The sequence below is a fragment of the Carcharodon carcharias genome, chromosome 26, assembly GCF_017639515.1.
Source record: "Carcharodon carcharias isolate sCarCar2 chromosome 26, sCarCar2.pri, whole genome shotgun sequence".
NCBI classification, from domain to species: domain Eukaryota; kingdom Metazoa; phylum Chordata; class Chondrichthyes; order Lamniformes; family Lamnidae; genus Carcharodon; species Carcharodon carcharias.
Window position 1 is genome coordinate 41,680,861 of NC_054492.1, and position 144,179 is coordinate 41,825,039.

A 144,179-nucleotide genomic window follows, 5' to 3' on the forward strand; every position below is an offset into this window, starting at 1 on the left:
GTGTCTTCCCACCTCCACTGTTATTTTACCTTAGGTGAGGGGTACTGTACTCAGCCTCACATTAACCCCGTACGTGCCAACCCTTATGCTATATAGAATCATACGGCACAGAAAGAGGCCATTAGCCCATTGTGTCTATGCCGGCTGAAAAATGAGCCATTGCAGGTTACAGCACTTCAGGTGCACACCCAGACACCTTTTAAATGAGTCGAGAGTTTCTGCCTCTATTACCCTTTCAGGCAACGAGTTCCAGACACCCTCAACCTCTGGGTGAAAAAGTTTTCCTCATCTCCCCTCTAATCTTTCTACCAATCACTTTAAATCCATGTCCCCTCATCACTGACCTCTCTGCTAAAGTAAATAGGCCCTTCCCATCCACTCTATCCAGGCCCCTCACAATTTTGTCCATCGCAATCAATCCTACCCTCAGCCTCCTCTGTTCCAGCCTATCTGATCTTTCCTCATAGCTGCAATTTTCCAGTCCTGGCAACATCCTTGTAAATCTCTTCCATACCCTCCCTAATGCAATTAGAGGTACAGTTTTACCTAGGCCAAGTGAGGCCCTTAAGTGGCCAATTAATGTGTTTACCAGCGGCATATGGGTATCTCGCCACATGGAGAGGCCACCCAATAAAACCTGATGGCCTCCTTGCAGGGTTGTTTGGGTGGGTGTGTCCCTGCTGCTCACGCACCCTGTGGCCATGGAAGACCCCCCGCAGTGGTAAGTGCCACCCCCAGGAAGACCCTACCACCCTCCCACCACCACCCCTCTCACAATTGCCCCCTCTACCCTTGCCAGGGCCTGACAGCTCTGGTCAGGCCGATCCCTGGCTCCACTTGTTCCAGGCCTCCTCCATTGTGGCTGGTCTGGGGCCTGCTGCAGTCCCAACAGTGGCCTCTGGGTGATGCTGCTGGGACTGGAGACTGGTCCTCTGGTATGCAACTGAGGGGCTGGAAGCAACTGAAAGCGATTAACTGCCTGAGGACTGTAAAATCAAGTCATGGCTTCCAGAGTTGGCAGAGGTGGGATTGCCTCCAACTTTCCAGTCAGTAGGTGGGGTCACTGCCATCTCATAAAATCCCAGCCCATCTTTAAATTTGACCTGAAGTGCACAACACAATGATGTAAACTGCACCATCAACATGTCATTTGTAAATGATGCCATCCCAAACTGACCTTCTCCCTTTTCAAATATAAAATGTCTTCCAAATAAAGAGAATATACCTTTATGATCATTTGTGATGATTTTGCTATTCCCACTTACACCTTCTTTTGTTTCTTGTCCGATTCTGAGGAATGGTCATCGAGCTGAAACATTAACTCTCTTTTCTCCCTCCACCGATGCTGCCAGACCTGCTGTGTACTTCCGGCAGTTTGTTTGTTTTTTTAATTTCTGATTTCCAGCAGTGCTTTCCTTTTGGTTTCATCATTTTCTTCTTGCTCCATGACTTTGCTACTCAAAGGTGTTGGACTATGGAAGAGGAAGAAGAAAATCTGGAATCAGAACAAAAGCAGGATGCATTCAATACCTCCCACCAATGTGAATAAGAAAAGTGATATTGTGATAACATCAACACCTCCAAGTTTCCCTCCAAATCACACACTATTTTGACTTGCACAAATCTCACCCCATCCTTCATCATTGCAATTCTCTATCTAACTTTATCATGGATGCACAATCACCATAAAGGCACAATGGTTGAAGGGTCTTTTTTTTATTCCTTCAGAGGATCTGGGTACCACTGGCAAGGCCAGCATTTGTTGCCCATCCCTAACTGCCAGTTAAGAGTCAACCACATTGCTGTGGGTCAGGAGTTACAGGTAGGCCAGACCAGGTAAGGATGGCAGATTTCCTTCCCCAAAGAACATTAGTGAACCAGATGAGTTTTTAGAACAATTGATGACCACCATGGTCACCGTTATTGAGAGTAGCTATTCCATGTTTATTGATTGAATTTAAATTTCACCAGCTGCTGTGGGGGGCATATTGAACCTATGTCTCCTAAGCATTAACCAGGGCCTCTGGATTACTAGCCCAGTGATATTGCCATTATACCACTTTGTCCCCTGACTAGCTTCTCAAGATAGCTAAGCATCCTTATAGGTGTCACCTACATTACCTAAACACATATTAAAACACAGTGACTTTCCCTAAAAACAACAATGCACCGAATTAAACTAGTGTGGCAGATGCTTGTCTAAGGCACTTTTAACTGATCTTGAACTACCCCATTAAGCAATCTGTCCACATAAATTTTCTTCAGTTACTTTCTGCAATGCTGCCAGATGGGCTGCATGTGACTGTTAACTGTAGCCTTATCTTTTCTTCTTCCAACTGAAATCTTGCCTCAAGCTTCTCTCAATCCAATCATGTTGAAGCTGTACATGACAATCTCCTGCAGATTGAGACACAAGATCTCCCTAGCAACAGTCTGAGCATTCATGAGACGTAGCACCTGTGCCACTGGAAGACGCAACCTCAGGTGCCTAGAGTTGCCATGCACTGCACGGTAAATTGTAGTGTGGGCAGCTAATCATTCACAACTGTGCAAATGCACCTAGTGGATTCTTCCATCCTCTGAGGCAGGCTTTACGGAGTATTTCATACAAATGTGAGTGACTCCAATGCTTTATCCTGCTTGGACAGTAATCCTCTTTTACCCCAGCAGGTCACAATCCCTAGGCTCTTGCAACTGAGCTTTGATCTCATCATCTGTCACCACCATTTGCTGCTCCTCACCCATGCGTTGTGACTCACCTGGTGCGAGCTCCTCAAGCTGACTGCATACATCCTCCAGGGTGTGTGTGTGTGACCATGCCAAGGTAGGTGTGAATGACGAAGGATGCTTTGAGGCTCTGGCTTGCTCAGGACCACAAGCTTTGCTGGCATTCTCATCTTCCATGTGTATAAGTCATGAAGCAGGATGTAGGGCAAAATGCAGCCTCTAAGAAATATCTTCAAACAGTGCTCTCATTGCATGTGATATTATCGCGGTTGGGTTTACACTTGTGTGTCCCTGGCTGAATAGAGAAACATAGAGAGACAAGGTACATTGAGGAGAGGACAACATTACCTTAGAGCTTGTGGGGCAGATCTCTGCCTTCACTTTCCTTCCTCCCTCAATGCCCTCACACTCTCTCACCAAAACCTCATTTCTGTGTTGACTTAGAACTGATACACTTGGTCGATTCAAGCTAGCTTGAAAGACAGGTTGTTTGAGAAATTTTAAACTACACAGAAAGTGCATGAATCAGAAAACCTTTTTCACAGTGTGAAAAAAATGGTCGAAAAATGTTGAACAGTGTAAGACCCCATTTTTACCTCTAATTTACACAATGGAAAGCAACTGTAAAACCATCACATCACCAGGTTTAACTGTAGAAAATAACAGCACAATGATCTTTTGTCAAATATTAATGCATTCGAGTTCAAAGAGAAAATTGAGGATGGTTCCGGAAAACATTACTAATGCAAAACAAATCAGAATTATTTTGATGATACAAGTTATTTCCAGAAATTATTTTTGATCTTACCCATTATTACTCTCACTGAATAGTGTTATTATTTGTTACAGGTTAGGAGTTACATCAACATTCACTGAATGGTTCACAGTGAGAGGTGTGAAGCAAGGATGTGATTCATTTCCTTCTCATCCTGTCTAAATTAATTCATCTACAGATTACCCTTGACAACAACCATCTTGTGTTTATGCTGGCATGGCATTGCAAATTCTCATCATCTGGCATGGAAGCAGTGCCACTTACATCCCACTATATGCATAGAAAATAATGAGGGGAGCACAGCGTTATAGAATCAGATTTGGTTCTGTCATTGCTCCACATTGCACTGTGATATATATCAAAACAGCAGAGACAAGGCATTATTTTTTTCAAAGCACAGAGGGTTTCTCGGATACCATCACAGAAATGTTTCCACAAAGCCCAAAAGTGTCAGCTTTACTCCTACCATGCTGTACAGAAAGGAGCTTGGTTGGAGTGGTGATCATTACTCAAACTGCTGCTTTTAAACCCACTGCTCTGCTAATTGAAGGAAGAGCAGACTGTTGCCCAGCATTCCAAATGAGGGGGTAGGGGGGGTGGTCAGGAAGCTTTCACTTTGCAAATTATAACGTTAATGTTAGATAATGCACCAGTTAGAGAAAGAATAAAGGGCAAAACACACTGAAGAAAGAAGTGAGCATTTGAAATCATGTCTATAACGTTATTGGAAATTGTTTTAAAATAGAGTTTAGTGGTGCCTGTGTCTATGTGTGTCTTAATTGGATTATTGCCAGCTGGTCTAGAGGCTTTGATGAAGAGAAGTAGGTTTGAAATGTTAATTAGGTAAATATAAGGAAGTTACAAAGTGAAGCATAAAGGGGGCAATTCACATTTTTAAATAAACCATTCAAAAGAATGGGTGAAATTTTACAACTAAGCAGGTAAAGCTCAGAAACAATTTATTTGATTACTTTTCCCAAGGATCACTAATAAAGTGGGTATTATGAAAGGTCTCTGTGTTTCATTATGAAAGGTCTTATTATTAGAAGAGGTAAAGTTCAAAAGACATAATGACACAATGAAAATTTGCATTCAAAGAGGAAAATATGTATAAAGGAAGAGAAGGCCATTGGTAAAAAGGAGAGGGATTCTAAGATCTAAAGCCTCCAGCCTGTAAGCCTCAAGCCGCTGTCTGCAGGATACAGAGCTGAAAGAAACTTATTCTGAATGCGACTGTACAGAATGCTTTGTCAGGGGTCTGTTTAAATCTGTGTTTTATTGTTGCCTTAATGGAGATGTAACTGAAAGTCAAATTAATTAGGGGATTTTTAGAAGTTATTATAGTAGTAATATGTTGTCATATGTATGTGCTTACAGTCTTTCAATTGATAAATGTTTAATTTAGTTTTATAAAAACCTCTTGAGACTCGGTGGTCTTATTATAACTAATTCAAAGCCTGCATCTCGAAACATACAAATTGCAAAAACTGCTTAGGACAGTTGTTTCAAGTTTCTCTCTGGGATTTGAACAACTCAATCTTTACCATTGGCTGTGTCATAATACTGATCTGGAATATTGTATTCTTTGCTTATGCTATGGTTTCCTTCACCTCAGGGAAACCAAGGCAAATTAGGTGATTGTTTGCCAAATGCATCCTGTGTATTTCCAGAATGTTCTTTTTTTAATTTCAGATTTCTAACATTAGCGATTTTTTTCTTCTTCTTACAATGCTGAAAATGTTAGTCAGGGCGCTAAAGCTGCTTGAGGGAGTATAAAAATAATACAGATTCCAAAAACAGTTTATCACAGGGGTAAATACTTCATAATAACAGGACTGAAATATGAACCGAGTTCATTACTGAGTGTGGGAGGGCTGGATGCAATTGGTTTAAGTTATTTACATATGTGGAATCACGTGGTACACTGTACCAACCTATAAGTTACACTTAAGCCAGCCCTTATAATTCACCAACAGACTAGGGTCAATATGATTCAAGTATCTTTTTAAAACAGGCACACCACTGTGATGTTGCTTATGGTGACGATACAGTGGTACAGGATACAATGGAGCTACAGCATCAGCTAGTGGCCCCTGTGAGCAATTACAGCACTATTAGGGATTGTTTACATTGGGACTTCCGACTGGAATGGATTAATGAACATTCTTAATGTTAAATATTGACATGTAAGGTATAACCAAACTTTGTGACAATAGGAAAATTAAGGTTATGGACAGAAAATGTAAACAGATGTTCAACAGACAGGATTTTGCAGTCAGCGGTGAATGACTGGTGTACACCATTCACCTAAATGACAGTTCTGAAGAAGAGTCATATTGGGCTCGAAGCAATAACTCTATTTCTCTCTCCACAGATGCTGCCAGACTTGCTGAGTATTTTTAGCCCTAACTTTCTGCTATGTTCATTGTGAAACTAGTGGGCAAGTACCCCTAGTTGTTCACATTGTTGCAGTTATTTCAATGCCAAGTCTATTGGTGAGGAATGTAACACTGGAGGAACAGGATATCTCTGACACCAGCATCCGGAATTGTGCATTTAACTGTGTAACCCACTGTGCATGTGTGGGTGCCATAGATTTCTGACTGGTTTATCCAGTTACATTAGTGAGCACTCACCATTATTCTTATCGCAAAATCCAACCAGTTATAATTAAGATCAGCAGGAATTTGTCTTGTAAGATCAGTATATTGTACTATATTATATAATCTTGATCAGTTTTGACCATGTTAATGCACATCTATGTGTATAACAAACCTTCCCTGCATCATTATGAGCGAATCATTTTAATTGAGCATATTACCATGGATGCGACAATGGGATGAAGGAAATGATTGCTTTCTTACAATTGGCACAGGTCAATAGTCCCTGTGCATGGATAGATGCCAGTGGGATATAACAGCAACAAGTTGCATTTATATAACACTTTTAATATATTAAAAAGCCCAAATGTGTTTCACAGGAGCATTAGCAAACAAAATTGGTCATCGAGCCATGCAAGGTGGAACTAGAACAGATGATGCAAAGCCTAGTTAAAGAAGTATTCTATATGGAGTGTCTTAAAGCGGGAGAGGGAGGATGTGAGATGGAGAGGAATATAAAGGCAATTCCAGAACTTTGTCCTAGTCAGATGAAGCCACGGCCACCAAGGGTGAAGTGATTAAAATCAGAGATGCGTGACAGGCTAGAACTGGAAGAGCGCAGAGGTCTCACAGGGTTTTCGGCCTGGGTGAGCGTATAGAGATAGGAAGGGGCAAGACCATGGAGGGATTTTAAAGCAAAGGTTTGAATTTAAGGTTGAAGCAGGACCAGACCAAGAGCCACTGCAAACCACTAAGCACAAGATGATTTCTGAATGAGATGGTGCAAATTAGTATACGGGCAGCAGAATTTTGGATGAGCTCAGATTTATGCACAAAAACAGAATTACCTGGAAAAACTCAGCAGGTCTGGCAGCATCGGCGGAGAAGAAAAGAGTTGACGTTTCGAGCCCTCGTACTGACTCCATCAGTCTCTCTGAGGCCGAACCAGACTGTTTGCAACCTTGGTGTCTTATTCCATCACAAACACTGCCTATTTCCATCTCTGTAACATTGCCCAATTCCACACTTGCCTCATCTCATCATTTGCCGAAACCCTCATCCATGCCATTGTTACCTCCAGCCTTGACTATTGCAGTGCTCTCCTGGACGGTCTACATAAATCTGATAAAAACAAAAAAACTGCGGATGCTGGAAATCCAAAACAAAAACAGAATTACCTGGAAAAACTCAGCAGGTCTGGCAGCATCGGCGGAGAAGAAAAGAGTTGACGTTTCGAGTCCTTGTTTTTGTTTTGGATTTCCAGCATCCGCAGTTTTTTTGTTTTTATCAGATTTATGTAGACCGTCCAGGAGAGCACTGCAATAGTCAAGGCTGGAGGTAACAATGGCATGGATGAGGGTTTCGGCAAATGATGAGATGAGGCAAGTGTGGAATTGGGCAATGTTACAGAGATGGAAATAGGCAGTGTTTGTGATGGAATAAGACACCAAGGTTGCAAACAATCTGGTTCGGCCTCAGAAAGACTGATGGAGTCAGTGACTAGGGAATGCAGTTTCTGGTGAGGACCACAGACAATGGTTTTAGTCTTCCCAATATTTAGTTGGTGGAAATTAATGCTCATCCAGTACTGGAAGTTGGAGAAGTACTGTGACAAATCAAATACATTGGAGGGGTCGAGAGGGGCAGTGATGAGGTAAAGCTGGGTGTTGTCAGCAAACATATAGAACCTGATCTGTTTTTAAATGATGTCACTGAAGGATTGCATGTAGATGATAAATAGGAAGGAGTCAAGAATAGAGTCTTGGGGAACTCTAGAGAAAATAATGTGGGAGCAGGAAGAGAAGACATTGCAGGTGATAGTCTAGCTATGCCTCAATACTATGAATGGAACCAGGTGAGGGCAGTCCGACCCTGTTGAACAATGAAGACCAGGCGCTGGGGGAGGATGATGCCACCAACCATGTCAGAGGCTGCAGACTGATCGAGAAGGATGAGGAGGGATAGTTTCCCATGGTCACCATCACATAGAATGTTGTGACTTTGATAAAGGGTGTTTTGGTGTTGTGGCAGGGCAGGAGTAAAAACCAGACTGGATGAATTGAAACACAGAATTATGGAAAAGATTGCACAGATTTGGAAAGCAACAACACATTCATTGGCTTTGGAAAGGTAAGGGAGGTTGGAGATGAGGCTGACAGCTTGCAAAGGCAGGGTGATCAAGAATTAATGTTTTCAGGAGATGGGTGATGACAGAAGATTTAAAGTACCTGAGGAGAGGAATATGTTAACAATATGAGCTAACATAGCAGGCAAGAAGGAAAGTTAGTTGGTCAAAAATTTGATGTAAGTAGAGTCGAGGGAGCAGAAGGTGGGACTCATTGACAAGTTGAGAGAATGCAGGATAGGAGATGGGAGAGAAACCAGATTAAGATGAGAGCTCGGGGTTAGGTGGGGAGGACTTGAGGGGAAGTTTGGTTGAGTGGACAAGAGGAAAGGGAGAGTAACAGCAGAGGCAACTGAAAGGATGATTCAAAACTTTGAGACAAAGAAGTCTATATGTTCCTTAAATATTGATGGAGATGAGGTTGGAGGAGGTAGGAGGGACAGATTTAGGAAAGTGGTTTGTAGTAGAAAAGAGCAGCTATCGGTTATTTTAATATTCCAGGATGATCCTGGAATAGCTAATGGTTTGGGCAGAGGAGAGTAGGATCCAATAGTTCTTTCTGGTGGTCCAGCCAGGTCAACCAATGAATAGCTAAACTAGTTGTCCAAGTCCCTTGAAGTTAAGAAAGTGGAGAGAAGGCCTGTACTAAGGGAATGGCCAGGGTGAGACAGAATGATGGTTTTGGAGGACAAGAGCATCTGAGGTGTGGTTGAGCAGATCAATAGCTGCCCAGGATAAAGGAGTAGATCCATTGATATCCAGTATAGGAAAGTGCCACGTATTACTAAACATTCTAGAAAATATTGCCTTTTCACCCAAATATATGGACAACTAACTAAATGATGGTTTCTACAGCACCTTTGAAATAAAATCGAGCAACTGACATAGGGCAAAAGATGACACTGCAAATGTAGTTGAGGAAATTATTTTGTCTTCTACTTTAAAAAAGATAAACAGCCACTTCTGCCATAAGTTAATTACTAACTTACAACCCAAGATAATTATAAATGAATAGGAAGATAGCAAGATGTGCTTATGCAAATATCTGTTACATCACAGGCTAGTCTGCACACCAGGAGTTCGTATCAGGAGGTGACTCATTAGTGAATAGAGAATGCAGCTCCCTTAATAATGCAGCCTGAAATGCAATAACTGACTGCAGCAGACATCAAAGAGGCACAGAATAGTTTAAACAGCTTGAATACCACTGAGGACTGTGAACACAGGACGTTATTCATGCAACTTGCAGACTTTACAAACCAATATCAGCAAATCTATTAAAGAAATATAAAGTGATTCAAGCTGGTGCTGGTGGGAGGGAGTGGTGTTCACAATGACAACATATTTCATAGTCAGTAGAATGCTAATGTTCAGAGAACATACCGAATGAGGTTGTTTGCAAGGATTATTACTTGCATGTAGTAAGGCGCTTTTCAGACTTTTTAGTTTGTTATGATATGATTGTTTATTGCAGTTGGTAGAGTTTATTAAATTATAAAGAAAATATCCTTGGATCCAGTGAATTGATCCACCAGTTCTATGAACCATGATTTCCTGTATTTTAGCTTCAATCTCCACATTATAGACTTCGATGCCACCAACATCTGACATCACATCCGTCAATATAGCTATACCTCTTTGCACTTTGTGACTTGTTCAGTGCAGCTCATTTCAAATGACTTTATTTCAGTTTCTTGTCTTCCTCCCGCTGCTACATTCAGGTATTGCATCTCTGATTTTGAGGAGATCTCAACCGATTTGCGTTGACATAGAAGAATCATACAGCACAGAAGAAGACCATTTGCCCCATTGAGTCTGTGCCAGCTCTTTATAAAAGCTTTTCAGTTATTCTTACTTTTTCTCCATAAACCTGAAAATTATTTTCAAGTACATATATAAACACAAGTCTCTTTTGAAAGTTACCATTTCATCTGCTTCCACCATCTTTTCAACATTTGTTGCATTAAAATATTTCTTCCCATTCCACCACAGCCTTGGATTTATTTTTTGCCAATTATCTTAAATCTGTGTCTTTTGCTTACCAAGGACATTTAGATGTTATATACTAAAATGTAAGAAATATAGTTACATAGAATAGAGATCATAGAAATTTTGGGGAACCAGACAATGCTATGATTTAGACACTGGCCTTTAACTTCTTGGACCTAAGTTGAAATCCAGCCAAGGTTGATGATATGATAATCTATCTATAGAGCTGTTATATGAGATGAGCTTGGGCAATCTCAGTACTGTTTATAGTGGGTAGGGGCTATCAACTCAAAACTCCAATTCAACAGTAAGAGACAAAATCAATCAGATAGACCTGCTGTTGTCAGAAATGGAAGAAATGAATTGCTGGTAAGCCAGAGGATTGGGAAAGTTTAAAAAAAAACAACAAAAGATGACCAAAAAAAAGAGGGAGAAAATAAATTTTGAGGGTAAACTAGCAAGTAATATAAAAACAGATAGTAAAAGTTTCTTTAAATATATATAAAAAAGAGAGGCCAAAGTGAACATAGGCCTCTTAGAGAATGAGGCTGGGAAGATAATAATGGGGAACCAGAAAATGGCAGAGGAGTTGAATAAGTACTTTGCTTCAGTCTTCACAGTAGAAGATACTAATAGCATTCCAAAAATACTAAATAATCAAGGAGCAAAAAGGGGTGGGGGGGGGAGGTGTGGATGGAGGGAATAAATACAATAACTACTGCTAGAGAAAAAGTACTAGGGAAACTAGTGGGGCTAAAGGCCTGGACCTGATGAGTTGCATCTTGGGATATTAAAGGAAGTAGCTCCAGAGATAATGGATGCACTGGTAGTAATCTTCCAAGAATCCTTAGATTCTGGAAAAGTCCCAGAGGACTGGAGAAAGGCCAATGCAACGCCCTTATTCAAAAAGTGAGGGAGACAAAAAACAGTAGCTATAGGCCAGTTAGCTTAATATCTGTCATTGGGAAAATGTTGGAGTCTATTATAAAGGATGTAATAGCAGAGCATTTAGAAATATATAATCTAATCAAGCAGAGTCAGCATGACTTCATGAAGGGGAAATCATGCCTAACAAATTTATTAGAATTCCTTGAGGAGGCAACAAGCGGGGTAGATAAAGGGGAACCAGTAGATGTAATAACATTCTTTGGATGATTGAGATGGCTCCCACACAGATCTATCTAGTTTAAAATACTCCTCCTCGATTGGGTACCATGCCTTAAAAGGGCATTGGCAACCATGGACTTCCACTGGATCGGTCCATGATTATGCTTAGCAAACTACTGCATTGCCTTCTGCAGTGTGGCTGACTAGATCCTGTCAGATGGTCCCCCGAGCAGACTTTCAAAGTCATTTGGCAGAATGCCTCATCGCTACAACTTTCCAACAAGCACCAAGATGTAGCCTGGCTGGTGGTGAGAAAGGCCCTCCCCGTCAGATCCTCCCAACACACCAAGAGCATCACCCTCTCAGCACACTGCCCTCGAGGTGGCTGTGGTGGGGAAGAGACCATTGTTCACCTCCTTGTGGATTGTGCTTTTGCAAAGAAGGCCTGGAGAGAGATGTAGTGGTTTCTGTCAAGGTTCATCCCGAGCAGTTCTGTGACACAGGACTCTGTGCTCTACAGGCTATTCCCAGGGACACACACCGAGACAAACATCAACTACAGCTAGAGGATCATCAACTCGATGAAAGACACTCTTTGGTCTGCCTGAAACTTGCTGATCTTCCAGTGCAAAGAGTTGTCCCCAGCCCAGTGTTGCAGACTGGCACATTCCAAGATCCAGAACTACATGTTGAGGGATACACTAACGCTTGGGGCAGTCACCGCAAAAGGTCTAAGACCTTTCTGCCATAGTGCACCGAGGGGCTGGGAATTGTATAGACACCTTGGGCTGTATGACTCACAAGGAATGTATGCAGTGGATACTAAATGTATCATAATTGTATTGAAACACCTCAGAGTGCAACATGATCTCTGTCGATAACTTGAATACCATTGCGCTGTCTGACGGTCTGTAATGACCATATTGAAATGTATGCAATGTTCATTAATTGCATTGAAGCACCCCATGATCTATGTGGAAATTTTGAATATGATTGCAGTTTTTGTGATGGCCGTTTGGAAATGTTTTGTCATGTTCTTTCAGGTATTTTATGAATAAAGTATATTTTTGCAAAAAAAAACCCAGGAAATCTCCCACTCTTACTGCCAGCCATCAGGCCTACAGGGAGGATTTACAGGCTAATAGTCAACCTGTTTGGCCACATTATGAACACATCTTCCTTGGACATCAAGTCCTGAACTGGTGCTTGAAACCAAAGCTTCTGTCTCAGAGGTAGGAACACTACCGCTGCACCACAAAACTTTAAAATACCCCAGAGCCCATTACAACCATAAAATTACTTTATGTGGGTCAATATCCAAGGATAAATATGCAAGGTAATGTCAGCAATGTGCCTATATTACATATTTAATACAGATGACTATCCATAAATATCAACTATATGACCTTGAATAACATCAACTGTGTGGCTCTGGGAATGAGGAATTAACTCATACACTGTGATACATAAAAGTCAAATTTTGAAAACCAGTACATTGTGTGCTCTTGAAGATCTGAACTAATATAATTATCTAGCAGAAATAAATCTGGTAATTATCAATGATTGACCTTAAATTATTACATGTAAGTAACTAATGGGCAGCTTCTGAGTTGAATGAGCAAACAGGAATTAGTTTACAATTTACAAGCTCACCTACAATTTAGCTTTGTATAGTGTCCCTGGCTGGCAAAAGGACAAGCACATTGCAGGGTGCAGAGGAAGAAAAACAATTTGGAGGGGGAGAAAAGGGAAACCCACCACTGGATAGGAGAAGCACTTTGAGAAGGTATTAAAAAGTAGGGAGCAAGTCAGCAAAATGGAGGGATTTAGTAAGGAAAATTGCAGAGAACACGAGTATAGTGGCTGAAAGGGCAATATTGGGGTGAAGAAGGAAACAAGGGATAATCCAAAGGATCAGTAGGTATATATGGAGGAGATTGCAGAGGTACAGACTTAAAGGGAATTGAGAACAAGGACAAGAATCTTGGGGGTCAGTTCTCTGGGGCACATAGAGCCACTGGTGCTTGGAAAGGACAGGATGATGGGAAAGGTGGGGAGAGGGGGTTTGATTTGGCGAGAATGGGGGTGACAAATGCTGTAAATTGTAATTTGTTATATAATCTCTCAACATTTGAACCTCTGAAGCACCTGCAACGAATCGTTAGGGTGCAGAAGGAGGCCATTTGCCCCATCGTATGTGCACCAGCTCCCGGAATGAATGACTCACCTAATTCCATTCTCCCCAAAACCCTGCCCATTCTCTCCTTTCAAATAAAAACTTAAGAAATAGGAAGGCCATTCAGCCCCTCAAGCCTGCCCCGCCATTCAATAAGATCATGGCTGATCTGCCCTGGGCCTCAACTCCTTTCATGCCAGTTTGTCATAGCCCTCAACTCTCCGATAGTTCAAAATTCTATCTACCTTCCCTTTAAATACTTTCAGTGACCTAGCCTCTGCAACTCTCTGTGGTAGAGAATTCCAAACATTCACTACCCTCTGAGAGAAGAAATCCCTTCGCATCTCATTTATAAGAACAGTCTAATATTGACTGTGTAGATTGTGTTACCCATCAGCGTTATAGCAGGAAACATTTTATCAAAGAAATGATTAAACTTAAATTGTGCCAGGTGAACAAGAAGCTTTCTGTACAACACTTCGTGGATAACAGGGATGTGAGTTATGGGTGGGGCCAGGCGAATGTCTAATTAGGGTTGTCCTGTCAGTGAAGAAACAGTGGTTGTTGCTGACCGAGATTTACAGTGAGAGATACCATCTACAGGTCACTCATTGGGGATTGTCTCCCCGGTGCCTAGTATCAGGAGCAGCGTGATCACCACATTGTAGCCAAGAGGAGGGCGCAAGCTTAAGATGCACCCTTCCTGCGCGATGTGTGCGCCTCATCAGAGCGGGTAAACGCGGCGTAATTGACACGAAACTGGATTTCCATCTCTCTCTCTCTCACACACACACACACACACACACATTAAAAGAGAGTTAGTGTGTGCAATCCGTGCTGCCTGGCGTGAGACTGAAATGTCCTGACCGCTGAATGTATGCGGAACCGAGAGAGGGAGAGACCCGGCTGTTTTCTGGTTGTAAGCGTTGGAATGAGAGAGCAGTGGCGGAGAGACGCGGACTAACATGACAAAAGGACAGATCGAAGAATGTAACCTGGTAGGTTTGATCTCACTGGTTTAATCCTTCTTATCGAACTGTGTCACAACATAATAAACCAGTCGGACTCATTCAGTTAACCGACCATGGCAAACTGGAATAGTTCAAACCCCTCCTCTCAAAGCTAAAAATATTAGGAAGCGTCAAGTGTTTAAAATTCAACGGATTTTCTAAAATAACCGCCCCCCAATTCCCTGAGTTGGAAGTTTGGGATTCCAAGCCGACCTGGAAGCTCCTGATTTTGTATTGTCCATGCAGTTGCTCTCTCAGCTGAACTCTTGCACCCTCCCACCCACCCACCCCTGCAGGTAATACAGGACTTCAACATTCAGGTGGCTCTCTTCAGGGAATTGGTCATCTCCATCGGGAATGGCTCCTGTGACTCTCCGGCCGTCCGCAAGGAGATCAAAGCTGTCAGGTCCACCTGCAAAAATCTCGCCAAAAAATCCGACCAGGTCTGTTCGCCTCTATACAGGTAAGCGGAGCGCCAGCCCATCGACCAGTCTCATCCCCAAGACCTCTAGCCGTCAGGGCGGTGTTATCAGTTGCATCCTGAATTGGGGCAATTTATAGGAAATTGCACACCTGCTTCGTTGGCCGGATTTGGTCGTTCTGGGTGTGCAAGATCCAAGATAACACGCTTGAAGTGACCGGCTCATCGAATCAGTGTTTGGCGCATAAATCTGGTGCTCTTAAGAAGGTCATTTGGATTCTGAGTCAGGAAAACGGGCAGTCGAGCTGGCGAACACAGTCTTCCATCATTCTGGGTTCGGACCAAGAGTCAAATTGGACTCGAAATTCGGTTCCTCTCCCCAAAGATGCTGCCTGGCCTGCTGAATTTTTCCAGCACTTTCTGGTTTTATTTCAGATAACCAGCATCCGCAGTATTTTGCTTTCATTTTAGGTTCAGATGGGTCACTGGGTCCTTGTTGTCTGGAGATTCCACCCCCCGCCCCCGTGTGAAAAGTTTTTGTTTTTGTGACATTGGTTATCCAGTTGAAACGGCCAGTCTGACTCTAGACTTCCAGACTCAAGCCTTCATTTGCAAGTGAGGTGCATCAATGTCCTTTAAAGCCTTTTTTTCCCAGCCAAGGCAATGGTCTACACCACATACACCAGACCGAAATCGTCCCTATGCTTAGTAATGTGCTGTCACATACAGGGATCTTAGTGTAGATTATATTAACTGGGTGAGCTGGAGGTGATTTTGACTATTTTGAATGCAGAAATATCTTGATTGCTGTGTAATTTGTCTAAATGTAAGTCGCCATTGATCTGTGTGGTATTAGTGATTTTAGCAATAATTCTTCAATAATAATTGTTAACCTGAATTGCCTGACAGCCTCCAGTTGTTATTATATTACTGTGTTGTTGGGTTGGAGTAGTGTCAATGATTTCTGAAAACTGCTAGTCATAAACACTTTAACATTTATTCTAATGTATTCACAGATTATGGAGAACACTCTTACAAGCTTCTGACCATGCTTGCTTTTCTTCTACTTTCATTTTAGACTGTCCCAGAGTCTCATATCACACGTATGTATGTCGCTCCCTTCTATAACATCACAGAGTATTACAGTTAACCCTTTATAGGACTTAGTCTAACAAACTCCATTATACTACATCTCCCCTACCCGGGCCAAGTCTATGTTCAGATTTCAACGCTCTCTGATGTTCCTAGGAACCCAATGCTTCAGTTTCCTAATCATCTGAATATTTCAATGTTTTGAAGTCTCATAGGGAATGTAGCCTCTTTGTGCTCTCTTACCTAAATGTCATTTCTTTCTCTCTCCATGTTCTCTTCTCGTTCTCTCTTCCCTCTCCTGCCTCCAGTTTTTGTTTTGAGATTCTCACCTTCTCTTACGCTGAAAAGCATTGTGGTGTGTTTACCAGTCTAATGTATCTCATTCTTCTCTCGTTTGTAGGGAATAAGGCATTCTCATTCTACTGTTGCTCCTCTGGATGCTGTTGAACAGAATTTGAACTGGTAGATGGCTTGGGAACAACTGCCTCAGTGTCTTCTTTCATTTAAGACGATTGCAACCTCTCTGGTCTCTTTTTTCCACTCTGTTGCTCAATTGCAATCAAAGTTTCTCTGTTTCTCCTCCCTGTTCCATCTGCGCAATTTAAGATCTTGGTTGCGGCGATTTCTCCATTATATCTCCAAACCTTGAATGACCTCTGATTGAACCTGTTATCTCTGTTGAAGATCTGATAACATTCTTGCTCTGTGACAACTACCATAGTGTTTCATCTGTTTACTTTGGTGGGTTTCCTCTTTTTCTCAATCTCTCTCAAAGTCTGTGTTTTTGACCTGTGGCTTCAATATGTGTGGCAGGGTAGGAATCTGTCTGTAACCTTCTTCCCGTGACTAACTCACATGGACCAATCCATTCTGCAAGGGTGAGGATCTGTACCTCAAGAGCACTAGATGAAAATCCTCATTCTTTTTCAGTAATGCCTTTACAATTCTGACACCTCTCTTAGCTTTTCCATTAGCCTGAGGAAACCTCAGTGAACTTGACATCAAAATAATTCTGTAAACTCTTGAAACTCTATGTTCATAAATTTGGACTGTTATCTGATATCACAATATCAGGAATCCCATGGATTGCAAAACTTTCTTTCAAGGGCATTAACACTGCTTCTAATGTGTGCTCATGTAACTGTTCCACTTCAATTCATCTCCAGTGGTAATCTACTACTATTATGAACATTTTCCCTTCATGCTCATATATGTCCATTCCTATGTGTTTCCATGGCCTTGTACGAAAAGTTGATGGCATTAGTGATCCTTTTGATTCCCATGTGATTTGTATATGTGACACATCTGGATATCATTTCTTGTGACTTCAAAAGACCTGGCCACCAAACCGAATACCGTGTTTTGGCTCTGCACTTGATAATAACTAAATGCTCTTGATGTATGGGTTATAAGATTTCAAGCTTCGATGCTCTTTGGATTACTATTCTATCATCATATACCAGTAAATCACCGATCACTGTCAGATGTGCTCTCTGCTCGAAATATGGTCTCAAGAAAGGACTATGTGGTATGCATGTTGGCCATTCTCATCTGCTTACATTACTGGTCTGATTTTTGAGCCTGTTTGATTTCACTGAATCTTTGTGTTATTGCCAGTAATGTATGGACTATCATTTTAGCAAACTTGTTGGCTTCTTCCAGAAATTCAATATCATGTTGCTCTGGATTCTGTTTCATTGCGTGATAATGCATCTGCCTTGAACATATGAGTATCAAACCTCATCAGTCTTAATTTAAACCTTTGAACTCTTGATGGCATTCCTGCAAGCTCTTTTGAATTCAGTAATGTCCCTATCGTAATGTGAAGTCCTAAGATGTAATCATCAAATTTCTCGTGCCCACGTGACTGCTAATGATTACTGCATATCTCTTCTCTGTGTTTAATAAAGACCATGATGGCTAATAGACCGCACTTTCCATCTCTTTGTACCTGAAAAAAATACTGCATCCTATCCTGTAGAGGATGCGTCCACTGCTATTATTGCAGGTAATTCTGGATTGTAATGTGTTCTCTGATGACATCAACCTCTCCATAATTTTTTGAATTGTTTCTGATATGCTTCTTCCCAACACCATTCATTGTCTTGGTGTAACAACTGGCATGCTGGTTTGTTGAGATCTGCTAAGTTTTTTTTTAGAAATTTTGCCATTTGATTCATAATTCCCATAAAGCATTATAACTCTGTAATGTTCCTTGAAGCTGAAAATTCTTTTTTGACTCTGGTCTTTAGTGGATCAACCTTTATTCCTGCAGCACTCACTATGTGACCAAGAAATCTAATTGATGTCTGTGAAAACTTGCTGTTGGGTATCAAACCTGCCTCCTTTAGCCTTCCCAGTGCTGCTCTCACTCCCATGTCATGCTCAGCTTGAGTGGACCCATGTATCTACACATTATCCATGTGGCAAACAACTCCATGTAAGCCCTCTAAAAGATTAGTTCTTTGAAAGACCTCTGGTGCTGATGTTATTCCAAAGGATAGCCTGTTAAAACTGAATCTTTCAAATGGTGTTGTGAAAGTTGTGAGAAGCTTGGACTCCTCTTGTAGTGGTATTTGCCAGAATCCGTTATTAGTGTCTAATTCAGAGCAGTGAGCTCTTCCCTAATTTTGCTAAACTCTCATTTACTGATACCATTGGATGGACCTTTCTTTTCAGTTTTATTGAGTTGTGTAAGACGAACACATTCTTTGGAACCATATGGCTTCGGAGTCAGTACCATCCCTGAGCATCAACACATTGGTTTCTTTTCCTTGTCTTACTATTGAGTTGATCTCTTTCTTTACTTTTGGAAGTAAAAGGTGTGGAACCTTCCTTGGTGTATTGGTTTTGCTTCTGGTTTTAATGTTATACAATATGCTGTTTTTAGCTCTCCCAGCCCTGTAGACAACTTTGGGAATTCTGCTCTGAAGTCTGCTGATCAATCTTCACCATTCTTTATTTCTTCTACTCTGTGGATTAGATTCAATTCCATACATGCCTTTCTAATTTAAGTGAACAACTCTGATCCTGAGTTACCTATAGTACTTCAGTAATTACTTTCTCTCTCTGCTTTAAAGTAGCTGTTAATCCTCCCAGAGCCTTCAGCTCTGTTCCGCCTGGTCCATGTAGCTTTTTGTAGGATGGATGAACAGCTCTCTTGTTTAACCATGGTTCAGTCTGAAAGAACTGAAACTGCAGTTTGAGTATCCAATTTAAAGTATGTCCTGTGACCTCCTACCAGGATCTCTGCACAACAATTGTTTAATCTTTAATCTCCCCTAAGAAGGGTATCCCAATGCCCTGTGAATCTCCAACTTCATAGAATCTGTTTCTTTTTAAAATTTTTTCATTCTGAGTATTCTGCCCATTTTGCTACTGTGACATACTACCTGAAAATGCCTCATCTTTTTGCAGCAATAGCATTGTGTGTCTTTGGTGGGACATTTCCAACACCTGTACCTTTCTTCCCCGCACCAGCATTAGCTAGTCCGGCTACTGCCATTAATTGCTTTACATGCCGCACGTCTCTCGTTCTCTCCATTTTCTCTTTTTTACGTCTGACAGATTCAACTGTATCTGGTAGTTTGGGACTTGGGCTGTGTGTCTCTCTCTCTCTCCTCTGACTACCGATTGGTTTTGCCTCCTGATCTCTGCTTGCCTACCTAATTGAACCGCCTTTGCGTTAAGTCTTCCCAGGACTGCAAATTATCTGATAATGCATCATCAGCTATTCTGTCGTGAATTAGCTCCTCTTTCAGGTTACTTTACTCAGTCTTCTGCCAATTGGTACAAACCATTAATAAATGTATTCTTGCTGTCTCTCTGCTTTGAACTGAATCACACGGACCTGTTCTTGCTGAGATTGAAATATGTTTCCAATGCATCAGCGACTTCGGCACATGTGGCTTTACCCTCATTGATCCCCATGGTAACAAAAAGGCTCCACACAGCTGCCCATTGCATACAAAAGTGTACTGACCTGCTCATAGTCTGGCTTCACCATGAGATCTGATGCAGTGTGAAAAGGAGCAAATCTCTTGTACCACCTTGGCCACACTGCAGCCGATTTAGGCCCACAACTTTCTCAAAGCTCTCTGGTAGAGGTAGAGATGTTCCTAGCACCATCCTTTTACCGCTTGCCACCACATATCATTGCGTTGCTGGGTTGGAGTAGTTTCAATGATTTCTGAAGACTGCTAGCTATAAACACTTTAACATTTATTAACAAATTTACAGATTATGGAGAACACTATTACAAACTTCTAATCATGCTTGCTTTTCTTCTACTTTGACTTTAGACTCTCCAGTCACATGAGTGTATGTGATTCCCTTCCATGACATCATACACTATTACAGTTAACCCTTTGTGGGACTTGGTGTAACATACTCCATTATGCTACAAATACAGATAGCATTCTTCAGTACACGTCACTATGAATAAATATCCAAATACCATTCTGTACAGATGTACTTCCATTCTAATGTTCTACCAAGGTCTTGGAGTATAGACAATTTTTTTGTAATCAGTTGGGCAACAATAGTCTCTCCTAAAGAGGTTAGAAAAATGTGACTGGTATGTACTTTTGGTAAATGTAAGCAATGAACTTGTTTTGGAATAATGCCTAACACGTCCTCAGGATATCACAAAGTGCCTCACAGACAATGAAATAATCTTCAAGTGTAGCACTGAATTATTTGTCAATGTCCCACAAACAGCAAATGAGATGAATGACGAGATGGTGTATATTGTTGGCATTGGGTAATTGAAATGTAGAAACAGCCTAGATTCTTGGTTATTGACATAGAGTTGAATTCATTTGAGGTGAATGTCTAGACTTCAACAAAGAAGTTTAAGATGATTAATTTAGGTATAATTCCTGACAGCAGCTCAATAAAATGCTGGAAAGAAAAATCGAGGAGCAGCAGAATCAATAGGACAAACCTGAACAGTAAAAAAAAACCTTGATTCCAGCAGCGTAATGGTTGAGTTATACAGTCACCATTCACTTGCCAGCATGGTGAAATCCAGCCAGCACAAGACCACGCATTGGAACAGAATCACTTTACCACTGGATTCTCTGCTATATCACCTGGCCCATGACATGCTTAACCAAATTTAAACCAGTGTAAGTACTCTGCTTAATAGCTACACAAACCAAAATACTGTGGATGCTGGAAATCTGAAATAAAAACAGAAGAATGTTGGAAACACTCAGCAAGTCAGACACAGAATTTAGGTTTCAGGTTGATGGTCCTTCAAACTGAAGATAGGCCATCGGTCTGAAATGCTAATTCTGCATTTCTCCCTCTCTCCACAGATGCTGCCAGATCATCTAGATAATGGTTAGTTTGCACTTCTTAAGAAAGAAACAATTGCTAAAGTATTTACTATCCTGCTAGTGACTTCTCTGCAGTTATGGCAGGCAAATCATTGTCCCCTTTACTGGAACAGTGCTAATCGCTATACACTTGCTGAAAGCTCCATCTGTAAATGTTGAGTTATCCTGTAATGTTATAGTCACTCAGTGCTACCATCAAGATCTGAAACTGGCAGGTTTCTTTTCTCCACCCTACGCATATGTTAGGGGACCAGTTAGCTTAGATGGCTAGTGTATGGTTCAGAATAACGCCAGCAGTGTGGGTTCGATTCCCATTCTGGCTGAGGTAGACTCAGGACCTATTTCCTTGCCCTGTCTGAGAGTGGAAGGAAATGGCAAAAACTGCCATGGAAAATGGCTCAGGATGAAATATCAGCAGACAATGAGCCAAAGACCTGCCTTTGGGCAGAGCACGCATATCAGACATCAATGTGTTGCTTCGCAAACTTATTCTAAAGGGAGCAGTACTTTATGTGGGAGAGTGGGCAGAAGAAGAAGATGGCTGGTGTTTTCATTAGTAATAATTCCCCTGTTCTAGTTTTGGTTAAAAATCCAAATATCCTTTCTCTACTTCCAGGTCCTGTTTGCCATTGCGCCTAAATGCATAAACATAAAGACGGTGATGGGTCTTTCTTTGGACTATGAGTAATTTATTCCCCTTCTTTTCTGATCTAAACCTTTGAATTATCCCTGACATCTCTTGCCATTGTCTACTTCTATTTAGCTTTAACCATCTCTGTGCAGACGCATTCTGTCCTGCGCTTAAAAAAACTCATGCTTTCTTGAGCACTGTTAGTGGAAACACTGTTGTCAACATGCTGTTAATTCTGAAGTAAGATCTTCAGAAAATAAAGTAAAAAAGGAGTTGAAATAGTTGTTAAATTAGCATGAATAATTCTAAATTTGGAAATTATGCTTTTAAAAATTAGGACAACTTATTTCAATAAAATAAAATAGAAATAAATGTTTTTAGCATATAAAATCTAATACAAATATAACTAATATTATGTAACACTATTTTGATACAAATTATGACTTAAAATAAATTTAATTTTGATTCATAGACAGATACTAGAACATAAAGTAGACTTAGTTTTTGCTGGGAAGATGTGTCACATCTTCAAAAACTGGGAATTGCATTTACTGTACAATGGCAGTTAGTTAGCTGGTTAGATTTACATACAAACATACGATTTAGGAGCAGGAGTAGGCCACTCAGCCCCTCAAACCTGCTCCGCCATTCAATAAGATCATGGCTGATCTGAATGTAACCTCAACCCCACATTCCTGTCTACCCCCAATAACCTTTTGCCCCCTCGCCAATCAAGAATCTGTCTAGCATCCACTGTATTTTGCTTTTATATAAGAATCTATCTAGCTTTGCCTTAAAAATATTCAAAGACGCTGCTTCCACTGCCATTTGAGGAAGGTTGTTCCAAAGACCCACTACCCTTTGACAGAAAAAAATTTCTCCTCATCTCTGTCTTAAATGAGTGGTCCCTTATTTTTAAACAGTGACTCCTAATTATAGATTTTCCCATAAGAATAAACATTCTCTCCACATCCACCCTGTCAAGACCCCTCAGGATCTTAAAGGTTTTAACCAAGTTGCCTCTTACTCTTCTAAATTCCAGTGGATACAAGCCTAACCTGTCCAAACTTTCTTCATAAAACAACCCACCTATTCCCAGTATTAATATAGTAAACCTTCTCTGAACTGATTCTAATGCATTTACATCTTTACTGAATAGCCAATTCTATTGAAAGAAGATGTGCAATGACAAAGGGACATTATAAACAAAGAACTGTTGTAAGGATGTGCTGGGGTGTTAACTTGTTAATTAGATAACATGTCAGAATATGAAAGGTAGGAAATAAGGCAAAGGAAGAAATGTCACTGAGACCTGATGGTAAGTTATTGTCCCAAAGGCCTAACAATGAAAACAAGCAAGCCCAACAATATTAAAATGGCATTTTCCAAATAAACTTTAAAGTAGTTTGAAAAGTGATTAAGCTTTCTAAACAAGACCCGAAATATTTCCTTTTAAAATATGGCATATACATCAAATACATATTTATAGCTCACATGAAAGAATGGCTCTGAGCACTTGCAAGTATAATTCGCTGCATATAAGTGCCAGGCAATGACCACCTCCAACAAGAGAGAATCTAACCATTTCCCTTTGGCATTCAACGGCATTACCATCACTGAATTCCCCACTATCAACATCCTGCGGGTTACCATTGACCAGAAACTGAACTGGACCAGCCACATAAACACTGTGGCTACAAGGGCCTGTCAGAGTCTGGGAATCCTGTGGCGAGTAACTCACCTCCTGTCTCCCCAAAGCCTATTTACCATCTACAAGGCACAAGTCAGGAGTGTGATGGATGAGTGCAGCTCCAACAACACTCAAGAGGCTCAGCACCATCTAGGACAAAGCAGCCCGCTTTGATTGGCATCCCATCCACCACCTTAAACATTCACTCCCTCCACCATTGACACAGTGGCAACAGTATGTACCATCTACAAGATACTCTGCAGTAATTCACCAAGACTCCTTCGATAGCATCTTCCAAACCCATGGCCTCTATCACCTAGAAAGACAAGGGCAGCATATGTATGGGAACAACACTATCCTGATTTGGAACTATAATCACCGTTCCTTCACTGTCGCTGGGTCAAAATCTTGGAACTCCCTAACAGCACTGTGGGTGTACCTACACTACATGGACTGCAGTGGTTCAAGAAGTGGCTCACCACCACCTTCTTGAGGACAATTAGGGATGGGCAATAAGTGCTGGTCTAGCCAGTGATGCCCGCATCCCATGAATGAATAAATAAAAAAAACCTTTGCAAGGTGGAGAAATGGATACTGAGCAGCAGCTAATGGAATAGATGGTGGAATCCAGGGGTCAATGAGATAGATATTGTGGAGCAGGTCAATTCTACAAAAAGTACATTTTTTAAACTAGTGCACTTACGGGTCAAAGCCCATATTAGTTTTTACACTGTCAATGTCTTTTTTTATAATTGCAAGATATGACCTTCCTCATAATCTTGGACTAATTTCGTTCAGGAATCAAGGAAATCATTGCTGAGGACCTAATTTGTTACTGCTGTGTCTCAATTTTATATTTCAACAACGTATGAACAATTGATTCCAGTGAGTCCCAAACCTAGAAGTGGCTTAGGCCTCCTGATCATGACATTGGACAAGTGCCACAGACTCCAGAGCTCCCTTTTCATTCATTTTGGGTCCACATGATAATCTCCCACCCCCCTAACATTTTGTGTCTTCGATCAAAAGGAAACCATTGCTGCCTGCGCTAATAGTGACTGGATTTTCAAATCCCGTACGTCTAGAAAATTAAATCTCTGCATTTCTGCTTTAACAATTATCAGTAAAATATTTATATACAATACATATTGTTTGAAACACATTTCAGGGGAAAAGCGCATGACAAGACCATATGAAGAATGCATTTTTGATTTAACTGTTGCTGATTTTTTTGTGCTGAAATTTCTATAGTCTCGAAGATGAAAATTTGCAGCCTGGTATCTGCAGACTTCATTTGCTGTTTTATGGGTGTCTGGAGATGTTTATAACTGAAATGCTTAAATCAGCATACTTGATGGAATCTTTTCAACTTCGAAAAACAGGTATTTTTGAATTTACTGACATTCTTACAAATAGAAAATTGATTAGATTTCAAACTAATTGTGAAGAACTGAATATGTAAAGAAAAGTATCTAACTGCTGTTTGGAAACAGAATTTTATATGCTAGATAAACATTATCATCTTAGCAAAGGTATACCACTGGCTATATCATTGCACCTTGGGAATAAGGAGATTACCTGCGTTTATTCTGTTGTTCATATCGGTATGGAGGCTAAAGGCCTCACAACACAGCTTACCTTTAAAAGTGTGCAGAAAACAAAATTAAAAATAAATAAAATAAAACAAAACAAAGCTTTGGATTCTCTCTATTAAACGTTTCTGCAGTGGAACCCTCCACAGGTCCAAGGAAGGGATTCGTTTCAACAGGGATTGGATTTAATCAGATTGCAGCAGACTTGATAAAGCATCAGTGCAGATTCTGCAATTAGATGTTGCTATTTCAGTTTGTAAAGTGTACACAGCACAGTGTAAAGAATAAAGCATCTTCACAAGGTGCTGGACATCTGGTAGCAGAAAGGGTCATTGTACCAACACTATTCACATAAACCATTCTGATTTGATTTAACAAGTTTTTACAACATGGGAAGGAATTTCATTTTAAATAACTATCAATTGAAATAGTGAACCAAAGTATTATTTGATCTTAGAAATATAATTATAACTATGATCCTTTGACAGTACAGTAAATTTAAATAATTTTACACCTAGAACTTTGTAACCTTGCATGAAATTTGGTTCATGAGTTGATATTTATTTTGGGTGCACGAAGGACATAACAAGAAACAGAAAGGTGCACGTTGGGTGTGGGCAGGGTGATCACTATAAAGATGTTGAATGAATCTGACCATGGTATTTGGTGGGAGCAAAAATCAACTGAGAGAAGTTCTTCTAAGATGCAAGTGAATGAGCCAGAGATTTTTCAATTGACTCCAATAATATTGTTTCATTGTGATGTGAACAATCATTGACAAGTCTACATGCAATGGCCAATTCTATAAATGACATGGTATTGGAAAATACTCCAGTGGCAAGGAAAATACAGTATAAAGATATTTATCATACCAACTTTTTTTATACAGAATTGTGAGGTGCAGCTGTCCTATTTCTGGCATAACTCTTGTCTGTTACGGTTCCAACCTTACAGATGACTGTCAATGCAGCTACACCTCGCCGATGTTCCATAGGCTGAGTTTTGATATGTGATTGCAAGGCCATCTCTGTAAAATCCATGGTCCACATGGCTTTGGATTATGTCATGTCCAAATGAAGAAGACAGGTTTCCTTTGTATCATGCTAAATTTAATATTCATGACTGAATGGATATAAATTTTCTAGAGCACAATGTTGGCAAAATTGGCAAGTTGTATAGAACCCATTCTTCTACTAATTTTCAAAATGTTTTCACTATTTGTTAGTTTTGGTATTATTCAGACATGATTCCAAAGCCAAGGAACCGAATCTCTGTGACTGGAGAGACTCAAGTGTACATATTGGAGAATAGTTCACAACAAAGCATCTTTCCTAACTTTATCATGCTCTTATTAACTATTGAGGGTAGAATGTCATTTGTCCCTTCACTCTCCAGTTTTTGTTCATACTTACTGACAATCACAGTTTACCTTAAGATGGTGAATTAATCATTGGCGAAGAGGAGGAATAAAATGAGGCTAATCACTTGACCCTGATGGCCTCTTACATAAATGTACATTCAGGATCTTATCACAACCCTTATGATTGACTACGTGTGGTGAACACAATCTGTTCACATAGGGAGCTATGCTTCCCTCTCTAACCACTTCTTCAATTATTTGTACAGCATCTTTCCTTCAGATGGTGTAAGCTAATTCCAATAAATAGCTGTTTAGTTGGGGTGTTGCACTTTAAAGCATTGAAAGAGATTTTCTCAGCATCAACTTAAATATTTTTCCCCTAACTCCTACCTGGAATGAAAGTTCCAGGTCATAACATTATACTTAAGTACTTCTAGGATTAGTTATGCCATACAGCCAAGCCTTTGCTATAATATTCCTTTCCAGATGCCAAACATGGGCTGCTTCAATGCAGAAAAATTAGTGTACATAGTTGCCATTTCGTGTTTTTTTTTAATTCAAAATTAGGTAAATTTATTGTAAGAATTGGACGTTTATAGAATGCAGGAATCTTTCTTAGTTCAAGATTGTAGACCAAAGTTCTGAAACTACTGCACTTGTGCATTCTTCATGAACATCTTTAAATGGAATAAACCCTCAGTCCTAAAAGGAAAACCATTCACTCAACCCACATAAAGGTTCCCTAAAGTTCACATTCTTCAGAAATGCTGTGGTAAAACAGAGATGGAATCCAAGGCAGTTAAAGGCAAATTATTTGGTTACCTGAACTTTTTAAACATTTAAGAAAACAATATAAATTAAACTCCTAAGTTTAAAAAAAAAAGTGAGACTAAATTAAAACAAGATTAAATCAACTAATTTTGTTAAAACATTGTCAAGTTTGAAGAAATGGTAATTATTTTGCTGGGTTTGTTTTAGAGACCCAGAAATGACCTATTTGAACAAGTTTAAACCCCCACTCCTGTTCTAATTGATAATCTGAAACTGTAATTTTAAATTTAAATAGTAGACTTTAGGAAGTACTGAAAATGATCATGTTTTTCCCTCATGTGGTGAACTCTTTTTACTTCCACATTAGTTTAAATGAGCTGGACCGCCTGGTGTTACTGGAGGGAAGCAGATGCTTGCTTGGAATTTTTTCCCAATACAAGGGAAGGTTGACTATTCTCTCCTTTCCCCTCAAAAAGAAAATAAATTGGCTACTCAATTTTTTTTTTTAAAAACAAGAACAGATTTACAAGTGAACACTTTCGAAATCCATCGTATAAAAACATGCCACTCCACCTGAAAATAATATGGCTATCTGGTCGCTAAAACTAGCTTGCTACTTTTGAGAAACTATTATATAGAACATTTCCTAAAGACCATTATATTCCAGGATATTAACTTAAATTCGAACTGATCCTGACTAGGTTTACAGAAATGAAACAATACCTTCAAAACGTATTGTACACAGGTCCAAAAATTATTTCAAACCCTATTATCATAAATAACAATTCAAAAGGAAATGTGAGAATCAATGAAAAGTAATGCCGCCCTCCAAATGATGAGCAAATATCGGATGTAGATTCAGAACCACTTTAGAGCTTGTCAAATTGGAAAACTCAACTTGTGGCATTTTCTTTTCCACCTTCCGATTTTGCGAAAGACATTTGGAGGTGACACTGTACAGCAGTTGTTGAATGTCAACAAGTAGTCACTAGTTTGCTGATGAGTAGGTCTTTATGTGAGCTCCTGGAGGTAATTGGGAGATCTAGTTAGTGATAAATGTTTAGTGGGTATTGTCTCCAGGTGGAGATTGAATCACCTGGTTGAGACCAGTACTGGTCATCAAAGGAGAGTGAACAAAGGGCACCATTGTTTAGCTTCTTTGTTCCTGGATTTGTTCCTGGAAGGTATTTGAAAGATAGTACAATACTAATAGTCAGTTCAGGGTGTTATTTGGCAAGAGGCCAGGCATGATATCATGTGCCAAGCTGCAGAGTTTTTTTGTGGTATTGGGAACTTAATGAGAGAAATCCATCTACAAAATGGGCTGGAGCAGAAAAGTAATATACGAGTGAGGCACTTTAGTAAAAAGAGGCTTGCAAGGGTGAAAGCACTGCAACTTTTTTTCTAATGCTGTTATTAGAAATAGCCTTGTCTTACTTTAAAGTTCAGCCTTTTGAGTATGTTCCAACCTTTTTTTGGGGAAAAATATACGTTATTCATAAAATATCTGAAAGAACATTACAAAACATTTCAAAATGACCATCACAAAAAATGCAATCATATTCAAGTTTTCCACATATACCATGAGGTGCTTCAATACAATCAATGAACATTACAGACATTTCAACATGGTCATTACAAACAGTCAGACAGTGCAATGGTATTTAAGTTATCTACATATATCATGTTGCACTCTGAGTGCTTCAATACAACTGTGATACATGTAATATTCAGTGCATACATTCAATGTAAGTAATGCAATGTAATGCAGCCTGAGGGGTCAATACAATTCCCAGCCCCTCAGTGCACTATGGCTGAAAGGTCTTAGACAGTGACCTTTCCCCATTGGGCCTTTGTGGCGACTGCCCCAAGCTTTAGTGCATCCCTCAGCATGTAGTCCTGGATCTTGGAATGTGCCAGTCTGCAACACTTGGTCAGGGACAACTCCTTGCTCTGGAAGACTAACAAGTTTCGGGCAGACCAAAGAGTGTTTTTCACCAAGTTGATGATCCTCCAGCTGCAGTTGATGTTTGTCTCGGTGTGTATCTCTGGGAACAGCCCATAGAGCAGAGTCCTATGTCACAGAACTGCTCGACAAAAACCACTGCATCTCTCTCCAGACCTTCTTTGCAAAGGCACAATCCACAAGGAGGTGAACAATGGTCTCGTCCCAACCACAGCCACCTCGAGGGCAATGTGCAGAGTGGTTGAGGCTCCTGGCGTGTTGGAAGGATCTGATGGGGAGGGCCTTTCTCAGCACAAGCCAAGCTATGTCTTGGTGCTTCATGGAAAGTTCTGGCGATGAGGCATTCTGCCAAATGACTTTGACAGTCTGCTCGGGGATCCATCCCACAGGATCCACCCTCTCCTTTTCCCGCAGGGCCTCTAGGATGATACTTGCCAACCACTGCCTGATGGACTTGTGGTCAAGGCTGTTTCTCTGTATAAATTTTTCCACGAGGGACAGGTGGTCCGGCACGGTCCAACTACTTGGAGCATTCCACGGCAGCATGGCCAGACCCATCCTGCGCAACACCGTGGACAGGTAGAACCTCAGCACGTGGTGACACTTGGTGTTTGCATACTGAGGGTCTACGCAGCTTGATGTGAACACATCTCATCCTGCTCCACAGAGCGGACTCTGGACCAGAAGATGATCTTGGAGGCCTCTGAGGCAAAGAGCGAGGCTTGCTGTCTCTTCACCTCTTGACATCGAACCCCATCAATTGCAGCTGGAGCAGGTTCTACATGTTTTTCTGGAGTGGAGACATTTCTGTTCCTTTCTAGCTTTCTGGACACCTTTGAGGATGAAAAGCCTCTTGATGTTCTCCTTGATCGCTTCCCACCTGTGTGTCAGGTACTCGACGAGATGTTTCACAGTTCTCCAACCTTTGTAATCCCTCAAGTTCCTCAATGTTCTCTGGGTTCAGCAGTTGCACATTCAGCTTCCATGCCCCCCTGCCCACCCTCTGGTCTTCCATGCTCCAATCATTTGAATACCTGTTTCAATTTCATTTCTTTACACGAGTAGGGAAGAGCGCCTAAATGACCCAGATATGCAAATGAAGACCACTTTTGGGAAATGGGGGCTTCCAGCTCCAGCTTTAAACTTCACAGATTGGGAGAACTGGGAAAGAGATGAAATAGAAACAGGAAATGCCGGAACAACTCAGCAGGTCAGGCAGTATCTTACGGAGAGAAAGAGAGTTAACGTTTGGGGTCCTGATGACCCTTCATCAGAACTCATTTCTTTTATTTCAGATTTCCAGCATTTTGCTTTTTCATTACTGGAAAAGGCTGTTCTGACTGGTAGCTTTAGACCAATGAGGGAGCAAGTTTTTTTTTGCACCATTCAGGCATCATGGCCAAGAATTGAAGCCTGGGAACTTTAAAGAGCTGCAGTTAGAGTTGAAGCTCCCAAGGGTTTTTGGTGTTTTGTGTGCCTTGGAGGTTTTGTACATGAGGACTTGTATTTTTTTCATGTTGTAGGGAGTTTAGATTTTTTTTGGTGCATGGGGCTATTTGAATTTTCTGTATATGGAGAAGTCTGATTCTGATGTAATCATATGGGGCCTATTCACATGTGACATACGTGTCAAATGTCAAGTTGCAAAAAAAAAAAACGGTCATCCTTACCATGCATCACTGATCCACAGCAATACCTAGCATTTAACACAAGTGTGTATATTGGGTAAAATTCTGCAGTCGGCAACATTGGTTCAAATTAATAAATGAACAGCATCCAACTGTGCACGATTTATTATTTGTCAGTCAGTCATTGAGAAGCTGACAATAATAGTGGACACGTTGACATGGAGAGAGAGAAAAGAGCAAAAATGCAAGTGTGCAGCAAACAGCTCACAGGAAGGTAACAGCCCACATTTAGATATAGCCATTGAATGACATTTATCAGAATGAAATGGGAAGGTAAGATTTATGTTTTGTAACCGAGAAGTCAAAACGGAATGCGGTGAGGGGTAATCCTTAGAAACAGACAGCTGGAGGAGCTTCAGGTTATATTTAGAACAAAAAGATGCCTGTGTGTTGAAAGAAGAATTATAGAGTTTTGGTTTCAAAGTCATGTTTTGTAATTACCACTGTTTGGAGCAGCTGTTAGTTCCTACTGTGTCCTGAAATACTGAACCACGACAGAGTGGAAGGAATACAGAAGAACATGTGAAAATGGACAGGAATGAAAGTAGGCTGGCTGTTCTGGGAAAGGAGAAAACACCTGGAATAAGATATTGGGATAAATAGAAAACCCAGGCTGGAATGTTGAGGTTGGCAGACGGGTGCGGTCAACAGGCCCAGGAGAGGCTGGGAAACGGCCCACCACCAGTGATTGGTTCCCCCCCCCACCCCCCACCCCAGCGCGATTTCACGCTGGCGGGCCCAGTGTGAAACACGGCTCCTCACTGGTCAGGAAAGGGCGGCCGGGGTGGGGAGGGAGTGGGGGGGGCGGGGGGGTGGGGGGGGGGCTGTAGGCCGCCAAGTCCAATGGTACCCGGCGGCTGGTTTAGAAACAGCCCAGGCGGCCCCTGTAAGGCTGTCACATCTTCAACGTTTAAATAATGGAGTCGAGTGCGGCTGGACACGGCGGGCTGGGGGGGGCGGAGGTACAGGTCGGGTGGGCATTCGCCCCCTCCCCCCCTCCCCCCCTCTCTCTCTCTCCCCCTCCCCTCTTTTCAGATGAGTCGCAGTCCTCCTGGAGGCAGTGGCTGCCAGGAGGGACACCACCACCTTCTCAAGGGCAACTAGGGATGGGCAATAAATGCTGGCCCAGCCAGCGACGCCCACATCCCCTGAATGAATGATTTAAAAAAAACAAATCAATGCTCCTCTGTTCTTTCAGGAGAAGACAAGCCATAACCAATTGGAGAGGTCACGGACAGGTGGAGGCCCCACCCAAACTGCTGCTGCTCACCAGGTTCGAGCAGGATGCCCTTGAGCTGGGGAGCTGCACCTGCAAGCGGGTGTGGAGTGGTGGGGGGTGCAAGATGAAGGTAAGAGCGCAGTGCACAGAGGAGGGAGTTTCAGATTGTGCAACCATTCTAGTGCAGCCTCTTCATTGATGGGTAGCCCGAACCTGGAGTCCCCATTGATCATTGAAAGACAAGGGCACCGTGATGCAGATCTCTGTTGCCTCACCAGGGTGCCTGGCATGCACAGTGACAGAGTGATGACTTTAACTAATGACATGTCCTTGTTCTCCCCTAGATTCGCCAGCACGTACTCGCTCTCTGGCACCCGAAGGGCCACCCCTGTTGCCAGAGGACCACCTGGCTTCATTTACACCTGTGCCACCCCCGCTGTATGAACCAGGCACAAGCACAGATACCAGCACCTCGGTGGGCATTAGATCAGTGGCTAGAATGTTGGTGCACATTGGTGAGAGCACTTCACACTTGCTTGAGGTACAGGCGGAGGCAGAGATTGCCCAGGGCGTCGGCAGTTGAAGGCAGATGATGGGCCTCTGGAGTCACCCATTAGGCGGCAGATACTGGATGTCCAGCAAGAGGTGCTGGAGCATCCGGAGGACATCCACGAGGATCTGCGTGCCGTGGTCTCTGTTGTGGAGGAGACCATGCGGAGCACGAGCACTGCGTTGACACTCATAGCCAAGCACACTGCCTCCTCCATTGATTGAGTGGTAACTCTCATGGAGAGGCAGCTCCAGGTATGGAATGAGGGTTTCCTGGGGCTGTGCCTGGACCTGCAAGGCCTCACACAGGCAATGACCTTATGTGGTCAGTGTCCATGTGGGGGATGGATGAGGCACCCAGTATCCCAGCCTGTCTGTCAGTGGTGAGCAGGGAAATCCAGAGCAACCTCACATTGAGGCACAAGCTGCTTGTTGTCTCTGCGGGCTCCTCTCAGGGCGCTCTGGATGACGGCAGCAGCTCCTCCAAAACTCCGTCAGTGACTGTGGCATCTGATGAGGCTGCGATGACTGGGGAGATGCAGCTGTGGCTCTGGCCATTCCCTCCCAGGCGGGGCCAGCACAGGCTCCACTAACTAGAGGACGACTGCTAAGGCTGTCAAGGCCAGTCAGCAGGCTGTCTCCAATGCCGGTGCCAATGAGAGGGAGGAGGGCAGGGCACCAAGAGCACAAGAAGGACAGTTCATGAGTGATTTTCTGTTCATTTATGTTTGGTTTATGTGTCTGCCGGTGTGGATATCAACACCAGTAATGGTAATGCCATTATGCTTTCAATTTGACGATAACATTAAATTTGCTTTGGTTCTGATGGCCTGAGTGTGCTTCACCTTTTTTCTTTCTGGTGCAGGGTACGCCAGTGTGTAATGCTGGATGTGAGTGGCTGGATACTTTATTGCAAAGGCATTGAGCGGGCTTTGGGTGCAAATGAAAGAGTCATTTCAGACTCCGAGATGGAAGCGGATCTTTCGTAGCCTAGTTGAAGGAGCGTTGGATCAAGGCATCCTTGGTCTACCTGCTTCCCTAGAGGTTACCGAGGTCTGCCTGCACACCCTCAGCATTCCCTTCACGGTGTTCCTCTTCCTACTCATCACTGGGTTCATCATCTGTGGCCTGTGTATGTCAAGATCCTCTTCCTCCAGTGGGTACATCCTTGCCAGTGCCAGATTGTGGAGAGCACAGCATAAACCACTTTCAGTGACACCCACTTTGGGGGATACTGTAGCATACCCCCAGAATGGTCTAGGCATCAGGAGTGCATCTTAAGAAGGCCTATGGTCCTCTCTACCACTCCCCTTGTGGAGGCATGACTCCTATTATATGCTGCTCTGACTCTCTTCTTAGGTGGTGGAGAGGTGTGATGAGCCATCTCTTCAATGGATAGAACTTATCACCCAGCAGCCATCCATCCAGCCGGGCTGGAGCACTGAAGAGCCTCAGCACCTGGGACTGTCTTAGGATATAAGCACCATGGGAACAGCCAGGGTACCTTGCACAGACTTGCAGAATCTGCATCCTGTGGTCACACTATCTGCACAATCATGGACCTTCATCAACAGGAAGGGATTCCACTCCTCGGCTGACCCGCTGGTGCCTTGATGGCCACATGTGTGCAGTCAATTGCACCCTGGATGCAGGGGAACCCAGCAATCGCTGTAAATCCTCTGGATCACTCAGCCTGGCTGACCTCGTCTGTATGGTAAAGAGCAAAGATCAGGACCCGCTTGAACAGAGCTTCAGTCACCAGCTTGATACAATTGTAGACAGCTGATTGGGAGACTTTCCACAGATCCCCCCCTGACCCCTGGAGGTTTAGAGGTTGAGGGCCACTGCGGGCATGGGGTGTCCACCCACAGTCAGAGTTGATTTCAGTCGAATCATCTGACAGATGGAGGTCACGGTCTCCCTTGAGAGGCAGAGCCCCTGTTGGCATTGCACTTCAGACAGAGTTAGCTGCATCGCCGCCTGTAAACCCTGGCAAAGGATAGTAGCACCTTCGGCAGCCCCTTCCACCTTGGATTTCCTCTGGCCCTGCGCCCCTTGTGCCTGCATCTGTCATCCCAGAGGTCCCTCCGCTGGAGGCTGCATTGAGACACCTGGCCTCCTCTCCCTTCTGCTCCTCTCTTCCTCCTCCTCAGTGAAGGTGCCACCAGCAGAGACCACAATCCCCATTACCAGGGTGAGGGAAGGCTGTCTGGTACCTGGAAGGGTCCACACGGCCTAAATCCCCCAGGGGCCTTGGAGATACTGATAAATCCTGAAATGAAGCCTGAAAATGCTAAGAATAAAGCCCCGAACAGAGATGAAGCTGCCATATACCAATAAGCAACCAGCAGCAAATTATCTACCAAACTTCTCACGACTCACACTGGCAATGCTGCTGACTTTTTTTATCCCGCCTGTGGATGAGGTTTTTGAAAATGTCGGCTGGCCTCCTGCCCGTTTTGCCCGTGTGACGAGCGTGAAATCGCACAGGCAACGAAAGATCAGTTTCATTTGTCTTTTTAATGGCCTTAACTGGCCTCTTAATTATAGCGGGTGCAGTTCCAGCACCTGCCGAGTGAAATACCATGCAAGTACGCTCACCTGATGTCATCGCGCGCTACTCTATGCTCGAGCACGTCAGGCATGAGCCTGCATGCCAAGCAAAAAATTATCCCCCAAGTGTGGGAGAGGCATGAGTAAAAGAACACCTTAAATGGGACAGAAGTATTCGGAGGTTGTGATCACTAGTGTACGCACCAGTTTTAAGCTAATTTCACTTGAAATCCATGGTGCATGTACAAATATAGTTAACTGAAAAATGAATAGACCTTATGAATATGACCAAGTACTTGTTAAATCATAAAGGTTGCAAGCAAAGTCAGAAGTTGCAGGGTGAGCTCAATGACATACTGATAAGAGGGGGATCATTATCCCTTAAAAAATTACACTTTCACCATTGGCAAAATCATCTTCATCTTGGATTGGAAAAGGTGGAATGATGCAACAGTTCTGATGATGATAGAGCACCGAGCACAGCTTCAGACAAATGAGTGTATGTGCATGCACAGACATATGTTTAATGGAGAAAGCCAAAATGAATGAATGAATAAAGAAGTTAGTTTGAAATGGTTTAAACAAAAACGTCTCAAATATTTTCATAAACAACAATACAAAATGCCACTACTTGATTTTTTTTGAAGCCTGTAATTTTTTTTTAAAAAGTATTCTTCCTTTTCAGAACAAATCATTTGTCCTGCTTCTGGAATTCTCTGTGAAAGAGAAGAGGAACATTCACAGGCCCCATTTCTGGAAGATGTCACCTGCTCATCGTCTTCACAAGAGTTGGACATGTTGGCATGTCACTTAGATACAGCGCTGGAAATTGAATCCACAGAAAGGTAAGCTCTTTGGACTTTACATTTTGCCATGATGTTACAATATTTCATACATCTAGTAATATTAATTATTTTTCATACAAGTGCAGATAAGGACAGTTAAATAAAACGCAACCTTAACCCTACCAAACAGGAGACCTTATCAAACAGAATGCTGAAAATCTGCTTAACCTTTTAGATAAACATCATCATTAAAACTCTCTTGGTTAGGATTAAATAAAGCAGAGGGCAAGACAATAACAGAAGGAGATCATGAGGACAGATATGCTGGCTCTTCGCAAAGAGTAAGCAAATTAATAACGAGTGATTTTTAAAAAAAATGCAAAACAGAGTACTATACAGAACTCAGCTCAGTGAGGCCTGTGAAAAGGCATTAGAAAAGCAATAGGCAGGTCAAATGGCTCTCAAATAAAAGGGGAAACAGTGGAAACGGATTGGGAGATTCTCACAGGAAAGTTGTGGGAGCCGCTAAGGTCTGAAGGTGACGTCAATGTTGACATCAGAAGACTGCACGTAGGCAGGAGGAAGATAAGATACCTTCCTTCGTATTTTTGCTGAATCTGTTGGTGGCAGTTAAGACACTAGAGACAGAAAAGGTCAAACTTGGTGGGGCAGGGGGATTGGATTGATGTGTTGCAGGGAAGCTGTGGTTGGGTTGTCGCGACCAGTGGTGTGTACTGCTTAGACACCATTTAGCAGTCAGGTAGAAGTTACCAAGAAGTCTTTATTAACATTACTGAACTATGCAAATATTTACAGTAGAAGGTAAAGGTATGGAGGAGAGGACTTCATGGCATGTCCTTGGTTGCTACCTAGCTCTAGGTCAGGTGCCTTCTTACATCACCAGCGGGCGGTAATGTACTCAGTCCCAGATTAACCCTTAATGAACTGGATCCTTCTACTACAGTGGTCCTGTATTTAGCCATTTTGTGTTAGGTTTCCCTGGTGTAGAATGATGTTAGAAATTAATACAATGTGTGTGTTAAAAACTGGTACCTGCCTTTACAATTACTGTACTTTTATTTAAGCTCAATTTAATCAGGGTACTAGTTTTATCTTTTACTATTTATTGATAGCTTCAACATGTCATTTTGTGGTTTTGTCATAGTGATCGTGTTTTAAAACATCATGATTTCTGCCATGAATGGAACTGAGTGAAAAAACAGGAATTCTAATTTACATGTTCAAATAATGTAATGGTTTCATAATTAATTTGTTTATTATGTGTTTAAAAGTAATCAGATACTTAAATACAGTATGGGCTCTTCACTACAGGTGTGATAAAGTGTTTTCAATACCGTGCTGATAAATGTTTTAAAAACCATTTTAACAATTTATATTTGTCATTTCAGTGACATTCAGGAAATGAGATACCTTCTGAGAAATCTCATGGAATCCGTGCCACAATATCTTAAAATACAGGGTATGTATTTCACTTATTTATAAGTGTAAGCATATAAAAACTGCATGTTTGAAAAATTCTTTTTGAACAATATGTTCACTTTATATTTGCATGCTATCTAGACAGATCTTCATAGGGGCAAAGGATATACTCATATAACCTTGAAATGTGGCGTAGTGGTATCATCCCTACCGCTGGGCCAGAATCTCTGGGCTCAAGCCTCACTTCAGTGCTCGCTGGGCACGGACAGTGTGCTCATAGCACAAATGAACAGGTTGATTATCAACTTGTAAATCTTTCCAATACGCCTGATAACAGGCGGTAAGGCTGGGAAAGATTCCTGGTCAGCCACACTGAAGGCGGCAATGGCAAATCACTGCACAACTTTGCCAAGCATAATCAAGGTCCAATCCAATGGAAGTCCATGGATGCCAATGTCCTGGAGGAGGAATATTATATTTTAAAAAGTTTAAATATTAAAATCTTTGGGAACCTCAACCTGGTTCATAGGGGCGCAAGTTCAAAACACAAAAGACAATTTGGCACAGCAGCAACTCACCAAGGCTCCTTCGACAGCACCTTCCAAACTCATGACTGCTAATGTCTAAAAGAACAAGGGCAGCAAAAGACCACCACCTGGAAGTTCCCCTCCAAGCCACTCACCATCCTGACTTGGAAATATATCACTGATCCTTCATTGTCGCTGGGTCAAAATCCTGGAACTCCCTCCCTGACAGCACTGTCAGTGTACCTACACCACATGGACTGCAACAAGGAGGCAGCTTACCACCACCTTCTTAATGGCAATTAGGGATGGGCAATAAATGCTGGCCTAGCCAGTGATGCCCACATCCCATAAATGAATAAAATGATTGGTGTGGGAAATGAGAAAAACCACAACGGTACAATTGGGCATAGATTTTCAAATTGGGTTCCTTGGCACCCAGAGGATCCATGAAAAAATCCTGAGGCCATTTGATTTCTCCCCTTTTTTGCATGTTAGCTTACTAAATGGCTAATTTTGAGGCAATACGTTAATAAAGCATGTTTTCCACAATGGAAGAGCGTGTCATCCAACTCTCTCTGCTTTGGAAGTGAGAGCAAAGTGGCTATGGGAGTGGATGTAAGAGTGGGATAAAACAGAAATGGAGGAAGTGTAATAAAAGTGCATGAGGAGGGAGAGAGAGAAAAAGTGTGGGACAGAATGTTCCCAGAAGTGCATCAGCATTTTACCTGAATGTAAATGGGTGTTGTCACAGACTAGTAATCCAGAGCCCAGGCTAATGCCCTGGGGACATGGGTTCAAATCTCAAATTTAAATTCAATAGTCTCCGTGATGATGCCCATGAAAATATCAATCGTCGTAAAAACCCATCTGGTTCACTAACATCCTTTAGGAAAGGAAATCTGCCGTCCTTACTGGTCTGGCCTACATGTGATTCCAGACCCACAGCAATGGGGTTGACTCTTAACTGTCTTCTGAAAAGGCCTAGCAAGATACTTAGTTATACAAAATCACTACAGCAAAGTAGAAAAAAACTGGATGGACCTCCTGGCATCAAATTATGTGCACACAGCTCTGTCCACCCTGCAAAGTTCTCCTTACCTTTGTGGGCTTGTGCCAAAATTGGAAGAACTATCCCAAAGACCGGTCAAGCAACAGCCTTACTCATGGACTCATACCTTACAGCTAGTGTCCCAGACGCCACCATCACCATCCCTAGGTATGTCCTGTCTCACCGACAGGACTGGATCCAGTAGATGCAGCAGCACAGTGATACAAAGGTCAGGAGAGAGTTTCCCTGGGAGTCCTCAAGACTGAAATCTGTTGGCATCAGGTCAAACATGCGCAAGGAAATCTCCTACCGATTACCACCTACCACTCTCCCTCAGCTGATGAATCAGTTCTCCTCCATCTTTAACACCACTTGGAGGAAGTACTGAAAATGAAAAGGGCACAGAATGTACTCTGGCTGGGGGACTTCAAAGTCCATCAAGAACAGTGGCTCGGTAGAACCACAACTGACCAAGCGGCAGAGTCCTGAGGTCATAGTTGTAGACTGGGTCTTTGGCAGGTGGTGAGGTAACCAACACAAGGGAAAACCTACTAAAGCTGGTCCTCGCCAATCTGCCTGCCCATGACACTCAAGGCAGGAGAGACTACTACACAGTAATTGTGAAGACTAAGTCCCACTTTTACACTAAACAGACTTTCCATTGTGTTGTGTGGCACTATCACCGGGTTAAAGGGATATCAGAACAGGTCTAGAAGCTCATAACTGAGCTTCCACGAGGTGCTGTGGCCCATCAGAAGCAGCAGGGTTATATTCAACCACAATCTATAACCTCATGGCCTGGCATATCCCTCGCTCTATCGTTATCATCAAGCCAAAGGATGAACCCTTGTTCAATGAAGAGTGCAGGAGGGTATGTCAGGAGCAGCACCAGGCATACCTAAAAATGGGGTGTCAGTCTGGTGAAGATACAACACAGCACTACTTGCATGCCAAAGCAACCTGCAAAAGACAGAGCCAAGTGACCTCATAACCAATAGATCAAATCTAAGCTCCGCTGTCCTGCCACAACCAGCCTTGAATGGCAGTAAGCAACTAATAGTTGAAGAAAGATCCTTAATATCTTCATCTACAATGATGGGGGAGCCCACCACATCAGTGCAAAAAACAAAGCATTTTCAACCATCTTCAGCCATTAGTCCTGAGTGGATGATCTATCTTGGCCTCCTCCTGAGGTCCCCAGTATCACAGTTGCCGATCTTCAGCTAATTTGATTCACTCCACATTGTTATGACCGGTCCCAGACGAGGTCCCCCAATTTGTTAATTTCCCGAATGTGATCCCAATTTTGTTATGCGCCTGGGTGAGGTGGAATGAGCTGGCTCCCCTTCTTTACTGATTGTAACAAGATTAATTTAAAAGGAATCCCTGTCCCCTGTGGATACCTTTTCCCAGTCTGAATGTACTTTTTAGAAGGAGCCAATTTAACACTTTGACTCAAGAAAGCAAGTTTATTAGTTACTAGAACCTGAGAAAAATAATAAAAATGCAAAACAAATACACAGATCAGAAATGAAAAGTTAAGAGTCCAAATAGAAGTTTTAAAAAAATATGAATCAGCCTTTGGCTTGTCTGTGGTGCGTTTGGACTGCTAAGTTGAGGTTGGGGTCAAACTTATTTATTGGCAGAACATCTCCACTGCTCCTAATACAAGAGCTCTAAACTAGTGTAATGACGCTGCACAACGCTCTAAACCACAAACTCATTTATAAAACTCCATTGAAAAGTAGAGCCACAGGCAAAATCCCACATTTCTGCCCCAAAACTTACTCGGTCCAACTCAAACTCCCTTTCAGGATTTAGTTACTACCTTTAAAGCTACCCTTAATTCTCAGTCCCAAAATCCGTGGATCTGGCTGATACTTACAACTCCCCACATGGTTGGTCGTTCCGGTGTGAGCTGTAGGTCGGTGAATCAGGTTGACCATTCCTGATCCTCCTTGATGACTGCAATGCCAGAACTCACAGCCTTGGCCTTTTATTACAAATCTTGGTGATAGTATCAAAGTACCTGGAGCACATTCTATTTGGATAATTGGTGCTTAGCACCCCTTAATCTCTTAAGTCTGGTTTTTGCCTTGGTTCAGGCAACCCATTCATCGCGATATTGTGTCCACAACCGAAACAATGGACCCCATTACAATGTGATGTCTTTGAATCTCAAGTTAATTCCTCCTTATCACCCCACCAGCCTCCACATTCAAAGGATCATCCTCTGCCATTTCCGCCAACTCCAACATGATGTCACCACCAAACACATCTTCCCTTCACCATCCCTGGTGGCATTCCGCAGGGATCGCTCCTTCCAGGACACCCTGGTCCACTCCTCCATCACTCCCTACACCTCAACCCCCTCCCACGGAACCTTCCCATGCAACTGCAAAAGGTGCAACACCTGCCCCTTTACTTCCCCTCTCCTCACTGTCCAAGGGCCCAAACACTCCTTTCAGATGAAGCAGCATTTCACTTGTACTTCCCTCAATTTAGTCTACTGCATTCGCTGCTCCCAATGCGGTTTCCTCTACATTGGAGAGACCAAACACAGACTGGGTGACCGCTTTGCGGACACCTTCGGTCTGTCCGCAAGCATGACTCAGACCTCCCTGTTGCTTGTCATTTCAACACTCCACCCTGCTCTCATGCCTACATGTCCATCCTTGGCCTGCTGCATTGTTCCAGTGAAGCTCAATGCAAACTGGAGCAACAGCACCTCATCTTCCGACTAGGCACTTTACAGCCTTCTGGACTGAATATTTAGATCATGAACTCTCTCCTCCATCCCCACCCCCTTCCGATCCCCCTTTTTCCAATAATTTATATAGATTTTTCTTTTCCCACCTATTTCCATTATTTTTAAATGTATTTCCATCCATTGTTTTATCTCTACCTTTTAGCCTATTTCGATCCCTTCCCCCCCACCCCAACCCCACTAGGGCTTTCTGTAACTTGCTCGTCCTGCTTTCTACCCTTAATGTCACCTATTAGCACATTTCTTAGCTAATATCACTACCGTCAACACCTCTTTGTCCTTTTGTCTATGACATCTTTTGGTTATCTCCACCTATCACTGGCCCTCTATCCAGTTGTACCTGTCCCACCCCCCTTAAACCAGCTTACATTTCACCTCTCTTCTATTTTTCCTTAGTTCTGTTGAAGAGTCATACGGACTCGAAACGTTAACTGTGTTCCTCTCTGCAGACGCCGCCAGACCTGCTGAGTCTTTCCACGAACTTTTATTTTTGTTTTGGATTTCCAGCATCCGCAGTTTTGTGCTTTTATAAGATCCATTGCTCCTTAGCTGTTGTTGTTTGTTTGTGAGGTGGCTGTTTTCTAGGACCATTTGCAGTGATAGGCTCCCAGTTTCTTTAATTGGATTGTCTGATGGCACTTGCTTTGTGTCTTTGAGATGATAATATCCCAGTATCTTTACACAGTATCGATTTGGTTTCTGCATCGATATGTTTGAAGATACAGAAACCTTCATGTTGAGGTTTGGCCTGTTTTGTTTTACAGTGTTTATTAAATATAAAAACCCCAAAGCCATAAAGTCCAGCTGGAAGGGATTCAGATCCAACATGCACCATCATCCTCCTCTCGATCAAAGTGATGTAAGTTGTTGTCAACATGCCATCAAGCGGCACTTGCACATACCTGCTCACTAATACTCAGTTTGGGTTCCATCAGGGCCACTCGGCTCATAACCCAATTACAGCCTTGGTCCAAACATGGACAAGGAATTAAATTCCAGAGGTGAGGTGAGATAATAGTGACTGACCTTGACATTGAGGTATCTTTTGAAAGAAGTGTGGCAAATAGCCCTAACAAAGTTGAAATAAATGGAAATCAGAGGGAAAAATGTCCACGTTTTGGAGGTCAATCATCTCGGTCTCAGGACATCACGGCAGGAGTTCCTCGGGGTAGTGTCCTAGACCCATCTTCAGCTGCTGCATCAATGACCTTCCCTCCACCATAAGTACAGAATTAAGTGGGGCTTTTAGCTGATGATTGCACAACATTCAGTACCATTCACAACTTCTCAGATACTGAAGCAGTCTGTATCATTCAGGCTTGGCATGATAAGTGACAAGTGATGCTCAAGCCACACTAGTGCCAGGCAATGACCATCTCCAACAAGAGATATTCTAACCAACTCCCTTTGACATTCAATAGTATTACCCCACTAACAACATCCTAGGGATTACCATTGACCAGAAACTGAACCAGCCATATAAATACTGTGACTACAAGAGAGGTCAGAGGCTGAGAATTCTGCAGCAAGTAACTCACCTCCTGACTCTCCAAAGCCTGTCCACCATCTACACGGCACAAGTCAGGAATGTGATGGAATACTCTCCACTGGTCTGGACGAGTGCAGCTCCAACAACGCTGAAGCTCAACACTATCCAGGCCAAAGCACTCCATCCACCACCCTAAACATCCACCACTGATGCACAGAGGCAGCAGTGTGTACCATCTATAAGATGCACTGCAACAACTCACCAAGACTCCTGCAACAGCATCTTCCAAACCTCTGCCACCCAGAAGGACAAGGGCAGTGGATGGACAGGAACACCACCACTTGCAAGATCCCCTCCAAACCCCACACCACCCTGACTTGTAACTATATTGCTCTTCCTTCACTGTCTCGGAATCAAAATTCTGGAACTACTTCCCTAACAGCACTGCTGAGTGTACCAACACTACATGGACTGCAGTGGTTCAAGAAGGTGGTTCACCACCAGATTCTCAAGGGCAATTAGGGATGGCAACAAATGCTGGCCTAGCTACTGTAGCCTACATCCCATGAAAGATTACAAATCCTTCAGGAGTTCTGGTTCACAGTTCCTCAGAAGTGCATCAATATTCAAAAGGAGTTCCTCCACACAATAAAGCTCACTTGTGGCAATAACCAAACAAAAAATTCTGATGCAGGGATAGAGTCTTCTACTTTGTTTTTCCATTTTTGGTACCTTCATCTTACCTTTTCTTTCCCCCACCCCTGCACTTACTCCTCTCGCTTGTTTTACTTTCCTCCACTTTTTCACCTTGCGTACAATTCTTCTCCATTTCTGTTACTTTCCTCCCTCATTTTCACCTCTCTTTTGCTTTGCCTCCTCAACTATTTCCCCCTCATTTCCCCCCCCCCCCCACCACACTTTTACTCCTGAAGGCATCGGAGCTGTTATACTTCAAAACTGCAGGAAGCAGCATGAGAGAATTGGCGAGTGGGACCCCAAAGATCAATGAACAGGATTTTAAGGGACGCTGGGGAATGGACGGTTAAAACAAAAACTGACAAGGCGCCTTCTGCTAGATGTAATCAGCGCTTTACTGACCAGCCCAGATATGCCAATGTTTCTGAAGAGACTGAGGATAAGGAGTATTGGGAATACTTGCTGCAGACTAGGTACAAAAGATATAGATGTGTTTCATTTATCAGCAGTAATACATCTCACCTTGATAAGCACTAAACTATCTTCCCAATGCAGTTAATTAAAATCTTACATATATATCTGCTTAAAATGGCAAATGTTAAGAGATCTGAATGAAAAGTGGGATAGAAAGCAACATGCTAACTCTATTAACTGGGTATCATGGTGTAGATTTAGGTTATTTTTGAATCCAAGCAGAAGGCATGTCAGGACTCTGCAATATATTATATATTCTGGTGTTATAATAGTCCGAGTGATAAAGTGAGAAAAAGTATGCTGAACAAAGGAACTATAAAAAACTCATTCTGATTAGAACTTTTAACTGTTTTTTGGCAGTATTTCAAAAAATCTATTTCACATGTAAACTTTATAATGCAAGCAGTGAAGTGCTAATTACCATAATTGGTTAGACGATTTTTTAAAAATATAGAATCCACGGAGCAGAATAATGACATCCAATGGCAGGACATTGTAGAAAGTATAACCTGTTTCTGGTGTATCATACAGACAAAATTACATGTAACCTTTAGCACACTGAATTACAAGAATTGAGAGATTTAGAGGTGATTTCTCTTATTTGTTATAACACAACTCCTTTTCTAAAAAAATGTCTGTAAAGTTTTGTACGTATATATTTTTCAATTATTTAAGTTCAAAAACTATAGCAAGACAGTAGTGGAGATGGTACCTGTGATGAATGGCTTCAGTTATGTGAGGAGACTATAAAAGCTGGGATGGTTCTCCATAGAGAAGAGAAGATTAAGAGGAGATTTGATAAAAGCAAGTTATAGTGCAGCAATTTACGGGTTGGCGAGCAGGGGCGGGGCCCACTCACTGACGCGTAAAATGACACATGGTGATGTCGGGTGGAACTCCTGACATCACCGCACCCCATTTAAATTTTCAGGAAGGCGGGGGTGCAGCAAAATCAGCTGCGCGTCCACTGACCTGTCAATGGCCAATTCAGGCCATTGACAGTCAATTAAGTAATTAAAGGACCTGCCCGTCCAACCTTAAGGTTGGCGGGCAGGCCAGGATCCCAGGCGCTAATTAGAAAAGGCATGAAATCTCATCTATGGGCAGGATGAGGTTTTATGTATGTTTTAAAATATTTTAATAAAATTTTTGTAAAAATTATGGACATGTCCCAACTCATGTGACAGTATCACACGAGGGGACATTAGGGAAATTTTATTTTTTTATTTTTAGCTTTTTGACATTTAGAGCCGATCTCTCCGAGGCTGCACTTAGCCTCAGGGAGATGAGTGTGCTCTATCGTGCACATGCGCGAAAAAGCGCACTCGCAATTTTGGGAATCCCCCGCCCGCACAGGAAGTGCTTCTGTGCGTACGTCACGCTGGGCAGGCCTTAATTGGCCCTCCTTCGTAAAATGGCTCTGCGGCACCGATCGGAAGGGCGCCTGTGCACCCCCGCCCTTCAACTTCGCCCCCGGTGCGGGGAAAATCCTGGCCATAATGATCAGAAAACCACTCCTTGAAAAGGTGGTTGAAGCAGATTCAATACTAACTTTCAAAAGAGAACTGGATATATACTCGAAAAGGAAAAATATTGTCGGGCTAGAAAAGGAGCAGGGGAATGTGACTAAGAGCTGGCACAGACACGAATAACCACTTCCTCTGCTTTATGATTTTGTGGAAACAAAAGCTACACCATATAGTTACATAAAGCTGTAATGCTGAAAACTTGTGATCTTGTATTTAGCACAGTCAATCGTGAGTTAGGTTGTTACCTATATAGACTGAAGACTTAGTTGGCTTAAGGTACTCAGAAAACTGCAGTACAACCAAATAATGTAACTTGGTGAGGATTACTAAAGTGAATGCTTAAAATGGTTGACTGTAGCACTGGAGCTGAAGGCAAGGAGGCAGTGTCAGCAAAGCAAATGTTCACCTAGGTTCCTCCAGACCATCTCCAGGTGGCAGCATTGCATTGGCCGATTTGTGTAGCTCCATAAATACCTGTCGTTTCTTAACATGCCTGAAATTTATCAATCTGGAAAGGGCTTAGTGTCAATTTCTCTGATTTATGCATTATGCAAGTTAGCCCTGAGCTAGTTACTGTCTTTAAATGGGTGGGGAGCTTTTTGATGACTATCTTAACAGATTCCTTTGTGCCCATTGTTAAGTGAGGGATGCAATTTTTACTCAACCCATATGAATGTTCCTAGGGTGTGGTTGATGAGGAGGGAAGGGAAATCACAGCACAATACCCATTTCATTCAATTTAAACATGCAGGCATTACCGCTAAATATTACTAATGTCATGATTTTCCCAAAGTAATGAAATAAAGGTAATTTTGACCCAACAAAATAAAGTTCTCTTTTTTAAAAACACAACAGCAATACTGCAGTCACCACAGAGGAAATAAATGGCATGAAAAAAATTAAATTAATAAACATCTGGATGATGGCAACCAGGCCATTAGTTCAATTTCTGTACACTTTACAGCCTATAATCAAATACGTGACATGGTCCCACAGCTCTGCAATGCTGCCTGATACAAGACAACAAGGGTGACCCAAAATCAGTTTCTCAGATCTTACCATTTAATGGCACAACGCATTGAAGTATCAAATTGATTTTTCCTTAGGAGTAATGTTGTCCAACACAGAAATAAGGTATTCCAGAATCCTTATATATTAGAGATGAGGAACTAATATTTTGGAGGGGATTCATCCTTGGTTTATGTTTTGTTAAACCATAGGCTGGCAACATGTTTTTGAACAAATGCACAAACCCACTCAACCATACACTCTGGCTAGAAAATCAGAAAGCCTTTTACATGACACACAAAAAAACACTTGCCACAAGTGCTTAATTATTTGTAAACTCTTGGTAACGCCAAAATTTATTCCTTACTCTGTACTTTTTCCACCCCCCCCCCACCCCCCCAACCCACAGATGAATACTGCTTGTCGACCCCATCACCCACACGTCCAAAAACTCGGAAGAGGAAAAAATGCGGACTATGTTGTATAAAGAAATGAAACCATTTGTTACGCCCATCAATTCTTACTAATTAAAAGTCATAGCTTAGGATAATTGGAATTATAGGTATTTAAATTTGTTGAATACATTTGTTTATGAAACATTCAGCAAACGAAGAAGTGTAATATCAAAAAAACGGCTTTGGCAATTTTAATCAGTGGTGTAGAATAGTTACCAATGTAGAATTTTTTTTTTGGCTTAACACTCGGGTATTTATTTTGGATTCTTAAAACGCTATAATACTGTTTAATGCTGTGTTAGCTTCTTTTGTGCCTTGCTGTTTTTACAATAATCCCGTCCTCTGTATTGAAATATGAAAAATATAATAGCATTTTCTTAAGTGAGCACTAAACATGGAAAAATAAACCTGCTGTACAGAGCAATATGGGCAGTAAGATGTGGTTAAATGAAAGTTATATTGTGTGAAGAAGCTACAGGAAGCTATATGACTCAGTAACAAAAAATAAAATTGTATGCAGCAATAATTTCTTCTCAAATGATTTTTTTTTTGGTGAATGGATAGTGCACATTTTAAAATGATGAGATTACAGTGCGAGCAGGGCGAGTGCCGCTTCATAATCTCCGAGGCACAGAGTTGCCTCAGGGAGATGAAGTGTTATATAAAAAAAAAATAAGAATGTAATGAAACGTCTGCTCATGTAGGACATGGTATTAATTAAGTTTTAAAACTTTTATTTTATTTTTACTTGCTTTAGGAAACCTCATCCTGCCTGTGGATGAGGTTTCCTAAAAAGTGCAAAAGCTGCTTAACCTTTGCCTGCTTGCCAACCGAAGGTTGGATGGGCAGCGAAAAATTCAACTTAATTGATAATTTATTGACCTTCATAGGCTGCAGACTCTGACCTGCACCCGAACAAAATATCACAAGACTGCGCGTTGATGTCGGGACACTCACCCGATGTCAACGTGCGTCATTTTATGCTTAAGCAGGTTGGGCTGCCTGCCGAGCTAAAAACTTTATCCTAATGTTTTAAGGAAGCACCAAGGACAGAACAAGTATTTTATTCTTCAATCAGAAATGCTATAATCTGAAGTCACATGACTTCATTCCAATCTCGTTACAGCTCAAAACTACGGATCAGCTTCCGATTCATTTCGGCTGACAGACTTTGTAATGTGTGTAATGAATGCACAGTAAACAAAACAGTTAAAACTAAACCACGTCCAAACACTCCAAATCACACAGAGCAAGAGGGTGGGATAAAATTCAAGAGCAAGAAAATAGCAAAGAAAAATATTTTCCCCTATTTATCCATCACATGGCTTAAGCTATGTTAACAGCAGTGCCAAAGATGGGATTGGACATAATATTAAGAGGTGCCTTAAGCATTGTTGCACAACACTTTAAAACACTACATCAACAAGGCCAAACTTAAAAGAATACCTCTACTACACAGATGTAATTTTTTGTTTTCACACACAAGCTATTTTTTTTGTCTAGACTGGGTAAGCTAATCACTTTTGGACAGCTTTGGGCTGAGAGCCTGTTTTCATTAGAAGGTAGATTGAGCATCCAAAATTCACTTCAAAGAGATTTTCTTTCAATGAGTTGGATTCAAATCCATATCCCAAAAAAGAATAATTGCCTAACCCACTATCAATTAATCCAACCAATTGACTCTTAACAATGCTTCCATAAAGTCATGATAACCTAAATGAGCTTTTCTTGCACCACCTTGTAATGCTAATCCATTTAGAAATATGATGTGGGTACTTTAGATTATATTTAACCCTACCTTTAACATCCTGGGGAGCTATCATTGAAACTTGGAGCAGCCACATAAATACTGTACTTATGAGAACAGCACAAAAGCTTGGTATTTTGCTGTGAAAAACCCATCTCCTGAGACCCCAAAAGACTTTCCACCATTTTCAAGATACAAGCCAGAATTGCGATGGAATACTCCCCACTTGCCTGGATAAGTTCAGCTTCAACTCAAGACAAAGCAATCCTCTTGAATGATACCCTATACACCACCTTAAACATTTACTCCCTCTACCACTGATGCAACATGGCTGCAGTGTACACCATCTACAAGGTGCATTGCAGTAACTTGTCAACGATTTTTCAACAGCACCTCCCAAATCCACAAACCTCTACCCCACCTAGAATTTCAGGGCAGCAGGTGTGTGGGACCACCACCAAGTCACACCATTCTGACTTTGAAATATATCACTGTTCCATCAGTGGCGCTGGGTCAGAATCCTGAAACACCCTACCAATCAACATTGATTACCTTCATCACATGGACTGCAGCTTTGCAAAATAGCTCACCACAACCTTTAAGGACAATTAGAGATTGACAGTAAATGCTGACATTGCCAGCGATCCCCAAATCCTGTGAAAAGGATTTTTAAAAATTTTAAGTCCGAAGATGTGCTTAATGCCAAACAATAACTTTTAATCCACTGACTGGAAACATGAATTAAGCTTTTTAAAAAAGTATTTTTAAAACAGACTAAAAATGACTTGAACTCACAGCCAAGATGGTCACCTAATTTGCATTACTGTACATTCCACATACTAATCTCCATTGAGATAAAGATGGCATGTTTGCAAAACCAATCAAATACAATGGCTCCAATGGAGTCTGAAGGACTCAATCTCCTGATTTATTAGCAAGTCATCTATGGCAATCATGTATACAACTGTTGGAGAAGGGCCATTATGATTAATCACTTGAAAAATGGTACTTGTCTAAGAAGAGGAATTCCTAGGCCTGACCTAATCATTTACAATTTGAATACACAACCATGTTTGAATTACTGGTGAAATGGAGAAGGCAGTCACATGATAAGCAAAACCTTTTGTGCATTTTAAACACATTTTTCTGCGGAACTGAACAAGCAGCTGAGAAGCCAAGAAAGATCCTTCCTCCCTCTCTCTCTCTCTCCACCCAACTTGCAAACTTTTGGACCACATCTGCTATTGCTGACTCTCACTCCATGTGCAGCAGACAGAAATTTTAAAGAAAGAACTCAATTCCACAGCCATGTCTCCAGAAGAACAACCAACTCAGTCGACCATATCTTTAAAATCAGGACCATTGAGAGCATCGAATTCAGCCTGACACCTGCCATGTCATGAAGCAATTAACTGTATACTCTTTTTTTTTAAAAAAAGACTAATTTGGCCAGCCTATCCTTTCCCATTCTAATCTGTAGGTGTGTGTGCGAACTTGAGCGTGTGAGAGAGGAAGGCGTGTGCATACATTATCTTACTTAGATCAGCTCAAGAATAATAAAGCTAACCTCTCTCTTTATTAAACTTAAGAAAACCTCTCCTATTGATTTTTTTGTGATCACAGCTTGTAAGCAGTTAAATATTTCACTGAACTGACACGTATAACCTTTTAAAACAAAAAAAGCTTGTTGCGGTAAAACGAGGAGAGGGGAGCCATTTGATCCCTTCTCACCTGGTCGTAACAGCTGAAACATTTATTAAACAAGATTAAGATTGCATGATATTGTTAATGCATTTTATCAGCCTTCTGAAAGTGGAAAGTTGTACAAACATTGCTGGGGCTTTGTTTGAGGCTCAGGAAACAACTTATGAAAATAAAACAAGAATGTAAGAATACCAATTTATGGTTGTGAAACCATCAGACATCTCAGAAGTCTCTTTCCCTTGGTGATATATCTCTTTAACGTGAAAGGTTTTCTAGTGTATCCACCCATAGAAGATGGATATCTTTCACTTAACAGGCAACAGTTATTGGAAATCCTTCTGAGGAACAAAAAGAGTCCCATAACTCAATTAGATGCTGCTGAAGCTCTGCATGCATAACTGGTGAAACCAATATACAAGCGGCAATATATCACGTTTTATGGGTGCACCATCTGATTTATACAAAATCTTGTCATTGTAAATCTAATTATAGAATCATAAAATGATTACAGTACATAAAGCCATTTGTCCCATCATGTCTGCGCCAGCTCTCTTAAGAACAACTGGTTCCATCTAGTCCGACTCCATGCCTTCTCCCCATAGTACTGCAATTTTTTTCATTTCAGATAATTATCCAATTCTCTTTTGAAGGGCTTGATTAAATCTGCCTCCAACACACACACAAGCAGATCTTAACCTCGTGCTGCATAAAAATGATTTTCCTCATATCACCACTGTTCCTTTTCAATATCCTCTGGGAACAGTTTCTCCCTCTCTATTCTGTCCAGACCCCTCATGCTTTTGAAGACCTTGATTTCTTAAGGAGAGTATTGAGAGATATCAGAAAGCCTACTAGAATTGTTTTTTTTTTTTACAGACTGTATGAGAAAACCGGAAATAAAAATAAAAATTTGTCATTTCACTGCTTTTTTGCAGTTGAATATTTAGAAACAAAGTGCTAGGGGCAATTGTTAAACTACATAAGTACAAGGCTGCTGAAACAGCAACTACAATGGACTGCTGATTTATGATGCTCAGGTACATTTTAGTTAAGTCAACTATAATATTTTTGGATTAAGGAGTTAAGAAATAATGATTGGTTATTTAGTTGAATTTTTTTTTGTTCATATTGTTACTTACCTCAATGCAATTTTGAAAATGTAATTTTGAAATTTTTATGGCATGTGGGAGATAGTTGCTTAGGTTCTTTGATGGAAATTTGCAGAATTGTGGTTGTTTTGTACTTTATTTCATAAAATTGCTGCATCAGCACTCCGGGTTTACCTACACCACATCGACTGCAGCAGTTCAAGAAGGTGGCTCACCACCAAGGGCAATTAGAAATGGGTAATAAATGTTGGCCTAGCCAGCGACACTCATATCCCGTGAAAGAATAAATAAAGAAAAAAGATAAACAGCTGCATTTTTCAAAAAAATTTAGCATACATGAAGTAGTATCCAGATCATTAGAATTTTGTGTGCCAATAACCTTCCTGATGCATAATCTAACTCAGCTGAGATTTGGTGGAGGGGGATAAAGAGAATTTACCTTCCTTCTTCACTACTGTGTTACTTGAGTATGTATAGCTGAAAGTTTAAGAATGTTAATAAGGCAAATATTAACAGCTAGCCTGCCTAACAAGGTGAATATTTAAAAGGCTTGGATGTGACCCCTATTGTAGATGGAAAAATGAAGACTAATTTACATGCAATATCCAGTATCATGCTTTATGTGAAACAAAGTGTGTCAACTTCATGTAAGGATTAATCTGGGGTTAGTTTTGATGCTCTGTTTCAGAAAACCTGAGGCTCACCATTAAGGTGCACATGTGAGTGGCTACCCAGGCAGAAACAGAGGAGGTGCTGAGGAACAATACTTCAGCAAGGATTTGGGGAGAAAATTAACAATGTGCCAGGAAAATCTGTTTATATTGGAGCACATCCGGGTGCAAACAAAAAAGAAAACCACATGCATCAGGGACATTGTTACAACTTTTAGCCTTTGTAATTATAGAATGCTATCTAAACCAGTTTCTGCAAAGTCCTTGGCTCCTTTTGTGAAGATCATAGGGCAAGACGACAAACAAAACAATAAGATTTAAAATGATCTGCATGAGTAAACTGGCACTTTAAAGTGTTATTTTTTTATTTTAAAACTAGTTTGCCCAATGTCACTTCACATGTTCTAATTACATTTGTTTAATGTTGTGATTCTGGATCTAAACATGTGTAACAAAGGATTCTGATAAAACACCCATGTTCTCAATTTTACTATCAATTATAACAGTACAGGATGGCTAACAGTACTTTATTTTTGATTTACTGAAAGGCAAGATATAATATTGATGTAACTGAAACACAAAGTAATGGCAATGTATAAAAACACACTAGACAATACTATAGAACAGTATTATTTACCCTAGTTCTTCAGTATTACTGCACAATGCTCCAGCATTACTCCAAATTTGTTTACCTCCTAAAGCTGTGGAAAAGAATTTGTACAGCAAAATAAAAGTTGTGGAAGTAAAGCAGTTCAGTTAATCTTAGACATTTGAACCCCTGTTTAAAAGCTGAGAGGACAAATTGAACTATGAATGAATTACACAATGCAAGACAATCTTCAATAATCTGGATAATTTATTAGTTACAGAAGGGAAAATTTACTGATATTTTACATAGTGCAAAGTATGCTTTAATTACTGAATTATGTACACTACAATGCAATGCAGTATGCTGTCATTTCATGCACAAAACAGATCACCCTTCATATAACTAATTTTCCAATCTTTACTTTGCACTTTTTCTGTTTTGATTCATATTCTAAAAATAACTTATGAGACAATAAAATACAAAGATATTAATTGTATTTCTTATTTAACATAAAACAAGAGGTACATTACTGAATGTTAACAATCTCAGTTTTCTCTGCCTCTTCGAAGGAAACACAATCGCATGACTTAATTTACAGGATTGATTAGGCAAGTCTGGTTAACATTTCCAAATAGTACACTTCATGTTCAGGTCACATCTCTCAACTGCAATTCCTTTAGCACTGAGCATTAGAAACCTAATAAATCCTGTGTTCACCGGGATGCAAACCTGGGAATGTGTCCAAACAGAAATGTTTATGTCTCACAATATTTTGCTTTTCAAAACAAGCAATGTACATGAAAAAAAATCCTGGCTCCTATTAACTGGAATATGAGAAGGATCCACTGGATTATCCACACACCATTAATATATAAACTGCAGATAACCATGGTTTGAAATTCAACTTGGATGGTATTTTAAGTTAGTTTTAAAGCCATCACCTTGATGGAATACACTTCCCTCCTTTTGAACAATATTAATATAATGTAGGATTTAAGATGGTTCAGGACATTTGCTTACGTTAGAAAAGAGCCAAATTATTTAAGAACTTAAGGCAACCAATTCATTTTGAAAGTTGCTTTGCTTAATATATTAGTTCTTTATTAAGAATTAAATACTGGAGATTGTTCAAAAGTCTCCTCTGTTTTGTATACCAATTGTTCTATTTTAGGTATAAATTTACAAATGCAATTAACTATTTCAAACGAAAAGGTAAAGGAGGTCTCTCTAAAAAGGTTAAAAATATTTTCCTAAAAGTCTTAACAGCACCAGATGTTGCTATAGATCAAGTTCTACACCACCTACTGGTGCTACCAGAAAATACAGATTTCCAAGTACATTTAAGTGCATTACTGTGGAATCAGCAAACACCCTCTGTAAAACATCACCATACACCAGTAGTTTTATCCCATCATTTCTATAAAGCAACAAAGTTTTCATACTGAAAATGTTTTCTCCTTTGCATTAATGAGTGACAGAATCACCAGTCGGGATTCCGTGTCATTTTGAATGTGACGCAACATTCAATTCAATTTGGTTTCATCATAAGCCATCTGAAAATTTAGCTCTGGCACATGTGCAACATAGTGTTGCCCACTGTTAAACACAACACTTGTCAAGATTAGCTTGTGTTAGTTGAGAAATGTCAATAAAGAAAACCTGCAGTTGGTTAATGCACACTTCATTTAAGCCTTGCAACTCAGAGTAATAAAAGTAAGCATAATTTCTTTACATTCAGTCCTGCAACTAGCAAACCTATTTACTTCGTAAATATTCAAGCAGAGCTGAAGATCTGATAGTTAATTGTTAATGACATTAAAAATATGCTGTCCCTGTGTATTTTATGATACAATACATCCTGTGGATTTACTGAAACTGCTGCCAGCAATTCAAGGTAAAATAAATTTGCACAACGATCATGATGCAAGTCCCTGGTATGATTTGACTAGTCAAGTGTATATGAATGCTGCTAAATAAATTTCAGCTTAAATGGATCTAGGCTACTCATTTGTTAACTTTTGAACGTAGGGTCAATTTTTAAATGCTATTAAGACATAAAAATGTTACCTCAGTAACTAGATTCACAAAGATAATCCATCGAGTATATTACTCAGTTACTGCCGTCATTGCTTAAGCGACAGCACCACAGGTACAGTGTGCAACTATACAAGTAAAGAGTTCCAAAGTTGAAATTGTAGTAGAAAAACACACCTAACTTGCATCCTCAGAAATTGCAAGCCTGATCAGATAAAAAGGAACTATTAGTTAACTATATAATCACTACTATTATCATTCATGTTTCTGTAAACTTATGTAGCACAATGCTGTAAGGAAAATATTAAAAAGAATTTTGCTTGTTCATCTCATTTAAAATTAATAGCATTTTCTGGTACAGTCCCATGCATGCATAAGGACATAATTATGTATTTAATAAATATATAAATGTTTCACATTGTTTCAGGTTAAATCCCAAAAAATTTTTTTTTTTGGGGGGGGGGGGGGGGGGGTGTGTGTGTGTGGAGAGAGTGGGTAGAAGGAAGAAATAGGAATTTAGAACTTGAGAATAAAGAGCTGTGCAACATCTGATTACCCATTTAATCAACTTTCTAAATACAAGTCAGGTCTACACTTATCTAACCCTGCCATAAGCAAATTCCAGATCAGGTCCCAGTAATGCTCTTTTTTTTTTTTTACAGCCAGTAATGGTCGATAGTTTTATTATATACAAGTCTTGTCACATGCATCTTTATCAGTTTCAAGCTATTGCACATAACTGGATACCACTGGACTTTGAAGATGAAAAGTAGTAGTTTGTACAAGGAGATCCCTTAAAAACACTATCATTGCTATTTAAATTTCATACAGAAGAGCTTTTTAAATCAGTCAAATTAAATTCTGCTATAAAACTACTGCCACTTAAGAGATTGAATTTCTTGTAAACAAAACTACGGGCTTTTCTCCACCAACAATTTTTACATTTTCTCCAAAGATTCTGAAAGGACTTTCATGAACCATCTAGAAAAAAACATTTATTTTATGATTCAAAATACACCAAACAATTTGGGTCAATGGAGGTTTTGAGATGATACAAAACTTGCTAACATGTGATTTTATGATGCAGCTATACAATTACTAATTTGGATCATAAATCAGTGAAAAGATTGAAATGACAAGGTTACAAACAGCAAGTTCTTAAATTAATTGTTCCTATACACGTTTAAGTGTTCCTGAGGTCGATGTATTGTTTTGTTTACAGTAACCCTCTAGGTAGACTCGAATGATTGCTCACAAAAGGTTTTGTATAGTTAGCTGTTTAATATATGCTATGAAATTTGAAACAGCAACCGAGGTTTTCTGAATCACATACAAGCAAAATTTGAATATTGCTTTGATCAAATCAAATGTTAGGAAAATGGTAAGTTAATCGGACAGAAGATCAAAATAAATTCAGACTTTGCAAGATGAGAAATAAATCAAATCATTTAATTCTTTAATGTATTAAAGAAAAAAACTTCCAATTATTTTGCAGCTTGTACATATGGCTTTTACACTACAAACTTGGAAAAATATATACTAAACGAGATATTTAACCTGTTCTAAATAAAGTGTAACCTTGAATGGGGACACAAGGCTTTTAACAGCTGCTTGTGTTTCAATGCAAAAATTGACAAAACGATTTTCGTAATCCCACGAGTCTACCCAAAAATAAATTTAGTTCTATAAAAGAGCTGCTGGTCCAGGATCTCTAATTATTCATAGATTTGGCTCTCTGATTCTGCATGTTGAGAGCCTTCGCTCTCTGTTGTTGCGTCTGTCTGCCCCACTGTGTCTAGTTCTTCTATATCACTTTGCCCGTTGTGATCTTCCTCTGTATTATCAATATTTTTGCCAAGCTGTAATGTTTCCAGTGTTTTTTGTGCTTCTGATACCCAATCATCAATTCTGCTGCTAAATGTTACCACAATGGCAACAGGTTCAGAGGCATAATCTTCTTCTTCTTCCTCCTCCTCCTCCTCCTCATCATCATCTTCCTCCTCAAGCATATCTGGTACAAGAGTGCTGGTGGTGCTTATCATGGAGGAATTAAGAACATCCCTGCAGCTACCATCAAGTGATCCTGTCTCAGTGCTCTGCTGAGAGGCCCATTCTAACATATCGTCAGTTTTCCCTTCTTCTTTGTCTGAACCAGAGGATTTTGTAGCATGGGTTGTCTGACCCACAGAAGAGCTAGTGGTTATTCCCAAGATTGGTTTGTTGGCACTGCCTATGACTGCTGGCAAACTTGAAGACTTATCCAGAACAGTGGTCGCACTTGGTGTGGGTTTCTCACTCTCAGAACATTCAGGTGCATCAGTGGCCTCTACCATATTTCGCCAGTTTGTTTCTAAATAAAAAAGGCATTTTAAATTTATGAATTGACATTTTTGAGGTACAAAAAAAAGGGGAACATTGCAAGAAATCCTCAATTCTTGAGAATGATGGCTTTCTAAAATTAGTTTCCATTCATTTCTCAAAGACTGTGCACCTTAACATGATACATTACAGAAATGAAGACAATAAATGAGCTATTTTCACAGTGCGCAATTTCCTACAAACATTATACACCATACAAGACAGACCAATTCTTAGATTTTAGTGAATCCAAATGGCTAATTTTTATGGGTGATAAAGATTCCATGACATTAATCATGAAGACAGGGATAAACCTGCTAGATATAATATTCCCAGAGGATATCCATGATGTAATGTTTTCCCTATAGCCCGATATAAAAGAAGTGCAATCAAAACAAAGAACATGGATGCGCTTGTAAATGAAAATACAAATTTTACCACTAGCCAGATTTAACCACACATTCCAATCACTATTTCACATGTTGCATTTGGGAAAGCATGCTGCAATATAGACATAAAAACAGAAAATGATGGAAATACTCTGCTCAGGCAGCATCAGTGGAGGGAGAGTTAAGGGTTCAGGTCAATGACTCTTCAGCAGACCTGTTTTTATTTCAAATTTCCAGAATCTGCAGTATTTTGCTTTCGAATTACAGCAATACAGATTTGTTTCAAGACAACTCAAGCATAACAAATGTCTTTTTTAACATCAAAAGAAATTCAAACGTGTAGTAGAACAATAAACATTTTAAAAATCAGACAAATCACAATCTTGCTAATGAACAAACGAACATATGAACAAGGAACAGGAGTAGGCCTTTCAATGCCTCAAGCCTGCTCTGCCATTTAATATCATGGCTGATCTGATAGTAACCTGAAATCTGCATACCACCTATTCCAGATAACCTAAAACGCCCTAGCTAACTATGAATCTATCCACCTCTGCCTTAAAAATATTCAAAGGCTCTGCTTCCACCACCTTTTCAGGAAGAGAGTTCCAAAGATTCATGATTCAGTGAAAGAAAGTTTGCCTCATCTCTGTTTTAAATGGGTGATCCTTTATTTTTAAACAGTGGCCCCTAGTTCTAGATTTTCCCACAAGAGGAAACATCCTCTCCACATTCATACTGTCAAGACCCCTCAGGATCTTACATGTTTCAATCAAGTCGTCTCTTACTGTTCTAAACTCCTGCACAAGCCTAGTCTGCCCAATCTTTCCTCATAAGATAACCCACCCATTCCAGGTATTAGTCTGGTAGCTTCCAATGCATTTACATTCTTCCTTAAATAACGTGATCAATACTACACACAGTACTCTGCCAGTGGTCTCACTAGCGCCCCGTACAACTGAAGCACAACCTCCCTACTTTTGTATTCAATTGCCCCAGCAATAAATAATAAAATTCTATTAGCTTTCCTAATTACGTGCTGTATTTGCACACTTGGCTTTTGTGATTCATGCACAAGGATATCCAGATCCCTCTGCACCTCAGAGGGATTTTCTCAGACAGATTTTTCAGCAGAGTTAATCTCTGCCTTGTTAAATTTTGGGATTAACACTTAACTGATGTGTCTGCATATTACATAAATCTATTATTGTTTACTTTGGTCAGAAGTGAAATGCATCACACAACATTACCCTGGTGGCAAAATTGATCCCAACATTGTTTGCTTACCATATTCCTTTTCATTCACTTCGGAAATGGGTTCAGATATTACGCTGCAGAATGAAATTGCGCTTGCTGCAGAAGGGTTACGAGAATGGCCCATGTGCGATACCTTTCTGGTGTGCTTCAAGGCCTCCTCAGCTTGCTCTTGTTCCAAAGCTGTCACCATATCACGGTACGCCTTACGGGCCTCCTCAGTTAATGCCACCAGCTTATTAAACAAGCTCTAAACATGGAAATTAGACAACTAGTTATTTGAAGTTACATTATCAAAGAGAAGCCTTCACATACTGCAGTAAGCCAGGGTGATGAAGGGAAAATCATGAAGGACAGAGTTCACTCATGATACTTTGACAGCTAGTAATCCTACCTTCCTATAACATGTAAAGCTAATTTCCCCCTGGTTTGTTAAGGAAAAGAGGGTGGTTGGAGTTTAGTTAGGAAGTTATAGAACATAGGGTCAGGGTGGCTGAACATGCATGTAAGATATCCCATAGTCAAATAAAGGGCCAGATGGGGAAGAGTGAGGGCTTTGGAGATGTGGTGGGTTTCAGGGCTAGAGAAAGTTACAGAGATAGGCAGAGCAAAGACATGAAGGGAATATTAAATTAGAGGCGTTGGGAAGACCAAGAGTCAATGTGGTGATGGTGAGCTTGGTGTGGGATAGGATACAGAGTTATGGATAAGGTGAAATTTAGATAGCATGAAGGATGGAAGGTTGGCTGGGAGAACACTTGAACAGTTGAATCCAGGACGTGACAAAGGCTGGGCAAGAGTTTCAGAAAAACATGGGGCTGACGCAGGAGTGGAGATGGTTAGTGTTACGATAACAGCTTTGGTCTTTCCAAAACAGCAGGAAATTGTGGCTCATCCAAAACTTTTCTGGTCAAGCGCCCCACAGCACAGAGATAGGAAATTATGGCAACTTGGGTTGTTGTGGGTGAGAATTTCTGCAGTTCATAACAGTAACAGAAGATTAGCTATTTTTCAATGCTCCAACATTAAGAACAAAGGTTAAAATACCCTGCAAATTATTGGTCCATCAGTTTAAAGTAACACTATGAAAAACATCAGTATATTTAAAATAATATTTAAAGCTTATTAGAATTAAAAAGCCATTCTAAGCCAATAGAGATTTTTGTTAAATTTTGTAAAAATTCAAACAAATGTGAATTATTTGGAAGATTTAAAGGATTTTGTTGGTTGAGAGTAATAAGAAAGGTGTGAAGAAAAAAATAATAAAATATCCAAAAATATACCTCAAGTTCTTGAGACAAAGGAAGTAATAAGCCAAACAACAAATTGGCCAAATAGTAGGAAACAAGTATAGCAATAAATCTTAGGAGCTCAAATTGGACAACCGTGACCAGTGGAATATGTTAGCTGTCAGTTCTATGATCTTTGCTGTTCACAATGATTTATATGCCATATTCCTCTCCATGGATCACTACCTTGACGTGGTAGAGGCTTATGCGTTCCGACAATCCCTTGAGCGATGCCATCGGGGGCTCCTTGCTCCTGGTAGGGCTATCCATAGCAGTGAGGTTGGGGAGAAGGTGTCAGAGAAAACATGGTCCAAAAGGTCCTTACAGGCAGAGCAGGTGAAAGAAGTGCGTGTATCACTGACTGCAAAGGCAGAAGATGGCTGAAGCAGCAAGGTGATCCTGGTAATCGTGCTTTGACACGTCACCAAAATCTAATCACCAGCCTGCCAAGATCGTGTGGACAATGACGGTGCCCCAAAGTCCTCATGTTAAACAAAGGGTCTAATTGCCAAGTCCTGTGGTGTACCAGACCATTGGGTTTGAACATCATTGACACCAGTGCCAGTTTGTCGAAAACGATGCTGAAATATGTCACCTCCTAAAACAAGGATGAGCAGCCTTCATTGCCTGGCAGAACAACCTAAGATCACAACTCAAGGAGGCAGCTTTTGGCAATTCCAGAAGATAAAGCACATGAGATATGAAGAGAAAACCTGAGAAATCCAGCAACATGCTGACCATCATGACAGGCAAAGCCTTTTTGAATCAAGGTTAAATTGACTAAATTCCCTTTTGTTCATAGCGTGGTATTTCTCTTCTTAAGGATGACAATGTCATCTGCCACCACTGGAAAGAACATTTTCAACAACTCCTTCATTGGGAATCCACAGGGGCAGGTGAAACTCTCCAGGCTATTCCCCAGTACCCTGAGGTGGAATCCATGGGTTAACCACCAACAACGGGAGAACTGCAACAAGCAATCAAATGGATGAAAAGCAACAAAGCCTCCAGCCTCGATGGTATTCAGCTGAGATCTTCAAACTGGTAGACACTTACTCACATTAAGACTTCATGCACTCATCCTCCGGATTTGGGAGGTAAAAGAACTTGCCCCCCACACCCAGATTTCAGGAATGCAACAATTATAAACATCTTCAAGAAAGGAGATAGATCATTCTGTGGTAAATATCAAGCTAGTTCCCTCTTGTCTACAGAGGGAAAAGTTTTGCAGTCTTCTGAATCACCTACTTCCTGTGGCTGAAGAAATCCTCTCAGAGACAGAGTGTGGTTTTAGACCTTCCAGAGGAACTCCCAGTATGACTTCTGTTGCCAGACAAATCCAAGAAAAATGTCAAGAACACCACCAGGAACTCATCATGACCTAAGTAAATAGTGAGATTCTGTGGATTGTCCTTCAAAGGTTTGGGTGTCCAAGAAACTTCATCACAATTCTGCAATCACTTGACATCATGATGACATGATTGCAATTGTCTTGGGTGGGGGATCCAAAACAAACACCTTCAAAAGCTGCACTGGAATAAAGCAAGATTGTGCGACAGCCCCCAAACTATTTTCAAACTGCCTGACAGTGACTCTTTACCTCAAAAGATCAACTGCCCTCTGGTGTAAGTATTAAATACCATTTAGATAGAAAGCTCTGCACTCCGGATCTCACTACCTCACAGGACATTCTCCTTATGTGCCCAAAGATCTGCAAGTCGCGCATTGGCCTGTTCAGTCAAATGAAGGCCTATGGCAGAAACTCATGACCCTGAGTAGACTTATTCCTGTATCAAAGGACAGTTGATGACGGTATGCTATATTGTTAACTCTTCCAGCACTGTCAATGAAAATTTGTTCCTGTAGCACTTCAGGACTGCAAATAAGTTATATTTTCAGGCTTCTAAAGGATACCCTGAAAGAGATGTCAAAGTTTAAATCGACAACTCCAATAACATAGGCAGATCAAATTTGAATATTAAGTCTCCTGACTATGAAATCAGCCTCTAAAACTGGCTTTTGAAAAAAAAAGTGCTTAATTTGGCTAAGTTGACATTGCGGGAAGAGTTTTAGTGTGCACAAAAAAATTCAAGAAATCGATCTGTTAGTATTTTAATTAAAACTTTGAACTAAATCCCAACCCCACAATCACATTAGCAATTCAATTTTGGTCAAATACAGTGGAATTCAGTCTTAATGCTTAGTGCTCATTAGGCAATACAGATCAAATCTTACTTGCTAAAATCTTTTCACCTTTTGTGGTGCGTTCTCCCCCCATTTGCAAAGAATGATCCATTGCCCTTTGGGTTCAAGGACCAGATCAATAAGAACATAACAAATAGGAACAGGAGTAGACCAAGTGATAAAAAAATGACCTAATTTGAAGTTTTAACAAGCAAGAAGAATTTTGCAGCTAGTTGAATACAAATTCAGTTGAGGATGAAAAATGCAATAACTTGTGGGAATGCCAATTATAATTGCATTCACTCATCTTGCAATTTGTGTGGAGTCAGTTTATTTCTAACCAAACTATGCACAGTATTCCCTCCTGATATAAAATGCCTCGCACAACTCGTTCTAAGCTTCACTAACAAGTAAAGAATTAGATTTCGAGGGCACTGAAATAATATCAAAAACTCGATAATCCCACAGTCCATACTGTTCAAACTGATATTTTAAAAAAAATTAAACCTTCAATAACTGACTGACCAATCCAAACCCTGACGTGATGGTTAAGAGACAGATGTTAATTACAGACTTGCTGGACACAGTACGATACTTTGGGCATGAATACTTCAAAAAATTTTTAAATTCATGGTTAATGTGGTTGTCTTGTATTTAGTTTTTGCAGCATTCCACAGTGGTTTTTCAGTAAATAAGATGTGTTTCCTTTGATCAAACAATTAGCAAGTGTGCTGCTACATGGATCCGTGTGTAGCAATCGACAGGATGCAACTAACAAGCAAAGGGCTGACTAAGTCAATCATTAGAACTGAATTCCACTGTATAGCTTTTTTGCTAACCTTAAAATGGAAGTTGCATAGCTGAAAATCCAAAAACGTACCTCAGCACCACTGTAGTTGAAGATTCCCACAACACTTACAGGGACAAGTTTATTCACACAACGACCAAGAGCTTTACGTCCAAGAGCAAAAACAAAAGGAATTTCTTGCTCTCGAGCCATGGCAATCACATTGTACAAAGCTTCATCTAGTCCGCCTGAGGGAAGAGCAAAATAAGGATGAATAAGGCAAAGTATCATTTCAGCATTGCAAGCCTACAATACCTTAATAAAACACTACCTACTGTACCTTTTGACTGAATTTTCTCACAGTTCGGAGAGATGATCACACATTTAATCTTTCTTAATCTCATATGCTTGGTCACTTCACGCAGACCCATGACAAGCCTTCTCTTCATTTTGGCTTTGATTGGATCTTTCTGGTAAATTCGCTCTTGAAAGCGAACAAGCTCTTGCAACAACAGTGTCACACATTCATCAATATCTTTACTAAGCACTTGGTTACAGTATCTGGAAAAAGAAAAGATTAAAATGAGAACAAAATTATTTCCAAACAGGGTTTAAGAGTTAGCAACTGTAGTGCTGATAAAACTGCATTGAAAGAAGCCGTAATACTGTTCCAACAACTTATAATAGTTAATTTGGCAACGCTAAAGTTAATGAGCTATTTCAATTTGTAGAGCATTCACAAACAACTGGACATTTAGAAATCTGTATCAGCACACATGCTTTGGAACTGATTGTCAATTTAATTGTGTTTGCAAAGTCTGCTGATGCTTTCATAGCCATTAACTATACATGCTCGTCAATATAAAATGACTAAGCAAACAACTGTTTCTTGATGAAAAAAAAAGTTACAAAAATCTTTATTCTATCCTACTATGCTGGTCTTTTATTTGAAAGATTTCCATGGCAAGTAAAATGCTCCATCATCTAATCATTCCCATTAAGTAAACATCGCACAAACTATTTGGAAAAGAAGCTGCCCCAGTCCAAACATTCTCAAGTTATCTTTTCCATTAACCAAATGCTCATTAACAAAACAAGGCTGAACATTAATTGGCAGTTGGTAGCCAAATGTCATAGCTTATCAAAAAGTACAATGTCTGAAGCTTTTTGGATACCTGAATGAGCAGGCAGCTAATGGTTTTACTGTCAATTCCATACTCCCAAATAAAAAGCATGGCTCTATATACATGTACTTGTACATGTACGTGTGGAGCTCTGTCCAGTCTGGGAATGCTATTGAGCTTTCAAAAATCAGCTCCTTCCTATGTTAGAAGTTTAAAAGTGATTGATTTGGAAATTTAAAAATTTGGCAGCATGTTATTTTAAGTTATACCGCAACTTAAAGTGCAAAGCTAGATTTCGCTTCATAGTTATCTCACAATCAATGCTAAACTGAGTATTTCCAAAAAATTGGGAGCATTATCTCATACTTCACATCTGTAGGATGCAAATGATTGCACCACACCAATGTCAAGTGTGTAGTATAAATAGGGTATAAGTACTTGCAGCACTATAAAGTAAAATAAGTCTGTTTGTGACATAGCGGTTTTATATTTTTCCCCAATAAATTAAGCCTCCAAAGATTCAAGTGCTACCTTCTGCTAAAGTACCATCAAGTAGTAAAGGCTCTACAATTGTTATTTTTGTCCTAATAACATTTTAAAATTCTGCAGCCTTCACATAAATATTTACCATTCAATATTAGCGCTTCTTGCACAAGTTTCTTCCTTCAGTGAGATATATGAATAACTGTCTTCAATAACAATGCCCATTTTGTGATGGAACCCGTTGCTTGATGAAAAATCATTTTGGTATGATTACCACCTACTTTGAGCTTACTTCCCTCTTTATTCAAAACTTTACATTCATTTGTACATTAGTGTGCAATGGATCAAAAATATGCCATTACAAGTACATTCCTTCTCAAAAATGGTGGCAAGTTGGCAAAAAAATGGATAAACAAAATGCTTTAAATCAACATTTTTTCTTTGCCTCCTCTAATGTGGAGTCAGGAAAATAAAACCAATACTCGTCATTCATTCAAAAATATAGCAAAAGGCTCTTTACTCAGCCCTCACTTCACAATTACTTTCAGCAGCAGTAGCTTTAGTTAAACCGCAACTTTAGTTTTTAAACAAAAGGCAGTTCAGCTACAGAACTTACTTCTGTAAGTACACTCAAACAACTTAGTATTCAAATTTTGCATTTCATCAATATATAACATTTATAGAAAGCCATCCTTTGCAGTTGTTAAATTACCCTGTATACAATCATACAGAAGCTACGCATTCAAGACGCCTGGGGAGGGGTTCTCTCAAAATTCTTTAACCTACTGCTTAAATATAGAACAATTCAGTTCCACATATAGCAATAACTTGCTAGTACAATACTTAGGAGTTCAAAATAATGCACCAATATTATTTCCATAAATGTTGCGACTGTAGCACTTTAAAACCTCTTTCCCATGGCCAATTTGATCAGCTAATTTGTACTGAAAATATAGGAGTTTAATGCCAATCTTCACCTTATATTTATTTCATTATCTTCAAACAATTACATTTTAGAGCTTTAAATAAAAGAACAGTTCTCAGTCGGATAATATGCTACTGAATTGTTCCGTGATCCTTCAATATTAAAACAAACAGGCATTCTAGAAACAGGTATTTTGTATAGAATTCAGCCCACTTTACACAGTATTACAAATTACGAACAATTCTCAGTCCAGTACTTCTATTCATAATGAGATAGAATGGGAAGCCATTTACACTGATGGATTAAGATGGCTGGTTCTAATGCAAAAGACAACTGGAAAACATCAGCAATACAGATATTTAGGATTGCAAGGCAATTCTATAGAACAAGCTAACAAGTTTAGCTAAATGCTGAGATATTAAGTCTCAACTTCAAAATATGTAAACTGACAATAAAAGACACTTTATGAAACTGAAAGAATCAAAGTAGCAAAGATTTTCAATAAAACTTTGTAATTCCAAATAAAGATTTTTACTTTCTTCTCTTTACAAAAAAAAGTTGTCACGGAAATTTGACTAAGAGATAGCCTTTTATAAATTTTCTTAAAAAGCTTACTCTCTAAAGCGCCTGCTATGAATCTTGGTGATTGTTGAAGAAGCCATTGGACTGCCAACTCCTGAGCTGACTGGAGACCCTTGTGAAACTGGCGTCATACTATATGGAGAATTCTGGCTTGCAGGAGACAGAGATGTATCACTGGGAACACTCAATCCAATGTCTGAAAATAAAAATAATTAACTTAATTAATTTGCTCCATGTTTCCTTTATTGCAGCTGCTTCATTCATCGTTAACGTCTGCTGTAATGTTAAAATTATCTACTGAATGCATGATCTTCAATCTATGAAGATATTCAACTTGCATACACAGCCCACCTCAGGGTAGGATGATGGAAGGTGCAAGGTGATGGTACAAAATAATGTTCCCCTGAAAGCAGTTGCACAGCTACTTTGGTGGTTATCTTCCCCACTTCATTATATTCTGTCTCATTCTGTATTATACCACCAGTTAGTTGGCCACAGAAGTCAGCAGGTGTCTCAAATGATAAAATAAGCGATATCTTCAATGTAGTAGCTCAAGTCAAGCAGCAGAAAGTCAAACGGGGGATTGAAGGACGAGTTAGGCTAAAGCTCAATGTGTAAACTTTTTGTCAAAGAATGAGGGGCACCATTTCGACAGCAAAAAAAAAAGAGTATACTTTCTTTCTGGTTTAATCTCTAAACACAATATCAAAGCAGTTCAGAAACTGGCAAGGGAACTCTGACTACTTAAACATTCAGACTTAATTTACAGCAGTGCATTTCTTAATCAACTATCTTCCTCAGATGCCCAGATTAAGATACCATGCTTGATGGAAACATGCCTTAAATACTGACTGGCCATGAAGTAACTGCAAGTCAAAAAGCTATAATCTTTTCAAACTGTTATTGCCAGGCAGGATAGAATTTATTACTCTAGATTTAATGAGAGATTTGTCAGAGGTTCATCAGATTTGCTTAGGTGTTGAGATATAAACAAGGATGAACTTTAGATCCCTCAAGCATCATGAAGTCTATCCAGACTTTACTAATTTCTTGCAGATTTACTTTTTGGAAAACAGAACTAAAAAAAATAAAGCTACTTACAGTCTAAGCTTATTCATGTGTAGTTGTTATGCCCTCACTCTATAAATAAAAGCATTGACTATTAAGGGACAACTGATACTGCAACCACAATCTGGATAGTACATTTGCTTTTTCAGATTTACCATCCCAAAGCCAGCTGACCATCACTTCGATAGCAGAAAGCAGGTGTTTTTTTTTCTTTCAATTTTTTCTACTCCATTCCCTACTCAATTTATTGCTAAGGTATTTTGGGCACCCTCTTATCTTGTCCAACCCTAGTGGTCATTCAACAAATGTAAGCATCAACAGTACTTCTCAAAACTTTAGAAAAAGTACAATTTAAATAATGCGGTAGCAGCTAGAACAAAAAAAATGCTTGCCGCATACCCAGGTCTAGTTAGAGGTATTTGTCGATATGCAGCATTTAGCCAAGTCCAGCATCAATTCTAAAAGTTTCCCAGTTGTCAGCTGGGCTGCTGGACAGAACCCCTTACAATGCGAGGTGTTTATTTCGAGGGCTTTTGCAAAAGAAAAGTAACAATATTTAACCTAATTTCTTACTGGTTAGTTATGGAGCCTGTTTGATAGTTGACATTAAGCAGCTCAAAGTCCAGTTTTATATTTTTAAAACTAGTCAGTCACCAGAACACAAAAATTTTGGAGGACATTAAAATAGCAGGCAAAATGTCATTACACAGAAACATGCTAGTCACATGCCAATAAGCTAAAGCTATAAAAAATGTAAAGAGCGTCCAAATGCTAGTGTAAAGAAAATAATTCCACCCTCCAGAGGACTTGCCTTCCTGAGAAACCACTTCTTGAGTTATAGTCTGCTCCTCTGGAAAACTCAGCTGTACATCACCTTGTTCCTCTGATCCTACAACTGTTGGTTCTATTGAAAATCTATTTTTCTTTTCTTCTCTTTCCTTCAGAATAATCTGTATGCAAAAGGGGAAAAAGCTTTAGTGTACCGATTGGAACAGTAACTGGGATACAATATCATAATTACCCCAATCCCAGAACATCAATTCACAGCATTATACAGGGCAGCCTAAAAAAAATTTACATCTCATGTACAACAATCTTAATGCTTATTCATCTTTCAAATCCCTCCAGTAATATTGTCATCTTCTCTACCTTTCCATTTAGTTGGATAAAGGGTGGCCAATGCTTTGCTGGAAGCTATAGCTCACAGCTGAAGAATGGAGCCCTTGTGTAATATGCTTTCCTTGACACCATCTCTCCACGAAGATGGGTCACTTAGTTACTACAAGCCTTCCCAAAAAAATTCACTAAGAATAAATATTCATGTTCCAATATCACTCGGGTATACTGCTGGTCAGTATGCATTTGATTCAACTAATTTTCACTTCAATAGAACCATTCTTTGTCAACAAAAATAATTTTTATTATAACTAAATTTCATTAAAGCAAACATTTTTAGGTAGGATTGAAGCTGTTCGCAGAAGTTTATAAACCAAATTTTCATCAAGCTCATGGTATAACATGAGAGCTGAAAATCTGTTTTAGATTACCGTTACCTTTTATTCAACTAACCATACTAGATATTTATTTTCTTAATGCACAATGACTACTCAACCAAGGTTTTACCTTTTTAAGTGCAGTTGGACGTTTTGCTTTTGGAATTTCCCTTTCCTTTCCTCTCTTCATCCTTGGGGCACCAGAGTCCAATGGATTATGAAATCCAATAAACTGCTGATTTTTATGTAAAGTTTTCATGCTCCCACAGTCTTTGACAGAAAAAAGAGTAGTTGTACCAACTGAGAAAAGAGCAAGAAAATCTTGATTAGTGAAATATTTAAACCACAAAGGGCAGCCTATCAAAGATCAATTTCTGTAAAAAAAAATGATATGGCATACAGAAAATATATGAGTTTAAATTGTGAAACTTGGGATATTTGATGAGATCAATTAGTGTGTGAGCATTTTTGTCTCCGAGGCCTGGGCTTAAATCCAGTCCTGTGGTTTATCACTCTGGCAGCTGCGATGGCCCTACATAAAATCATTTGAGGATCCCTCAGCTCAGTTCTATTGCACAAAGAAAGCACACAATAGATATTAGAAGGGATTGACACTGGTTCAATACAGGCGCTTTGCTATGGCAAGGGTTTACTCTGTAGACCCGACCTAGATGTGCGCAACATATTAACAATGTCTGCTGAAACTGGCGACTATGTTCCATTCCCTAAATGGAATCACACATTGATTGGTACAAAAATTAAAAACGACAAGAAAAGAAAGTGTGCTCAAGTTATCTTGCAAAACAAATAAAATATCACATCATAGAATTTAAAATGTGTTTTGCTTTTCTATACAACTTTTCAAAATAACCACTGCACTGCTCAAATGTGTGTGCGCCAATGGTACAGCAACATGTAATTAAAAAAATATACATAGTGATTCAGATTAGTACAGAATAAGGAAACTGCATACCAGCTAGTTCAGTATTACAGGTACAGGTACACTGTTCAGGCAATTAACAGAAAACAATTTATGTACAAGTGACAGAATAGGAAAATCTGGACTGTAAAGCAACCACACGAGGCAGTGTTCTCTTTACAGGAAAGGATGGATACATTGTACATCTCATCTTATTCTCCAACACTTCAGAATGGGCATCATTGAGAACTACAAAAGCATGTGAAGAAAAGTGCCTGGTAATTTTTTGTACAGCGGGTGAAGGTAGAGGGTGGGAGGGTGAGGAGGAAGGGACCAAACTGAAGAATGAAGTGTGGCACAGAGACCACACAAAAATAAAAATCCACCAAGTATAATTTTAAAACAAAAAAAAACAGCCCAGTGTTTTCTGCTCTTCAATCACTAGTGAATCCATAAGCATTGTTTGTAAGTGCTTTCCCACTTTAAATTACAGAAACATTACAGCGATGGAATTGCCTGAGAAAAAATTAAACAAGCACAGCAGCAGAATTTACCATACCAGAGTATGATAGAGGTTTTGTGTTAGTCAGTTGCTTTGCTTTCATGGCTTGTTGTTGTTTCTCTAGTGCAGCTAACATATCACCAAGGTCCAGTTGTACAGGGGCTTTGCTCTTCCTCCCTGCTGCCTTATTCAGAGCCTCCTTGGAAAAATACAAAACATAACGAGACCAGGCACAAAGAGCCAGAACCGTTGTACAATACTCACTGTAAACAACTGTTGCCCAACAGATTTATGTTCATTTTACAGTAGATAAATAAGGTAGCCTTTCATCTTAATGCACAACATTTTATACAACCTGAATTTAGACATAACTGCAAACTATTACATAGAGCAGCAAGTTATTTGGGGCCAGAGTTTTTTGCTTTTTGTAGTAGAAAGCAGAGTTATAGACAGGAACTGGAGCACTAACACAGAAAGTGAAAGCCATGAAATTCTTAACAAAATTTAAGTATGTAACTGTGAATCAAGCTTGCCTGATCTGCCCTTGCTTCTACTAAATAACAAATCAAACATTAAATTACTTAAGAAGCTTGCAGATATCAAAATTCACCCAAACTAAGCAAAACAAACTACATACTCATGCTAATAACTAATTCAGCAAATACTTTGCCTCTTACATTACTTATAACAATATCCACAACAGGGAGAGAAGAAGTTTAGAAATTCCTTTCAAAATTAAAAAAAGAAACTGACCTGGAGTTTTTTCTGCTCCATGCTAATCTCTGAGTATTCCTGAGCAGTAGCCAGAGCTGCAGCCAATGCTTTTTTCCTTTGACTTTTAGCACGTTTTGGAATAGCTGTAGTTATTGGAATAGGTGTCTGCACTATATTTATTGGAGAAGTTTCTGGCAGATCACCCAGCTAAAACAAGACATTAAAAAATTACTGGTGAAAATACTTAACATTTCAAATTCCTTATTCATCTCTTATAAAGAGCAATTTATTCCATTACCAAACAAAATGTTTACCTTCAATGGTAAATTCAGGCAATAGTTCCAGTTTATTTTCCAAAATGATACACATTACTATTTTAGTGAAAACATACAAATATTCAACATTTTGCTAAATGCATACGTATAAATGTGGTTGAACACAACACTCACCCCCAGTTGTTTTTTAGTAAGTTGACAAATGGAAGGATTTTTATTCTGTGCATTATCATGGGCTTTGCTCTTAGAAACCCCAACTCCAATAATTAATTCTGGAAACTCACTGTCATCCTGTATATAACAGAGATTTACACACTGCTGAAATGCAAGAATTTTTTATACACCTATTTGCAGGTTACTGGTGACTGTCAATGACCAACAACAGTGATCAGCTGTTAATACAAAGGTTAATAGCCTGGACATCATTATTAGATAAACGTACCATTGTCATATTGCAATGTATAATATAAAACAGAGGTGGGGAACATTTTTCTTATCAAGGGCCACTCACACAGACAAAATCAGTCATGAGCCACACAAAAAAAAAATTAAGTTGGTTTTTAAGAGAATACAGAAAAGTTCAACTCACCCACTGCTTTAATGTGATGGCTGAGCTTGCTTTTCCTTAATGAGTAGCACAGTTGTGTCTCAATCATAGCACTGCTGAAATTGAGCTCAACTTTTTGCTTGCTTTCCTTTCCCCATTTCCAATGTCTCTCTTTTCCCAATTTGTCTGTCTCTCTCTGTTCCTCTCCTTTCCCACTTTGTCTCACGCCCAAACCAGACCAAGGCAGTGACTCAACAACCCAAGGCTCTGGCCAACTCCCAGTCCGAGGTTAAATGTGGGCTTGGAACCTGGGCCTCCTACTCAGTCTGCAGGAGCCTAGCCCATCCTGGGGCACCAATGGAGCCAGGTGTCCTGTTCCTTTTCTCCACATCCCGGATTACTCACTTCGCTTCATCTGATCAGCAGTTGGCAGCTTCCTGTCCCTGCCCTGCATGCCTGCTCCTGAATCTTGGGCCATAATCTCTCCCCGCCCACAGCCTAGGCCACTGGTGACTGTCGTCAACGCTCAGGCATCTGAACATGGCAGCGGTTGGCCCACAGTACAGTACGTGGTGGTGGGCGCATTTTGAAGCCTCCTTGCTGGCCAGATGAAAAAGTGCAATGGGCCAAATCCAGCCCCTGGGCCAGGGGTTCCCCACCCTCATCATAAAACCTTCAGAGCAAATCAAATGATATCATATCATTTGTGCAAAACAGAACTGGCACAAGGTTTTGAAGATAGGAATTTAATTTGATCATGTCATAACATTCCATTGGTTTCAACTTGCATGAAAATAGGCCGTATCGAAGGTAATAGGAAGCAGAAGTTAATCCATTTCTTTACACCAATTTAAAAGCATTGATGCTCTCTGCATTCAACATCTCCTTGGTTTATAATCAGCCAACTTGGCATGAGTTAGAGATTAAACTCAAGGCCTTTCTGATTTGCATGACACAGAGCCACATAACATGCTGCATCTCACTCAACTGAGGCATCAGAGAAACAGCTAAGATGAGATGCAATTGACATGATCATTAAACATTTTGTTTTAGGTGTGGCTATATGAAACCTTCAATACCTCAAAACATAAAGAATCAGACTTTTGATCATCTCCAGTCATCCGCCCATTGACAAATTGTTGCGTTTCAGGCGACTGTCCGGCAGTCCAATCACGACTCTTTTGCTGGCTTGGCATTCTCGGTGAAGACAAACTCTGCACCTTCCCTCTGGAATTATCCTGCACATCAAGAATGTCGTAAAATAAAAACTAATCACTCTGTAAAAGCCCAGATTTTCATGGAAACCTACACCATAATAATGTTGCATTTATAGCTTGTGCCAATATCCAAGTGCAAACTTTTCAGGAAGGCGTAATTTGTACCATTACCTGCAAATTTCCCAGGAAACTGGCGTTAAATGTACTATTACTTGTGCCACAACAAAATTTCCAGGGCCAATTGCATACCTCTGCGGTTACCATCACCAAAAATGAATTTAAGTTAATTTTCACAGCTCCAGCCCCCATGAAAATTCTATGATGACATTGACTTTCTTTAATGGACGCCTGCTTTCAAACTAAGTGGCAGCAGCAGGGAAGAATTGACCCTGGTGACATGGCAGTGATCTGCTTTCTCAAAGATAGGAAAGAAAAAGGAGAGCTACTCATTTAAACTCTTGAGATATATTTGTGTAACTATGTCTAGCTCTTCTGAAAGGTTAGAATGATAGTAATCATGCAGTCAACCAAATTATTTACTATACATAAAATCCATGAAGATGTTCCTGTATTTAATCTCATAATAAATTAAAACTAAAACTCATCAAAGCTCCCAGAAATAGTCAAATTGTGATTGAAATAATCATCACAATCCTGCACCTGCAAGGAAACACAGGCAAAAGGAGCATTATTTCAATACTTTATTTAAAGAAAATAGCCAGTGCATTGTTTTGAGATGTCAATGAATTACTGTACATAAAGCTGCAGAAACATTACTCACGTTAGCCTAAATAAATAGACATGATCATAATTTGTTTAGTTAATGGCCTTTAATCAGCGTCCAAAAAGTGTTCATTGGATAGTTAACTCTACGTTAGAATTTATGAACACAACCATGCAGCATAATGTAATTGACAACTATTTCTGCTAGCTTCATCTTTCATTTTCTCCAGTTTATTGCTTCAAATTTCTATGTGGTGATTTAAAATTCTTTCACTGACACTGCTCAACATGGAGGTCAAAAGGGAGCAGTGCGGACACCTTGATTTGGTCAGTTTCACGTAAAACTACCATGATTTAGTTTGGTCACTGATTGAGGAGCAGCAGCATTAGTCATCAAAAGGAAAATACTGTGGATGCTTGAAAACTGCAATGAAACAGAAGATGCTGGAAATACTTAGCAGGTCAGGCAGCATCTGTGGAGAGGAACCAAGTTAATGTGTCAGGTCGAAATGATCTTGCATCAGAATTGAAGTTCTCATGAAAGGTCAGCATGAGCATAAATGTTAACTGTATTTCTCTCCACAGATGCTGCTTGACCCGTTTAGTATTTCCAACATTTTGTGCTGTTACATTAGTCATCAGCTGTGCTGCTTCCAATTCACTGTCACACTCACTGCAGTGTATTCCAAATAGAAATTTGGAAAAACATTTGAGGAAATTATCGAAGGTGAGGTCAGCAAACTAGGCGATGATTACAGGGTACGTCACTGACTGTGGTGTTGCTGAAAAAAAAAAAAATGGACCATCAAGGGACACTAAAGCAGTCTGACATAGTAACAGGGCATAGCATACAAGGCGGGGGTTGGAGAGCGTGCGCGAGAGACAGCCAGCCAGAGCCAGACAGAGAGAGAGAGCCAGCCAGAGAGAGAGAGAGAGCCAGCCAGAGCCAGACAGAGAGAGAGAGAGCCAGCCAGAGAGAGAGCCAGACAGAGAGAAAACTCACACAAGCAGGGGATGTCAAAGGAAATTGCACCTAGTCTCTGTATGCTTTAGAAAGCCAAAAACTGAGCAACACTGGCAATGACACATAAGAGCTTTGCACATTTTCTCCCATCCTTCTCAGTCAAACAATAATGTACCTTACAAAGACTAAAGGTGTCACTGGAGAACTTGTATTTTAATATTTATAAAAGGTTGCTTTATAGAAAGTGAAATCAGTCACTGAAGTCATTGTCAAGTAATGCAAAAACTACAGTAAGTTGAAACACAGCATATTATGCAAAGTTTTTAAAGGCCACAGAAAATACTTGAAATAAACTCTCAGCCGATGAGCTGTTGTGTTTGAATGGATCAGTAAGCCTGGGCTAGCAGTTTAGCTGCATATTGCTATTGAACCTGCTGTGTACCTTTTGCAGTTTCTGTTTATATAGTTCAGATTTTGAACATTGGCATTTATTTCTGTTTAAAAACCCTCAGTCACAGAGTTTTACAGCATGGAAAATGGCCCTTCAGCCCATCGTGTCCGTACCAGTCATCAAACCCCTATCTACTCTAATCCCAATTTCTAGCACTTGACCCGTAGCCTTGTACGCTATGGCGTTTCAAGTGCTCATCTAATTACTTTTTAAATGTTGAGGGTTCCTGACTCTACCACCCTTTCAGGCAGTGAGTTCCAGATATCCCCCATCCTCTGGGTGAAAAAAAAATCCTCCTGCCCCTTATCTTAAATATATGCCCCTTGGTTATTGACCCCTCCACTAAGCGGAAACATTTCTTCCTATCTATGCCCATCATAATTTCATACATATCAATAGGTATCCCCCTCAGCCTTCTTTACTCTAAAGAAAACAATCCCAGCCTATCTAGTCTCTCTTCATATCTGAAACACTCCAGCCCGGGCAACATCCTACTGAATCTCCTCTGCACCTTCTCTAGTGCAATCACATCCTTCCAATAGTGTGGCAACCAGAACTGCACACGGTACTCCAGATGTGGCCTAACTAGCATTTTATACAGCTCCATCATAACCTGTGGCTCTTGTATTCAATGCCTCAACTAATAAAGGCAAGTATCCAAATGCCTTCTTAACACCTTATCTACCTGTCCTACTTCCTCTCTGGTCTTTACCCATAATTTGGACCTAGACAACAGCATCAACCTCATGAGTCTGTTCTGCTTCCAGAGCTTAAATGTCTCCAGTTTTTCAGCCACCAGAAATGGGCAGAGTACCAGGTGTTCCAAACAATGAGATCAGAACTTCCTCAGATTTGTTTTCTCTACAAATCTATTGTGAGAGAATTCCATCTAACTTCCCTTCTAATTCCACTTTATTCTTTTTGAAACTGGCTGATTTCAACTGCTCATTGCAATGAACAAAGTGCGCAATCATTTTCACAATGTTAATAACTTCCACTGACTCATATTTCCTGGTCCAGACTATATGGTTTGTCTCTCACCCCTTAATCAGAAAAATGTTGAAAGTTAAATGAATGCAAATTTGAATTTACATTAATAGCAAAAATTCTTGCTTCGAGTCACTTGAAACAATTTCCTTGTAATGTAGTGCTAGAGATCTTGGGTTGTTTGCAACAGCACCAATTAGTACAAAGTGGATTTAGCATACCAACTGGAAGGCAAACAATTTTCTAGATGTTAAAACATTTTAACCTTGGATAGTCCAAATTCTTTAACTATTGTAGCAGGTTTACACAAACATACCTGCGAGTTTCGTAGATTTGCTGGTCTGCCACTTCGACCACAAGAAAATGTCTGGATCCTGTCCATCCCAAATCTCTGTGGTACTTGGGAAGCTACATTTGCCCAGCTGGGGCCTCCTGGCAAGAAGACCATTCAACCACATTAATAACTATAACTGAACACTTCACTTAAAGGATGAATTAATAAAATGTGTATATTAAAACATACTAAATGTGTAGAATCACATGATGCAAACTTTCATAAATATCAGCAGTTAGGTCATCTCCTGCATGATTGTGATTAAATGAATTATTAATTTACACTTGGATATATGCAATCACAAAATAAAAACCATTTTAGGGTTATAAAATTTAAATATTGCAACTTAATTTTACATTAAAAAATAAAATGCAAATAAATTCTAGGACAATGATAGATGCAATTGCCATAAATCAAAAAAACTAAATCTAATCAGACTATATTGCAACATCTCTCCAAACACTTTTTTCTTTACAAATATAATTTAATACAAATAAATGTAAGAAGTATTAAGCATAGGAAGGGAAAGAAAATTTCAAATGTTGTGTCTACTTCATGAATGAAGCACAAAGTTCAACATTCAATAAGTGTGACCAAAGCAGTACTATAATCAATAAAGCAAAGAGCCATTCAAGTATAAAATCAACTAATTCAAGGTGGCGAACCACGACTAACTTCTCAGGGCAGCTAGGGGTGAGCAATTAATGAGGCCGTGCCATGATGCTTTAAAAATCACAGGAAATCATGCTCTGTTCAGACCACACCTTTCGTAATTTTCCCAGTCCCAGTCATGCAGATAAGGGAGACAATGTGGTTTAAACAGTCAGCACTAATCCTTAACATCAGAAAACTAAGAAATGCTAGCCATAGCTCAACTGTAGCATTCTGGCTTCGGGGTCAGAAAGTTGCAGGTATAAATCCTAGTCCAGAGGAGGGCACAATCTAGGCCATACATTGCCATACTCCAAGTATTGTACTGGAGGGGTTGTCGATCTGCCTAAACATTAAACTGAGGACTGCCTAAACCCTCAGGTGGATTATACCATTAGTAGGCATGTTCTCCTGGCATCCTAGCAAACATTTATCTTTTAACCAAAACCACCAAAATATTCTGTTTAGTGATTTTATTGACGTTTGAGAGACCTTCAAAAAAATACCTCATTGGCTGTAAAAAGCCTTGGAATGTACTTAGGTCATGAAACATGCTTACAAATGCAAATTCTTCCTTTTCTTCTCAAATATGGGCTTTTCAGCTTCAAAGGAGAGGTGAAAGATAATCTTATAAAGAGACGTGGAAGATAGCAAATAATGTTGATATGGTGAATTGGAAAATAAAATTGCAGGAATACGATAAGAGACACAAGATTCGAACGAAATAAAGTCTGATTTAGGACTGATATCAATAAGATCTTTTTACTGATGGTAATCAACTATGGAATGGAGTTCGAGGTACATGAGTGAAGGTTAAAAACTCTAGGAATCAACAGCAGCCCATATTCATTAAAAAGGGTCTTTGCTGAAAGCTGGATAGCACCTTTGCAATAATTTATTTACAGAGTGCTTATTTTCACCTCTAACATTGCCCGACTTCACCCATCTCAGCTCATCTGCTGCTGAAACCCTTATGTGTTTTTGTTACATCTAGACTTGACTATTTCAATGCGCTCCTGGCTGGCCTCAGATTCTATAATCTGCAAACTTGAGGTCATTAAGAATTCTGCTGCCTGTGTCTTGCATCAAGTCTCATTCATCTATTATCCTCCTGTGCTCACTGATCTACACTGGCTCCTGGTCAAGCAGATTTTAAAATTCTCATCCCTGTTTTCAAATCTCTCTACAGTCTTGTTGCTCCTTATTTGTGTAATTGCCTCCAGTCCCAGAATCTTCTGAGATATCTCTAATTCTACCTCCCTGAGCATCCTGAATTTTAATTGTTCCACCACTGGTGACGCTTTTAGTTGCCTAGAACCTGAGCTTTGGAATACCCTCCATACACCTTTCTGCATTCTACCTTGCTTTCCTCCTTTAAAACATTCTTCAAAACCTACCTATTCGACCAAGCTTTTGGTCATCTGACCCGATATCTCCTTATGTGGTTTGGTGTCATATTTTGTTTCATAATTCTCTTGTGAAGTACCTTGGGACATTTTATGTTAAAGGCACTATAAGTTGTTGCCGTGCAGCTACATTTTCTTCACTTAATTCCCTCCTCAAGAAATGCTTGTGTTTCTAACTAAAAAGCCCTAATAACATGGAATATTGAACAATGTCATCCTTTGTTGCAGGATCATGTTCATCATTCCCACTTTTCCACGAAGCACTCAAATACTTGAACATGGCACCTGTTACAGAAGTTGTGTGATTTGGACCTATCACCAGTACCAGCAGCAGACAATGAACCAGCACAATCAAAGGCAACCAGCATGATTTGGATTGCTGTTGACAGACCTGACTCAGTTGTGTCCCAAACCAAAGAATTGCAATCAGATAAAAAAAACTAAAATATATACTGAAAACAGAGAACAAACACCAAGATATGCAGAACATGTTCAAACAAAAACCTTTGAAGAAAAAAGCTTAAACTTTAAAACATCTTAACTGTGGACAACAAAACAATGCAGAATAGTTTTTTTATAAGTCAAGTAGATTGCTGCCAATGGGAGACAAAGAAATAAAGCAGGAAGTGGAGAATAAGGATATGCATAGCACAAGCAGCATTTGAAGATAAGGTGTCAATCAAGGTTTAAAAAGGGACGGTCCTTTATTTTGAAGAATGACTTGCTTATTTGGGGATTGATAAAATCATTTTCATCTAACAGCAGGAGATAATACATTAAGGCTCAAGAAATCAGTAATTTTATTTATATTAATTTTTTCTCCACCAAGGCTAAGGGGACAGGGTGGACGAGTGGGGCTAGCTAAATTGCTCTTGCAGAGAGCTGGCACAGGTTCAACAGGCCGAATAATCACCTTCTGTGTTGTAACCATTCTACGATTCTATTCTAATCTTCCTTATATTACTTGAATTACTTTGAATATGTAGAACAGAAACAGGACATTTGGTCCAAGAGGTCGATGCCAAAGTTTATACTGCACAAGAGTATACTCCCCTCCAATTACCACTTCCCACCCAGCCCCCTTATACAGTATTCTCTTCTCCTGAATCTATGCATCAAGCCTCCCCCTTTAAATCATCAATGTTTTATACTCCAATCACTCCCATGAGGCAGTGACTTCCATATTCTCACCACTGCTGTGAAAATGTTACTGCACAAATATCTAGTTTAATTTTAATTACCTGTGATCCCCGTTAAATCATCTACCTGAAATGAAACAAACAATAATTTAATCCAACTCTGTATATGAGTATTCACCATATTCCATTAAAACCAAATCCATAATTTCAAAATGAATATGCATTGACAATTACTAGAAAATATTTATTCCAGAACAGAACCCAAACTAGGTTTTACTATCTGGACTTTGTCAGTTCTATTCAAATGTAAGAAATTTCTTCTGAACGCAGTAAAACACAAGTCTAGTTTTGAATGACTGGATGAAAGTGCTGTTTGCACCATTAACTTATTTTACGATCTACTTTTTTTTTTTACAGTTTGAAATGTAAGCTTTGTTAAATGTACCAAATAGTTTTGAGGCGGATTCAGTTTTATGGTTTTTACGACACACGCAATAGTGTGCAACATGAAAACTTTCAAACTAGTTCTTTGAAAACTGATATTTGACTTCATAATACACAATGTATAATGCACAGCTGAAGTCTTCCCCATGATTGGTTCAGATGGAAGTGAGCTCTCTGGTACATCCAACCTTGATCCCAACCTGATCATGTCATCACAGCTATCCAGGCAAGCAAGCAGAACTCAGCTTAATATCATTTGAAGGACTGCATATATAACAATGTGTTTTCTCTTATTTAGTGCAAAGGCACAACCTTTTGACCTAGAGGGTGTGTTAACCAACTCAAACAATTTTAAGCCCGATTACAAAACCAAGAATGAGTTTATTCAATTTTGGCCTGTTTTTTTAAAGAAATTTTTTACAGCTCTTCAGATTAAATTTCAATGGCTATCTATTGGATAAGACAATTCCACTCAAAACTTTTCCCAATAAAACTACCTACTCTTCCTTTTAAATTGAATATTTTATTGTAAATCCAATATGAAATCATTCTGGATTATGATGTTACCAAATAAAGAGCTTCAAGCTACATTATAACAAGGAATAGTTATTTAAATCTCAGATATCTTAAACCATGAACACTATGATTCAATCTGTTATCAGCACTCTTTCTGCTACATTTCAATATCATAGTTTATTTTGATTACATAAACTATGTACATAAACTATGTAGATTTACATACTTTGCATTCTGTACTCCTTGTAGTAGCTGATGTGGTCAGACTGTGACTGTGCTTGGGACTGCAGTAGCCACTATCACTGTCAATGTCAGCTTCACTAGCTCCTTGTTCACTTGAAGATTCAGCAGCAGGGTGAGATGCTCTTCTTCTCCTGACTTTTGATTTCCATAGCAAGGGACTGGCCCTCTCAGAGAGTGATTTATTGGCTACATCCCCAGGAAAGTCTTTCAATGACAAAGACAATCACATTTACAACAAAATATATAGATTACAACAAAGCTTTCAAAAAGCTTCACATCTTATTTTAGTACCATCCATTTCTTCTATACATGTTACGATTTTACATTACCAAAACAAAAACTATACTTTGGGAAAGATTGGTCATAACATGGTATCAACAAACCAGGTCTGCTCAAAAAATTAAAATACTTTTGCTGAGTCTTCCACAATAAAACATCAAAATGCTTCCGCATGTCCATCAGATTTCCATAACTAGAAAGCCGATAATATGTAAAACCGCAAGCAGTACTTTGTTTATTCAATAACTTCTAAAAAAAATCTCATGACTTGATATTGGGGTGACAGGATGACTTTATGGCATTCCATCTGAAAACCAAGGATTTTTCATATATAGTATAATCACCACTATCAGGGTGTGCTTAAAGCAGAAAAAGTGCAGCAGGTTCTGAATTTGGGAATATCAAGTGCAAAAAGCTGGTATTCAAAGTATAACTTAAATTCAAAACTACATTTGCCATATGTTTGATATTTTTAAATGCAAAAGATCATCCCTCATTTAAATATCCCCATTCACCATTATATGGCCTTGCTCCTGTGCTGACATTTCTGTCGATGGCTTGCTACAGTACTTCAGTGAAACTCAAGGAACAGCATCTTATGTTTACCTCAACTCAGCACTCCACAGCCTTTTGGACTCAACATGGAGTTCAACAACTTTAGATCATAACCTCTACCTCCCTTCTTTTTCAGTTGTGCTGGGTCGATCTTCATCTTGTTTCTTCTTTTATCCCTTCATGTTGCACTTAGGTGGCTGCTATGCAGCAGTTCAAACCAAGGCCACATTTGACCGAGTGTGATATCAAGCAGTCCTAGCAAAACTGGAGTCAATGGGAATCAGGGGGAAAACTCTCCATTGGCTGGAGTCATACCTAGCACAAAGGAAGATGGTTGTGGTTGTTGGAGATCAGTCATCTCAGCTCCAGGACATCACTGCAGAAGTTCCTCAGGATAGTGTCCTAGGCCCAACCATCTTCAGCTGCTTCATCAATGACCTTCCTTCCATCATAAGGTCAGGAGTGGGGATGTTCGCTGATGATTGTCACAATGTTCAGCACCACTCGCATCGCCTCAGATACTGAAGCAGTCCATGTCCAAATGCAGCAAGACCTGGACAACATCCAGGCTTGGGCTGACAAGCAGCAAGTTACATTTGCACAAGTGCCAGGCAATGACCATCTCCAACAAGAGAGAATCTAACCATTGCCCCTTGACATTCAAGGCCATTACCAGCATTGAATCCCTCTCTATCACCCTGGGGGTTACCACTGACCAGAAACTGAACCGGACTAGCCACATAAGTATTACAGCTACAAGAGCAGATCAGAGGCTAGGAATCCTGCGACTAGTAACTCATCTCCTGATTCCCCCAAGCCTGTCCACAATCTACAAGGCACAAGTCAGGAGCACAATGGAATACTCTCCCCTTGCCTGAATGAGTGCAGCTCCAACAACGCTCAAGAAGCTTGACACCATCCAGGGCAAAGCAGACCACTTGATTGCCACCCTGTCCACAAACATTCACTCCCTCCACCACAGTGGCAACAGTGTGTACCATCTGCAAGATGCACTGCAGGAATTCACCAAGGCTCCTTAGACAGCACCTTCCAAACCCATGACCACTACCATCTAGAAGGAGAAGGGTAACAGATACCTGGGAATACCACCAACTGGAAGTTCCCCTCCAAGCCACTCACTATCCCAATTTGGAAATATACTGCCATTCCTTCACTGTCACTGGGTCAAACTCCTGGAACTTCCTCCCTAAAAGCACTGTGGGTGTATCTACACCACATGTACTGCAGCGCTTCAAGAAGGCAGCTCACCACCACCTTCAAGGGCAATTAGGGATGGGCAATAAATCCTGGCCTAGCCAGTGAAGCCCACATCCTTTGAATGAAAAAAAAAATTGGACAATACCTTTGTTTCATTACTATATCCATTGCACTCTCTTTAGCTGTTGCACTATGAAATATTTTGTTATTTAATCTCCCCTATCCTATTACAGACCTTTGTTCTTCCTGCTCCCTCTCCCCTTCCACTGGCTTAAAATTACAAGAGGAATTGAACATAAAAGTAAGGATGTTACGTTTCAGTTATACAGGATATTGGTGAGATCACGTCTCAAATACTGTGTGCAGTTTTGCTCTCCTTATTTAAGGAAGGATGTAAATGTGTTGGAGGTAGTTTACTAGATTGATACCTGGAATGAGCAGTTTGACTTATGAGGAAAGGTTAGACAGACTGGACTTGCTTCCTCTGGAGTGTAGAAGAGCAAGGGGCAACTTGATTGAAGTAGATAAGATCCTTAATGGTATTGACAAGGTGGATGTGGAAAGGATGCCCCCTCTTGTGGGCGAGTCCAGAACAAGGGGGCACTGCTCTAAAATTATGTGCTGCCCTTTTAGGACAGAGTTGGAGCAGAATTTTTTTTCTGAGGGTTGAGAGACTTTGGAACTCTGCCTCGGAAGGTGGAGGAGGCAGGGTCATTGAACAGTTTTAAGGCGGAGATAGATAGATTCTTATTAGGCAAGGAAATTAAAGGTTACCGGGGGTTGATAGGAATGTGGAATTCAAAACACAAACAGATCAGCCATGATTTTATCGAATGGCAGAGCAGGCTCAAGGGGCTGAATGGCCTACTTCTGCTCCTATTTCATGTGTTTGTAAAAGCTCTTATGTTTCCTTCTTTCTTCAGTTTTGCTAAAGGTCATCGACCCAAAACATTAACTCTGCTCTCTCCAATAGATGCTGGCTGAGCTACTAAGCATTTGCAGCATTTTTTGTTTTTTTATTACCGACTAACAATGAAATGATGCTTTGAATTTCAGTGCCAAATGCTCACTTTTACTGAGAAAAAGATGTTTTAACACTGATAAAGTGAATGAAGAAATATGACAATTGTTACTTCCAAATAATATCTTTAGGATATGCTAATTTGCTGGGATTCAGGATTTCTATATTTGAATGAATTTTCTTCGTTTGGTTAAATTTGATCAGAATCTAGTAGTTTGGAAATATATGATTTTTCACCAAATTAAACTTTTGAACGAAAGATTTCTTACCGGTTTGCTGACTGGCATCCACCAGCAATACAATCTTTGATCTATTTTCAGGACCTGAGGCATTGCTTTCCTTTTGAACAGCTACACTTCTTACCAGAGGCTTGCTGGTTCTCAAGACCTGCACAAATATAAGAAATTGACCCATTGCTCAAAAATATCGAAATTGTTATTAGTCTAAACAGAAGTTTAGCTAGTTCAATAGCTGAGCAAATTTACAACAACTTACATATAGGTAGATTTAAAGGATTGGCTTAAAGGAGGAAAGGAATATAGAGGCAGAGGCGTAGAGTTTGGGGCCTAGGCCCTAGATTCAATCCTAAATTCATTCAGGGTTAGGTACTCTCAGTTGGGTCAGCAGTAGGATGCTACAAGTGACTTTGGGGTTCCTCAGGGAGAAAAATAAGCTGGGAGACCCAGGCCATGATTGAGCAAGAATGGTTGCAGAAAGGAGGTAGCAAATGTAACCCCACTATTTAAGAAAGGAGGGAGAGAGAAAACAAGAAACTGCAGACCTGTTAGCCTGCCGTCAGTAGTAGGGCAAATGCTAGAATTTATTATAGAGGATGTGATAACTGAACACTTTAAAAAGTTATGGTAAGATTGGGCAGAGTCAACATGGATTTATAAAAGGCAAATCACGTTTGACAAAACAGTTGGAGTTTTCGGACGATGTACCTAGCAGGATGGATACTTGAGAACCGTCTATTAGGATTTTCATAAGAGTTTTGATAGGGTCCCCAACAAGAGATTAGTAAGCAAAATTAGAGCATGTGGGATTGGGGGTGATATACCTGTATAGGTTGAGGATTGGTTAACAGACAGAAAACAGAGTAGGGATAAGCGGATCATTCTCAGCTTGGCAGGCTGTGATTAATGAGGTACCGTGAGGATCAGTGCTTGGGCCTCAGCTATTCACAATCTATATCACTGGATATTGGATGTGGGGACCAAATGTAATATTTCCAAGTTTGCAGATGACACAAAACCTGGTGGGAATACAAGTGGTGAGGAGGATGCAAAAAGGCTTCAAGAGGACTTAGGCTAAGTAAGTGGCCAAGAACATGACAGATGAAATATAATATGAAAAAAATGTGAAGTTATCCACTTTGGTAGGAAAAACTGAAATGCAGAGTATTTCTTAAATAGGGAGAGATTGGAAAGCATTGATGTCCAAAGGAACCTGGGTGTTCATAAGCCACTGAAAGCATGCAGGTGCATAAGTAATTAGGAAGGCAAATGGTATGTTAGCTTTTATTGCAAGGGGTTTTGCGTGCCAGAGCAAAGAAGTCTTGCTGCAGCTGTATAGAAACTTGCTGAGATGACACCTGGAGTAGTGTGTGCGGATGTGGTCTCCCTACCCAAAGAAGGATATACTGGCAAAAGAGGGAACACAACAAAGGCTCACCAGACTAATCCCTGGGATGGCAGGATTGTCCTATGAGGAAGGATTGAGGAGACTGGGCCTATATTCTCTAGAGTTTAGAAGAATGAGAGGTGACCACAATGAAGTGTTCAAAATTCTTGCAGGGTTTAGCAGGATAGATGTTTCCCCTGGTTTTTTGGAGGGGATGCCAGGTGGGGAAAGTGGTCTAAAATCAGGGGACACATTCTCACATAGGCCATTTAGGAACAAGATGAGAAGGAATTTCTTCAGTCAGAGTATGGTGAATCTTTGGAATTCTCTACCCCGGAGAGCTGTAGAGGCTCAGTCATTGTGTATGTTCAAAGCAGAGGTCAATAGATTTCTAGATACCAATGACATCAAGGAATAAGGGGATAGTTTGGTAAGATGACACTGAGGTAGAAGATCATCCATAATCCAGTTGAATGGTGGAGCAGGCTCGAGGGGCTGAACAGCCAACTCCTGCTTCTAGGTTCCCATGTTCCTACATCTGGTGAGGATAGGTTCAGACTTGACTATGATTAGCAAGAGTCATCACAGATGGTTACACATGATTAAAAGAGCATTTGCAGGTAATATTTTATGTCTGTATCCTCCTCATTCTATGCATGTCATTATAGAAGGCATGAATATCAGGCTCTACCAACCATCATGAGAAACTAGCTACATGCAAGAGAAGGAATGCTGCCAATTTTCCCTGCATAAAGCTAAAAACACTCAACCATAACAGATGAATAAATGGCATGAGCAGACGACAAAGATATTAACAGACACTGAACTAGGTCGTGTGAAAAAGACTATAGCCAAAATTGTCCGGTCCTGTTGATGGTGGGCAGCATGGTGAAGGTGAGTGTGCAATATGGCAAGGTCACCAATAATTGGTTTTACACCTTCATGAAATCAGTTTGCGATCATCCACTCCACCCGTCAATGGCGGGCCACATTTCCTGCCAACATCGGGAACTTACTTTTAATGCATTTACATCTCATCATTGTGGCCACACGCCAGAATCATCCTCACGTCAAATTTACCTCTCATGTCAGCATGACTTCAGAACGCCGTGATTTATTACTGCCTTTAAAAAGAAAGAGTGCACCTGGTGAGCTGAACTTCAAGGGGACCTCAGAGGGGAGTGCACACAACCTTGCGCAGTGCTCATGGGGGTCGCCTGTAGGGCATCAAGGAAGAGGCATTCGGGTGGGGGCAGTGGGTGAGGAGCACAGGCTTTCAGTGCAGTGTTGGGGCAAAGCAGCACAGACTGAAGAAGATACATAAACACATACAGCGGTAGAGGTGGGGTGGGGAGGATGAGGACAGGGGAAGTCACCATACACTTAGAAGAGCTTGTCAAAAAGAGAGTGAGCATTCGTCCACAGGTGAGACCATTCAGCAGCAACTCCTTTGACATGCTTGAAGCTTTTCTGTCCCCTCAGGCAATACAAAAGCATGAATGCGCCACCAAATTCTCCAGAATTTTTCACCCCTCTTGCGCAGACTACAAATCAACGTGTGTGCTTTAAGGGGCTGCAGAACAATTGGATGGCTGAGCAAGTTGTAGAATCCCCTTGCAAAAGGTGGCTATGGTCCAATCACTGGTAGAAACACTCACAGCTCCTTGCAATGTTTTTAATCAAAGTTTGGACAGTATACCTCATGGTTCAAGCTAACAGCGCAGCCTTGCAGTACAGGTTAGGAGAATGCCTGTGCCCAAGCTGAGAGCACAGTATGCAGTTCAGTGGCCAAAGCAGCTGCCAATTGGTCAAGTGTAGTGAGGTGGAGGTGGGTGGGGTTTTCAGACAGCCATAAAGTGCACTACACACTGGCCATCCAAGTGGTGGCCAGCACTCTCCGGCATGCGTGAAAGGGCCTTCAGGCTTTCAGGCTTAACCAAGGTAGGTCCTTGGGACGCACATGCTAATCTACATGTCTTTCTCCTTGATCTCACAGGAGGAGAACATCAGAATCATGGAGTTGATGATCCAGCAGCATGCCTCATGCTTACAGGGAGCAGAAAAGAAAGGAAAGTGACGGAGATGTCTGGCTCGCCAATGGGAGGAGTACCACCCTCACGATGAAGGCGTGACAGGGCCTCCTGCACGCACAGCTAAAGATCTGCAGCAAGCCATTGTTTGTAGGCGCCTCACTAGGCCCAGGCTCTATAAACGGCAATTGTCATTTCTGCAGCTAACTGAGAACCCGTGTCAAGAGGGGGAGGGGGATGGGGACAGAGGGTAGGAGACGTGGCAGCAGACCTCCACGTCATCCAAAAGGCATTCCAGGGATGCATCACTGAATCGGGAGCCTGCACTCTTCTTGGCTTTGGGGGCCACATCTTAATTGCAGCAGTCCTGGGCTGCAAGCATTGAGAAGTGTGTGTGCGCGGTTGCAGTTTAAAAATGGCGCCCGGAGGAAGTGGTGAGGTGACAGCGTGGTGGATAAATGGGAGGCAGGCTGCTGGCGAACTGGCATGTTTCCCATGACTGCATAATTTACGAGGTGGGAAGGGGATGATATGGTATGAGAATCCATCATTGCAGCCGGCAGGTAAAACGTCTTTTTTCACGTCGGCTACCATATTTAGTGCAAGTCTGGGACAAGTCCGTCCTGTGTTTCACCAAAATGAAGTGATTGAGATATTTTCTTAATGAAGATAGTTTGCATTGCTGATCATCCCTTTAAAAAGGAATGCCAGATACATAAGACAGTTACAACAGCCCACTGGTTGAGTCAAGATCCTAGTTCAATACTTATTAGGTCTTCACAACCTATAATCTGACAAAATTAATTTTATCAGAAACATTACATTTGGAACCAACCTTCCAGTTGGTAAAAAGATTTTTAAAAATCTGTTCTCCTTCTCCCAATCGCTACCAGTGATCCCTGCTGGAAGACATTCAGAGGACATTTGCTGACTTCCAAGCAGGATTTGATAGCCTGGCTACCTTTGTCTAGCTTATTCACAAATAATGGTCAGTTGGGCAAGGTATCCGAGAGTGTGTAATGTCTAGTGCTGGTACCCAACACTTCCACAGAAATCAACATTTCCAAAAAGGAAGAAGTAAAAAGGAAAAAAAATGTATATATGATCAAGTACTTTAAGCTAAAATTTACCTAATCTAAATCATGCATAGCATAAGAACTAGGAGCAGGAGTGGGGAAGTCAGCCCTCGAGCCTGCCCTGCCATTCATTACGATCATGGCTGATCTCATTTTGGCCTCAACTCCAATTTCCCACCCTCTCCCTTTCAACCCATTACTAATTAAAAATCCGTCTATCTCCTCCTTAAAGTTACTCAGCGTCCTGGCGTCCACTGCACTCCGAGGTAGTGAATTCCACAGATTCACAACCCATTGAGAAAAGTAATTCCTCCTCATCTCTGATTTAAATCTACCACCCCTCAGCCTAAAACTATGGCCTCTCTAGAATACCCCACAAGGGGAAACATCCACTCCATGTCTACCTTACCTATCCCCTTTAGCATCTTATATACCTCAATTAGATCTCCTCTCATCCTTCTAAACTCTGGCGAGTATAGGCCTAAACTGCTCAATCTCTCCTCATAAGACAAGGCCTGGAATCAATCTAGTAAACCTTGTCTGAACCGCCTCCAGCACAACTACACCCTTCCCCACGTAAGGGGACCAAAACTGTGCACAGTACTCTAGGCATAGTCTCACCAACGCCTTGTACAGTTGCAACAACACTTCGCTATTTTTATACCCTATTCCTTTAGCAATAAATGCCAAAATTCCACTTGCCTTCCTTATTACCTGCTGTACCTGCGTACTAGCTTTCAGCGATTCATGCACAGGGACACCCAGATCCCTCTGCACTGAAGCATTCTGAAGTTTCTCTCCATTTAAGTAATAGGTCACCTTTTTATTCTTCCGGCCAAAATGGATAACCTCACACTTATCTGCGTTAAACTCCATCTGCCAAATTTTGGCTCATTCACCTAAACCGTCCATATCCATTTGTAAATTTCTTATTTCTTCATTGCAACTTACTTTCCCACCTCTTTTGGTGTCATCTGCAAATTTAGCTATAGTACCTTCTATCCCTGAATCCAAGTCATTAATATAGATTGTAAATAGTTGGGGTCCAAGGACCGAACCCTGTGACACCCCACTAGTTACAGTTTGCTGTCCAGAAGAAGACCTATTTATCCCAACTCTCTGCTTTCTGTTGGTAAGCCAATCCTCGGTGAGCTTATCTTGTGCATTCATCTTTTGAGCAGCACCTTATCAAAGGCCTACAAAGCATACAAAACAAACTTGCTTCATTCCCACAGGCTTTAGAATAAAACCAAAAGACTGATTTTTAATTGGAGCAACGAGGAAGAGGGCCATTAAACTTCAGCAGGTAAGCATAAAGAGCAAATATAACTGCAAATCCTTACCTTCGGCACTGGACCTCTGTTGTTTTTGCTTCTCTGAGCTGCAGCTTGGCAAGCTTGTCCAGCAGGAGCAGGTCTTTCACTACACTCACCCGACACTGCATTCACCACATTGGGTGGCTGGAAGGATGCAGTGTATGGTGCAGGAAAAGGAGAATAAAAGCCCACCATTGGTGTGCATGGTGCTGGCATGAGCTGGTAATATGCATAATCTGTAGAAACAGGAGGCTGTGGAGTTGGCAATATGGGATAGGCAAGGTATGGCCCTGTCGAGTTTGGATTCGCTTGCTGCCACCGAATATCACCGTTGTAAACAGGCAACTGCCTGTAATATAAATACAAAGAAAAACATGAGCGTATAGATCTGACTTAAATGATTTAAACACACACACACACACACACACACACACACACAAACACACACACACACACACACACACAAACACACACACACACACACAAACACACACAAACACACAAACACACACACACACAAACACACACACACACACAAACACACACACACACACAAACACACACACACACACACAAACACACACACACACACACAAACACACACACACACACACAAACACACACACACACACACAAACACACACACAAACAAACACACAAACAAACACACACACAAACAAACACACACACAAACAAACACACACACACACAAACACACACACACACAAACAAACACACACACAAACAAACACACACACAAACAAACACACACACAAACAAACACACACACAAACACACACACACACAAACACACACACACACAAACACACACACACACAAACACACACACACAAACACACACACACACAAACACACACACACACAAACACACACACACAAACACACACACACACAAACACACACACACACACACACACACACAAACACACACACACAAACAAACACACACACAAACAAACACACACACAAACAAACACACACACAAACAAACACACACACAAACAAACACACACACAAACAAACACACACACAAACAAACACACACACAAACAAACACACACACAAACAAACACACACACAAACAAACACACACACAAACAAACACACACACAAACAAACACACACAACTCGGCACCCCCTAGAATTGTTGCCATGAGTTGAAAGGCAAGCAGTTAGAGCATTAGAGGCCGTTAAGCCTAGGCATCATTCACAGTCCCAACAGGACTAGAGATTAATTCTCACAAGGTTTCTTTCCTCTGCCTTACGCTCTTTCCCTGCCCCCTACCCAAAAACAGAACATACATCCTCGTCTACATGTTTGCATTTCACTCTCCACGAAAGGTAACAGTCAATGGCTTACTGCACCTCATCTGCCAGGCCCACCTGCTGCATGAATTGAATACATTGTGGCCTATGTTGGTAATGCAGAAACATTTGAGTGACTCCGATTTTGTTCATTTCCACCAGTCCTTTTCTAGTCTTAACTGCTCCATCAGTTGGTGCTGTTCTTCTCCGATAAAAATCACATTTAATAGAGTGATTGTTGAATTCGCTAACTATTTTCAATAGCTCCTCTGCCACCAAGAAAGTTGATACATTGACCCGTACGGCAGGAGCTTCCACTAAATTCAGTGATCCTATCAGTGATCCAAAGCCTGCTTCCCTTCCAGCACAGCACCGGACTTCCTTCATGCATAGAGTTGAAGAGTTTTTAAACAGTGGTGAACCATAATTACTTTGTGAACATGTTAGCACAGGCAGCATGAAACAGACTGCTGATGCTCATAAGTCTCTATGCAATTGGTGCTGTGCTGCTTCTTGGTAACAACCTCTTTTGCTGCTCGGCATCTCTCATCCTAGACCTTGTTTTTATTCTTTTGTGGGATGTGGGCACCACTGGCAAGCGTAGCATTCACTGCCCATCCCCAACTGTCCTTGAGATGGTGGTGGTGAGTCACCTTGAACAGCTGCAACCCCACTAGTGCAGGTACACCCACAGTGCTGTGAGGAAGGAGTTCCAGGGTCTTGATCCCGTAACAGTAAAGGAATGGTGGCATAGTTCCAAGTCAGGGTGGCAAATGGTTGGAGGGGAGTTTGCAAGTGGTGGTGTTCCCATGCATTTGCTGCTTTTGTCCTTCTAAAAAGTGGCAGAGGTTGCACGTTTGGAAGTAGGGTAGGGGAGTTGCTGCAGTGCATCTTATATATGGTACACACTGCTGCCACTATGTGTTTTTTTGGCAGGGATGTTGGAAATGAACATTTTTTTCATCAAGATTTCTTTTCCACAAAGGGGTCACTGAAACCTTTGATACAACAAAAAGTCTTTTGAAACAAAAAGTGGTTAACAGGTTGAAGTTAAAAAAAAAATCAATTGGTTTTCATAGAAACATAATAAAAGAGTGTCATGATTCCAGATTCAAAAATCAAGAGCACCAGTACAGTCAAGGTTTAAAAATAATGTACGGTGAATACACTGGGCCACACTATGTCTGTCAGGAGTCTATGCAGCATTGAAAGATGATTCTTCTGACTAAAAAGTATTTTAATTGTATCTAGTCAACTCATTATTTGAGCCCCACTGATCTGGCCAATGCTCCAAATGACGCTGCATCACAGGTTTATGCCATTCAGGTGACCTATTTTCCAGCAGAGAAAGTATGCCTACAGACACAGACCTGAAGAGTGTTGACACTTTGAATCTCAGCTATTCACATTTCATTTTGGGGTCTAGGGATACTTTGCCTGCTGTGCTGCAAGACTTGTTAATCTTTGTTTGAATTCGGTATGAAATCATTGATTCTATTATGGCACTGAGAAACAGTAACTAAAATTGGTTCTTTTAAAGACTACTTGTAAGCATCAGCCTATTATAAGGTATTAATATGTTCCAAACAAACTATCCCACTAGGAGCCTGCTTCTGAAATGCTTGCAGCTTTATGGTGTAGGGCATTCCAAATCCTCTCAACCTGCAAGATGTGCAGGAGTATCAGATTGGTGTTTTTCCCCCTCCCTTCTTTCTCCCCCACCCAAACAGGAAAAAAGGCTGGTATTGATATCTTTTGACATTTGTTGTCCGGTTTTACTTTTTCGGACAGTCTGTGCAGAAAAAATTATGATCCAAGTGTGATTTTATACACAGATTCATGAAAACACAGTCCAAGATAACAGTCTATAATGGTCTCTTACTGAAACCTATGCATTCCAACTAATCCAAAGTTTGTAACAAAGCTCACTAGATGACGTTCCACAATTAACTAAAACAGGTGTGATGCTGAAAAACTGACTTTAAAGTTTAAGCATATAAATAACAACTTTGACTAGAATTATGCATAGGTACATGTTGATTCTTATACCTATACTCACCTATTAGCTTGGTTTTCTTGTACAAAGGGGTAACAGGTTATCAAGTAGCTAGGTATAGGAGGAGCTTCAACACCACTACCATTTCCATCATTAGGAAGAGCCATAGGAACAAGTATGTCAGTACCCTTCTTCTGGGGTATAAATGGCTCTACCTCTGCTGAAAGTTGGGTATCCTGAATAAAATGGGGAGGAAACCCATTACTGAAAAATAAATTAACAGCAGCTAAAAATCTCTCACACACACACTTTCAACAGCCTTCACAACAGTGGAAAGTACAAAAATGGTGGTATTCAACCATATCTGCATGTTAACAACGATCTATGATTAGTATGGCTTAAAAAAGTTTTGCGCATTGAATAATCATGTATAGTTAGTTTAATTAAATTATGCACTTAACACCGTTAAAGGAAAATGCAACATTAGGGTACAGTTTTGCAAGAAGCAAAACATTTATACACCAAATGACAAAAGTTATTCATTAATGTCTCTATTCCTATTAAGTTAAGTGAACATGCAAGCAATAAAGATGCAAGTGAACCAGGATCAGCAAGAGTAAAAATAAACTGCAGGTAATAAACTTCCAATAATCATTCCATTTTTGATTTTTCAAATAACCAGATGGGTATCTCAGGAGTACAGAAATTCATCACCATGATACAAAGCTTACTCATCAACACATGCCTAATCCAGGATTGTGAAACTGAATCACCCTCCAAGGTCATGATAAGCCAGAGTTCTTTTCCATGCAACACTTCCCCTGTTACTAAAGTCCATCTCAGATTGGGTCTAGACCTCACATTTGCATTTTCCCCCCCAAATTGCCCCATTGAGATCAGAAACGCATCTGAAAAAGGAAATAAAAGCATGATGTGTCAAATTTCTGTAATGACATGGGTATCCTACCTCAGTATCACTTCAGCACAGCTGAACAAGAGCTGCTGCTGCTCTCCTAACTTAGACTGGAAAAGGCTCACTGGGGACATTAGCTGATAGGGCAGTCGCCTTTTATTTTTAAATGTAAAATACTGATAATCTTTTACATCTTTGAATTCAATGTTTAATTTTGAACATGAATAACAATAAATATAAAAAATGAGATATATTAAACTTACTCACATTTTATTAACTTGCATAATTATACAGTACTTAAAATCGATTTGAAGTCTGTAGCTACTCCAGTTAAGTATAGCTGTCACATACTGCACAATGCAAGTCTATTTTGAGACCAAAGCTCCTTTGTGGCAAAACTGACATTATAGAAATGTTAGTTCCAACATAATTTGGTCCCCATTATGTCACTAGACATTCTTGTTCATCTGCAAAATTATGACTTACAACAATTAGCTTTCCTCCACAGTGGAAAGATCTCAATTTCAGTTGTTCTATATGGCAAGGCAGATGGGGAGGATCAAAAAAATGCTTTAAGCGCCAGAGATAATTCAAACTCGGTAGGTCAGAGCATCTGGTCTCTCATCGGTTTAGTTATGCACTGTTGGTGCCTCTTTCCTTTAAAAAAAAATGTTCTCCCTCTTTTCTTCTTTCCTTTCAGGCATTCACTCATGGGATGTGAGCGTCACTGGAAGGGCCAACATTTGTTGCCCATCCTCAATTGCTCTTGAAGAGGTGGTGATGAGCACCTTTTTGAACCTTTGCAGTCCATGTGCTGTAGATAAACCCACAGTGCTGTTAGGGAGTTTCAGGGTTTTGATCTAATGACAGTAAAGGAACATCAGCATAGCTCCAAATCAGCATGGCTTGGAGGGGTGCTTGCACACAGTGGTGTTACCAGGCATCTGATGCCCTTGTCTTTCTAGGTGTTAGAGATCATAGGTTTGCAAGGTGCTATCTAAGGAGCCTTGGCAAGTTACTGCATTGCATCTTTTAGATGGTCATTGTGCGCAGATAGTGGAAGGCGCGAAGTTTTAGGTTGACATATGGGGTGCTGATCAAGCAGATTGCTTTGCCCTGGATGGTGTCAAGCTTCTTGATTGTTTTTGGAGCTGCACTCTGCTGGGTAAGTGGAGGATATTTCAATACACTTCTGACTTGTGGCTTATATTTAATGGACATGTTTTGGGGAGTCAGGAGGTAAGTTACTTACTGCAGAATTCCCAGCCTCTGACTTGCTCTTGTGGCAACGGTATTTATATGGCTAGTCCAGTTCAGTTTCTGGTCAATGGCAACTCCCAGGATGGATTTAGCAATGGAAAAGGAAGATTTTCTCGTATTGGAGATTATCATTACCTGGTGGCAGGGTCGAGTGCAGTCTGCTCTATCTGACCTGGCTGCCTGAAATGTTAAATCTCCCAGCACTAAAATTTTAAAAATATTTGATGCAGACATTCTAGGTTAGATTAGGTGATGTTATTGGTTAATGTAAAATAACAATGACATTAAGTCAGATTGATGGATTCTCCAATGAATTATGGATGCTAATAAAACTGATATGATAGTACAAACTGAGACGTAGCTCATTTCCAACTTGTAGAACAACAATTGTGTGTGATAACACAAACCACATGTGGAGAATTCTAGTACAAAATCAGCTCAGGTTACAATTTAAGATTGTAAAATTATATTGTCTGTAATTTAATATTTATAGTTCCAGTACTGAGCTATGCGTGGTCTGAATCTGGTTAGTTATTCAGCATAAAAAATATACTTGGCCAGGCCATTAATTGTACAAAACTGTCCAAGCAGATGGTATTCTTAAGATGGCTTCAAGGTGTGACTGAAAGACAAACGTGACATTACACCATAGCAGTTTACAGCAAAGGATGCAACAATTTACTCCATTCAGTGTTGGATCTTTGCTACAGTAATGCAAAACTAATCACGCTCCCCAAAGCCATGTATCTTGCTCTGCTTCAGATGCTTATCTTTTCCAACAAAAGATCTAATAATCTCTGCCTCAACTGTTCCCTGTGGTCCCTGTGGCACATCACTTAATGCTACAGCAAATCAATGCATGAAAGAACTCTTAATCACCTCTCCTTGGTCTTTTTTTAAACTGATGACACTGCATCATTGAATTCCCAACCTGACAGAAGAGTAACTCCCTATTCAATTGAAAATAAATTCATAATTTTAAAATTTGCTATTTATGTTCCTCTTAGATTTGTGATTCAGTAAATAGTCCCTGTGCATGAAATCTCACTAACTACAGCTTTCCATTTCCAGTATTAACCTATATATTCAAATTACTTATTTCTAGAAACAGTCAAAGAAATGAGATTGTGTGCTAATAAGTTGCTATATTTGCTAGCAAGGCAACAAAAAGACTAAGGTCATGAAACAGTTATTATTTGTCTCCTTGTTAAAAACAAAGATTGAATCAATAAGGACATTGCAGATTGTAGTTTTTTAATATCTATCTCCAAATAAATGGCATATTACCATAATGTTACTCACTTAACACAGAAATTAACAAGGTAGACATGGAAATCCTACCACTGTGATATTGAACACATAACTGAAAGTGAGCAAAATCCGCAAAATGGCAAATGCTTTCAGGTGACATGGTGCACAAGGTATCTTTTGTCCTTTTTTTTTTAAAATAAGTTGCACAGGGGTGCAAGTTCAAGGGTAGTGTTGTGGATATGGTATTGGTTTAACAAATCAGACTGTAATTTCAAATCCCACAAGTTATAAACTTAAGTTCAATAAAATTAGTTAATTGTGGGCTAGCGCTAAAAGAAAATTGATAATAAAAGCTTCAAGATTGTCATAAAACTCAACTGGAAGCAAACCTCCATCCTTGCGTGAACTGGCTTAGACACGACATCAGTCCCACTATACATGGTTGACTTTTAATGCCCTCGGAAATTACCTAAGCTTCTCAAGGATTGCAGTAGTTTGAGGAGAAGATCCATCAACTTCTTAGAACAATCAATGACAGATAATAAATGCAGTTTTGTCAGTGTTGTCCTCTTCCCAAAAGGGAAGTTAAAAAGCTGATTGCAAGTGGGGGGAATGTGCAACAGCTACAATTTGTTCTGGTCACATCATCTGTAAAAATAAATGGACGTTCAGGAGAGATAAAAAGTCATGAGCTACCAAAGTGTGATGGATCAACCATTGATTACAGTAAGAAAAAAGACCTCTAAATATCACCTTACAGGGATTGTTTAGTTGAATTGAAATACTCGTGACTAGCTGGTGGATTTGGGAAAATATTTTGTGAAGCGCAGTTTATAAACGGGTTAGCCTTACATTATGTAAAATAGAACTCAGGACAATTTATAGTGTGGTTCAGCAGTCATTCAACTTAAGTCATCATCCAAGCCCTGCTTTGTAATCCACTCTAACCAACCATATATCACCTACCCCCTGAAGAAGTGAATTGATTCAATCCCCTTCCAAATATATTCCATTTCAGTATTTATTGCATTGAGTAATAATCTACTTCATAAATTGAGGACTCAGTGAAGAATACCAAGAAATGCCCATTTTTTAAAAATTTTGTATTTTTTTAATTCAAGAAATAATAGCTTTGCATTTGAAAAATATTTTGTGTGCCTGACCAAATGTCCTGAAATCCTGCCGATCTGGGATTTTAAAAAGATACTCCTATCCTTTTAAAGTTTAAAAGCAGCTGCAAAAGTTGGTGATTGACAACTGGTGAACATTTCTGCAAGAACTGTCTGAACAATTAATGCAATCTTGAACAGAAAGTGCAGCAAAATTTCAAGTTTGCGATATAATGGGTCGACTACCACCGCACCATGCAACATGTACTGGCTGTGTAATTAAGCTAAAATGTTTCACCTCCCATTACAGCAGAAACCTACAATGATTTCATAAAATATGGGTGTTTTAGGTGTAGTTAGCACGTTGTGAAAAAAACCACACAGTCTAAGCTACAAAATTAGAGCCAGATTTTTTGCAGCAAAAATTTACAATGAACAACCAGATTTTTTACAGCAATAACTTCAAGTTGACAGGTTATAATACCAGTAAAAACAGAAAATACTGGAAATAGTAAGGTCAGGAGCATCTTTGGGAAGGTTAAAAACCCATAAGAACTGGTATGAAAGCTTTTTGACCCGAAACGTTAACTGTGTCCCTCTCTTTCCTTCCACAAGTATTCCCTGACCCGAGTATTTCCACCATTTTCTGTTTTTAGTTCCGATTTCCAGCATCTGCAGTATTTTATTTTCAATTGTTATATTATATTAGCACAGAACAAAAAGCTGAGAAATACTTATTTCCTGCAGTTAAGCTATCATGCATCACAGTTTTTATTTCACAACAAAACTACAACTGAATACATCAGGGCGATTAACATAGCAGCACATGCTATGACCAAATTATATACTTCCAGCTAATGTAATATTCACATATGCGGTCTATTGAGCTACAAATTCAACCAAATTTCTTACTGAATTTTATCCATACACATCTATTGCTTGGTAGCAAACCAAATGCAAGGAAAAAGATCAGTGGCACAGTCTAGGGGAACTAAATCATCTTTTACCTGTAATTACAAAACAATCCTTCCAGCTTCCTATTATCAAGTTGGCTAATTCACTATATATTAGCACATGTTGGCAGACTGGATTACTAGTTTCTGCAAATAAAAAAACAAAAACAAAATATTAGTGTTTTTCTGATACTGTAGTTTTACACTGTCATAAAGAAACCGTAATCTAAAGTTTCTTCAAAACTGCACTCTCTTTCAGAACTGGCTCCCCGAATACACCAATAACCTTTCTTTGTAATCCTGTCAATTAAATGAACATTCATCACACATCATCTCTTGGAAAATGTTCTACATTTCAAGAAGGGTGTCACATGTAATAATGGAGCATGGTAAACTGCACCAAAATCTATACACTAATTTAGTTTCCAAGTTGAAGGTAGAAATGTCCTCAAACAGCTGGAAATGTTTTGTATAAACCAGGGATTAACTGGAGTGACAAACACTTGAGAATCAATGAGGGAATTTTAGGTGATTCCCAAGTTAAAGCTCCTATGAGCTTTTTTTTGTATTATTTAACTTCCTGAACTGTTATTTCAATTGCTGTATTATAATGAAGATTTTCTGCAATGTGGGCAGTTTTCTTTTGGGTCACTTGCAGCGTCTTTAAAAACTTGGGTTAGAGGTTCTGGGAGTATTTGCAGGGAACCTTCACCAAAGTCACTGGCACACAAATACAAGTTTCAAGAACAGAACGCTGGACACTTTGTAGCCCTCTATAATAAGACTGACTTTATTTCAACATGTCAATAAGAGCGCAGGAACTTTCCAGGTCCAGATCAACAGTTATCCCTCAACAATCATTAAAACAAATTGACTGATCATTTAATTCACTGATATTTCTGTGATTTTGCTGCATGCAAATTTGCTGCCCTACTTGTTTTACCTTGGTGAGGGTCTGGGAAAGAATACTTTTTTCCCCATCATGTGTTAGCCTTGGCTCAGTGTTAGCATTCTCACCACTGAGTCACAAGTCAAGGGTTCAAGCCCCAAAATAGGTGTGAGCCCATAATTTAGGTTGACGCTTCAGTGCAGTAGTAAGGAGAGCCACACCATCTGAAATAACAGAATTCTGCTGAGACATTAAACAAATGCCCCATCTGCCCTCTCACGTGGACATAAAAGATCCCACAGATATGTCAAAGAACATCAGGGAATTTGACTGGTATCCTGGTCAATAAATATCCCTCAACCAACATAACTGAAAAGGATTATCTGATCATTTATCTCAGAGCTTTCTGTATGACTTACTTTGTGCAAATTGGTTATTTCATTTCTCTAAAATACCAGAGCGTTTAACTTTAATGCCATAATACACTTTTGGGACATCCTATATAAATGCAAGTTCTTTACATTCTTCATTTGGTGATCTACAATCTGTGCTCTGCTTGCACTATCATTTTAATTTCATGTCTGTTACATCTGCAGTTTCTTTATCCCTTTTATTTCTCATGGTTACGTGCATGAACCCATGACTTTTCATCCACCTCAGCAATATCTGCACATTCTACAGGTCTGCATTACATTTGACATCACATTTTGTTCAGCAGTTTGAAGATAATTTAACACACAGCCTTCACCAAGTGAGTTAATCTATAGCTTCTCCCAGCCCATCTGTTTAATGTCTCGGTTCTATTTTTCTAATCTTATTAAAATATCCATTTATCTCTGAACATAATCTGAACGGTAACAGGTCTTTTCTCTTTAATAACACTGACTGATCATTGCATTTTCAGCATTTGTTTTTAATTCCAGATTTCCAGCTTTTCAGTTTTATTTTACAAGTATAAACGTGCTGTAACAAATAAATGGTATACACTTGAGATTGCATTTACAACTTTAATTAAACTATGGATAAGATCATCTTATATACAATGATTCAAAACAAGGTACATCAATAAGAAATAAAAACAGAAAATGGTATTGCACAGATTAGTCAGCATATAAATTAAAATACAAGTTAATGTTTTAGGTTGAGGCTGTTCAGAAATGGCTAGTCAGGAGTTGGAAAGTTCCTTTTAGAAGGCCTGGCTGATACAAAAGAGAGGAAACAACATGTACAAATCAAAAATTTAACCATACAATTAACTAACATACTGAAAAAGCATGATAGAACCTCCACCTATTAGAAGGTTAGGGTTTCACGTCCCTATTACAGACCTTCAGCTCACAGGTTGAAACCTCAGTACAATGCTGAATGAGATCCCAGCACCCTAGGACTGCTGCATTCTCAAAGATTCTGCACCTCAAATGAGGCACTAAATTGAGGTCCCTCAGCCTGGTTTGGTGGTTCAAGAGGATATTAAGAATCCCATTGCACTTTTCAAAGAAGCAGAAAGCCCAATGCACTGGCAAATACTTCTCCTTCATCACAGCAGTAACATGCTAACTGCTTATTCATTTTGTTACTATTTATGGGTTCTTGCTGTGCACAAAGCTGTTGTGCTTGGCCACATAAATTATGCTTTGGGACATTTCAGGTTGGCATAATAAGGCACTCTTTAAATGCAAGTTCTTTTTTTATGGCTTTATTACCATATAAAACTTGCAAAATATCAAAAGGCAACTCCTACTGTGAAGACTGGAAGAATAGAAAAAGGGAGAAACTGCTAAAATCTCCTATCCAACAACCTATTCAACTTTAAAAAACATTGCATAACACTGTTTAAGGTTAGCAATAGAACCTCTCAATCTTTTAGCAAGATTTAAAACCAATGAGAACTCTACTGGTGTCCTAATCCAGAAAGCCAGTTGGTGAAGGATAGATCTGGAGCCAATCTTTACACATTTAAGTATTTAGTTACAGAATTACACATAACAAGCATATATACCCCACAAACATAGTTATAAGTGTGTCCCTTTACAGGGACTTCAAGTGCATTACAGCGAATGCCCACCACCTGCATAGAGTTATACACAAAATACAATTAACAAATCGGTACCTGCATAACTGGCAGAATGCATCCATAGGAATTTTTTATTTTTAAATCCAATTAAAAAGCATCACAGCCAACTAACTGAGATTCCTGCTGACTGCCAAGTGCACTATAAACTGAGCCATTTTAAAAATATGTTTGCATATTATAGCACTCATTGTCTGTTTTATTATCCCTTGGATCCAATTGCTTGAGGAATGCGTCACTAACATTCAGCATCTTTTAATTTAAAATTAAACACGCAAGTTTACCTTGCTTAAACAAGTGAAGGCAGCAGGCCAACAACTTGTCCACATGCTTTTGTCAAGCCTTTCAGGAGCTGTACATTAGCATGCAAAGATTTCACGCTGACAGAAATTAAAACACAATATGAAAATATTTAATTCTACATGTTTATGATACAGAATGATCTACTGCAATCCAATGACTGCACATTCTGCCCACTAGTGAGTAGGGCCTACAAAACTCTACTATCATCTGTTACTTTGCTACTTCTCACCCCTCAGCATGGCATAAATTCCATGTTTAATGGATTATCACTTGCCTCCCACATCCTGAAACTTCAAAAAAATTCAAACATTTGAATTCCTTGAATTCAATGCAATCTTTATCAGTGTGTACACTTGTGATGCTGAACCAGGAGTGGTGGAGGGCATTTAAAGTAAATTCATCTGTAGCATAAGTTTAAAATAAATTGTCCAGTTTTAAAATTAGAGAAATAGGTAACTACACAGAATGCTCTTGATTAAATATGTCTGTTCTCAGTCAAAAATAATATACAAAACAGGAAGTTCTAATATGTTAAAAAAATTATTGCACCCTTATCTAGCAACTGTTGAAGATATTTCAGCAGGAGTCATGCTGTTTATTACCTGTACATGCTGACCTTTAAACAAGATTCTAAAGCATTAATTTTACAGCACCCATTTTGATTCCAAAACAACAAACTTAAAAGGCACCATTGTACTGGAAGATTTTAAAAGACTGAAGTCATTGGCAGATGCACAGGCCAACAAAAATACATAAAACAAAAAGAACACAATTGGTGAAAACAGGCCTGTTCATTCCATGAAAATTCCTTTAAGTAATGTTTGTTAATAGACACATTGTTAAAGAAAGGCATGCTTATGCCAGACAGAAATAGTCATTGTAGGACCTATGGGGATGGCGGGGCAAATCAGATACAGGGGCAGAAAAGTGCAATGATAGCCCAAGAACCATCAAGAAACAGTGTGTTTGGTTCTCAGTAATTGTGAGACAAAGCAGGAAATAATGCTGCACGAGCAGAGGGAGGGTGACACAATGTTGAACCCTGCTTACTTAACATAATGTGAAGGAATTTATTCAAAGATGTAGGTAGTTAAACTGGTCTAGTGCCAAGGTACAAGCACTCTGTTCATTACAAAAACTCATGACAAACAACATAAATCACAGCAAAGCATGTAGTGACAAACCCCATGAATATGAAGTGTAGATGTGCAGTTTCTGCTTCAATAAAACATCCATCCAATAAGAATCTAGCACATTTCAAAACTATCTCACTATTATTTTAGGTCATACATAAAAGATATGGCAAGTGTTTGAATGGCAAAACTTTCTTTTCTTTAAAAAAAAGCTCTGCTGTAACAAATTTTACTTTTCAGCTTTAAAGAGGAAAATGAGTCATGCAAGGCACAAAAGGAAGAGTTGGCCAGCTGACCAACTGAGCAAGGTCCTTAATATTAGTAAAGATATTTGAACTATGAAACTTCCTAGCTTCCGAGCCTGCTCAAATAACTCAGTTGTAACGCATGAACAAACTAAATAAATGTTCCAAATAAGTTACAAAGATGCATGTCTCACTTCTGCTCAAGACAGAAAAATAGTTAACTTTATAGATGCGCTGACAAAATGCCTCGAGTGCGGTCCTGAACTCCTTCAATCTGCTATCATAATCCATCTACCCTTCCCAAACTTTATGTTCTTTTTCCTCCTCCTGTTTGGGTGCCCATTATCATCTTATGCCCTGTAAAGTGGTCAGACATTTTCCTATATGACAGGATCATTATAGAAATGAAAATTGTTGTATTATTTACATTTGTAACTTAAATGTACTGAGCAAAAATAGTGTATCGTACAGATGTGATTATACACAATTGTTTGTACACAATTTTAAAGCAGCAGAGCCAAGGGAAATTATTTATCAGCAAGCATACAACTAGTTTGAAACCCTGTAGATTTCACTTTACGATGAAGGTTGTGTTAACCTTGAAACTGGCAAGGACACAGCAATTTCTAATATTTATGCATCAATACTCTGCCAGTGGTATATAATTCTCTCATAAATAAATCAGATTGAGCGTCACAGTACAACTCTAACTTTACTAGAGAAAATAAATCATCTTTGTACAAGACCCACATTAGTAACTTGAAATTGAGACCTGCAAAATATACACAACAGAAATGAGAACTATATTAGGGCGATGTAGTGGTATCACAGTAACATGTAAAATCTCAATTAAGAACATAGATTTGATTTTCCAGTGCTCGACCTGCACTGCACTTGAAAAGGAAGAAGCCATAGCATCTTTCTGCAGTCAGGAAAGATTGGGAAAATGTGGACATGAATATTATGACCAGTGGCCTACAAAAAAAGAGGGCATCGTTAAAGGATGGATAGATCGCTAAGATCACATTCTCTCTTTGTAGCAAGGGTGTGGGACCTCACAATACACAGGGAGCTTCTTAAGGATGTATGCTATTCATTAGATGATCTATCCCCTCAAAGTTCACTGATATGGTCAATAATATTACAAAATATTTGCAAATGTTACATATATGGATGATAATTAATCTTTTAAATACAACTCCACATATTCTGCAGGATCCCTTACTGACAAAAGCAAGTCTGTCTTGCAGTTTCATGTACTTGCCTTGCCATCACTTATGTACAGGTTTCAAACATTAAATTCTTGCACCATTGAGTTCCATATAAAAGCTACCCAGGCTAACTATTAAAGGTGAAACTCTAATTTCACCCCTGCTCTCTACTGAATTAGCTTAATGGAAACAGCTAACAGTACGACAATTAGCCTCAGCATCCTGTATCCTGTTGCTATTGGAGGTTGTTTTTTTTTTTAAAAAAAGGCTTTCAGAATTAGTTTTCCATCAGAAAATTAAAAACTAGCATTTCTGTAACACTTTATGATTTCAGAACATATCAAAAAATGGTTAACAACTATTTCAGAACATTCAAAAAGTGTGGCTAAAGTTGCAAAGTAGGGATAGCTGATTTACGCACAATAAGGTCCCAAAAAAAATCTTGAAGGCAACACCACAGGGGAAGAAACAATGTGTGCGCGTTCAAATATCGTGATGCATTTTCCCCAAGCAAAACTAAAAAAAAATTGCAAACAAATTCACCACTGGTAGGAAAAGAGCCATGTACCATTTTCTCAATTTGAATCAAGAATGCGAATCCTTTAAAATGTTATCCAATGCATTAACTAGTAACGTGACAAATTGGGAATCCAGATGTGGCTAACTGCATTTCTGATCAGTAAAATTTAAAAAAAAACACGTAAAAAAAGACACATTGCACATGTAATCTCACTAGCCCTATTTTAATTCAGTAGGCATGCGTACTTTAAGCTTTTTTGTTTGTTAGAAAAAAAAGTGCAAGATAAAAAGCAGTGTGCTCATTGTTTGAGTGCTTCATTTCCTTGGCCACTGAATGATGTGTATACTTACTTAACATGTAAAATGAAATGCATTTACAGGTATCGTGCGAGGGCCTGAAAAGCGTATTTCACTAAAATTAATGCATGACTAAGTCACGTCCGACAAGTTAGCAATTTCAATGAGACAACACTGACTTGAAAAAAAGTTAACTTTTCAATTTACAGAAACATATCAGATCTACATTTCAGTACTGACTGCAAAGAGTTTTTCTTAAAAAATTTAAGAGCTTTGGACAAAAGAGAGCTGTTTGGTAGCTACAACGGGCCACTGACAGCAGAATGTGTGATTTGGGAGACAGAAGCTTAGTTATCTGTGCTCAAGTGATTCACATTTTCTCCCCCTGCAGATGAGCATTTGTACAACATGGTCATGTTTGTCTGGGATGGGGGCTATTACTTCTTTATTCAAGCATACTTCTTGCTGGGTCAAAGGAATTGCAATAAATACCATCACTGAGAAGGCCTGCAGGGTATCAGTCATTCCCCAAGAAAAGCATAAATTGGACTGCAAATTTAATCAGGATGTTTTTTTTTGTTAAATAAGAAGTTTAAATGCTTTGCTCAACAATGGATTTTGCAGAAGAAAAGCATTTTGGAATCAACCAGGTACAGTATTACCTAACCAGCTTCCATGACCAATATAGAGAAATTAAACCAATCTGGCTCAAGCCCATCTTTTCATGGTCATGTGTTAAGTCACAACCAGAATCTTATTTTCTAGGCTGCAAACATGAACATTTTGTGATACAATTTGTGATCTCTGCTTCCAAGAGACTCAGTTACCTATTTTCAAGTGGCGGATGAAGCCTTGCTTCTGAAACATTATAGTAGCCACCTCCCAACGCCATGCCGCTCAAAGTCAGCATTATGCCACTAAGCCAATCTGCAATAATATCTGAATATTAAAGATCAACATTCAAGATTAAAGATAGCAGTTTACACAAGTGCAAGGATCACATAACACTTGTTTACGGCAAAGAGAAGAATTGTCTGGAGATTTTATTTGTTGCAATATAAATCAGTCCAAATCAAAATCTACTCTGGTGAGAAATGTTAATGCATTTATTTTGGTCATGGTTGGGGTGGTGGAGGATGGTGCGGATAAAGAAAGAGGGTATCATCATTTAAACAATGTGCCGGAATATATGACAACTATTTCTACATTAAACACATACATCTAGAGTTTCAATCCAACAAAAGATGTGAGGAATAAAAACAGAAAATACTGGTAAAACTCAGCAGGTCTGACAGCATCTGTGGGGAGAGAAACAGGGTTAATGTTTTGAGTCTGTATGATTCTTCTTCAGAGCTCAGATTTCCAGCATCTGCAGTATTTTGCTTTTATTAAAGAATGTGAGGAACCCAAATCTAAACTGAGCTATTCTGCCATTCTAGCTTTTCTGTTCCGTGCTTATTAGAGTCCTTTGTCAATATAAACAACTTGATTAGATCACCCCACAGCCTTCTAAATACATGGAAACACAGCCAAGTTTACACAACCTGTCCTTATAATTTAACCCTTCAAGCCTGATTCTATTGATATTGTGTTATATCCTCTTCGAGGTCAATAGAACTTTCTTTTGGTTCGGTGCCCAGAATTGAACACAGTACTCCAGATGGGGTCTTACCAAGGCTTTGTACAACTGACGCATCACATCTGCCCCTTTGTATTCCAGACCCCAAAGAGGTAAAAATCAACATTCCATTAGCCTTTTTGATTACCTTTTGCAACTCGCTTTTACTGCATATAGACATCTAAATCCCTTTGCTCTTCCAAAGTCCCTGGTCTTATGCAAATAAAATATTCCAATTTGTCTACCAGAGTTAAGGAGATGACCTCACACTTCCCCATGATGGTGCCCCATATGTTATTGTTTTGCATACTCACTTAAGGCTATGCGCCTTTGTAACTTCCTGCTCCCATCTACACACCTCACCTCCTAAATTAGCATCATCTTCAAACTTTGATATACAACTCTCTATTCCTTCAAAGTCATTAACATGTTAAGGTGAAAAGATGAGCCCCTAGTACAGATCTGAGGAAGACCACTTGTTTTATCTCAGAGAATAGTCCTATTATCCATACTCTGCTATCTCCCAATTAATTACCAGCCCACATCACAAGGTTACCTCCAATTTTAAGTGTACTTATTTTTTTTCTAATCTCTTATGTGGAACCTTTCTAAATGTCTTTAGCAGTTCATAATGACCACTGGAAATCCATGTAGGCACTCTCTTGACCGCCTATTCAAAGAAAATTCAACTAGATCAGTCGGACACAATCTATCCTTCTCAAATCCATGCTAGTTCTTTGATCAGCTGAAACTTACCCAAGTGCTCACTGTTTATGACAGATTCCAGTAACCTCTCCAAAGTGGCCATTAAACTATCTGTAGTTACCTGGTTTCTCCTTCCCTCCCTGCTTAAATAATGGAGTAACGTTTGCAATTTTTCAATCCAAAGGCTCAATTCCTGAATCCAGAGAGCTCTGGAAGACAATGACCAATGCATCTGCAATTTCCTTGCTCTATCTTCCAGAGTTAAATTCCAAAACACAAGAAGGATATAAAGCAGCAGAATGTTGCAGAAAAATGGTAGGGGCCCCAGAGCAACTTGCTGTGAGGGAGCGCATTAGGAACATGAATAGATAATTCAGCACCCCAAGCCTGATCCACCATTTAATGGGATCATAGTTGATCTGCATCCTAACATCATTCACCCATCTTGCCCCCATATCCCTCAATGCCCTTGGCAAGCAAAAATTGATCAAACTAAGACTGGTTTTTGTGGGGGCGTGTTCCAAACTTTCACCCTTTGCATAAAGAAATATTTCTGAACTTCTCTCCTGAGTGGCCTACACTTTTGATTTTAAGGTTATATCCCCTTGCCCTAGGCTCCTCCACCAGGAAAAAAGATTTGACTTATCTACCATTGCATCCCTAAACCTCAGTCAGATCACTCCTAACAGTGCTTTGAGATATCTCATGGTTGTGAAAAGCACTCTATAATCTTTCATAATCTTCTATATTCCAGAGAATTCAAGCCTAGTTCATGTAATCTATCCTTATAACATAACTCTTGGAGCACTGATAACATTCTGGTCAATCTGCACTACACTCTTTCCACTGTCAATATATCCTTTTTAAGATACAGTGCCCAGAACTGCACACAGTACTGCAGGTGTGGTCCAACATGGCTTTGTACAGCTATAGTAAAAATTCCTCCCCTTTAAATTGCAACCCTCGAGTTATAAATGTTAACATTCCATTAGCTTTCTGATTATTTGTTTAGACCTGACTATGACATTTTGGTGATCTAGGTACATGAACCCCTATATCTCTTTGGACCATGCACTGTTCCTAGCTTTTCAACATTCAAAAAAAAAAATACTCAGATCTATCTTTTTTGATCCAAAATGGATGACTTTACACAACCTGTGCCTTTAACATAACGAAATGTTCCAAGGTGCTTCGCAGAAGTATTATAGAACAAAAATAAACAGAGTCAAATAACAAGGTATTAGGTAACAAGAGCTTCATCATAGAGTTTAGTTTTAAGGAGTGCCTTTAAAGGAGGAAATCAATTTGGAACAGTTTTCCCCATTCAATTATCTATCAACATCTTTGTGCAATTTTATTCTCCCATCTGCACTACTTAATATGCCATTTATCTTTGGGTCATCAGCAAACTTTGGGCATATGGCTCCATAGTGTGCGTTTAAGCTGTTAATAAAATAGTCAATAGGTGAGGCTACGGTATAAGTCCTTGTGCAACACCAGTAGCCATCTCCTACCAATTTGAGTGCATATATTTAGATTACACCTTTAATGTAATAAAATATCCCAAGGTATTTCACTGAAGCATTATAAAACAAAATATGACACTCAATCACAAAGAGAAATTAGATGACCAGAAGTTTGGTCACAGAGATAGGTTTTAAAGAATTTCTTAAAGGAGGAAAGCGGGGAAGAATATTTCCAAGCTTAGGGCTAGGCAACTGAAGGCATGATCACCAATGATGGAGCGATTAAAATTGGGGGTGATGAAGAGGCTAGAATTAAAGGGGCACAGATATCTTAGAGGTTTGTGGGGTTGGAAGAGATTACAGGAATGGACGAAACTATGGCATGCTTTGAAAACAAGGATGAGAATTTTAAAATCAAGGCGTTGCTTGACCAGAAGCCAAAGTAGGTCTGCAAGCACAGGGGTAATAGGCGAACAGGACTTAGTGCAATATTTAAGACATGGGCAGCAGAGCTCTGGATGACTATAAATTTACACATCTGGAATAAAAAGCTAGTATCAGTAATGTTGATTGTGAAGTTACCGGATTTCCTCAAAAACTGATCATTTTTACTAATATTATAACTATGTGACTCTAGACCCACAGCAATGTGGTTGTCTCTTAATTGCCCTCCAAAATGGCCTAGCAAGTCACTCAGCTGCATCAAAACCACTACAAAAACTACAATTGGAATAAAACAGGGCAGACTACCAGGCATCAGCCTTGGAGCCAGATTCATACATGACAAAAGCACACTCTGCCCAGTCAATCTGAAAAGTCCTCCCCAACAACACCATGGGCTTGTGCCAAAATTGGGATAGTTGTCCCAAGGACAAGGTAAGTAACAACTTAACATAGTCACGCTCACAGAGTATTTACAGCCAATGTCCAAGACTTCTCTATCACTATTGTCAGGTATGCTTTGTCCCAGTGGTAGGGCAGACCCACCAATGGTGTCAGCAGAGTAGTATAACCTGGAGAGGCAGGTGTGGGTGGGGGAGGTGAAGAAAGAATAATGGCTCTGAGAGTCCTCAATTTGGGCCCTGTACTCGTTGAAGTCTCATGACATCAGGTAAAAATATGGTCAAGGAAACCTTCTGCTTGGATTATCACCTAGTTCCTTCCCTCAGCTGAAGAATCAGTACTCTTCCATTTTGAACATCACTTGGAAGAAGCACTGAGGGTAGCAAAGGCACAGAATGGGTGGTAGGTTTGAACGCCCATCACCAAGAATGGCTTAGTAGAACGACAACTGTTTGGAGTTGCCGAGTACGAAAGGACATAGTCGCTAGACTGGGCCTGTGGCAATTTGTGAAAGGACCAACAAGAGGGAAATCAACTTGACTTTGCCTTCAGCAAGCTATCACAGATGCATATGTCCTTGATAATGTTGGTAGGGACGACCACTTGTGGACATGAAGTCCTGTCTTCAAACTGATAGACACCTCCAGAGTGCTGTGCACCTCTACAACATCAACACAATGTAGTTTCATGACCCGGCCGGCATATTCTTCACTCTACCAGCATCAAGCCAGGTGGCCAATGAGAAGTGTAGCAGAGCATGCCAGAAGCAGCACCAAGGATACTTTATAAAGGAGTCTTCAACTTAGTAAATCTACAATATAAACATCTTTCGGATGAGATGTTAAACTGAGGCCCCATCTGCCTGGTTGGGTGATGTAAAATATCTCATAGTACTATAGCAAAGAAGAGCAAGTGAGATATCCCCAGTATCCTGGCCAATATTTGTACCTCAATCAACATAACAAAAAACATAATCTGCCATTATCATGTTGCTAAGTGGCTGCCGTGTTTCCTACATTATAACAGTTTATACACTTCAGAAAGTACTTCATTTGATGTAAAGCACTTTGAGACGTTCGATAGTTGTGAAAAGTGCTATTTAAATGCAAGTTGTTTTTTTCTTTTGTAAACAGCGGAAATAGCAGTCTATAGACAGTTAAGCAATCACAACCAGTGGGTCACATCAAAGTTCTGCAGTCCTGCCGAGTCCAGAAGTGATAATGGTGAACTAAACAACTAACAAGCAGAGGAAATTCCATGAACATCCCAATCCTCAAATGATGAAGGAGTCTGTGATAATAAAAGCTCACATTACTCAAGTACCTCGATGCCCTGGGCTGTCATTGGAATCAGCTTTCTGCTAAGCATAGATGCATTGTGTAAGAAAGCCAAAGGCAAGAATATCATCTCAGATAAAATGGGTAATGGAATGTATGAATTCATTCAGCTACGTCTATGATGCTCTGAAATCCATTAGCTTGGTCACGTATGCAGGATACGGAGATGGTTTATACGATCAATATAACCATGGTAAAGTGACAGGACGCACACAAGACCAATATAACTATGCCAACAAGATGATTAGAAGGGATTGAGGACAGCCAAGTGCATCCTACTACTCCATGCTGTTATTTTGATGTCACTTGTATGAATCTTTGTTTTACTAACGTTTGTTGGTGATATGCATGGAATATAGAGATCAAAAGTAGAATTACCATATGAAGTGAGTGGGATTCTCTATGCCTCACTCATGCTGGAATTGTAATGTATGATGTCTCAATAAATGCCTGATCCTGCTTTGTTACAACTGCATGTGTATGTACTCTGATGTTTAATTAACAAGACATATTAAAAGAAAAGGGTCGAACCAACCTAACACTTGAGCGCAAAAGGCAAGGTTGAAGCATATCTTCAGCCAGAAGTGCTGAGTGGATGATTGATCTTGGCTTCCTCCCGAGGGCTCCACCATCAGAAGCCAATCTCCACCCAAATCATTCCATGTGATATTAAGAAACACTGGATACAAAAATGGCTATGAGCCCCGAATACATCTTGGCTTTAGTGCTGAAGGCTTCTGCCCCAGAAAGTAGCCTTTCATACAGCTAAACTTTTTTCAGCACAGCTACAGCACTGTCATCTACCAGACAAGAATAGAAAACTGTCCTGGTATGTCCTCTCCATAAAAAGCAGGGAGAAATTGACCTCGGCCAATTACCATACCATAATCATCAGCAAAGAGACGGAAGACGTCAAACTGTGCTAGCAAATGCACTTACTCAGAACTTACTCAATAGCTTGCTCACAGGTGTTCAGTTTGGATTCCTCCAGAACCACTCAAACATAGACAAAAGAGTTGAAATCCAGGAGGTGAGGTGAGAGTGACTGCTCATCATCAAAGCCGCATTTGACAGAGTGTGATCCTGAGGAGCCCTAGTAGAATTGGAGTCAATATGAATCCACAAACATTCTACTGGCTACAATCATACTTCAATACAAAAGGAAGATAGTTGTGATTGTTGGAGGCCAGTCATCTCAGCCCCAGAACATTGCTGCAGGAATTCCTCAGGGGTGAGTCCCAAGTCCAGCCATCATTAGCTGCTTCAGGAACCTTTCCTCCATTATAAGGTCAGAAGTGGGAATGTTTGCTGAATATTGTATGGTGCTCAGTTTCACTCGACGCCTCAGATATTGAAGTAGTTTGTACCCCCGTGCAACAAAACCTGAACAACATCCAGGCTTAGATTCGTAAGTTGCAAGAAACAGTCATGCCATGCAGTGTCAGGCAATTGTTAAGAACTGTATTTTTCTTTTAAAATATGGAAGAACATTGCATTATCTGGACACTTGGAAACTGACCTGGATTTTAAAAAAGGGTCATAAGCTCACCTTGGAATGTGAACAAGCATGCCTTTTCCAAGAAAATCACCTGACCAGCAAAGGACTTAATGGGGGGAGAGCTTATGAATTGCAATTGATGGAAAAAAACTGGTTTAAAGGCACAGAGGAGCTTTAAGTTTTGAACTGAATTTTTTGAACTCAGTTGGGAATTAACTGAGAAAGTGAAGCAGCCCAGCTCCCCTGCTCCTTGCCTTGTCTGAAATAGAGTGCTTATTAGTATCCAGGAAGAAGTTCTCATCTCAGTGGAACTTCTTTCTCTTTGGAAACCTGAGAGGCTGAGACAGAAGGATTGATCGGCTCTATTTTCCTTCATGCCAAAGCTCCGTTGATGAGAACTAGGAGTGACCTGTCTTCACACGAGGGAGCTCCAGATCAACAGTGTCGAAACCCTGCAAACTTTATCTTTTAAAGTCTTTTGTTCAACTGCCCATCTCTGCAGAGACCCTATTTATTTGTCCTTTGTTAGTGTGCGGGTGCACGCTGGGGAATTTAAGACGGATAGTTACACTCCCAGATTACAAATCATGTGTTAACCAGTTCTTGCAACTTTTTAAAAAAAAATTGCTTTGTAATAAATCAATATTTCTATGAGGAGTTGGCATGAAAGAAGAGTTGAGGCCTGGGGCAGATCTGCCATGATCTTATTGAATGACGGGGCAGGTTTGAGGGGCTTTATGGCCTACTCCAGCGCCTATTTCTTATGTTCTTATTCTGAGTTTAGTGAAGGAAGGCTGGTTAAAGTCTCTTACATTCTGGGTGTAACAATAGTGAAGGTAAATCACTGGCCATTTTAGTGAGTGAATTAAACTTTTAAACTAATGTTGTGACCTATGAAGTAGTAGGGCTAGATAAACCTCACACTCCTCCCACCCCAGTCATAACACAATGACCACCTACAACAAGCAAAAATCTAACCCCCCATCTCCCTTGATTTTCACTATCATGAAATCCCAAACCATCAACATCCTGGCAGGGGTGGGGTGAGCACTGAAATCACCATTAACCAGAAACTTAACTGGACCAGGTGCATAAATACTGTGGCTACAAGAGCAGGTTAGAGGTTGGGTATTCTGCAGCGTGCAACTCACTTCCTAACTCCCCAGAGTCTTTCCACCAATTACAAGGCACAAATTGAGAGTGTGATAGAATACTCCCCACTTGTCTGGATGCGGTTCCAACTAACTGAAGCAGCTCAACCAGTTCAGAACAAAGCAACTCATTTGACTGGCACCCCATCTACCAGCTTAAAAATTCAATCCCTCCACCATCTGCACACAGTGGCAGCAACATGTACCATCTACTAGATGCATTGCAGCAACTCACTAAGCCTCCTTCAGCAGCACATTCCAAAACTGTGATCTCCATCTCCCAGAAGGACAAAGACAGCAAATGCATGAGAACAAGTTCCTCTCCTAGCCATTCTGACGTGGAACCATATCGCTGTTCCTTCACCGTCAGTGGGTCAAAATACTGAAACTGCCTCCCTATCAGCACCATGTGTGTAGCTACACCACACGGACTGCAGTGATTCAAGAAGCTCATGGTGAGCCATCTACAAGGACAATTAGGGATGCATAATTAGGCAGAAATGCTCACATTCCATGAACAAATAAAAAGGGAAACGATCTATGAAACAAGTGAGATACAGCTAGCCGTGATTTACAGGATGCGTGGAAAGTGATGCATTCTTTTGAGATATAGAATCAACATACTAGTGAGGGATGACGAAGGGGTTAAGGATGGATCCTAGCGATCTCCAAAGAATAAAAACACAAGGTAAGGAGAAGATATTGCTGGATGCATGGGGATCAGAGATGGAATCATGCAAGGTCAATGCCAACTATGGAGAAGAGGTTGTGTAGTAGCATGGCATGACCAACAGTATCAAATACCATGGACAGATTGTTCCTCCCTGTGAATGCATACAACTGTGCAGAACAAAGGATATCTTTCATGATTTTGACCAAGGCAGTGTTGGTGTCAGGAGCAGACTCCGTCATTGATGCAACCAAGTAAATGCCTCATCATTTAAGGGATCAAACCAAAAGTGCAACCACTGAACAAAATACCTTGTCTACAGCCCCAACATCTAACTGCACACTGATGAGATCATTCTATGGCACTCCCTAAAAAGGTCAATACCGTCTCTTAGCCTCTGTTGCAACATTTGTACTTGCAACTTGAAAATTAATCCAGAAACTGTAGGTCAACACCCATAACATAATATCCAGCATTTTGTCAAAGGTTTTTTGTATTAGTATATTTAGTATTACAACTTCCTTCACTTTCTATAATAATGTTCCATTCTCCATTTAATTCTCCTTGCTTCTTTATTAAGTATATTTATAATAGATCATTTCAATTTTGTTTGTGAAAGTTCTGCTATTTGGTACCAACATAAAATGGTAAATTAAACTAGTTTGGAATATTTGACAAAGACTGTAGAATATTCTACTTACTACTTTATAATTAATATAAGCTAGTGCCTTTAATGTAATGAAACATCTTAAGACACTTCACAGGAGCATTATATATAAAAAAAAAAGTATGACATCAAGCCACATAAGGAGATATTAGGACAGATGACCAAAACTTGGTCAAAGAGGTAGGTTTTATGAAGTGTCTTAAAGGAGGAAAGCACAGTGGAGGGAAACTACAGTGGTAGAGACCTAGGCAACTAAAGGCATGGCCATCAATAATGGAATGAATATTATTGTGAATGCAAGTGAGCAGGATCATAAAAGTGCAGATATCTCGGAAGAGTTGTGGGGCTGGAGGAGATTTGAGGGGGGGGGGGGGGGGGGGGGGGGGGGGGGGGGGGGGATGGGGAAAAAGCCATGGAGGAGTTTGAAAATATGGATGAGAGCTGTAGAACCAAGACATTGCTTGACTGGTGGCTAAAGCAGGTCAGTGAGCACAAGGGCAATAGGGGAATAGGAACAGGACTTCCTGCAAGTTAAGACACAGGCAGAGTTTTAGATGACCTCAAAACTACAGAGGGTGGAATTTGGGAGACCAGCCAGCAGTGGGCTGGATTCAATTTAAAAATGCATAGTATTTTATTTGAGATGCTCTCTGGTAACCACACATAAAATTAGTTGATAAAATAATCAGAATGTAAAGAATTGATCAGAGTACTGAATGTCAGGCTATTAGTATAAACTAAACATGAACTATCAAAATTCCAATCTATAAACAAGGCATATAAATAAACTATCAACTCATAATAGCTGCTACACAAAATCTTAAAACCAAAAATTATACTGGAAAGATTGTGGCAACCAGTTTTTATGTCCTGGGTGTAATTCAGATGTCCAATTACTACATTAGGACTCAAGCTGGTTTCAATCTCAACCAGCAAGACTGCCAGAAGAAATGCTGAATTTAAAGCATTTATTCTCCAAATAATCACATCATTCAGTAGGTTTAGTATGTAAATCCAATGTCTCTGCTGCATTGACTTGGATACAAGCCCAGGTGTTACTCAAGAATAACTTCAACTTTAGCTAACTCCATATTTATTTGTAAAAACAAAACATGAAAGATAAAGCGAAGAACTAAACCCCCCCAATTCTAACAGGAAACATTTCAAACTGGAACAGTTACTCATACAGCCAACTCTTGGATTGTACTAAGATACTGAAAATGGTGATTGAACGCACAGAAATTCAGTAACTCAACTAGAGATTCAATTTTGAAAAAAGGTACCTCAAGTAATCTTTAAAGTTTTTGGGCTACACAATTGAAAATTCTCATTTTCTGTAAACAGGCAAGAATTGCAATTCCAATGTTCACAAAGTAAGTTACATAGTGACAAAATAGCTTCACTATATAACAAAACTTTAACCAGTTTCCACCACACCAGAATGCAAAACATTTCCCATTCTTTCCTCTGACTAACTCCTGCAGCACCAGTTGTGCCACATTCCTAAGAGGGCTACAGATAAACTTATTATAGGGCAGCTTGTTATTTGTAACAGGTACACAGGATCAGATAGATGCTTTAAGGCAAAAAAAAACTATATCTCAAGCGATTTTACAAGTGTTCTATTTTTGTTGCACCTGTAACAAAAGGCAAGTGACTTTCCTGATTATCCATGAGTCAAGTGTTTCTCCCTTAATTATTGCTGTGCCTGCCAAGTACCTCAATTGTACTCGCCCTAATTTAAGGACTGTAACATATGATTAAAGCCCAATAGGGTACAAATTGAGTGATATTTTTAAATGTCCCTTTAATGCGAGATTAACGTTTCCAAACGAGAAACAAAAGGGTGGATTTTTTTTTTTTAAAAAGTGGAAGGATCGAAGTGTCAGATTAGCGAACTCCCATTAAGGAGCAGCACAGACAACATTCTCAGCCAACAACATTACCTCTCGTCATTCCGCCCGCTGAAAGGAGTTGGCACCCGGTTGCTTTACAAGCTCAGATCCGGGTGAAATTTTCCACTCAGGGCCGCTGCAAGGCCTGGCCTCCTCCCCAGCACAAACAAACCAGCGAAACAAACACCCTGTCATTGATCGGTTTACCTTCGCCACCTCCTTCTTTTCCATCCCCGCTGCGCCACAAGAGAGGCTGCGGCCCCCTTTCCCAGCCCGGTGAGTGCCAGGGGCTGTCAGATAAAGCCACTCGCCGACGCTGCCAGTCCGACTGCGGACTTCATGTTGTTGGTCAGGGTTGGGCTGTTGTCGCCCTTGCGTAAACACGTCGCCGCTCGGCCACGCCCCCCCCCCCTTGCGCCGCTCGGCCACGCCCCCCTCCCTGCGCCGCTCGGCCACGCCCCCCTCCCTGCGCCGCTCGGCCTCGACCCCTCCCCACGGCTCGACCTCGGCCCCGCCCCACACCACTACCACCACCCCACCCCCGGCTCGGCTTCGGCTTCGGCCCCGCCCACCCCCTGCGCCGCTCGGCCTCGGCCCCGCCCCACACCACCACCCCACCCCCGGCTCGGCCTCGGCTTCGGCCCCGGCCCCCCCCCCAAACCCCGCGCCGCTCGGCCTCCCCTCCCTTCCCCTCCCCCACCCCCCCTTGCACCGCCCTGCCACGGACCCCCCACGGCTCGGCCTCGGCCCCGCCCCACGACCACCACCACCTCCCCCCCACCCCCCCCCCCGGCTCGGCTTCGGCCTCGGCCTCGGCCTCGGCCCCGCCCGCGCCGCCAGGCCCTGCACCGCCCCTCCCACGCGCCGCTCCCACGCGCCGCTCGGCCCCGCCCCCCCCCCCCCCCCCCTATTCGGCGCCGCTCGGCCCTGCCCTGCCCCGCCCCTCCCACGCGCCGCTCCCACGCGCCGCTCGGCCCCGGCCCCACCCCCGGCCACCGCTAGCTCCGCCCATTCCTGGAGCGACGTCGCCACGGCCGAGGTCCGCCTCAACAGCGCCCGGTAAGCCGAGCCCGTCCGTACGCGCCAAACGTGCCGCTTCCCCACACTGGGAACAAAGGCTGAGATAGGGGCAGACCGGGTGCTTCTATTTCTTTATTTTTAGTATTTCTCTTGCTTTTACACGGCCAAAGATTTGACGATCTTAGAATAACCACGGATTTTAAAAATAAGCAACTGGCCCTTTTAGATGTGAAGCAGCCCACATTTCAAACCAAAGTGGGTCAGAGTTGCCTCCCAAAGACTTAATAGGACCAGATGTTAGGTACGTGCAAATTAGGAGCAGGAGTTGGACTCTTTGACTCCTCGAACCTGCTCCACCGTTTGATAAGGTCTTGGCTGATCTGATTGTGGCCTGAACTGGAGGAACAACACCTCACCTTCCGACTAGGGACTTTACAGCCTTCCGGACTGAATATTGAATTCAACAACTTTAGGTCGTGAGCTCCCTCCCCCATCCCCATCCCCACCCCCTTTCTGTTTCCCCCTTCCTCTTTTTTTTCCCAATAAATTATAAAGATTTTCCTTTTCCCACCTATTTCCATGATATAAAAAAAAATATAAAAAAAAAACCCCACTAGAGCTATACCTTGAGTGCCCTACCATCCATTCTTAATTAGCACATTCGTTTAGATAATATCACCAACTTTAACTTTAACACCTATGTGTTCTATTGTACTATTGTGGTTGACATCTTTTGATGAGCTGCTTCTATCACTGCTTGTTTGTCGCTACAACCACACCCCCTCCCCCTCCACCTCTCTGTCTCTCTATCTCTCCGCCCCCCACACACACACCTTAAACCAGCTTATATTTCAGCTCTTTCCTGGACTCGAACTCAAGTTCTGTCGAAGGGTCATGAGGACTCGAAACGTCAACTCTTTTCTTCTCCGCCGATGCTGCCAGACCTGCTGAGTTTTTCCAGGTAATTCTGTTTTTGTTTTGGACTTCCAGCATCCGCAGTTTTTTTGTTTTTATCTCTTGGTTTCCCCCCCAGTCTATCCCGTTATACCCTTTGACTTCCTTTAGTCAGGAATCTATCTAACTCAAACCTTAAACATATTCCATGCCCCGGTCTACACCGCTCTCCGGGGGAAAAGAGTTTCACAGGCCAGCAACCCTGGACTGAAAACAAAATCTTTCCTCATCTCCACCTTAAATGGGAGACCCTTATTTTTAAACTGTGCCCCCCCCCCCCCCCCCCCCCCATTCTAGTCTCTCCCATGAGGGGAGACGTCCTCTCTGCATCCACTCAGGATCTTAAATATTTCAGTCAAATCACCTCTCATTCTTCTACACTCCCATACAGGCCTAATGCGTTCCACCTTTCCTCATAAGATAACCACTTCATCCCAGGAAAACAGTGGAGTGAACATTTCCTGAACTATATCCTTTCTTAAGTAAGGAGACCAAAACTATACAATACTCCAGTTGTGGTTTCAAAAGCCCTGCACAGATGTAACAAAACTTCTAACTTTCAATTTGCAATAAACAACATTCCATTTGCCTTCCTAATCATTTGCTGTATCTGCATACTAACTTTTGAGATCCCTGTGTACTGCAGAGCCCTGCAATCTCCATTTAAATAATATACTGCTTTTCTATTCTTCCTGCCAAACTGGACAAGTTCATATTTTCCCACATTAAGCTCTATCTGCCAATTGTTTTGCCCACATTCACTTAAATTGTCTGTATCTCTTTGCAGATTCCTTATTTCTTTTTCACAACTTACTCCCCATTTATCATTGTGACATCAGCAAATTTAGCAACCATACATTCAGCCCCTTCATCCAAGTCATTGATGGGAACCAGAGCAATAGGTCAGCAGGTGAAATAAATGACTGGGAACTAGTGAATATGGTCAGTAGGGCTAAGAGGAAGAGCAGACAGGGAGAAATTACTGAACACAGTGGGACTGGGGGTCTGAAATGCATTTGTTTCAATGCAAGAAGTATAACAGGCAAGGTAGATGAGCTTAGAGCTTGGATTAGTACTTGTATTAGGACTATGATGTTATTGCTATTACAGAGACTTGGTTGATGGATGGACAGGATTGGCAAACAAACGTTCCAGGATTTAGATGTTTCAGGCAGGATAAAGAGGGATGTAGAAGAGGTGGGGGAGTTGCACTGCTGGTTAAGGAGAATATCACAGCTGAACGACAGGAGGACACCTCAGAGGGCTCATGCAGCGAGGCAATATGGGTACAGCTCCAGAATAGGAAGGGTGCAGGCACAATGTTGAGGGTTTACTATAGGCCTCCCAGTTGCCGGCGAGAGATTGAGGAACAGTTATGTAGGCAGATTTTGGAAAGATGTAAAAGCAATAGGGTTGTTGTGGTGGGTGATTTTAACTTTCTCTATATTGACTGGGAATCACTTAGTGCTAGGGGTTTGGATGGTGCAGAATTTGTAAGGTGCATCCAGGAGGGCTTCCTGAGACAATATGTAGATAGTCCAACTAGGGAAGGGGCAATACTGGACCTGGTATTAGGGAATGAACCCGGCCAGGTGGTCAAAGTTTCAGTAGGGGAGCATTTCGGGAAAAGTGACCATAATTCAGTAAGTTTCAAGGTACTGATGGATAAGGATAACAGGAGTCCTCGGGTTAAGGTGCTGAATTGGGGGAAGGTTAATTATAACAATATTAGGCAGGAACTGAGGAATCCAGATTGGAGGCGAATGTTTGAGGGCAACTCAACAACTGACATGTGAGGGGCTTTCAAACGTCAGTTGATAAGAATTCAGGACCGGCATGTTCCTGCTAGGATGAAGGATAAGTATGCCAAGTTGCAGGAACCTTGGATAATGAAGAATATTGTGAGATTAGTCTATAAGAAAAGGGAAGCATTTGTAAGGGCTTGAAGGCTAGGAACAGATGAAGCCCGTGGAGAATATAAAGAAAATAGGAAGAAACTTAAGTAAGGAGTCAGGAAGGCTAAAAGGGGTCATGAAAAGTCATTGGCAACCAGGATTAAGGAAAATCCCAAGGCCTTTTATACATATGTAAAAAGCAAGAGGCTAGCCAGGGAAAGGGTGGGCCCATTCAGGGACAGAGGTGGGAATCTGTGTGTGGAGCCAAAAGAAATGGGAGAGATACTAAATGAGTACTTCTCATCAGTATTCACCAAAGAGAAGGACTTAGTGGTCGATTTGTCTAGAGAAGAGTGTGTAGATAGCCTGGATCATATTAAGATCAAAAAAGAGGAGGTGTTAGGCGTCTTGGATGCTGCCAGACCTGCTGAGTTTTTCCAGGTATTTTTGTTTTTGTTTTGAAGAATATTAAGATGGATAAGTCCCCAGGGCCAGATGGGATCTACTCCAGAGTACTGAGGGAGGCAAGGGAGGAGATTGCTGGGGCCTTGACAGAAATCTTTGTATCCTCACTGGCTACAGGTGAGGTCCCAGAGAACTGGAGAATGGCCAATGTTGTTCCATTGTTTAAGAAGGGTAGCAGGGATAATCCAGGAAATTACTGGCCGGTGAGCCTTACGTCAGTGGTAGGGGAATTATTGGAGAAGATTCTTCGTGACAGGATTTACTACCATTTGGAAGCAAATGGGCGTATTAGTAAGAGGCAGCATGGTTGTGTGAAGGGGAGGTCGTGTCTCACTAACTTGATCGAGTTTTTCGAGGAAGTGACAAAGATGATCGACGATGGAAGGGCAGTGGATGTTATCTTCATGGATTTCAGTAAGGCCTTTGACAAGGTCCCTCATGGCAGACTGGTACAGAAGGTAAAGTTGCACGGGATCACAGGTGAGCTGGCAAGATGGATATAGAATTGGCTTGGTCATAGAAGACAGAGGGTAGCAGTGGAAGGGTGCTTTTCTGAATGGAGAGCTGTGACTAGTGGTATACCTCAGGATCAATGCTGGGACCTTTGCTGTTTGTAGTATACATAAATGATTTGGAGAAAAATGTAACTGGGCTAATTAGTAAGTTTGCAGACGACACTAAGGTTGGAGGAGTTGCAGATAGTGAAGAGGATTGTCAAAGGATACAACAGGATATAGATCATTTGGAGACTTGGGCAGAGAAATGGCAGATGGAGTTTAATCTGGACAAATGCAAGGTAATGCATTTTGGAAGGTCTAATACAGGTAGAAATTATACAGTAAATGGCAGAACCCTTAAGTGCATCGACAGGCAGAGGGATCTGGGTGTACAGGTCCACAGGTCACTGAAAGTGGCAACGCAGGTGGATAAGGTAGTCAGGAAGGCATATGGCATGCTTGCCTTCATCAGCAGGGGTATTGAGTATAAAAGCTGGGAAGTCATGCTGCAGCTGTATAGAACCTTGGTTAGGCCACACTTGGAATATTGCGTGCAATTCTGGTCGCCACATTACCAGAAGGATATGGAGGCATTGGAGAGGGTGCAGAGGAGGTTTACCAGGATGCTGCCTGGTCTGGAGGTTATTAGCTGTGAGGAGAGGTTGGAGAAACTCGGATTGTTCTCACTAGAGTGACGGAGATTGAGGGGCGACTTGATAGAAGTTTACAAAGTTATTAGTGGCATGGACAGAGTAGATAGTCAGAAGCTTTATCCCAGGGTGGAAGAGTCAATTACTAGGGGACATAGATTTAAGGTGAGAGGAGAAAACTTTAGAGGAGACGTGCAGGGCAAGTTTTTTACGCAGAGGGTAGTAAGTGTCTGGAATTCGCTGCCAGAGGAGGTGGTGGAAGCAGGTACGATAGTGCTGTTTAAGAGGCAGCTTGACAAATAAATGAATAGGATGGGAGTAGAGGGATACGGACCCCGGAAGTGCAAAATGTTTTAGTTTGACAGGCAATATGATTGGCACAGGCTTGGAGGGCCAAAGGGCCTGTTCCTGTGCTGTACTTTTTTTTGTTCTTTGTTCTTTGATAGTAAATAGCTGAGGCCCCAGCATTGATCCCTATGGCATTCCATTAATTACAGCTTACCAACACAAAAAAGACCTATTTATCCATCATCTCTGCTTCCTGTTAGCTAACCAGTCCCCTATCCATGCTAATATGTCATCCCCTAACACCATGGGTTCTTAATTTGTTTAGTGACCTTTGTTGTGGCACCTTGTCAAATGCACTTAGGAGATCCAAGTACACCACATCTACAGGTTCCCCATTAACTGTATTGTATGTTATTTTAAAAAATGAATAAATTAGTCAAACATGATCTCTTCTTCACAAAACCTTTTTGACTCTGTCTGATTACATTAAGATTTTCTAAGTACCCTGAGTCCATTATGACCCTTCACAGCTTCTGAAGAAGGGTCATATGGACTCAAAACATTAACTCTGCTTCCCTCTCCACAGATACTGCTAGACTTTTTGAGTCTTTCCAGCACTCTTGTTTTTGTTTACTCCTGGTGTTATGCACTAGCAACTATGGAACTAGGAGGAGAGATGAAGATGTGGCTGATGAGATGGTACAGCAGAGATGGCTTTAGATTCCTGACACATTGGTTTCAGTACTGGGAGATAGGACCTATAGAGGCTGAATGGGTTTCACCTCAGCTGGGACAAGTGTCGTTTTGGGGTAGTTTGCTGTATTAGGGAGGGTTTAAAATAACTTTGCAAGGGGCTGGGAATCAGGAGGTAACATTAGAGAGGAAAAACAAGTTAAGAATTGTGAAAGACAGATAGCACAAGAGTAAGAAAAGTGAGGTGGGGTCAGAGTAAGAGGGAATGCAAACGGTCTAAATTAGGTTTATTGTGCATGTATATGAAAGCATGGAGTGTGATAAGTAAGATTCATGAGCTGCAGGTGCAGATAACCAGGTGGGAATATCATGTAATGGTGATAACAGAGATCTGCTTTAAAAAGGGCAGGACTGGGTATTAAATATTCCTGGATAGAAGATGTTCAAAAAAGTTAGGGAAGGGAAGAAAGAAATGGGGCGGCAGCATCTATTGAGGGGAATATTACAGTGTTGGAGAGAAAAAGTATCCTAGAGGGGCTAAGGACAGAATCTATTTGGTTAGAGCTAAGAAATAATACAGGTAACATAACTAAGCCCACTAACTAACTAAAGTATAGAGGAACACATTTGCAAAGAAATGACAAATGGGTGCAAAAACAATATATTTATAATGGCAGACATAAATTATCCTAAGGTTTAAGTTAGCTATGGAAAAGGACAAGGAGCAATCCAGAGTGGAAATAATTAATTGGAAGGTGGGGGGTTGTAATTTCAGTGGGGTGAGAATGGATCTGTCCCGGGTAAATTGGAATCTAAGATTGGCAGCCTAAACTGAAATGGAACAGTGCCTTTAAGAGGGGATGGTTTGAGTACAGTCAAGGTGTATCCCCAAGACGGGAAAAGGCAGAGCATGCCTCTGCTGCTCTAACCCAGGTGCAGTCCCTCCCACCCCTACTCCATTTTCAGTGATGGAGCTTCTAGGTGTCTTGTTCCAACACTCTGGGAGTCTCTCCCACTCCTTAAAGGCCTCTCATCTTCTGCTCCATCCTCAAATTCACCTCCTGCTACTGCTTTGAGTTTGTTTTTATCTTAGGGCCTTGGAACACTTGCAACATTAAAAAGAAAATCTAATTACAAGTTAATGATTAATGATTGTAAGGATTTACTTGAGAAAAGGATGGAAAGTTGCTATAGGCAAATATCAGATTTCCAGGAATAAGGTAGACTGAATACAAATAATTACTGATAATATGTATATAAAATGGTTAGATGCTCTTAAAATGGACAACATAACATCCACTATAACTCAACTGGTAAAAGCTGTGAGTAGAAGGTCCCTGGTTCGTTTATTGTCCTTTGCTGTATTAACTGATGTCAGGTGCAATAGCAATCAGGGCGCTAGACATTAGTGAAAATCTGCAATGGTTATAAGTCCTGATCGCTATGAATGCCAGGTGAAGACACAATCAAGTTTGGCTGTGATGTCTCCCTTGTCCTTACTCAAATGGCTTGCCAGCTCTCACTACCTGGAGTCACATATGAAGAATATCCTCTTTGGTAAAAAGATCTGATGCCCATGGAACTGGACTTCAGCAGAAAAGAAAGAGACAAAGAACTTTGGCATAAAAGTGTATATTCCCTTTAATATTAGTAGCCCGGTTTCCTAAGAATCTAAGCTAAAAGATAATGGGTATTTTTGTCCTAACTATTCAGATTAAACCATACAAAGCCTGTGCTAATGTTTTATTCTAGTGGACACAACAAGCTTTATTGCAAATGAGGGCACATGCCCAATTGTTCACAATGAATTTAAATAGGAACACACACATGATTGTTCATAATAAATGCACTTCAAAAATAGCTTCAGTGTTTTTCTGCATACCCACAGTGGAGTATTCAATTGTAAATATCTATCTAAGTAGCACCCCCGATCTCCTTACAATCTTTATTAGCGTAAGAACCTAAAACCAAACTGTAATTTTTGTAGCGCAAATGTTGTAAAACTCCAGAATCTTAACTCTTTTTTTCAGCTGCTATTGATGAACCTTTCTTGTCTTTATTTCAGATTTCCAACATTTGTGACCTATGTCCTTTTATCTTTTTTTATTTTATTCATAGCTTCTCTCTTCTAAGTATATTATCTACGAACATACGAAATAGGAGCAGAAGTAGGCTATTCAGCCCCTCGAGCCTGCTCTGCCTTTCAATAAGATCATGGCAGATCTGTTTGTGTTTCAAATTCCACATTCCCATCTACCTCTGAGAACTCTTGACTCCCTTGCCTAACAAGAATCTATCTACCTCTGCCTTAAAAATATTCAATGACCCCACCTCCACCACCTTTGGAGGCAGAGAGTTCCAGAGTCACACAATCCTGGAGATGTTTTATTTCTCTCTCATTGTCATTATTTCTGTTGATTTCTTTGTCTCATTCACCAGCTTTGTTTGTTACAATGTATTAACGCCCACTGCCCTGCCATATTTCTTTTTCCAGCACCTGGCTCCAGCTCTGACCCAGTGCCCCGCGGTTCCAGCTGGAAATTCACCCTGTGGCCTGAATTTTACCCTTCCCCACCAGCGGGTTCGGAGGCGGCGGATGAGCATGAAATAGCTCGGATAGGCTTCCTGCTGGGTTCCCTCACACCCCGACCCCTCAGCAATTTTACACTAGTGCGCACAAGGCATCAGAAGCCCACTTTTAATTTTGGGCACCCACCCTCTTAAGGTCCGGTAATCTCTGGACCTCCCTCCCCCACTTGGCCTCTCCCCTGACACGCCAATCCCCCCCACTGTCCGCCCCGCCATTCCTCCCCTACCCTACCCGCCCTGAGACCCCCAAAAATTACCTTTCCTGGAATCCCCGGACTTAGGCCCCAGGTCCTAGTCCTGTACACTGTGGCTTCTGGGGCTGCAGGGACTAGAGAGCTCTCTAAGGTGGGACTTCCTCCCTAGTGAGGGGCAGAAGTCCTGCCTGCAGACACTTAACATTCACTGGAGCTTGAAATGGCTGCGGGGTAGGCAGTGTTGGCTGGATGTGTTCCCCACCGGGAAACCCTGCCATCCTAAAAAATCTTGGCCTATGTTCTTTGGGCCTCTTCACGATTAGTTCGAGTAGTTTGCTATCAGTGAGATCCTACCAGAAACCAATATTTTCACTGTTTCCAAAACATTTTATGGAATATTGTGTTACTCAGGTAGCAAATTGTACTTCATACAGTATGAGTCTAAATTTGCAAGGTTTGTCATGGGATGTTGTAAAAGTCAAATCAGATGGGTATTAATAATCACTGATAGCTCTGAGACATCCAACACCTCTCACCAATTTAAGCAAATAAATTCCCTTAGTGGAATGTTTTTTCTCAAATTCTTTCTGCAGTAACATCACTTGAATCTGTTTTTCCACTAGTAGTTCCTCTCTCCCAGCTTGTAGTCCCCATTTTCACCATCCTTCATTTTGACCTTCAACAAACAACTTCTTGTCTTCAATTTAGACAGCAAACACTGGTAACTCCAGCAGTTCCAGGATGCCAGTCAATCCCCAGATTCACCTTATTATTCTCTGGATGCCTTTCTTCCTTTGGAACCCACTCTTATTCAGGACAGTGCTTTGGGCTTTTATCACCTCCTCTAACTTTCTCTTTTTTCCAATGAACTTGATATACTGGACAGGTTTCTTACTTTAAACAGATAACTTTACTACAGAACAAAAACAAAAATTACTGGAAAAACTCAGCAGGTCTGACAGCATCTGCGGAGAGGAACACAGTTAATGTTTTGAGTCCGTATGACTCTTCATATGGTCATACGGACTGGAAAGGTTAACTGTATTCCTCTCCGCAGATGCTGTCAGACCTGCTGAGTTTTTCCAGCAATTTTTGTTTTTGTTTCAGATTTCCAGCATCCGCAGTTTTTTGCTTTTTACTTTATTACAGAGCTCTTTTAGGAGATACATGCTTGGCCAAGGTCCACAACTAGAAAGCTCCATACCGCAACCCCCCCACCCCCGACCCTGAATTACCCGTGCTTAGGGCTCATTCATCAGAACAATCAGGTGACCCCTAAAAGGCAGTAGGAAAGTTTATACCTTCAATCGCTATACTTTCTGATTATGAATCACCTGTCTTCAGCAAGAGTATTATCTTCATTCCCCAACACCCTCACTTCATTAACTTTCAAGCTCAACATCACACTAAGTTCTTCTGTAGCCTTCTCCTTTATGCTTTGTTTGAGGAAATCCCCCTTTGTGATTCTGTGCACTTCTTGGCTCCAGCCTTTCTGAGCTTGCCTGTGACTGCTTACCTTTTCATCAAATTGAGAACCGCTGCAGCTGAATTTACGTGCTGTTAAGAACAATGTATTGCTTTAAGTTTAATTTATGTTTTGTATTTGGGTGTAAAGAAAAGTGAAATGTGGTTTTAGTTTAATTTAGAGGTTTTTGTGAGCTGGGTGCCAGGAAACATGCCTTTTTAATGAGGTTTTACAACTCTTGAAGTGAAGAGATGGGTTACCAAGAGGTTAGTAGTTTAGTGAAGTGAAAAAAACTGTGTTGTTGCCTAGAGACAGAGGTCCAGCTTCACACAGAGAGACAGGGAAACACAGGAACGGGGTCGGTTAGCGTGTGTATACCAAATTTTTAGGTGGGCGTGAGGGTGAGCCCAACACACCCGAGTGTGAAATAAAGCGCATTGACCTTGGCTGGGCATGCCGACATCAACGCGCACACTCACGATATTCGCTAGGCAGGCGCACAATGAAGACGGAGGCACGCCCGCCATTAATTAAGTGGCCAGTTAAAGCCCTTGAGACACCAATTGTCTTGGAGTTTACGTAGCCTGTGCCATTTTTAGGCAAGGGCTAAAAAGGCAGGCCACAATGTCAAAAACCTCATCCACAGGCGGGATAAGAGGGGTCAGTGGGCTTGTAAATGCAAGTAGTTTAGGATATAACTTGCTGCTGCTTGCTTGTGTGAACAGGACATCTTCATTTCGCTTCAGAGCTGCTTTGACAGAATTAAGAGGCTTCAGTTCAGGATTCATTGTTGTTTTCCAGGCCCCCGGAAGATTCATACCATTGGGACCTTCCAGGTATCAGACAGCCTTCCCTTACCCTGGGAATGGGGATTGTAGTCTCCGCTGGAGGCACCTCCTCTGAGGAAGAAGAGAGGGCCAGAAGAGGGAGGAGGCCAGGAGTCCTTATTCAGCCTCCAGGGGAGCAACCTGTGGGAGGAGATGGACAGGCACAAGGGGCACAGGGCCAACAGGAAGTCCAAGGGAGAAGGGTCCACAGAAGATGTCAGGATTTAGAGGTGGCCTTGCAGCTACCTCAATACGTCTGAGGTGCAGTGCTGAAGGAGGCTCTGACTCTCAAGGGAGACAGTGACCTCCATTTATCAGCAGATCGGTCTTGAGATCAGCTCCAACTGTGTGGGTGGACACCCTATGCCAGCGGAGCTGAAGGTCATGGTGGCCGTCAACTTCTATACCTCTGGCCCCTTCCAAGGGATCTGAGCGGACTCTCCCAATCAGCTGTCCACAGTTGCATCAAGCTGGTGACAGACATTCTGTTCAGACATGCATTGACTTTTATTCACTACCGTATGAATGAGGCTAGCCAGGCAGAGCAAGCCACAGGCTTTGCAGCAATAGCTGGGTTCCCTCGCATCCAGGGTGCAATCGACTGCACATATGTGGCCATCAAGGCACCAACGGGTGAGTCGGGAGCCTTCGTCAACAGGAAGGAATTCCAGGCGATGAACGTGACCACAGGATGCAGATTCTGCAGGTATGTGCAAGGTACTCTGGCAACTCCCATGACGCTTATACCCTCAGACACTGCCAAGGCTCTTCAGTGCTCCTGCCCAACTGGATGGATGGCTGCTGGATGACAAGGGCTCATGACGCCTCTCTGCCATCCAAGAACAGAGGCCAAGCAGCGGTACAACAGGAGCCACACCTCCACAAGGACGGTGTTAGAAAGAACCATAGGTTTTCTCAAGATGTGCTTCCAATGCCTGGATCTTTCAGGGGGCGCACTCCAACACCCCCCAGATCCTGTGTCACTGATAGTGGTTGCATGCTGCACTCTTCACAATCTGGCACTGGAAAGGGGGAACAAATTGGAGGAAGAAGATCTTGACGCAGCTGCTCGGGCAACAGATGATGAGTCCAGTAGTGAGTCAGAGGATGAGCATGTTCAGGAGAACGCTGAGGGGATAGACACTGACCCGTGCAACCTCCAGGGAGGCAGTGACATCCGGGTCTCTTTGATCCAACGCTCCTTCAGGCAGCCTACCAAATATGAGCCACCACCACATGCTAGGGCTATAGGCTTCATGCTCAATCCCTGACAGGACCAGGTCCTTGGTCAACAAGATACACTATGTGCCATTTCAATAAAGTTTAAGGAGAAACACGTCCATCATGACATCATGGCTTACCCTGCACCTGCAGAACAAATGAAGCATCCAGAGGCAAGTTGCACAAAAACAAATTTAATTAATTGGTGCCTGGCAAACATTCTACAAATTAACATTGACAGGTATTTTCCATCACTCCAATAATCACTGAACAGAAAAATGGGGGAAACAAATATCACCGGTGATCAGGCCATGTTGTGATTAAGATGCTTTAAGGTTTTGCTTGCGGATGCTACTTCTAGGTGCTCCCCCTCGCTGGCACTGGCATTGGAGACAGCCTGCTCACTCTGTGTCTTGTTGGCCCTGATGACTTTGGCAGGCGTCCTCTGGCCCATGGAGCCTGAGCTGGCCTAACCTGGGAGTGAGAGGCCAGTGCCATGGCTGGCATCTCCCCAGTCCCGGCAGCCTCATCAGATGCCATGGTCACTGGCAGAGGGGCAGAGGAGCTGCTGCCCTCATTCAGAGTACCCTGAGAGCGGCCTGCAGAGACGGCAGGCAGCTCGTGCGCCAATGTGAGGTCACTCTGGACCTCCCTGCTCACTATTGATGGACGGGCACCTAGCTAGGATACTGGATGCCCAATCCATCTCCCACACTGACACTGACCACCTGAGGTCATTGCCTGTGTGAGGGCTTGCAGGTCCAAGCGCATCCCCAGGAACCCCTGATCCAGCTCCTGGAGGAGCCTCTCCATGAGAGTCACCACTCTCTCCATGGAGGAGACATTCAGCTCGGCAATGAGGGTCAATGCAGGGCTTATGCTCAGCAAGGACTCCTCCACAACAGAGACCATGGCATGCACTCCCTCATGTATCTCCGCCAAATCCTCCTGCACACCCTGCTGTATGTCCAGCATCTGCTGCCTCATGGACAACTCCAGAGGCAAATCATCAGCCATCGACTGAGAACTGTCCTGGTCTTCAACTGTCCTCTAACTACTGTGCCCTGGGCACTCTCTGCCTCTGCCTGCACTTCAAGCGAGTGTGAATTGCCCTCACCAATGTGCACCGAGATAGCAGCCAACAATCTAATGCCCACTGAGGTGCTGGTATCTGCACTGGTGCCTGAGAGAGCGGGTGTGACGCAGGTGCACTCTGATCATGTGTCAGGGATGGGCCTTCAGGCTCCTCATCCTGAAGGGCTGGTGCTGAGCCTAAAATGAAGAACAAGGACATGTCATTAGTTGAAGTTGTCAACTGTCACTGTGCATGCCTGGCAGCCTTATGAGACAGAGATCAGGGTGCCCTCATCTTTCCATTATCAATGGGGATTCCAGGTTCGAGGCTCACATCAATATAGAGACTACAGCGGAATGGTTGCAATTACCGACATTCTCATCTCAGTGCACTGCACTCTTACCTCCCTGTGGCACCCCAACCTCAAGCGCATGGCGCCTCTCCAGCTCCAGGGCCTCCTGCTCATAATGAGTGAGGATTAGTAGATTTGGCAGTCCCCCTTCCAGTTCACAACCTCACTGCATTGTTGTGGGATGTTTTCTCCTGAAAGGACAGAGGAGCATTGATTAGTCCACTCTCTACCTGCAGCGCCATTTGCAGCCTGGCCAACCCCACCTTGAGGAAGATCTCGCAGATCTCAGCCGATTCGGGACTCTGGAGCCACAAGGCACTCAGTCCAAGGAGCCAGGGCTCATCCCCTTGCCCAGATGCTGCCTTATTGACATTTGGCACTCAAACTCTAACACCTTTGAGGTCCACGGGGGCGATGGGCAGCTCTTAACTGCTCTGCACAGTGACCCATGCCAACACGGGATTCATCCTTCCCGAACACAACCGATCGTTGAAGTGCTTCCGGCACTGCACCCGTGTGCACCTCACCACGTCATGGCTGCTGACCCTGGATGCCACCAGGCCTTTTTGATGAGAGCGGGGTGGGGGGCCCTCCTCCCATCCATGGGAACAAGGGTTTCTCTCCACGCAGAAGGGCAGCGAGGCACTCATCTGAGAAACGCGGGGATAACTGCCCCACCGACCTGCCCTCCTGCCTGCCATGTCCACCTGCAACGCTCTCCATCACGGCTTCCGCGTCCTTCCATGGCAAGGGCTGCTGAGGCCACATTTGAATTGGCCGCCCGGTTGCCATTGGACCCAGTGGACATTAAGCACCCACCTGCCCCTCCGCGCTCATTCCACAGCTGCGTCTTATGCTGGGCGGGCCTTAATTGGCCTGCGTGCGTAAAATCACAGTTCACTGCCAATCGCAGGTGGCAATCGGCTTCCCGATCACCCCTGCCCACCTCCGCCAATCCCGCACACCAAGGGCAAAATTCTGCCCCAAAGAGTGCAAGCAGGAGGTCCAATCTCTCTAATAAGAAATCCTGCAAGCCTGCTGGGAAACTGAGTTCAGGGAACTCATGTGTCTGCTCTGAAGTTGAAGTAATAGTGAGTTCAGATTGCGGTTTTGGGGTGTCTCAGGAAGAGATACCAGCTGAAGAAAAGCATCTAGTGAATGCTCAGAAGGCTGCCAGAAGAGAACTGTTTGAAACTGAACTAACCCAAGCAAGAAACCTTGGTGTTGAGACAGTGGTAAATCTTCACTGGGGTTTTGTGTCTGCAAGGGTTGCTAGGAAAAAAGTAAGAGTATGAGTTTGAATCATTTTCTGGTGTTTGTATTGAAATCTTTCCAACCTTTTTGTCTGGTGTAAGATAGTTCATTTTTTCTTGTTTAATAAACATTTTATTCTTTGTGTTAAAAGTATATTGGCAGACTTTTGTGAATGTGTTCAGTAACTGGCTTTCATGGTTTCTAAAAAAAAACAAAGTTAGGATCTACCAAGCCAGGTTTCACTCTGGGACCTGACTTGTTCAGTATTAAACATCAGCTGGGATCATAACAAAGTGGGGCTCTTGCCGGATTAAAAATCATTGAATTTCAGTAGAACCTGTGAATCCTTAAAGAAATCAGAATGTGGAGGCACTGAGCATAGGAACAAGATTTGCTGTGAAGCATAGTACACAAGTCAGAATTCAAAAATGGCTTTGACTGTTGCTAAGACTTTACTAAGAGTAGATGTAACAGTAGATTATTTGAAATTCTTAACTAAGACTAAACTCAAAGAGTTAGCAAATAAATTGAAGGCAGAAATAAAAACAGGATTTCATAAGGATGATATGGTCAAAGTAATTACCCAGTGTTTAGATTTAAAAGAAGAGACACCTGAAGTTGGTGTGTCACAGCTAAAGGTAGCAAAAATTCAGTTGCAAATGAAGCAGCTTGGGACAGGAAAGAAAAAAGAGATGGAAAAACTTGAATTGGAAGAAAAAGAGAAAGAAAGAGAAATGAGAAACTTGAATTAGAAAGAAAAGAGAAAGAAAAAGAAAGAGCAAAAGAAATGGAAATGAAAAAGTTTGAACTGGAAAAAGAGGAGAAAGATAAAGCAAGATTGAAAGAACCAGAAATGCAAAAGCTTGAGTTTCAAAGAGAGAAAGAAATCAAACAACATGACTTGGCCAGACTAAAACTTAGAAGAAATAAAGAAAGAGGAGATAGTAGTTCAAAGGATGATCCTGATTCCATTAAGGAATTTGATTTAACCAAAAATCTTGATTTAGTGCTTACATTTTCAGAGCATGGAGTTGAAAGATATTTCATCTCATTTGAAAAGATAACTTAAAGTTGAACAGGCCAAGAGATGCTTGGACCTTAATATTATAAAGTGGCCCGTCAGGTACAGTTATAAATATGTGCACTGGTCTGTCAGAGGAATAGTCTTCAGACTATGAAGCAGTTAAAAGGGCAATACTCAATGCTTATGAACTTGTTCCTGAAGCTTATCAATTAAAGTTTAGAACCATAAGAAAGTAACCTAATCAGACAATTGTAGAATTTACAAGCGAAAAAGAAATGTTATGAGATCAGTGATTTTGATTACTTAAATTAGAAAAAAAAACTCTTGGGAACATGAGGGAAATCATGGATATGGAGAATTTTGAAATAATATTCCAGTAGCAATTAAGATTTATTTAGATGAGCATCAAGTATCAAAGATCTGAAGCAGCAGTTTTGGCTGCTACCTATGATAGCTTACACAGACAGTCACACAGACAGTTACTTGTGGGGAAATAGTCATATGGAAATCCACAAGGAAACTAGAGGAATAGAAAATCTGGGGATGGACGAGTACTAGTTCCAGGGAACAAACACAAGATGCCAATATAATAAAGGAGATAAGCTAGAACCTAAAAGTGATGTATAGAAAATAATATACTTCCATTGTAATAAGGCTGGACATATTTAAGGTAATTGCCTGAAATTAAATGGGAGACCTATTGCAGTAGTAGGAATGTTTAAGGAATCCTCAGAAAGAGCTATTCCAGAAAAGGAAATGGGTATTAAAACTGTAGCAGTGCTACAATGAAACATCATGTTCCCTCAGAACCCACTAGTAAGGATGATATGGCTCAGGATAGTCAAGAAAATTCTTCTTCGATTACTGCTAAAGAGAGTTAGGCTACCAGAGGTTCTGGATGTTTTATCTTGAAGGGAGATATATTCCATTACTCCTCCAACAAAATAAGTAAACAAATTATGGAAAGCTTTAAAGATTTTGATTATAGAGGAGAGGTATTCCATTATTCTCTTAATCAAGGAGGCAAACCAATAAAGATATTGAGAAACACTGTAGCAAGTCAGTCACCGATGCTGGCTGATGATAAAATTTGTCTTCCAGAGGGGCTAATGAAGGAAAAGATATTAATTGGAGGTATAAATTGTCCCATTATATAGAGTCAGATTCAAGAGTGGCTTAGTCAGTGGAGAGGTTGTAGTTGGAGCAGTGCATCAAATTCCTTTGGAAGGAATTGATTTATTTTGGGGAAGGACCTGGCTGATTCAAAAATATAGCCTCACCAAGGGTGTTGGAAGAAGCGGTGGAAGTGAAAGAAACTGAGATGTTGCAGGAGGAACATCCTGGATTGTTTCTTGACTATGTCGTAACTAGATCTCAGCCCCATAAAATTAGACAGGAAGAGGAGGAAGCTATACGAAAGGGTGATGATGTAGAAATTAAGTTATCTGATACTATTTTCGAAAACTTAAGCAATAGGAGGAAGGGAAAGAGAATGAGGCTGACATGTTTAGCCCATCTTCTTTAGTAGAAATGCAACAGGCTGATCCTGAGTTGAGAGAACTGTATCAAACAGCCTACTCAGAAACCAAATCAGAAGCAATGCCTGAGTGTTACTATTTAAAAGACAAAGTGCTAATGAGGAAATGGAGACCACCTCAACTACCAGTTGATGATGAATAGGCAGTAGAACATCAAGCGATAACTCCATCTGGGTATCATTATAAAATTTTATGAGTGGCTCACGGAATTCCAATGGGAGGTCATTTAAGTATTAGGAAACGCAGGCTAAAAGCCTGAAACATTTTTATTGGCCAGGGTTGCATAAAGACGTGGTTAAATTCTGCCAGACATGTCATACATCACTTAAACCTGCACTCTTATTTCTGATACCAGCTTTTGAAGAACTGTTCAGCAGGGTCTTAATAGATTGTGTAGGACCCCTACCTAAAACCAGAAGTGGGAATCAGTATCTTCTAACAATTATCGATGTTTCAACAAGATGTCCTGAGGTAGTGCCTTTGGGCAAAATTACAGCAAAAATGGTGGTGGAAAAGTTAGTTCAATTCTTTACAAAGTATGATTACCTCAGGAGGTACAATTAGAAACAAGGCTCAAATCTTATGAAACGAAAATGGCAGCTAAAGTCTGCTATGGATATTCAGAATTGCTTAGTTCGAAATACAGAATAATTCAAATTTGAATTATATTAAGATAAAATGCTGCAATTTTATTGTAGTTGCTTGTTTTAAATTACTGGATAATAATTACATTGTTTTGGTGGGAAATTCCTACTTAGAATTATCGAGTCGACTCTATTTGACTCTTTTCCTTCTCTGGAACATGGGCCCAATACTAATCTGCCTATGAATACTGCCATTTTGCAGTGAACAATAAACAAAAGTATTGGGAGAAAGCACAGCTGCAGCATCCACCCAAAGCATATCTTTCCTCCTCCTCCTCTACTTCTTAGACAAATAAAACTATCTACAAATCCATGTTCACAACTCTGGTTGCCCATATGATTATTCAGAGATCCTGACTGCCCTTTGATGTGAGATGTTACATATATTTCCTCCAATCTAGTAAACTGCATTTGCTACTCATGGTGCAGGTTCTTTTATTCTGGGGAGACCAAAGCTAGGTTACACTGGCAGCATCATGATAGCTCATGAGCGGCCAAACATTTGAGGCTGGACACTTTTGTAAGTCAGGATGCAGTCTAAGCTGACTTCATATAATTTGCACAATTAACTTCTAAATTCACAATCACAATTATGGTGTTATTTTGAGTCTGATGCAAGTGGCAACATGGCACTGGAGGATGTTGTTATGGCTGCACTGTGTCAAGTTGTCATCTCTGGGTTTAGACCACCAGCTCACCTTCCACACCTTCAAGCTTAGCTCTGCCCCTGCCAGACTGTGTGACATTTTTTGCAGGAGATCTCTGATCTGTGATAGTGACTCCTTCCACACTCCCATTCTCACTCTGAATTTTCCAATGTTGGTCTCCTGCATTGTATCAATTAAGTTAACTCAAGTATCAGGAATGAGTCCTAGATTGGGCATCCCCAGGATTTGTAAGGACTGTTTGTTAAGAGATTGTGGGTTATGATTTTATGGGAATTCTACTGGAAAATCAGGAATTCTTCAGCCTGCAGCGCAGAGCAGAACAAAGCACCTATGTCAGGTTTGAAGTGCAGATATACCAGCAGTGAGAATATCATCAAGGAACAGAAGCCATTTCCTGGCCATACTCCATGGGGCAGCAGATCAACTGTTGCATTGTAGGCAAGTTGCAGTCCGGAGATTAAAAAGTGACTAGATCATAAATCTGGCTCTATTCATTCTGGTACAAAATAAGTGAGTTTTACATAAAACCAAAAGGTGCATGCTACAGCTTATATCTCAGTAAGAGAATTATATAGCCGAATACATTAAATTATCTGCATTCAAATTAGTTACATTTATCAAAGTGCTTTTCTCTGTGGTCATTGTATTTACAAAGCTACACATTTTAATACATATTTTTCATGCATTCATTAATTATTCTTTTGAGTAAGTTGTATGGAATTCATTTTAAACAAATTGGAGGATGAGGCTTTTGAACGTCATTCACTAGGAATTGGTCAGTGCCGCTGGACAGACTAGTTTTCATTGATTGTCAAAACAGAATGATATTTTAAACTTATTTGTTGTGAGCTTAATTGTTTTAGTGGTGCCTTTCTTATAAAAGGGCACTTGTCAGATATTGAGGGCTGTTATATGGCAAAAGTCACTTATTGATTGAAACAAAATAGGCAGCCATATAGATGAGAAGATCTCAGGTTTGATATACAGTTCTGCTGAGTTAATTCATTGGCAACAGTTAGAGTGCTACTATTCGCTACAGTGCCCTATGATAGAGAAGGAAAATTCAGCCAATATTCCCAATCCTGATTTTTATCTTGGTTACCCCAGGCGAACTGTGCATTTGTGGACGTTGAGTGGATTGATAATTGCTCTAAGACCCTTAGTAATTGAATAGCCTATATATATTCATTATCTGATCTCACACATGAAGAAGGATTGACCAGGTGGGTGAGGGGAGCCGGTCATGGTGAAACCAGTCAGAGTCAGCAGCTTCAGGAGAGAGAAATAAAAACTGAAAGGAAACTGGTTAGTGTCAGCTGTGGCTCAGTTGGTGTAGGGTTGTCAACCCTCCAGGACTGGCCTGGAGTCTCCAGGAATTGAAGATCAATCTTCAGGACACTGCTGTGTGCAACCATGAAGAAAAATTATCAGGACATTAAAAATAATTTTATTTGTCATTTTCTCTTTACCAGATATGAAAACTTTGAAAATGGGGGGAAAAGGCTGTTTGGCTGACAGTCAAGCATAATCCAATGGGGTAATGAGTCTTTTTGCTTTCCAATTAGTATAGGAAGGCTGTGTATCACAAGGATGGATATGTTGGCTGACAAATGGCTGGAGTATGGGGCAAGACATGTTTGAAATCTCCAGGAATACATTTAATCACAGTTGGCAACCCTAAGTTGATAACATGCTTACCTCTGAATCGTAATGTTCCAGGTTCAAGTCCTACTCCAGAGCTTGAGTGCAAAATCAAGGGTGACACTCCAGTGAGGTACCGAGGGAGTGCTGCCTCTTGGATGAGATGTTAAACCGAGGCCCCATCTACCTGGGAGGAGATGAAAAATTTCAAAGAGCCGGGGAGTTATCCCTGGTGTCCTGGCCAAAATCTATCTCTCAATCAACATCAGAAAAACAGATGATCTGGTTAAAACATTGTTATTTGTGGACGTTTGCTGTTTGGCTGGTGTGTCGCTGTGCTGCAAAAGTATTTCATGGGCTGTAAAGTGCTTTAAGACATCTGGTGATTGTGAAAAGTACTATATAAATACAAGGCTTTCTTTTGTCCCTGAATTCCATTTAGTCTACACATTGTTCAGGATCTTTCAATAGTTGTAGACAAATTCTATTATAACATTTGCATTGTCAGTGAGAATGATCACACTTTCTATACACACTAATGTATCTGAAATCAATCGAACAATCTGCTTTGTTAGAAATTTAATTCAACGAATTGGAGCCAATTTCCCAACAGTTAGGTTGTAAGCTCTGTGATATACTAAGAAACATTAAATTCCTCAGAATAATAAATCTACTTAATTCCTTTATTGTGTACCACAACATAAATTCATAATTACATTGTAAAGCTCTTTCAGCTGTCAGTGCTTTGCATTTGAGCTGCTTCACAGAGTTAAATACTGCTGCAACAATCTGAAAAGTGTTTGGATTATGTAGTATATATTGCATGCTTGTAGGACACATTAATTTGATGAGACCTGAATTTGCATCGAGTAATGTGGAATAACTAGTAATTCCAGACTTCTAATAAGTCATAAATTCCACTGTCATAGGCCATAGCCTAATGAAGGGCCCATTATATCTTGCATCATTGGAAAATATAATTATACCAAATGTTTCAACCCACTCGCGAACATTGTATTCCATTTACTTCACACTTGATATTAACTTTTTATTTTAGTATACTGTAATGACGTGAATAGTCAATCGCCTTTTATGCGATTGGGTCTAATGTTGATTGCAGACCTTACTGTTAATGCATTTGTGCGCAAATGTACATCTGTGTATGTATTTGCATGGCCTGCTGAAAGGACAAAAAAGTATGAAAGTATGTGAAATCGATCCTTGGCCCCCTCTCCTATCTACATGCTGTCCCTTGGCAACACTGTCCAAAAGCACAGCTTCAGTTTCCACCTGTACACTGCTGACACCCTGTTTTACCTCACGATCATCTCTCTCAACCCCTCCATTCTGCCTAAGTTGTCAGACGGCTTGTCCGACATCCAGTTCTGCATGAGCAGAAATTTCCCACAATTAAGTGTTGGGAAGAGCGGAGCCAATGCCTTCAGCCCTCGCCAACAAATGTAAGTTACTGATAAAAATTTTATGAATAAAGTATCGTTTTTGGGGGGGAAAAAAATCACTGTGGCCACGCCTTCAGTTGCCAAAAACCAAAGCTCTAGAACTCACTCTGTAAACCTCTCTACTTTGCTTTCTCTCTTTCCTCCTTTAAGGTGATCCTTAAAACCGATCTCTTGATCAAACTTTTGGTCACCTCACCTAATATCTCCTTTTGTGGCTCAGCATCAAATTTTGTATTCGGCTCCCGTAAAACACCTTGGGATGACTTTCTAAATTAAGGGCGGATTTTAATCCAGATGACAGGGGTCTCACCAGCCAGTTGGAGAGCCAACGAGAACCCAGTGCCACCTCCACTGGGGAAGGCTCCCTGTATTAAGTGCTCATCCGGCACTTAACTGGCCAGTGACAGGCCTTCCCTGGGATTTCGAACCCCGGTGATTGAAATCCCACCCCCCCCTCCAAGAGTTGCCAGCTAATCAGAGGATGGCAGCTCTCCATTGCCCATTAGTGCCACTGGGAACAGTAATAGCTGCTGGTATTGCATCCACCATAGGCTCAGGCTTGGCCTAGGATTGCCAAGGGATCCAGGCACAGTGAATGAGGGATGAATGTCATGGAGTGGGGATCCCTGGCTAGGGTGGGCAGGGAAGTCGGAGGCAATGTCACAGGAGTGGGTCTCATTGGCTCCCCCCCTCCCCCCAGCCTTTCTGATGCCACGTTCCTCGATAAGACACAATGTCTTTGAATGAGCGATAAGACACAATGTCTTTGAATGAGGACCCTCCCTCCCCCACCCCAAACCCCCCACCCCAGAAGCCTACAAGCAAACTTGACAGTTGAGTCCCCTGCCTACCCCTAGCAGTGGTGGGATGAAGCCCTTAAGTGGGCATTAATCAATTAGCATCCAGATGGGAAAGCCATCCACAAGCCTTCCCAACCTGGACATAATCTGGTGGAGGTGGGAAGGCAGCAGGGTCACCACCCCTCCAAACATGCTGCCAGGGTTTGGTGGGGAGGGACATTAAATTTCACCCAAAGGCACCATATAAATTCAAGTTGTTGTTGAAGAGTGATTTGAGAAGAATGTCCCCTCAGAACTTTCTTGTATTACTACCTTGGGTTGTTGGCTTTCAAAACATTATGAAAGGCAGGAATGCATTCATACTATTCCTTAGTTTTAGTATTGTAATAAAGCTTCAGAAGAGTAAATGAGATCTAATGCATTTTGTTGTTTTTGTAGATCTTGTTAAGCAAATTTCCTTCTAGGTAAGTGATAATAAATGGTAAAATACAACATTTGTTTCTGTTACAATAATAATGCAAAAGCAACTTAAGGTTGCGGTTGATTGAAATTGTGTGAATAAATTCAGGTAACTATTTATTGTAAATATCAATGAAAATGAAATGACAATACTTCCAGATGAATAATAAAGATTGACCCATCATTTGTGCTAGTCCATTGGGTGAAGAATTTGACCCAAGGAGAGCATATTTTCTATCAATCATGTTCGTCATCCTTAACTAGTTTTGTTGAATTCCTGGCCCTGAAAACCTTTTGGTGCTAAGCTGGATAGTCCCCAAATACAGGTGCAGGGTTTACGGTGCATGTTTAACCGGTGCTCGTTCAGTGGGATCCAGACACTATGCCAACATTGTGCTGCCGACTCATTAGAATGGCTTTTGTGTGCATCCAGTGCTCCACAGGCTGTTCACTGTTGCATGCATCAGCAGGGGGCCTAATATGGTTACTTCCTAGCATAAATCTCCATTACTTATTGCTAACCTGCACCTCTTAAAGTAAAGGGCATTTCGGCTGCTGAATGTGCTGTGATATGAACATAGAAATTGGGAGCAGGAATAGGCCATTTAATCCTTCGAGCCTGCTCCATAATTGAATAAGATCATGGCTAATGTAATTTTAACCTCAACTCCACATTTCCACTTACCCCCCAATGGCCTTTTATCCCCTTGCTTATCAAGAATCTATCTACCTCTGCCTTAACAAGATTCAAATACCCTGTTTCCGTCGTCTTTTGAGGAAGAACGTTTCAAAGACCCACAACCCTCTCACAACAGCTCTGTCTTAAATGGGCGAACCCTTATTTTTAAACAGTGAACCCTAGGACTAAATTCTCTCACAAGAGGAAACATCGTCTCAACATCGACCCTGTCAAGACCCCTCAGGATCTTCCAAGGAGAATTTTCTCCCTGTCGGGCGGTCCGGTCGGGAGCGGGCGCAGAGCCGATCGCCACCCGCAACCGGCTGCGCGCTGCCATTTTACATGGGCAGGCCAATTAAGGCCCGCCCAGCGTGATGCACACCCGGTAGCAGCGCTACCTGTGCGGGCAGGGGGAGGAGGGAGAGTCAGGGCCTGCGCTCTTTCGCGCAAGCACGCAGAAATCTCCCTGAGGCACAGAACTACCTCAGGGAGATTAAGTTCATCAATAAAGATGGAAAAAATAAAAAAATAAAATTATTCATACATGTCCCCTCGTGTGACAGTGTCACATAAGCATGTTTATGAATTTTCATAAAAATTTTATTTAATTAATTAAACCCTTCATGAAACCTCATCCCACCCGTAAGCGAGGTTTCATGAAAAATGCGAAGGTCACCTGGGCTCTTTGCCCGCCCGCCAACCTTAAGATTGGATGGGCAGCCCTGACAATTACTTCAGTTGACCTTTGACAGTTCGGCGGGCACGCAGCTGACTCCAGTGTGTGCCCGGCGAACGGAAGATCAGAATGACGCGTGGTGAGATTGGGATGCACGCCCAACGTCACCACATGTCATTTTATGCATCGGTGTGCGGGACCCACCCCCACGCCAAACAGAAGATTCTGCCCTATATGTTTCAATCAAGTCACCTCTTATCTTCTAAACTCCAGCAGATACAAACCCAGCCTGTCCAACCTTTCCTCAAAAGACAACCCAACCATTCCTGGTATTAATCTAGTAAACCTCAGTACCACTTTCTTGGTGATTGTAATTTTCTTAAGTTCCTCCCTCTCTTCCATTTCCTGATCTGTAATAATTTCTGGGATGTTATTTGTATTCTCTACACTGAAGACCAGTGCAAAATATCAGTTCAGTTCATCTGCCATCTCCTTATTGTCCATTATTAATTCCCCAGATTCACTTTCTATAGGGCCAATGCTCACTTTGTTAACCTTTTTCTTTTTTAAATATCTATAAAAACTTACTATATGTCTTTATATTTCTGGCTAGCTTTCTCTTGTACTCTAATCTTTCCCCCTTTATCAATCTTTTGGTCATTCTTTGCTGTTTCTTCATATTCTGCCCAATCTTCTGACCCGCCACCCATCTTTGTGCAGTTAGATGCTTTTTCTTTTGTTCGATACTATCATTAATTTTTTCAGTTCACCACAGATGGTGGGTCCTCCCCTTGGAATTTTTCTTTCTCATTGGAATGTACCTATTCTGTGTATTCTGAAATATACCCTTAAATATCCACCACTGCATCTCTATTGAACTATCCCTTAAACTCATTTACCAATTCATTTTAGCTAGCTGTGCTTTCATGCCCTCATAATTGCCCTAATTTAAGTTTAAAATACTAGAATTGGACCCACTCTTCTCTCCCTCAAACTGAATGTAAAATTCAAGCATATTATGATCACTGCTACCAAGGGGTGATTTCCCTGTGAGGTCATTAATTAATCCTATCTCGTTGCACAATACCAGGTCTAGGATAGCCTGTTCTTTGGTTGGTGTCAGAATGCGCTGTTCTAAGAAACTATCCCGAAAACATTCTATGAATTCCTCATCTAGGCTACCTTTGCCCATATGATTTTCCCATCAGATTAAAATCCCCCAAATCCCCCCACACAGAGACAGAAACTATCCAAACCACACTACTAACCTACATTTACAATAAA

General features: G+C 40.8%; 2 protein-coding genes across 7 annotated transcripts; one reads left to right on the forward strand and one right to left on the reverse strand.

Moving 5' to 3' along the window:
- Positions 1 to 14,390: 14,390 nt before the first annotated feature.
- LOC121270044 (regulator of G-protein signaling 7-binding protein-like) lies at positions 14,391 to 48,064 on the forward strand. Its single transcript, XM_041175366.1, has 6 exons — positions 14,391 to 14,497; positions 14,806 to 14,972; positions 24,937 to 25,067; positions 36,069 to 36,228; positions 37,578 to 37,648; positions 47,556 to 48,064. The coding sequence occupies exons 1-6, from the start codon at positions 14,465 to 14,467 to the stop codon at positions 47,639 to 47,641; spliced, it is 648 nt and encodes a 215-aa protein (XP_041031300.1). The 5' UTR covers positions 14,391 to 14,464; the 3' UTR covers positions 47,642 to 48,064.
- Positions 48,065 to 53,670: 5,606 nt separating this feature from the next.
- Positions 53,671 to 118,259, reverse strand: secisbp2l (SECIS binding protein 2-like). 6 transcript variants are annotated; one of them, XM_041174864.1, is made up of 20 exons: positions 118,075 to 118,231; positions 99,404 to 99,496; positions 97,757 to 97,935; positions 93,927 to 94,099; positions 90,569 to 90,890; positions 84,766 to 84,883; positions 81,407 to 81,627; positions 80,323 to 80,347; positions 77,007 to 77,122; positions 73,428 to 73,586; positions 71,976 to 72,092; positions 71,566 to 71,733; positions 70,870 to 71,011; positions 69,522 to 69,691; positions 68,710 to 68,848; positions 66,864 to 67,026; positions 64,057 to 64,277; positions 63,810 to 63,964; positions 59,490 to 59,706; positions 53,671 to 57,805 (listed from the first exon to the last, which is right to left on the reverse strand). In XM_041174864.1, exons 4-20 carry the CDS (start codon positions 94,028 to 94,030, stop codon positions 57,171 to 57,173), a joined length of 3,192 nt encoding a protein of 1,063 aa, XP_041030798.1. In that variant the 5' UTR covers positions 94,031 to 94,099; positions 97,757 to 97,935; positions 99,404 to 99,496; positions 118,075 to 118,231; the 3' UTR covers positions 53,671 to 57,170. The 6 variants fall into 6 exon arrangements, with proteins under 6 accessions (XP_041030798.1, XP_041030799.1, XP_041030796.1 ...); XM_041174865.1 differs by lacking the exon at positions 118,075 to 118,231 and adding an exon at positions 117,919 to 117,937; XM_041174862.1 differs by lacking the exon at positions 97,757 to 97,935.
- Positions 118,260 to 144,179: the final 25,920 nt, after the last annotated feature.

Bases quoted from the DNA above. Each gene is read 5' to 3' on its own strand.
- LOC121270044 (XM_041175366.1), top strand. From the start codon at position 14,465: ATGACAAAAGGACAGATCGAAGAATGTAACCTG. The intron at 25,068-36,068 runs GTATTTTTGAAT...CTTCCTTTTCAG, and splicing joins TTTTCAACTTCGAAAAACAG to AACAAATCATTTGTCCTGCT. The intron at 36,229-37,577 runs GTAAGCTCTTTG...TTGTCATTTCAG, and splicing joins GAAATTGAATCCACAGAAAG to TGACATTCAGGAAATGAGAT.
- secisbp2l (XM_041174860.1), bottom strand. From the start codon at position 118,098: ATGGAAAAGAAGGAGGTGGCGAAG. The intron at 77,123-80,322 runs GTAATTAAAATT...TCTTCTTGCCAG, and splicing joins TGATTTAACGGGGATCACAG to GAGGCCCCAGCTGGGCAAAT. The intron at 73,587-77,006 runs GTATGTTTGTGT...CTTGATGTGCAG, and splicing joins CAAATCTACGAAACTCGCAG to GATAATTCCAGAGGGAAGGT.